Below are 144,179 nucleotides of genomic sequence, written 5' to 3' on the forward strand. Positions count from 1 at the left end.
ATTATTAATACCTATATTATGTATAGAACTCATCTAAAATTAGTGACTACAGCTCTCCTTTTTCTTTGGATACAATGAAAAGAGTAAAAAAATTTAAATAATGCAAAAGGACATTATGAAATCGTATCACCGTTAACTGAATCAAAATTTAATACAATAAATTAATACAGTAATGAAAATGTTCTAATTTTTATATTAGTAGTTGATGTCCCCTTATCCTTGATTTACAATAAAATGATTTCAAAGCATTTTGAATTTGTTAGGTAATAGCATTACAATCTGCATAGTAAAAGGAGACAAAAAATATATAACTTCTGATTCAGATTATATGTCAGTTTAGTTGTGTTTATAATATGTCATTAACATAAATTAACCATTTGCAGGTTGCAGGTTGCTGGCAGGTGTTTATAATATGTAATTAACATAAATTAACCATTTGCAGGTTGCTGGGTGATACAGATTATTTGTGCTGATACCTAGAGTCTCTACTTTTATAAAGCTTTCAGGTTTTGATGATTCACAAAGAAACAATTTGTATGGTCAAGCTTAATTGCTGATTTAACAATAAATTTTATCTTTATAAAAATTTATATACCTATGTTTTTTGCCATATGTTATCTTCTTACATGGTAAATTTACATATTGATCTACCCATTACAATCCTAAATTTAAACTTTCATTGTTACCTATTATCATTGTTATGGCTGCTTCATAATAATAGCAAGTAGTAATATTGAGAAGAATAAGAAGGATTCTGACTTCGCATCTGGATGTTTTAAATGGACTGACATAGAATTCTGTGTGACACTAAAGATTTTGTCATTTTAGAGTGAAAATGAGCTGAAGAAAAAAAAAACTTAATAGATTGTTCAGTTGGTATTTGGTCCACAATTATTTCTGGGGGGTTTTCTCCTTAAGTACATCTTTAATGCTACACCCAGAGATTTGGCTCAGGTGTCAGGAATAATAAGCTTTATTATAATAGTAAACCTTGGTGAGAGTTCTGGCTAAAAAAGAGAGAAAAGATAAAAAAGAAAAAAAAGGGCATTTCTGGTACTTTACATATACAGACATGTAGCACCATCTACTGGATTAGAGTAAATGAATAAAATCTGTAAAATATGTATTTCCACTAGCAAAAGTATGAAGCCATGAATGTCAAAGCTTTGTATAGTATTGGTTTAGCCAATTCTTTGGTTGTAAGTGGTTTTTTGGATAGGTGAGAATATTTGATATAAAGGACCTTCTTTTTCCCTTTGTCCTTGCAGCTAAGAAATAGTCACAGACAATTGTTAGCTGTTAAAGTTACCCATCTACAGCAATTGATTTTACACATGTACATTTGTGTGTGTATGAACACGTGTGCGTGCACACACACATATCCTACTGTACCTGACTCGATTATGTAATACTTTTTTACAAAGCAGTGGTTACCATGGGCAAAATAACTTTTGTGGACATGTATTTCATAGAAAAGGATATTAGCCTGTAAGTAGAGAGGTTTTTCTTCTACTGTTTCTCTGTAGTAGAAAGTGTCTTAAGTATAGTTATGGCCTCCTGTTACCAGGAGAAATAAATCCTTGGGAATAATCCATTCATTAATTCAGCAAGCATTAAGTAATTACTGTGTTTCAGAAACAATGATAAAAAGATTGAAAAAAAGAACAGTGATTTCAAAAATACTGCATAAGACTGGGCTGTGAGGTGAATGTTCCTTTGTAAAGACTTACATCCATCTTCTTCATTAACAGGGTGCATCAGAGCAGTCAAATATCTGAGACAGCCTTATGAAATGTACAGGTTTGCAAGATGTTATAGATAATGGTCAATATATTCACCACTACAAATGTGTTTTACACAAGTACGGAGGTTGAGGAATAGGACAGTTATAAGACTCCTCTGACATTCTTCCCATAAGACTGTTAGGTCCTTATCCAAGTCATTATCTATTTCATAATATCGATTATTCCTCTGGAGGGAGTGACTACTTCAGCAGCAGAAGCATAAAAACATTGCATGGTGAAGTACATGTTATAGCCACTAGCGATCTTGGAAGTTTCTTCTGAGTGTGTGTAAATACTCTGAATCTGAATCATATGCAACTATATTAAGAATGAATTGCATAAAGGAAAATCTGAGAAAATGGAGACATTCACCATTTTCCTGGGTAGGAAGACAATAAAATAAAAGTTTCAGTTTTTCTGAAATTATTATGTATATTCAAAGAAATTTCAGTGAAATTCCTAGGGTCCTTCTCTTTTTTTGGCGGGGGATGAGGAACTTAACAATTTGATTTCAAAGAAGTGTTTGAGAATAGACAAAAATAGTTGTGATGGTGGTGTTGGATGGTGTGTTTGACTCTAGCATATTAAGAAGCTGTGTCACCCAAAACAGTGTGGTACTTTTACAGAGATAAATACATCAATGAAATGCCACATACCCAGAAACATACCTTTGTATATATAAGAATTCAGTATATAAAAAGGACGCGTTCAAACCAAAAAGCAAGATAGACTATTTAACAAATGGTGCTGGGAAAATTACTATTTGTTTTGAAAAAGAGCTATGAATCTTTTCCTCTCACCACAAACATCAATTTTATGTGCATTAAAATTTTAACACATAATTATAAAAGTACTAGAAAAACTATTGGAGGTCATTTTTATAGTGTTCTGGAAAGGGCTTTCTTTAAGTGTGGTACAAAACAAAAGTTATTGAAGAAGACCAACAGATTTAATTACATAAAAATTTAAAATGCCTCTTTTAATTCATGTTTATTCTTTTGGCAAATTTTTATTGAGCACTACTTGTACAGGTATTGTTCTAGTTTCCAAATATAGGGTGAACACAGTGCATATGGTCCCTACTGTCGTGCATATTATAGTCTAATGGCAAAGATAAAAAAATATGCAAACAAGCAAATAAAAACATTAACTACCAATTGTGGTGAGTTGTCAAGTAAAATTACTAAATGAAAAATTTGCTTTAAGAGGAAATAACAGGAGGGGTGCCTGGGTGGCTCAGTTGGTTAAGTGTCCAACTCTTGACTTCAACTCAGGTCATGATCTCGTGATTTGTGAAGTCGAGCCCTGCGTTGGGCTCTGTGCTGACAGTGAGGAGCCTGCTTGGAATTCTCTCTCTCTCTCTCTCTCTCTCTCTCCCTCTCCCTCTCCCTCTCCCTCTCCCTCTCCCTCTCTCTCTCCCTGTCTCTCTCCCTCCCTCTCTCCCTGTCTCTCTCCCTCTCTCTCTCTCTCTCTGTCCCTCCCCTGCTGGAGCACGTGTTCTCTCTCTCAAAATAAATAAGCTAGGGGCGCCTGGGTGGCTTAGTCGGTTGAGCAGCCAACTTCGGCTCAGGTCATGATCTCGCGGCCCGTGAGTTTGAGCCCCTTGTTGGGCTCTGTGCTGACAGCTCAGAGCCTGAAGCCTGTTTCAAATTCTGTGTCTCCCTCTCTTTGACCCTCCCCCATTCATGCTCTGTCTCTCTCTGTCTCAAAAATAAATAAACGTTAATAAATAAATAAATAAATAAATAAGCTAAAAAAAATGCAGAAATACCAGATATAAGGAGCAGTCATCATTCTTAATTCTAAGATAGAGTGTCCTAGGAAGAAGACCCTGTCAGGGCTCACTGAATGGCAAAAACTCCTTGTGCTGCTGGTTGAACTTGCTGGGGAGTGAATGGAGAGATGTCTCATTAGAGGCACTCTGCTGAAAAACTGCCCAAGCTGGGGTGGGGGTAGGTGCTAGGGGAAGCTGCTATGCACTGCAGGAGCTGGGAGCTGGAGAAGCCACCGGCACTGCAGGAGCCTGATGCTACAGATACTGCTTGTGCCAGGCAGGAACCAGATGCTGGAGAAGCTGTGCGTGCCTCAGGAGCCTGCCATGTGAGAACACTGGAACCAGGAAGAAAAAACACATTTTCCCTCCCGTAGGGTCTCTTCTGTGCCCTCTGTTGATAAAGCTTGATTTTGTACCAATGGTCAAAGGAGAAATATTTGAAGAGCCCATATCTGTCTTCACAGAGCAGACAAAATGGGTAAATTTGGAGCTGAAAGGCAACACATTGCAAAATGGCACAACATAGTACTTTTCCATTTATTTGAAGTTTTAAAAGAGAAGAAACTAATTTATGATAGAGAAAACATTGGAATAGTAGTTGCCTCTGGGGGTTGGGGGAGGTGAAAGCCAGGATTGACTGGAAAGAGGCAAGTGGGAAATTTTACAGTAGTGGTAAGTTCTACATCTTAAGAGTTTAGGTTAACTGGATGTATGCATATGTCAAAACACAAGATTTGTGTATTTCCTTGTATATAAATGTTACCTACATAGGAAAGAATATAAACAAAAGTAAACATAGTGTGATGAAGCATTTAGGGGGAGAGTATATTTATTCTTGCAATTTACTTTGAAATGCATCAACACAGACTGATGAATGAATAGATTGATAGACAAGTGTAGTAAAAAGTTAATGGTAGGATCTAGGAAACATCTAGATCAAGGAGATATTGATGCTCACTGTAAAATTATTTTGACTTTTCTGTATGTGGGAAACATTTCAAAATGAGCTGTTGGAAATAAAAGATTACCTTAACTGTTGAGGGAGAATGAATTTTAGGGGAACAAGAGTGGAAGTGGGGAGATGGATTGGAGTGGTGGAGGTGGCGATGGAGAGAAGTAGAATCAATATAGGCCTGCGGGTGGAAGTGATATGTCCTAGTGATGTATTGGAGGTGGGAGGTGAGGAAGAGGATGGAAATTGGTATTGACAGGTGGGATCTGATTTTGTACAACTGGGTATATGGTTTTGGTTCTACTGTGCTGGGGAAGACTGAAAAAGAGGCTTGGAATATGTGTGGGATGAAATCAAGAATTCTGTCTTGGACCTGTGTATTAGATTTGAGACATCTCATCTAGGAGACATCTCAATGGAACTGTTAGGAAGGCAGTTGGATATACGTTTGGAGTGTAGAAGAAAGATCTGTGACAGAGAAATGCTAATGGAAGTCGTTAAAGAAACCTGTGGTATTTATTATTTAAAAAACTTTTTTTAATGTTTATTTTTTGAGAGAGAGACAGAGTGTGAATGGAGGAGGGGCAGAGAGAGAGGGAGAGACAGAATCCAAAGCAGGCTCCAGGCTCCAAGCTGTCAGCATAGAGCCTGATGCGGGGCTTGAACCCACGAACTACAAGATCATGACCTGAGCCAAAGTCATATGCTTAACCGACTGAGTCACCCAGGCACCCCAGAAATCATGGTATTTAAAGTCATGAAAATGGATATGATCACCAAGGAAGCAAGTGTAAGAAGAGAAGAGTAGAGAGGCAAGCTTTGCATCTTGGGGAAAGCAACATTAAGAAGCTAATCAGGACAAGATAAAGGAGTAAATGAGATTGAGAGGTTAATGGGAAACTGACAGTCCTAAAAGTGGAGAGAAGAACTAGGGAAGGAAAAGCTGAGCTGAATGCAGCCCACAGATCTGGCAAGTTGATGATAAACTTACCTGTTGGAATATGAAGCATACTATTGGTGACAATATACCAAAACTAAAGTTTTAAAAACCCCAAAAACAGATTGGGAGAAAAATATTGTTCATACAAACATGTCAGATACAAACATACACAGAGAATACTGTCCATATAATAGAAAGCACTGCAAAAAGAAGAGACAACCTAATGGAGTAAATGGGCAAAGGAAATGATACATTTTATTTATTTTTATTTTTAAAAATTCCAGTATAATCAATGTACAGTGTTATATTAGTTTCAGGTATATAATATAGTAATTCAATTCTGGACATTACTCAGTGTTCATCCTAAGTGTACTCTTAATCCTCTTGACTTGTTTCACCTACCCCCCACCCACCTCCCCTCTGGTAGCCATCTGTTTGTTCTCTGTAGTTAAAAGTCTTTTTGTTTGTCTTTTTTTATTTGTTCGTTTGTTTTGTTTCTTAAATTCCACATATGAGTGAAATCATACGCTATTTGTCTTAGGATCTGATAAATTCTTAGCAGAATAAATGTGATGCTCAGTCTCATAATTATAAAATTGTCAATAAACAATGAGATACCACATTTTTCTCTTTAGGTTGTAAAATATTACTTTATAACATACAGAGTATGCAAGAACACTGCCATATTCTGTTGGTATGTAAAATCTTTTTTTTTTAATGTTTATTTTTGAGACAGAAAGAGACACAGCATGAGCAGGGAAGGGGCAGAGAGAGAGGGACACACAGAATCTGAAGCAGGCTCCAGTCTCTGAGCTGCCAGCACAGAGTCTGACGCAGGGCTCAAACTCATCAACTGCAAGATCATGACCTGAGCTGAAGTCAGATGCTCAACCAGCTGAGCCACCCAGGGACCCCGGTATGTAAAACCTTTTTGAAAGATAATTTAATAGTACCTATCAAAATAAAATTGCTTATACATGTTTTTCATTAATTTTACTTCTAAGAATATGCCGTACACTAATGCACACACATAGGTGTGCAAGGTTATATCTTATTCGCCGAATTGAAGACACCACTGATTGAAATATGCATCCCAATTTTAGATATACTAAAATATGAAAATAAGTATACCCCAGACTTGATGAAATACAGTGTTAAAAGATGTTCATTGTAGCATTGTTTAAAAAGTTAAAATTGATGGATAATAATTGAATTTTAAGCTGCTGTTAAAAGACTAAGGATCTAATGTACTGATACAGAAATATGGCCACTATTGTTAAGTGATAAAATGAATCTGCAAAAGAATATTTATAATATGATTCTGTTTCTATAGGAAAAACTAATATATCTATAGATTTATTTTTTTTAATTTTTTTAATGTTTATTTATTTTTGACAGAGAGAGAGAGAGAGATAAAGCATGTGTGGGGGAGGGGCAGAGAGAGAGGGAGACACAGAATCTGAAACAGGCTCCAGGCTCTGAGCTGTCAGCACAGAACCCGACGCAGGGCTCGAGCTCACGGACAGTGATATCATGACCTGAGCTGAAGTTGGACGCTCAACTGACTGAGCCACCCAGGAGCCCCTATGACTTTATTTTTAAAAATGCCGGTAGGACACATGCCAAACAGTGGCAACCTCTTGGGAATGAGGTTGTCATGGAGGTGAAGGATATCTTTTCCTTTATACACCTATCTTCCTTCCTTCTCTTTCTTTCTCTTTCTTTTCTCCTCCTCCTTCTCCTCCTCCTCCTTCTTCTTTCCTTCCTCCTTTTCCTCTTCTTTCTTTCTTTCTTTCTTTCTCTTTCTTTCTTTCTTTCTTTCTCTTTCTTTCTTTCTTTCTTTCTTTCTCTTTCTTTCTTTCTTTCTTTCTTTCTTTCTTTCTTTCTTTCTTTCTTTCTTTCTTTCTTTCTTTTCATCACATTATTTTTGCAAAACCAAAATCTCTTCATATTTTAGCCTGAACAGTGTGATCTGGATGAAGTTATCTACTTGGGAATGAAGCAGTAAAGGGATAGCATCCACCTTAGCATTTTGTGATTAAATTGAGTATTTCATGGTCAGCAACAAGGCTTGAAAAACTTTGGGTTTTGTTTCCAACTCTAGATTTTAATAAGTTCAATAGAGTTATAATCTAGAAGTTGTAGAATTATAAAAGTGGGAACTAGATGATATGGAATGCCATGGTGATGAGGTGGAGAAGCATGACTATCATTTTAAGGCAGAAATGTAGAATTAGGAGGAGGCATGGACATTTTGCACAAAATTCAACACTGTATAATTGTCATCCTGAAATTCAAGAGATATAATCCCTAAGATACAGGAAATGTGGCTCTTTGCATGAATTTGGCTGCCAGACTTCTTATGTCCTTGGCCCTACAGGAGTACACAGCAAAGACAGCTGCAAGCATGCATTTTGGCAGCTCCTGCTAACACTGAGAGGGGTGGATCAACAGATTGGCACAGGCTGAGGCAGCTGCCTCAGTATTCATATTAGTAATGGGGATGAGAAATTAGAAAGGAATGTTTAAGACACATGGGCAGTAGCAACACTAATAATTTTAGGAAGCACACTGCCATAACAAATCTCAAGTATAAATAATGATGTGCCATCTTAATATATGCTGGATGCTAACATTTTCATTAGTAGGAATGAGTAAATTGTTATAAAATAGAAGATCATCTTTTATAAGATTATTTAGACTCTAAAATTTCGTTATTCCAAATAGGTTGAAATTTCCTCTACAAGCTTTCTCCTCCATCACGTTGGGAATTTAGGCATTGCAGAAGTGAGGAATAAAATGCCGTGGTAATTCTACCATCTATTGAAGATATTTCTAAGAATGTTGTATATGTGAATAAGTACAACGTTTTCTACAGTGAATGATGTTTCACCACACTGTGCTGCATTTTATATGGTCTATAAAGACACGCATATGAAAATTATTTCTAAAAATGGTAGTTGTATATATAGATAAATATAGTATTATTTCAGTAAAGGGGTTTGTTCATTAAACTTTGACTCATGAAATATACTATGCATAGTCAAATGTATAAAAGCCATTTCTAAGAATAATAGAATTCTGCTGCATCTGAGTAGTCATTCAGTGAAATAATGTATGCTGCATTCAATATATCTGTAAAATATGCCACATGTATAAAATGTTTCTAGTGGTAGAATTTAAAAATATAAATTGTTTTTAAGAACACAAAAAGCTAAATCTAGTCTTTGAGACTAGAGAAATATTCCATATAATTCAATATATGGAAAACCATGTAAACACAAAGAGACAAAGCTACTACAAGATTTCAAAACCAATAATAATAACAAACCAACAGTAAAAAGACATTTTCAGGACAATTGAAGAAATATAAATATGAAACAGTTATTAGATGATATTCAAGAATTTTGATGTTATTAATTTTGACGGATGTGATAATAATACTGTGTTTGTGTTAGAAAACATTGAATGTTAAACATTAGTGATGCATGCTCAGGTAGTTGGGGTAAAATATGATGTCTGATTAGTTTTAAAAAGCTTTAGCAAAATAATATAGATGAAGTGAATGTGGCAAAATATAAATGTTAAATCAAGATAATGAGTATGTGGGTGGGTATGTGCGCGCTCTCTCTCCCTCTCTCTCTATATACACACACATACATATACATACATATATATATATATATATATATATATGTATATATATATATATATTTAAACTTTTTATAATAAAAAGCGTAACAAGATAATGGTAAAATAAAATTCAAAAGGGCAAAAAAGGCTACAGATAGTTGCTTATTCGATAAGCAAAGTTAATTTATGTTCATGATGCCGTAATAGAGGGTATTTCAGCCAAGAACAACTCTCATTGCAGACAGCATAGTTTGTAGTAGGAGATCTGTATCCTCATTTAGGTCCTGCTGACTTTAATCGCTTCACCTCAGGGAGCCTCAGTTTATTTGTTTGGAAAATAAAAGGATTAGATTAGTTGATAGTTTTATCCTTTCCAGTTCTGAGATGCTAACCAACAGAGGCGGTAAACTCAAATACCTACCAGTGCTGAGCGGGTAATTCAAATTACTGAATAGGTGTAGTGCTTGCCACTCTAACTGGGACTCCTCTTCAGCCGAATGCCTTCATGATAATGTGGACTCAGTGTTGCCTAGCTTTTTTGGAGATTAGGAAGAAATACAAATTTTTATGTGAAATTGAAGATTTGTGTATGTTAATAGAAAACGTACAGCGAAAAGTGTAGAAGCGGTGAGGCGGGGTTGGGGGTACTACCAAACCCTGCTGCAGTCCATGTCCGTGGTCAGCTAAGACGCTGCGAAGGGCAGATGAACACTGGGAGGAAGACCAGGAGATTAAAACAAAAGATGGAAACACACATCAGTGATTCTAGGGAGTGAATTCTGCTTCAAAATATCAGTCTACCTCAGCCGACGAGATTTCATCTACGGATGAAACTCAAACACCACTTGAAAAGAAAAGTCTGTTTTTGATAGCTCTCATCTGCGTGCGCTCCAGCAGTTGCGGGGCTCAATGCCATTACCTCTCTCAGTGTCCCCCGGAGACCGCAGGCGCCACAGACTTTACACTCTCTGGGAGCGCCCCGGGGGACGATCCCGAGCTGCAACTTCAGGGATAGTTATGCTGGGGCCGCCAACCCCAGCGAACCTGTGGAGTAATTGCTTCGCTTCCTCGAAGTTTAAAAGAAAAGCTGCTCCGGACCGAGGCTAGAGTTCTCAACCGGAAGTTTTGCCTCCCTGCTTGAGCACTTCCTGTTTGGTAACTAAGGACGCGGGGCGGTTGCTGGGGTTATCGTGGTAATTACTGGGGAGATTTGCGGGTGTAGGGAGTTGCCTCGTGTGCTGCTCCCGGGCCATACGAGAAGGTGGATCTTTCCTCCCCACCCTGTCAGAGGTTCTCTATCCTTTTGCCATCATGAGTAATGAATTCTTGGCGGAGCTGCATTGGGACGATGGGTTCGCCATCCCGGTGGCAAACGAGGAGAACAGGATCCTGGAAGATCAGGTAAGTGTCAGGTGAAGAAGGCCGGGAAAGAGGGGATAGTTTCTTGGTTGGCAGGAATACCCCAACCCTTTTATTCTTCCCTTTTCCGTCCCCAATTTTATCTCTTTCTGTCTAATGCTCACCGCACCATCTCCTTCCTCCCTAACCTGTTTGCCCATTACGGTACTTGCAAAGCATTACAAAATGTATATTGAAAGGATGATTGATATTCGCGACTATAAAGTCTGAATCGTTACTCTCTCTCCTCCCACTCCATTTCGCCTCAGGGGCAGGAGAGGAAAGTCTGGTTCCTGCGTCCGCTTTTCCCTTCCTCAGAATTAAGCGCGGCTTGCAAAGGGACTCTGAGGTTTTCCTAGCAACAGTTGTTTGCGGATGTTTATAAGCAAATCACGCTCTGGTTGACATTACTTTTTGAGTTTCTGCCTAAGACATTTAAAGTTGAAAGGGACTTGAAGAAATATTTTCAAGAGAGACGTTCTAGTAAGAATGTAAAATGTGCAGTTTACAGCTTTTCAAAGTGAGGATGTTGTCACAGAGTGATATAAAAATATTTTACGTTGTAAGGAATATTTTACACCGGCTTCCAACGAATGAATGCATAGTAGTTGTTAAAAATAAAATTGCATCTGGCTCAGAAAACTTTTAAAAACCTTTAGCAGTTAGTCTAAAGTTCTGTCACATGGCAGTGTGTTGTGTAGAGGAGGATCCAGAAACAGATGATGTTTACATTACTTTGCAGAATGGAAGAGAAGGTTTTCTTCCCTTGGAAAAGAAAATGAAAATCCATCACTGTTTTTTGAAGTTTTTTTTTTTTTTTTCAAAATATTCTGACCTGTTTACTAATGTCTAAATTAGCTGCAGTTTTTTGTTGCTTTGTTTTAATGAAGGGCAACATTAGGGAATATAAGAAATTTGGCACTAAAAAAAAAAATAAGCAGAAATTTGGCACTGAGTACTGAGGAATAATAATATTAACAAGTTTCCAGCCCTGGGTTCAGATCTTACTTACCAGTAGTGAGCCTGTTTCTTCTTATATAAACTGGAAATAAATAATCATTTCACAGGGTTGTTTACAGCTCTAAGGATATTAATGTGGGTTAAAGTTCCAATCAAATATTAGTTTTTTTATTATTGCCATAATATTTGTCTCATATGATTTTATATACATATTAATTATATTAGCTATTTAAAAAATATTACGGAGCAATAAAAAGAAGAGTGAGGGCCAGAATCACTTTACCTGAATAAACAGTGGCATTAAAAAGTCAACTCTAATAAGTTTAAGATATTCAAACAGAAGGGTAAAAAATAAAAAATACCCACTGTTGACTCTAGAAGTGACTATCATGGCATTAAACAAATATTCCAGACATCATAGTCTATCTACAGTTATATAGATAGAAAAGACAGACAGAAGTATCATTGTTTTTTAAAATTTAAATCCAAGTTAGTTAACATATAGTGTAACAATGATTTCAGGAATAGAATTTAGTGATTCATCACTTACATATAACACCCAGTGCTCATCCCAACAAGCGCCCTCCTAAATGCCCCTCACCCATTTAGTCCTTCCCCCCCACTCAACACCCCTCCAGCAACCCTCAGTTTGTCAGTTCTATGTATTTAAGAGTCTCTTATGGCTTGTCTCCCTCTCTGTTTTTATATTATTTTTGCTTCCCTTCCCCTATATTCATCTGTTTTGTATCTTAAATTCCACATATGAGTGAAATCATATGATATTTATCTTTCTCTGACTGACTTCCTGTAATGTAATACACTCTAGTTCCATCCACATTGTTGCAAATGGCAAGATTTCGCTCTTTTGGATCACCGAGTAATATTCCTGTGTGTGTGTGTGTGTGTGTGTGTGTGTGTGTGTGTGTGTGTGTGTGTACACCCACCACATCTTCTTTATCCATTCATCAGTTGATGGACATTTGGGCTCTCTCCACACTCTGGGTATTGTTGATAGCGCTGCTATAAACATTGGGGTGCATGTGCCCTTTCAAAACAGTACACCTGTATCCCTTGGATAAATAGTAGTGTAATTGCTGGGTCGTAAGGTAGTTCTATTTTTAGTTTTCTGAGGAACCTCCATCCTGTTTTCCAGAGAGGCTGCACAGTTTGCATTCCCACCAGCAGTGCAAAAGGGTTCCTCTTTCTCTACATCCTTGCTAACATCTGTTGCTGCCCAAGTTGTTAATTTTAGCCATTCTGACAGGGGTAAGGTGATATCTCATTGTGGTTTTGATTTGTATTTCCCTGATGATGAGTGATGTTGAGCATCTTCTCGTGTCTGTTAGCCATCTGGATGTCCTCTTTGGAAAAATATCTATTCATGTATTTTGCCCATTTCTTCACTGGATTATTTGTTTTTTGGGTGTTAATTTTGTTAAATTCCTTACAGATTTTGGATACTAACCCTTTATCTGCTATGTCATTTGCAAATATCTTCTCCCATCCGTCAGTTGCCTTTTAGTTTTGCTGATTGTTTCCTTTGACATGCAAAACCTTTTTATTTTAATGAGGTCCCAATAATTCATTTTTACTTTTGTTTCCCTTGCCTCTGAAGACATGTCAAGTCTCCAGAAGTTGCTGTGGCTGAGGTCAAACAATCAGGTTGTTGCCTGATTTCTCCTCTAGGATTTTGATGGCTTTCTGTCTTACATTTAGGTTTTTCATCCATTTTGAGTTTATTTTTGTGTATGGTGTAAGTAAGTGCTCCAGGTTCATTCTTCTGCATAAGACAGAAGTATTATTAAAATGGAATCCTACTATATGTGCTGTTTTTAACATAAACATTTTTATTTAATAAAAATTTTAATTTTATTTGTCTTAAGAGAAAAAAAAGAAAGGAATTATTGAATTTCAGGTAAATATTACTTGATTACAAGAGATAGTGATTGCTAAGAAACTTTCTTAACATTAAGAAAAACTGCATAAGAAGAAATGGTTAGATTATTGTTTAAAAAATTCTTTGTTTCATTTGTAGGCAGTTATGGGTTGACTCCCTGCCCTTTCATTTTTCATTTTGAAAGCAAAGAAATTAGCTCTCTCACTTCTTTACACCATCTTTTACCCATGTTACCCCTATTAAAAAATAGTGGTTTTATTATTTTTATATTATCAAGCTTTATTTTTTATTCCATTCAGTGCCTTTAATTTACTACAAGTGTTTAGCCTTAATTTTATATGAAAAAAAATTTTAATGTTTTTATTTATTTTTGAGACAGAGAGAGACAGAGCATAAGCAGGGGAGGAGCAAAGAGGGAGGGAGACACAGAATCTGAAGCAGGCTTCAGGCTCCGAGCTGTCAGCACAGAGCCTGACACGGGGCTCAAACTCCCAAACCACAAGATCACATGACCTGAGCCAAAGTCGGACACTTAACCGACTGAGCCACCCAGGCGCCCCAGCCTTAATTTTATATTTAAACTGGTTTAATGGTCCTTAATGTAGCCACTTTTATTCAGTTTATCTTTTCTTGGATTTTTCACTTTGATTCATCTTTTGCCTAGTTGGGTCTTATGCTCAAATAGTTGTTTCAAGAAGCATCCATTGTTTTGTGCTTTTGATTCCTTGCATCCTTGGTTGCCAATTGATTTCTTGCATTGCTTGCTTTAAGTTTATATTCTTTTAATCACAGTATCAGATCTTCAAGATACCTTCTTTCTGCCTCTACTCCTTCCTTCTGGAGTCCTGTGTTTTTTTAATATGGACTGTTTTTCCACAGACCTATTTCCCAACTGTGGACTACAGAATTCCCTTTATTCTTTTACGTGGTTGATGCTCTACTTCCTAAGTCACATATCTTCTTTCTTGGGTTATCTCCTTATATCCTTATCTCAAAATAAGGAATACTTTCTTGTGTCTTCCTAACAAGGGTGTATAGGAGGTAAACCCTGAATCTGAAAATGTTTTTTATTTAATCTCACATTTGATGGTGTTGGCTGAGTCAAATGTTCTAGGTTAAAATTTTTTTTATGAAGAATTTGGAAAAATATTATCTTCCAGTAGTGATGTTGGTGAGTAATCTGCTATTAGAAATATTTCCATTTCTTTGTAGGTTGCAATTTTAATGTCTGGAAGCTTTTAGGGTTTTGTTTTATGTTTACATTGTAGTTTTTTTTTGGCAACTATATCATATTTTTAATTTTCAGGTTATTTGTTGCTTTTTTGTAGCACCTGGTCTTCTTTTAGTAGTACAATATCATTTACAATATGTGTGTGTGTGTGTAGTTCTTTTTTGTGTCTTGAATTATGTTTCCTTTGGGATCTTTTTACTTGTTTATCTTGATATCTCTCACTTGATGTAAGTCTTCAACAAATATCTGGTGGTCCTTGCATGTCCTTTTATATTTAAAAGAAGCAAAAAATGCCTGGATATTCTGTGGGGAAGGAATTATCAACTTGTGGAGAGTTAATCATTATGCTTTCATTAGGAAAGCAGATGCCTTGCTCTGGGTTCATTATGCAATCATAAAAGTTAGTAACTGATGAAGAAAATAAAAGTCATAAAGCTGTATGCACCAAACAACATAACAACTAAGTACATAAAAGTAAAAACTATTATAAATACAAGTAGACTTTGACAAAAATACAGTTGTAGTAGGATACTTCAATATTGACATCAGAATTGGACAGTTCTAATAGACAAAAATAAGAATATAAAGGTATGAATAATGCAGTAAAAATAAAAACAGAACATATATCCCTTAAATAAACCATTTAAAAAATATGTCTGTAAACCATTTAACAAAGGTGGATCATTTACTATACCAGGATGAAAACCTTAATGCATTAAAAGTGAATGATATGGGAATGCAAGCTGGTACAGCTACTCTGGAAAACAGTATGGAGGTTCCTCAAAAAACTAAAAATAGAACTACTACCCTACGACCCAGCAATTGCACTACTAGTCATTTATCCAAGGGATACAGGTGTGCTGTTTCAAAGGGACACATGCACCCCCATGTTTATAGCAGCACTATCAACAATAGCCGAAGTATGGAAGGAGCCCAAATGTCCATTGAAGGATGAATGGATAAAGAAGATGTGGTATATACATATACAATGGAGTATTACTCAGCAATCAAAAAGAATGAAATCTTGCCATTTGCAACTACGTGGATGGAACTGGAGGGTATTATGCTAAGTGAAATTAGAGAAAGACAAAAATCATATGACTTCACTCATATGAGGACTTTAAGAGACAAAACAGATGAACATAAGGGAAGGGAAATAAAAATGATATAAAAACAAGGAAGGGGACAAAACAGAAGAGACTCATAAATATGGAGAACAAACAGGGGGTTACTGGAGGGGTTGTGGGAGGAGGGATGAGCTAAATGGGTAAGGGGCACTAAGGAATCTACTCCTGAAATCGTCGTCGCACTATATGCTAACTAATTTGGATGTAAATTTTAAAAAATAAAAAAAAAGTGAATGATAAACCTTAAGGACCTTATACAAAGTGAAATAAGATGGACACAAAAGGACAAATCCTGTATGGTTTCACTTATATGACATACCTAGAGTAGTCAAGTTCATAGAGACACAAGTAGAATGGTGATTTCCAGAGGCTGGGTGGGGGGGAAGAGGAATGGGGAGTTAGGGTTTAATGGGCGCAGAGTTTCAGTTTGGGAAGATGAAAATTTTTAGGTGGATGGTGGCAATTGTTGCACAACACATAAATGTACTTAATGCCATTCTAATTCTTCTTCTTTTTTTTAAGTTTATTTATTTATTTTGAGAAAGCACACAAGCAAGGGAGGGGCAGAGAGAGAGAGAGAGAGAGAGAGAGAGAGAGAATGAGAATCCTAAGCAGGCTCCATGCTGCCAGTGCAGACCCTGACGTGGGGCTTGAGGTAAGATCATGACCTGAGCTGAGATCGAGATTTGGATGCTTAATGGGCTGAGCTACCTAGGCAACGCAATGAATGACACTCTTCTTAATGTACACTGAAAAATGGTTAAAATGATAAAATGTATTTTAATGTACATTTTACCAAAATTAGAGAAATGAGTGGTGGGAATTTTATAGGCCATATTTTTCTGATCATAAGCCAATAGGATTTATAATAAATAATTTAAAAAATTATTCTCCATTTTATGGACTGTTTGCCTGCCCCTCCCATTCATATGTTGAAGCCCTAATCTCCAGTGTGTTGGTATTTGGTGGTGGGGCCTTTCGAAGGTAATTAGGCTTAGATGAGGTCATGAGATGTGGCTCCCATGATAGTATTATATCTTTATGCGAAGCTGAAGAGAGACCAGCGCTCTCTCTCTCCACCATTTAAAGATGCAGCTAGAAGGCACTGTCTGCAAGTCAGGAAGAGAGATTTCACCAGAACCAAATTGTCTAGTAACTCAATCCTGGGCTTCCTGGCCCCAGAACTCGGAGAAATAAATTTCTATTCTTTAAGCCACTCCGTCTATGATATTTTGTTATGGCGGCCTGAGCTGACTAACACATCCATCTTAAACACTTAGGCCAATTTCTCGGAAACATAGATAACTCTTCTATCATGGAGAAATTGAAAGGGAAAAGTTAGTTTTTAGAAAACAATAAAAAGAGACTGCTTCATACCTGTATCCGCTGGAAATAGGAAAAATCTTACTTAGAGAAAAGTTACAGGCTTAAATGCCTTAAATGCCTTCATTTTTAAATCCATGCTTTAGTTAGCTTGGGTTGCTATAACAAAATACCATAGAGTGAGTGAGTAAGAAGACATTATTTATTAAAAAGACATTTATTTCTCACGGTTCTGAAGGCTGTAAGTGGAGATCAGGGTGGCAGGGTGGTTGGGTTCTGGTGAGAGCCCTCCTCTTGGCTTGCCGATGGCTGCCTTCTCACTGTGTTCTCACATGGCAAAGAGAAAACAAGCTCTGGTCTCTCTTCTTCTGATAAAGACACTAATTTTACAATGAGGGTCCTACCTGCATGTCCTAATTTAAACCTACTCACTTCCCAAAGGCCCACCTCCAGATACCATCACATTGTGGGTAAAGGCCTCAGCATATGAATTTGAGGATGACACAGACATTTAGTCTATAGCATCAATGTGACAAAAAAGGAAAATAATTAAAACCTGTTCTTAATAAATTTTTAAAAAAGAATAACAAAGTGAACCAAAGAGGGAATTAGAAGAAAAACTGAAATTAATGAAATAAAAAGCAAAAATACATATTTAGTATGATTTACTATGTTTAATGAAATATAGGAGATAACATATAGTACATTAGTATTTTATTATTTCCTTATTTAAAAAATCCAAATAGCGTCTTTTGCACTTAGTGGATATGTTGTGCTCCTCCTGGGTTGTAGCCCCAAATTTGGGAACCACAGATCAAGACTATAAGGAAGGATATTTTTGTTATGTTAAGCTTTTATATTGTTTTAAGGGGTGATGTATTCTAATTGTCCTGGGAATCTATCTTGTAATTTCCTAAAGTTTTTTGTTTTTGTGTTTGTTTGTTATGCATTTACATTGTTTTGTTTCTACTCGGGGTTTTAATTCAATGACACGAAACCTACATTAAGAAAGAGGTCTTAAGCACATGGAAGTTTGTTCTGTTCTGTTAAGCTCTGTCCAAAATCTGTTTATTTTGAATAGCTCAGGGAGGAGCTTGTTATACCTGATGTCCGCTGCTTTTAAAATTTATGGTTTGTGTTCTGTGTTTTTGTTACATCTGTTTTTATGCTCTTGTTTGCTCTAGAGATGTTGTGGTTTAATTATGTAATAGGATCTCTTTTTTTCCCTTTAAGTACTGCTGTATGAAAATTGCGTTTTACTGGTGGTTCCTGAAAGATTTCTGAGAAATCTTAGAGATTTCTATTCTATTTTAATATAGTGCTAATTTTCCCACAGCAATGTCTAAATTATCACATGTATTATTTACAGTTGTCAAAGCTGCAGGAGGAAAAGTCAAGCTTGCAAGATCAGCTACGTGACTATGAAGATCGAATTAATGCTATGACTTCTCACTTCAAAAATGTTAAGCAAGAGTTTTCGTTTACGCAGGTATAGTAATGTTGACATTCATGTTGATTAGGTCATGTGTAGTCATGAACATTTTACATTGCATATACATCTGTGATTTTATTTTAGACATACACAAAACTTTAGCATAGCTAACCTATTGTGAATGTAACCTTGAACCTGAAAGTAAGTAGGAAAAAAAGGCTTTTGAGGAATTCGCTACCATCACCAAGTTCAAGGAATAATTAACATATCTGAAAGAAGAAATCATTCATACAGTGTAACGTAATATTAGGCAGCAGATTATATGAGAAGGGTACAGTGACGGCAATGAGAAATAATTCTAAGCCAAAATAGACCTAATATAACATGTGACAGAATTTCCACTTCATTTTCACTTTTACAGCATGACCCACTGGGGCCTTTTTGAGTGGGAACAAATAGTTCACACATTTCAGTAGCCCTTAGGACACCACATTATTTTAGGATCCTGAGATAGTAGGAAAGTTAAATTATATTTAAGACACTAGTTAAGATAACTGGGGAAAGTATAATGCATTTTAGAAATATTACTACAAATAATAAAAGTTAAAACTTAGAGTGATAAGTATATTTGTTTTATGGACAATCTATTCATGTGTAGAACATCATTCCCTGATGATGCCCAGCAAATAGCTCAGCAAATCAGCATTGGAGAGTTTACTAACTTCCATATCAAACTATTTTTTTAAAAATGCATCTACCTTTCTTTGAAAGGTATGTAATTCTTAATAGTGAACAAAGCATGTTTTTAATACCAATTTATAATTAATATTGATAAGTAACCATTTTGTGGTTTACAGATTTTATTAGGAAGCAGCAAATTGATGAACTTTTAGAAGCAATACTTGAGAGTTTTGAATCCTGATATGATTAATTAATAAACTGGACAACATCATTCTTTAAGTTATTAAACCACTGAGTTGGGGATTTGAAAGTCAGAGATTCTAGGGGTGCCTGGGTTAAGGGTCTGACTTTGGCTCAGGTTATGATCTTGTGGTTCATGGGTTCAAGCCCCACACCAGGCTTGCTGCTGTCAGCCTGTCAGCTCAGAGCCTGGAGCCTGCTTCAGACTCTGTGTCTGTCTCCCTCTCTCTCTGCTCCTCCCCTGCTCACACTCTGTTTCTCTCTGTCTCTCAAAAATAAATAAGTGTTTAAAAATTAAAAAAAAAAAAGAAAGTCAAATTCTCTGTGGGTGTATATTTCATTATAGTCAAACCTCAAATCGGATAATAGTTATAGAAGACAATAAACTTCCTATAGCATTAACAGCTCTAATAATGTAAAAATAATACTGATGGTGATAACTTAGAAGCACGACAAACTCAGTAGTCAATAAATACAATTTTATTGAGTAAAGCTTAACACAAAGGCATGGTTGTTTACTAATATATTCTATGAAATATTTATAACCATTGGTGTTTACATAGTCATTTATAAATGATCTCTGCAATCAGCTTATGTAGTCAGTTTATAGAAACAACCCATTTCCTAAAGTATTTTTAAATAAATTTTATTTATTTTTTAGGTAAGTCATGAGTTATATATTTTTAACTCTTACCATATAAACTTTGATTTTCTGCAGTTTTTCTAGACCAACATAAAATCTAAAAATGGCTGACAACAATATTTTCTTCTAGGTCATTCCATGAACTGACTTTCTTACAACTAGTAAGCAACACCCAACTACACTGAATTGTAAAGTCTAACATGGTTTAGGTTTCAGAGAAGTGGAATTACTAGTACTTAATCTAAGTATTTTGTGGGAACTTTTTTTGGGCTAATGGGTTATTATAAATAATGTATAATGTTAAAAATTAAAAAGTCTATCTTGTAAATTATTCTGTAGTCTCTTTGTAAAGCAAGAGAGCATGAGATTGAAAGTGAAGAGCATTTTAAGATCATTGCTGAGAGAGAACTGGGACGAGTGAAGGATGAAATCCAACGACTACAAAATGAAATGGCTTCAATACAGGAAAAGAAAAGTGATAAGGAAGTATGTGTTGAAATGTTACTTAAAATTTTGTGCTATTAGTTCTTTTTTCCCTCACCAACAAACACTGATTTTCTTTTCTTTTCTTTTCTTTTCTTTTCTTTTCTTTTCTTTTCTTTTCTTTTCTTTTCTTTTCTTTTCTTTTCTGTATGGGAAGGGCATTCATTAGTTTCCTGACATTTACAAAAAACATTGTTTTTTGGACAATGAGAGGCATGCGGAGTTGTCATTTGAATGAAACAATGATAGAATGTTGCACTTATTTTCCTACTGTTCATTTGCCAAATAGTCATTGAGCTATACCATGTGCAGAGTACCATACTGGCTATCTACTATGCAATACTAAGCATCATTTATTCATAAGTATCATATGATACTAGGCATAATTTATTCATATATTTTTAAGGGCCACATTAAAAATTACTTTTAATATTTTCATTTTTAATTCAAAATTTTTACCTTTCATATTAATTTATCAGCCTATGACTCTAATATTAAGCTACTGTAAACTCTTTTTCTCTTTTCCTTCATTTTTATTTACCTGATTTGGATGTTCTTTCCAAATTTGATTCTTCTCTTTACATATGCATATATATAGAGAGAGAAACACACATATATGTGTATATGTATGCATACATATTTTACTATATTTGTACTTGTTTGCATATTGATTTGTTTTCTTTTGTGGATCTAGATTTGTTAAATGAATACATTTACAGAAACATTTTTATCTCCTTAACAACTATATTTATTTCAATTAGAAGTACTTCTAAAATTTCCATACGACCTCTTAGTGGCAGCAATCTGATTGGAGCTGTAGGGGACTTGTCTCAGGCTTGAGTTAGCATATCAAGTACATTATTTTTATTCAGATTTGGTGGAGTGACTAGTATTAGAGATTGCTCTGGGGGAGTTTCCCTAAAGCCTTTTTAAACAACCTATGGCTCAACTATGATTCTCATCTTTTATAATCTCCCTTCTATTTTATAACTAAAGAATTAAATATAAATGTGGTTACATGATTAAATATGGTATGTTACACACACACACACACACATATATACATATATATATATATATATATATATATGTTTATATGTGGTAAGAACAGGATTTCTTCTTTCCTTTTTAATATGTTCTATAGTATGTAATGTTTTATTTTAGTTTGTATAGTAAATAATATTTTGTAATCTCTCCCTAACCCTTTTCTTTGGAAATTAGACTAACATATTTAAAACTACTCAAAAATTGGATAGTTTGAAATGTCAGATGAACTGGGACCAGCAAGCCTTGGAAGCCTGGTTAGAAGAATCAGCTCATAAAGATAGTGATGCCCTCATTCTTCAGAAGTACGCACAACAAGATGATAATAAAATTAGGGTGAGAAATTATAAATTGTAATGTTAGGTTTTCTCTGAATCTGTAGTATGTGATCCTTTTTACCGAAATTAGATTTATAATTTTAAAGCAGTAGTTCTTAAACTTTTTTGAGTCAGAGACTCCTTTGACAATCTAATAAGCCAAGGATCCTCTCTTTAGAAAAATGACTGTACTCAAATAGTTACAAAATTTTACTGAGAGTTTTATAGATCCTCTGAAACCCTCTAACCATTTAGGAATCCACAGACTCATTTCTGATTGAGAAGAATTCTCAAAAGTATTTCAGAGAAGAAAGTTTTTTACTAAAATGTTGTATAAATATTTTAACTACTTTTATCTAAATAACAGTTTGAATTTAACATAGTGTTTGCTGATTTGAGACTATAGTGCTATTGATTACTTATTATTATAACCATTACTTAAAATCTACTTGTAATTAAATCTGTTAATACTTTTGTATTATGAAACATGCTATTTTCTAATAGATATGATACAAAATGCATTATTTTAAATGACAAATTGTTAATGTTTTTTCTAACTAAAAAGTATTAAAAGTCTTTTTAGAAACAATTTAGTTTTCATTGCAACCCTTTGGAATTAAAAGGAAATGTATGAATTATTTCGTAGTTGTTTTAGATGGCAAATAAATGTGTATCTATAATATAATAATACTTAATGTAAGACATGCTAATAGCTTTTAAGTGAATAAAACAACAATTATGAATATTTTTACATGTAACTACATCATAGGCACTGACGTTGCAATTAGAAAGACTGACTTTGGAATGTCATCAGAAAAGAAAGGTACTTGACAACGAACTTACAGAGACTCTAAGTGCACAGGTTAGTTTAATGAGTATTTTTATTTCTTAATTGTCAAAGGGATGTATGCAAAAGCACTTATATTCACAAAAATGTTATCTGCTCTGTATTTGACAGTTAGAATTGGATAAAGCAGCACAAGATTTTCGTAAAATTCATAATGAAAGACAAGAACTCATTAAACAGTGGGAGAACACAATAGAACAGATGCAGAAGAGAGATCGAGACATTGATAACTGTGCCTTGGTAAAGTAGTTGTTTGGTCCTTGCAATGTTCAACTGTATTATTCTCTTTTGTATTTAACCCATTCATTTCAAATGTAACTCACATTGCTGTTTGAAAGTCACTTTTGTAGCAGGGTTTAATAGTTTTGGTAAATGTTTTCCAAGCTTGACTCTATCCATTTAGATATGTGATTTTATGAAGATTATTTACTTATGGTATAATGATGCTGAAGACTGGATCCTGCCATCTCTGAAATGTGGAACAAGAGAAAGTCAATAGATAATGTTGGTGCAGTAAAGCCAATGCTCTGACTTACACATGGTTATCCACAGTGTTTTGAATTTAACGTATGTGCTATTTGGTAGTAATTACTGGTGTAGGGAAATGAGCTTCATGGATAGTCAAGAAACAAAAAGGGAGGGGCGCCTGGGTGGCGCAGTCGGTTAAGCGTCCGACTTCAGCCAGGTCACGATCTCGCGGTCAGTGAGTTCGAGCCCCGCGTCAGGCTCTGGGCTGATGGCTCGGAGCCTGGAGCCTGTTTCCGATTCTGTGTCTCCCTCTCTCTCTGCCCCTCCCCCATTCATGCTCTGTCTCTCTCTGTCCCAAAAATAAATTAAAAACGTTGAAAAAAAAAATTAAAAAAAAAAAAAAAAAAAAAAAAGAAACAAAAAGGGAGAGTCAGGAAAGAAACCTAAACTGTGATAAAGCTTTCACTTTTGAAACTGAGGCACCCATAATAGGTTAGAAGCATGGAAGGGAAGGAATACCACACTGATTAAACATAGACCTAGTGTTATCTTTTGCTATTTTCAGAGGTTAATTTAGAAGTTTTTTTGAAAATCATTAAGGAACAAAATAGGGGTGAGTAAAAATGGGAAGATTAGGGAAAGTTGGGAAGGAGAAGGAATTGAGGAGGAAGGAAAGCAGATGAGAAGATGTTTTAACTTCCATTCTAAATCTACTACATGGAAAGGCATTTGGCAAGTGGCTCAGGTCACTGGAAGTTTGGAATTCTCATATCTGTATGAGGTTTACTTGTTATATGTGACTTAAATGTAAATATTTTATTTTAAATGTCTGTAAGTGACCAACATTTTATCAACAAAGTGGCCTATGCCTTCTTTGGAGGGACAAGGGAGAACCAGTTTTGACTATGAGTTCCACTTAATTCTTAATGCTGATCTTGGGTTTTAAACATGAAGTCCTGACTGCTTCTTCTTGGTAAATCAAATGTGATAGATCCAAGACTGCAGATCTATGTGCAATAGAACTGCATTCTCTTACAACCCCACAGCTAAATTGACTCAGCCTGCTGATTTGGCAAAATATACAGCTGGACTCTGGTCATATTCATATTGGTTCCTTATTGACATCTCCTGGTTGTCTGTATTGTAAGAGAATAGGGAGGATGCTAAGAAGTGGCTCCATAGGTAGGGGTTTGCTTCTGAGTGTTTAACAACTGGCTCCCCATTTATAGCATTTCTGATTTCTGTGGTGAAACTACTTCCATACCAACATGACTCTGCTCAACAGAGTTGAAAAGAGATGTGTCAGTCAGTTCTGGTGAGCCAGTGAAAGCCAGTTCATACCGCTAGAGGATTTAATCTCTTGTTCCTCTTCCTCCAAAACAGTTCCTGCCTTCTTAGTGTCTTCTTGGCAAGAGTCTGAGTCTATGAACCTATGAACCTGAAATTGGCTTTTTTTTTTTTTTAAGTTTACTTATTTATTTTGAGAGAGAAAGGGAGGGAGAAAGCGTGCTTGAGAGTACGGGAGGGGCAGAGAGCGAGGGAGAGAGAGAATCCTAAGCAGGCTCTGGGCTGTCAGTGTGGAGGCTGACATGGGACTCCATCTCATGAACCATGAGATCACTACCTGAGATGAAATGAAGAGTTGGATGCTTAACTGAGCCACCCAGACTCCCCTGAAATTGGCTTCTTAAAATAAACTTTTACATCATTTAGAAAAGGAAAAATATTTTTCTATTATGCTTTTATTCCAGTGTAGAAATTTTGGGACATTACTGTACTTATCAGCATCACCTACATAAACTTAACTGTGAGTAGGTAACACTGTTAAAAAATGTGAATGTTGAAGTAGGTGTTAGAGTATCTGATTAAATGGTAGAAAAATCAATATAAGGCAGAAAATTCTACAATGGTCATTTGACGTATATGAACTTAGGAAGTTTTGACCTGTCTTTGGTTGAATAAACACAGCAGATCTATAGAATGATACATTATATAATGTTAATTGTTATAGAAAACATATAGGAATACTAGACTGAATAAATTAAATATTTTTTTAAAATGTAGTACATTTCAGATATATATCCACTTAATATGCTAATATGTACAATATTACCTGCCGCATTTCTAAAATTTATTGATTTCAGATACCCTCTGAAATTATATGATTTCACATACCCTCCCCCAACCTGATTTTCTGTGATTAGTTGTTTGGTGGGACCCCATTTGGGAAAACTTGAAAGAAATACATTTTAGAGTAAATTTTCCTTCTCCCTCCAATTCATTCAATATATTGCTGTCAACATCACTTGTAAAAACCATAGATGGCCTTTTTATTCCTCAGCTCTAAAATCTTCTTTGTTTCACATTGCTTAAAAATTGAACCTCTTGGGGGATGCCTGGGTAGCTCAGTTGATCCAGCATCCAATTCTTGACTTCATCTCAGGTCATGATCCCAGGGTTGTGGGATTGAGCCCTGTGGTGAGCATGGAGCCTGCTTAAGACTCTCTCTCTCTCCCTCTCTCTCTCTCTCTCTCTCTCTCTCCCTCTCTCTCTCTCTCTCTCTCTCTCTCTCTCTCTCTCTCTCTCTCTCCACCACCGCCCCTGACCCCTCCCCTACTTGGGCTCTCTCTCTCTCTCTCAAAAAAACACAAAATTTTTTTAAAAATTGAAGCTTTTTAACATGGCAATTGGAAAATTGAATTTATTCACAGTTGGGTCCTAACCTCTACCTTTCCAGCCTCATTCCTTTCATCTGTACCTGCCCCTTCTTAATATATGCCCATTCGATGCCTGTCTTCCCACCCTACACCTTAACCACATTAGACCATTTATGCATATCCATTTATTTTTTTAGGTCTGACTTAAAAGAAGCCTCTTAGGTAATGCCATTTGATAATTCTTCTCAGGTAGACTTCATCATCTCTTTGTTCCCATGGTGCTTTGTTCACATCTCAGTTACTACTTTGTATATTCTGTTTATTTTGTATTCCCAAGACCAAAGGTCTTGAGTGAAGGTATTCTTCTTGAAACCAATAACGAAAATGTTATTCTCAAAAGATGAAAAAAAAAAAAAAACTAGTCCTGTGAAATATTTGGAAAAACCATTGGAATCCAACTTTCTATGTAGAAATATTCAACAGTGTTATGTTTTTTTAGATGTCACCTTTTGTTGATAAAAGATTGATATTTTTCTCATCTCTTTAGCCAAGTACCAGATTAAAGAGAAAGAAATCCTTAAAAATATGAGCTTACAGATACTGATGTATAGCCTATTAATATTTTGTTTTTATTCATATAAAAATAGACCTTTTTTTATACATTTTTAAATGTTTTATTTATTTTTGAGAGAGCGACAGAGTGCAAGTGGCAGGCGGGGGGGGGGGGGGGAGGGGGGCAGAGAGAGAGGGAGGCATAGCATCTGAAGTGGGCTCCAGGCTCTGAGCTGTCAGCACAGAGACTAATGTGGGGCCCAGACCCATGAACTGGGAGACCATGACCTGAGGTGAAGTCAGATGCTTAACCAGCTGAGCCACCCCGGGGCCTCTAAAAATAGACTCTTTAAAGAAAATATTGTCCTAAGAATTTTTGATAAAATACTGAATTTGGTTTAATAGAAAGATAATAACTAATTTCCTTTTTGTTTGTTTTGTTCATCATATTAAACATATATTTAACATATTTTTAATCTTAGGCATTAGCAAGGATAAAGCAGGAAATAAGAGAAAAAGAAAATTTGGTTAAAGAAAAGATCAAGTTTTTGGAAAGTGAGATTGGAAATAACACAGAGTATGAGAAAAGAATTTCTGTTGCTGATCAGAAAGTTTTAAAATGTAGAATGGAGTATCAGCGTCATGAAACTAATAGAAATCAGCTGAAGGATGAGGTATGTTAACTAATAAGACTGGTTTGTGTGTTTATGACAAATTACTATAAAAATAAGCATAAAGGCTCTCCTTCGATTAAGGAACTGCCTTCTAGTTCTTTGTCTTATGTCCCTTCACATTGTGGAACTTTTTGGGTATTCCAATGGTGCCCTGTTTGGTGAAGGCAACAGGAGTGCCAGTCATATCACATGTGGTATGAAGGGGTCCCCCTGGAGTTGTATAGCACACACCTTGCCTGTCACACGTGGTGTTTTGTAGGTGACTTGAGGCAAAATGCTCCTGAGGGGTCTAGACTGGAAACCATAATTATAACTTCCAAAGGGGCAGATGTGAAGGTGAATATTTAGTGATGACCTGAAGTGGACATATAACATGTCCAGTGCTACATATGTATGGTGGTTTTAACTCAGAGTAGGTGGAGCTATTTGCTTAAGTTCAGTTTCTCACCTTGAGAAGGGATAATATTTCAGTCTGGTAGTGAGACAGTGTAGGGGTAAAATACCTTGAGCAGAGAACAAAAGTTCTCCCGCTTTGTTCATTTCTTCTTTTGCAGGCACACATGCCCAACTAGATTGTTCCACAGGGAGTGTTAGCAACAAAGGAATTTTTACGAAATTTGTGTCTTGAAGTCACATTAGCTGAAGTTACTGCTGTTTAGTCAGGAAACTGGAATATTGTAGAGCATTTCATTCTATAAGTTGTTATACTTTTTATTTCTGATAAAGAAGGAAAGATGTTTTATTGTCCACAAAAAGAATAATTACTTAAGATCCTAAAATAGTAAAATAAGCAAATTTCTTGCCTAAATTAAATGTCATTGCTAATAGTTCATTCTTAAAAATTTTTAAATTGCAGAAAAGAATGCAGGGATCATTCATTCATTTGTTCATAATTTGTTTATTGAGATGCAATTCATATATAATAACTTACCCTTTTGAAGTATGTAATTTAGTGGTTTTTAATATTTCATAGGATGTGCAACCATTACCACTATCTAATTTTAGACTTTTTCTTTCAAAAAGAAACCTTTTGCCCACTAGCAATCACTCTGCTTCCCTCCACCTACCCAGCCCTGGCAACTACTAATCTACTTTCTGTCTCCATGGATTTGCCTATTTTGGACATTTCATATAAATGAAACCATATCATACAGAGCACTTTATGTCTGGACTCTTTTACTGAAATAATGTTTTCAAGGTTCATCCATGTTATATAGCATGCATTAGTACTTCATTCATTTTTTTCTCTCCAAGTTTTAAAATTTTGTTATAGTACACATAACATACAGTTTACCATCTTTTTAAAAAATATTTATTGGGGGGCGGGGGGACACAGAATCCAAAGCAGTCTCCAGGCTCTGAGCTGTCAGTACAAGCTGTGAGATCATGACCTGAGCCGAAGTCAGGAGCTTAACTGACTGAGCCACCCTGGCGCCTCTACAGTTTACCATCTTAATCATTTCCCAGCATGCAGTTCAGTGGTGTTAAATACATTCCTAATGTTATCCAACCATCACCATCATCCATCTCCATAATTCTTTTCTTCTTGTAAAACTGAAACCCTGTACTTATTAAACAGTTACTCCCCATTCCCCCCTCTTCCCAACTCCTAGCAACTACCATTTTGCTTTCTGTCTCTAGGAGACTACTCTAAGTTAACTTCACATGAATCAGACAGTATTTATCTTTTTGTGACGGCTTATTTCATTTATTTTACTTAGCATGGTGTCCTCAAGGTTCATCTATATTGTAGCATATGTCAAGGTTTTCTTACTTTTTAAGGCTGACTCCTATTCCATTTGGATGTGTGGACCACATTTGGCTTACCCGTTTATCTGTCAGTGGACACTTGGGTTGCTGCCATGTTTTAGCTATTATGGATAATGCTGCTATGAACATGGGTGTACAATTATCTCAGAATTTCTGGATGGCAATTATGGGAATTATGTTTCTGATTTTTTAAGGGACCACCATAGTGTTTTCCATAGTGGCTGTACCATTTTACATTCCCACTAACAGTGCACGAAGGTTCTAATTTCTCCATAGTCTCACCACCACTGCTATTTTCTTTTTTTGGCGACAGTCATCCTCATGGAAGAGTGTGAGGTGGGATTTCATTGTATTTGATGTGCATTTCCTTAGTGATAGATGATGTTGAACATCTTTTCATGAGCTTATTGGCCATTAGTATATCTTTTTTGGAGAAATGTCTATTAAAATCCTTTGCTCATTTTTGAACCAGTTTATTTTTGTTGTTGTTGATGAGTTTTAGAAATTTTCTATATATTCTAGATATTAATCCCTTAGCAGGTATATGATTTTGCAAGTATTTTCTCCACTCTGTGGACTGCATTTTAACTCTGTTGATATTGTCCTTTGATGCACGGAAGCTTTTAATTTTGATGAAATCCAATTTGTCTATCTTTTGTTGCCTGTCATATACAATTAATCATTGCCAAATCCAATACTGTGAAGCTTTTGCTCTTTGTACCTGTCACACATCTATGTGGGACTCTGTAATTTGCCAGTATCATACAATAAGTCATTGAAAATGTAATATCAGATCAAAAAGAAAAACTGTTAATATGTATTACAAAAACATCATTATTGTGTTTATGGGTATGATGTAGGTTAAAAATTAATATGTTCAGAACAGAACTTCTCAAAAAAGAAATTACCTTATAAGATGTAAAATAAATATATATAATTTCTGTCTGTTAACTAATAAATAGCTGGATTCTTTAAAAGCCACTGTGAATAGAAGTTCTAGTGATTTAGAAGCTCTGCGGAAAAATATTTCCAAAGTAAAGAAGGACATTCATAAAGAAACAGCAAGGTAAGAAAAAAGATATTTAAATATGTTTATAGTTTTTGACTACTTCTAGAAAAATTAAATATTTAAGTTTTTGTTAAATAACTGAAAAATTATAGCTACTAAATTATTAAACGTGAAAATAAATTTTCCTGGGTTTTTCATCATAAAGGCTTAGGAATAATATTTTTGTGGCTTATTAAATATGTATTTAATAAATATATAGGGTTTACATAAAGGTAATAAAAAGGTTTATGGCAAAAGAAACCTTCAAGTTATATGAAGATAAACTATTCCTTGTTTGCTTGTATTAATTTTTAGACATGTTTTCTATTTTTTCTTCATAAACTGTCTCCAGGTTACACAAAATTAAAAATCATAATCAGATTGTAAAGAAAAAATTAAAGCAGATAACTGAGAAAACTATGTCTGTAGAAGAGAAAGCTACCAATTTGGAAGATATGCTAAGGGAGGAGGAAAAAAGTATAAAGGTAAGGTTTACTTTCAGTTTTTAAAGAGTCACAATACATTTAGCAATAGTGAATGACTCTTGCGATTATGGGATAGGAGGTCTTTTAAGCGGCTCTGCTTTCTGTTGTGATCCCATTTGTAATTTGTAATCAGAATTTTGAGTTGTTAGACCTCTTTTTATGTGTGGCTTTCTAAAGAGGTTTCTGACCTTCTCTTAAAGCTTCTAATTCTCCTTTAGCTTCACGTTAAGCATTTAATATTGATGTCTTCTTTTGAAGGTTACAGGTAGCCCCTCTACCTTGGATCTCATCCCTTCCCAATGCCTAGTGTGTCCATGGCTCTGCTTGTCATTCATATGTATGTTCTTATATTGTAAATGTACCTGGAAAAATGCCTGTTTTACAATTGATTTCCACCTTTACAGTAGGCTGTCATTTTTTTGTTTTGTTTGTTTGTGATCATATCCCCCCCCCCCCCCCCAGTGGTCTACGTTTATTGCCTGTATTTCTTTATCATTTAATGTCTCTGACAGTCTGGCACCATTTATTAGTAAATGGGCTCTTAAGTGCTTTACTTTACTAACTCTATTGGAATCTCTTTGACATCTTGGTAGCATTTAGGCCAATTTTGAGGAACTGGAAAAGGCTGGTTCACCATTTCCTCTTTGAAAACTTCAAAGTGACTTCTGTGACCTGACACAATTTGCACTACTTCTTGCTTTTTTGCTTTCTTTGAGGGGCAGCTGAAGATCATGGCAAAAATCCCCCATTTGCTACATATCCAGTATGGTTTCACTTATATTTAGATACAATCCAGCTTCTGCAGTATGCTGTTGTATATTTAAATTCCTGAATAACGAAGTCATGCATCAATATGGACTTGAGCAGTATTTGAGTCCAAATCACACAACATTATTTTTAAAAAGTTATGTTTTTTGTGTGTATGTGTTTTTTTTTTCTCCTAAGAGAATGATTTTCAGTTGTCCATGAGATGGGACTATATTAGAACTTACTAGAAATCTGTAAAGACTGAAATTCATATGAAATAGGACTTTTGATGATGACATTAGGGAAGGAGTTAAAACTAATAAAAATTGCCTATTATAAAAATGAATTTTATAAGATTATATTAGATTATATTTCTTACTTTGTGAAAATTTAATGTGCCAATCACAGATTTTTTTTTTTTTTCATATTGAAGTTCATTTGTTGCCAAAGGGAAATATGCTTATCTGGCTGTAAGAGCACAGAGGGAAATTATTTCAACATTTTAAAATGATAACTTTCAGGGCACCTGGCTGGCCCAGTCAGTAGAGCATGTACTCTTGATCTCAGGGTTGTAACACCCCATGTTGGGTGTAGAGGTTACTTAAAAATAAAATCTTAAAAAAATAAAATGATAACTTTCAACAGATGTTGGCATGGGAGACCTATTTGAAGCCTTGAACACATGGTCATGAAGCCTTGAGGTCAAGGCAAATCTGCCTCTTGAGAAATGAGCAGTGGGAATCAGGGACTGGTTTCTGTTTCCTAGAAGGCTGCACGTGTGGGGGGGCCAACTGGAGGCAAGGTGTGAGTAAGGGGTAGTGCCAGTAGTGTGTTGGGCCAGCTCTTACCAGCACACAAGAGTTGATAATTATATTTTCTGGAATTTTGCAAGTCAGCTGCTAAACATAGCTATTATTAAAAATTAAATTATATAGACTTATAATTAAATACATAATATTAAAAACAAAGTAATCAGTACTGAGCACTCATCACTTCCAAATTATTTTACTACATTTTACTATTATCTGTTTATACTCTTAAGTTTAAGGTTACTTCCATTTACAGTGTACGGTGTAACCTCTGTACACTAGAAATGCTACATAATAATCTGCTACTGCATATCACGTCCCAACTCTGCATTTAGTAGAATCGTGTCAGTAGCTTGAAATTGGCCAGATTGGGAATATTTATACAGTGAAAATCAGCTTCTTCCCCCTAATCTCCCATCTGCTGGAAAGCTGGTGGTGGTGGTGGTTAAATATTTACCTGCTCACCACTGGATAGTGTCCAGAAGAAGGTGGGAGATTGAGTGATGTGATTTCTTCCCTGTAACACTCTCAAGACTTCAGCAACACTCTCAATATACTTCAGTATATTTTCTTTTCTTTCTTTCTTTTTTTAATGTTATTTATTTTGAGAGAGTGTGAGTGGGGGAGGGGCAGAGAGTGAGGCACAGAGAGAATCACAAGCAGGTTCCATGCTGTCACCACAGAGCCCAACCTGGAGCTTGATCCTACAAACCATGGAATCATGACCTGAGCTGAAATCAAGAGTTGGGTGCTTAACTGACTGAGCCACCCAGGCACCCCTATTTTATTTTCTAAGGAAACTAGTGAAATAGCCAAGTTCCAAGGTCAGAGTGGCATGGGGTAGAATTAAAGATGATAGATCAAAGTGAATGATGTGGGGATAGAAAACTGCTATTCTATCTACTAGAATAGAGTAGACTACAAGAAATGTTGGAGATGTACTGAAATTGTGGAAAGGGCATTTTTATATTCTGAAGGGCTAAATGTTGGGGGGTTAATTTGTGACCCCCAAAATTATAATGTTCATATAATAAAACCTTTCAAAGTATTATAATTTCATTGCTCACTATTATTCTTATCATCAGGAAGTGCAAGTTCAATTGAACATAATGAAAGATGTGCTATTTAAGAAAGTTCAGGAATTACAGACTGAGACAATGAAAGAAAAAGCTGTCTTATCAGAAATTGAAGGAACTCGTTCCTCTCTAAAGCACCTCAACCATCAGTTACATAAACTGGATTTTGAAACCTTGAAGCAGCAAGAAATTATGTACAGTCAGGTAGATGATACTCTTAATTAATATCTTCCTTATTGATTTGTTATAGTTGCGGTGGTCAGGATACTGCAATGTCCTGAAAAAAACAAAGATTTTGAAAGCACTCTTGGAGGGATAGATGGATGCTGAAGATGGGGTTTCATGTTTGGTCAGTAGTAGGGTAAGGGAGCCTTAAAAACTATTTTTTTTCTTGATTTGAAATAAACTGGTAAGAGGATAGACAACTCTAGTGAGGGACAGCCATGCTTTAAAGGAACATAGGGCAACTGGGCCTGGACTGAAATAAAACAAGGAGTGAGATATATGAGACCTGGAAAAATGGAGTCTTAGCTGTGCAAACAGACATCCCGCCCCGACCCCTAGACTGATAGTTTAAAAGTATTTTAAAAGTTTTTCTTATTTGTTCTATTCATAGATTCTGTCTCATGAAGCCTTAATATGACCCCTCTCTACACCTTAATTTCCCTGTCTAATGTATTCTTAGTTTCTCAAAATTAAAGATGCTAAAGTATTATTTAAGAAAATAATTCATTGGAAGTTCGTTAAATTTGAGCCATTTGTGGCTAACAATTCGTGACTCCTTTTGTGTATCCCTTAGAAAATGTACCCTCGAAAATCCATGTCCTTGTAAATCCAGTGGATTTACTGCAGTTGCATCTTAGTAGTGGGGGAAATACCTTCCTAGCTGACTTCTTATATTTTCAGAAGATTACTTACTTCTATGTCACTATTATGTACCTTGGTTATTGAAGAATAGTTTGCTATTTCTCCGCTTAGAGTTAAGAAGGATTTTATATTATAAATTATTGAAGGATTAAAGTGACTTTAGTAAATGATGACACCTAAGACTAAACTTATAAGAAAGTGTTTATTGTGTTTTTACATTTGTAGAAATGGTTTTAACTTTGTTTGTCTTTACTATCTTTTTTTAAAATGTGTAATAGGATTTTTACATTCAACAAGTGGAACGCCGAATGTCACGATTAAAAGGAGAAATTAATTCTGAAGAAAAACAAGCTCTTGAAGCAAAAATTGTTGAACTTAAAAAGACATTGGAAGAGAAAAAATCTACATTTGGCCTTTTGGAAACACAGATCAAGAAGCTTCATGTAACTTAGTCAAAATACTTTTGATGCTTTAAATATCCTAGTCATTAGTTACTCTGTTTTAAGTCAACATGTTCCTAAGACTTTACTTTGGATAGGATGATTGCCAAGTTACCTGCATATATAACAAACGTATGAACGAATGTTCATGTTTCTATACTGACTATGAGAGAGAATATAACATTACTATTGATTATGCATTTAATATATTCCAAGTATATTACATGTCTTTAGCATTTCATTTAATCTTTATCAGTGTCTTGTGAGGGACATATTATTATTTGTGTGACAGATTAAGTAAATTGTCCATGGTTACACAACTAGTATGTGGAGAGCTAGGATGTGATCCCTGGTCCATCAAAATACTCTTAAATAGTACCATGATTTAAAACATTGATAAATTCCATTTTTGATTTTGTTTTTTCCAGATAACTTGATTGCCCTTTATCACTGAAATGACCCTTTATGGGTCATCTGTTGTTGTTATTCATATATTTACTTGGTAACAATATTTTGAATGACTATTTTGTTAATAAGGTAAAAATGTTCTTCACCTTTGAGTATTTTAATGTTTATGGTCATATAAAACCTGTATTCAGGGAACCTATGTAATGTAAAACCTATGTTAAAATTTAACTGGAAAGTAAGAGTGAAGGAGTGAGATCATGGATCTGAATGGGATGAGAACCCCAAAGAATTTGTCATTTACAATTTGAAATGCTTGTGTTGAGTGTCCTCTAGTGGTTATAAAAAGAATTGCTCTGAATTCCTTTAGGGCTACCAAGGTGAAAGTGAGCTCTTATTTTGTAAAACAAACAAACAAATAAATATTTATTTTAATATATTTTTTAGTTAATATATAGTATAGTAATGATTTCAGGAGTAGAACCCAGTGATTCATCACTTACGTATAACACCCAGTGCTCATCCCAACAAGTGTCCTCCTTAATGCCCATTACCCACTTAGCTCATCCCCCCACCCAACACCCCTCCAGCAACCCTCAGTTTGTTTCTCTGTATTTAAGAGTCTTATGGTTTGCCTCCCTCTCTGCTTTTATCTTATTTTTCCGTCCCTTCCTCTATTGTGCTCATCTGTTGTGTTTCTTAAATTCCACATATTAGTGAAATCATGTTATTTGTCCTTCTCTGATTGACTCATTTCACTTAGCATAATACATTCTACTTCCATCCGTATTGTTGCAAATGGCAAGATTTCATTCTTTTTGATCACTGAGTAATATTGCATTGTCTATATCTACCACAGCTTCTTTATACATTCATCAGTTGATGGACATATGGGCTTTTTCCCTAATTTGGCTATTGTTGATAGTGGAAATGAATTTTTAAAGATATTAAAGCTAGTTAGCCTTCTAATGAAGGTTTGCTCTTCTAAATAGTAGCATGACATTGTGAAGTCATTCTGCATTACTTCTCCCATCCCACTCCATCTACTCTTTTGCATAATAGAAACAAAGTCCTTCTCGTTGAAAATCACTTTCAGTTAAAAGTTTTTCATTCTAAAAGTTAATTTTATGAAATGACATGTTTATAAAAAAATTCTTAGTGTCTTACTACAATCTTAGGCATTTAAAAAAATTTTTTTTTGAGAGTGAGACAGAATGTGAGTGGGGGAGGGGCAGAGAGAGAGGGAGACACAGAATCTGAAGCTGGCTCCAGGCTCTGAGCTGTCAGCACAGAGCCCAACATGGGGCACAAACTCACAAGCTATGAGATCTTGACCTGAGCCAAAGTCAGAAGCTTAACTGACTGAGCCACCCAGATACCCCTACAATCTTGGGTTTTGATTTCTCAGAGAAATATAGGTAATGAGAAAGGCATAGGAAGGAGGGAGAGAGGAAGAGAAAGAAAAAGACAGAGGGAGAGAGAAATAGAACTACATCTTGAAACTAGAATGTTTTTGCTTTAGATGCCCAGACAGGACTGAGACCACTAACCTTGTTCTGAGCTCTGGGTGAGTGGAGAGATGCAAACTGTTATAAAAACAGTAAGCTGGTATCTGGGAATGTGTGACACAGTTAAGCATCTACTGGAATTAGATCTTTTCTAGCATTTTTCTCTCTAGCAAGATGTGATTATACATGTAATTAAATAATAGTGATAATACCTGACATTTCTTTGTGTCAAACACTGTTGTATATACCCGTCGACAGTAACATCTTTAATCTTCACAGGGAAGAAGGTGTTGTTACCATCTCTATTTTAGAGATGAGGAAACTGAGGAAGAGATTACCCACCAGGGTCAGATGACTAATGTGTAATTGAGGCCATCTGATTCTAGAGCTTGTGCTGTTAACAAGACCCTATGGTTTTTAGACTGTTAAGGTTTATACCTTCTGTGACTTGGGTTGAATCAAATAATTAACTTCCTCCTCATATTTCTACCCATAAATGGCAATCATTCAGTAATTCACGTTGAACCATACATACTATTTCCCAGAATTAGAACCTAAGCCAAATCAATAAAATCAATAGGTGATAAAATGAAAATGTTTCTATATGAATATATCCATGTATATTATATTGGAAACATTAGAATGTGAAGAGTGAGATTTAAAAACCCAATTATCATAAATATTCAATGGAGCATATAATTTAATGTAAGATATGTTTAATAGTATGTGCTTAATGCTATTTAAAATATGTATTTATGTACCTTTTCCCCCTTTTTACAGAACGATCTTTATTTTATCAAGAAGTTACATAGTAAAAATTGTGGTGAAAAACAGTCCCTCATGACCAAAATAAATGAACTAAACCTTTTCAATGACAGATCAGAGAAAGAATTTAATAAAGCCAAAGCTTTGAAACAGGTGCAGTAAAATCATATATGCATATATTAAAAACCACATGTTTTAATACTAATTATAGAAAAAATTTAAAATATATCAAATTATAAGGAAGTAAACTAAGTCATTATAGTACCTGTATATTAGAGAAAGTGTTAAAGTTATATTATTTCCTTTCAGTCTTTTGAAGAAAATTGGCTTTATATATATTATAAAAAAATTGAAAATATATGATCTCTTTCCATGTATGTCTCCAAACATTAAATATTCTTTTAGTATTCTTTAAAAATTATTTTTAAGGGCTTTCTACAGGTTATTGCATGAAGTTACCATAATTTAGTTAACTGTCTCCTGTTTTTTGGATACGTGTTTATTTCCAATGTTTGGTCATTCTGTTATAGTAATCTCAGGGGTGCCTGGCTGGCTCAGTTGGAGCATGTGACTCTTGATCTCAGGGCCATGAGTTTGAGTCCTACATTTGGTATGGAGCCTACTTAAAAATATTCTAAAAAATAAAAAAACATAAATAGTATTATCATATACCATGGATATATATCATTGCATAATTGTTCAATGAGTTCCTTAGGGAAAATTTCTAAGTGTATAATTATGGTCCAAAAAGAATGAATATTTTCAGTGTCTTGAAACTATTTTCAAGCCTATTGTTTTCTAGAGGATTCAGTTAATACTCCCACCAACAGGGTGTAAGCATTCTGTTACATTCACCACCAGTAAGCCTAGATATTATAATTTATAACATTGTTGCCAGTTTGATGGGCAGACATGGTATCTCATTGTTTTAGTGTATATTTTTTAAATTGGTGACACGTGAAAACATTTCATGATTAAACATAAAATTTAAAATATTTATGTTTAAATAAAAATATTTAAAACATTTTTTCTATTATGATATATTCCATTATCTTTCTTTTTTGGATCTCTAGTTTATTATCTTGGCCCATATTACCATTAGGAGATATATCATATATATATATATGTATATATATACACACACACACACACATATATACACATATATATATATATACACATACACACACACATATACACACACATATACACACACACACTTTTTTAAATGTTTATTAATGTTTAATGTTTATTTTAATGTTTATTTTGAGAGAGAGAAATAGAGAAAGAGAGAGACAGCATGAATGGGGGAGGGGCAGAGAGAGAGGGAGGCACAGAATCCAAAGCAGGCTCCAGGCTCTGAGCTGTCAGCACAGAGCTCAATGTGGGGCTTGAACCCATGAACTGCAGTATCATGACCTGAACCTAAGTCAGACACTCAACCAACTGAGCCACCCAGGTGTCCCAGGAGGTTTATATTTTTAAGTAGCTTTGCAAAAGACCTTCATACGTAAAAATATTAACTCTGTCATAAATATTGTCAATATTTTTTCCATTTATGTTTACATTTTTATTTAGGTTTTTGACATTAAAAACTTAAAAAAATTTTTTTAAATTTATTTTTGAGAGAGGCAGAGACAGGGCATGAGCAGGGGAGGAGCAGAGAGAGAGGGAGACACAGGTCTGAAGTAGACTCCAGGCTCTGAGCTGTCAACACAGAGCCTGACATGGGGCTCGAACTCACAAACCATGAGATCATGACCTGAGCTGAAATTGAACACTTAACCAACTGAGCCACCCAGGCACCCCATTAAAAACTTTTCTTGACATCAAATATTTAAGTGTTTTTCCCTGCATAATTTTTATGCTTAGGAACTTCTTTATCATACTAAAAATCAAACAAATGTTTACTATTCCAGTAATTGCATTGGTTTCATCTCTTACATTAAGTTTTTCGTGCTTCTGGAATTTATTTTTGGTACATTTGAGATGTATGGATATAATCTTTTCTCCAACTGAAAAGCTATGTTTTGAAATAATAAAGTCTTACATTCAGGAGGGTTTGTTTCTATTCTGAAAATTGATCTATTTGTGTATTCTTGTATCAATCCCCTATCCATGACTGAATTCTTCAGAATAAAAATTTTTTACACATTATTTTGTGAGATTTAATTTAGAATATAAATGTGCTTCTCCATAGGGCTTTACATATTTCCTAGATTGTACATTTCATTTTTAGGAGTGACTTCTTTCTTTTTTCTTTTAGTAAAATTTAAATTTCAAATTGAAATATAATAAAAGACTTGAAATAACTATAACCCTTTTCCTAAAATAAAAAACGAACAAAAACCATCACTCAGAGCAATCTAAATTTAATCCTACTTATCTTGGTCAGCGGTCAAATTAGAAAATGTTGTATTTTCAAGTTTGACTTTTGTGGCGATAAGAAAAAAATTTTGGTTTGGGTATAACATTAATTATTTCAATATCTGACAATTTTGTTGTTGATAGGATTTGATGATAGAAGACAACCTTTTAAAACTTGAAGTTAAGCGTACTCGAGAAATGCTTCACAATAAGGCAGAAGAAGTACTTTCTCTGGAAAAAAGAAAACAACAATTACACAGAGCTATGGAAGAAAGAATCGAAGAAATTAAGGTTCATAAAACAATGCTTGCATCACAAATAAGATATGTTGATCAAGAACGGCAAAACATAAGGTGATAATTCTAGTTTTAAAATACTGCTAAAAGTTTTTGAAAATGTATGGCTGACGTTAGAAGAACTGACTGGATGTTTATCTTCTTGTTTGAAAAGGCTTTTAATATATAGAGCATATTTTAGTCATAAATCTATGCTTTTTCCTCTCTCTCTTTTTTAGAAAATTAATTAATTATTTAATATACATCCAAGGTAGATAGCATACAGTGCAACAATGATTTCAGGAGTAGATTCCTTAATTCCCCTTACCCATTTATCCCATCCCCCCTCCCACAACCCCACCAGCAACCCTCTGTTTGTTCTCTATATTTAAATCTCTTATGTTTTGTCCCCCTTCCTGTTTTTATCTTATTTTTGCTTCCCTTCCCTTATGTTCATCTGTTTTATATCTTAAATTCCCCATATAAGCGAAGTCATATGATATTTGTCTTCCTCTGGCTGGCTAATTTTGCTTCTCATGATACCCTCCAGTTCCATCCACGTAGTTGCAAATGGCAAGATTTCATTCTTTTTGAATGCTGAGTAATACGCCATTATATGTATATACCACATCTTCTTTATCCATTCATCTGTCGATGGACATTTGGGCTCTTTCCTGACTGGCTATTGTCGATAGTGCTGCTATAAACAATGGGGTGCGTGTGTCCCTTTCAAACAGCATACCTGTATCCCTTGGATAAATGCCTAGTAGTGCAATTCCTGGGTCATAGGGTAGTCCTATTTTTAATTTTCTGAGGAGCCTCCATACTGTTTTCCAGAGTGGCTGCACCAGCTTGCATTCCCACGAGCAGTGCAAAAGAGATCCTCTTTCTCCACATCCTCGCCAACATCTGTTGTTGCCTGAGTTGTTAATGTGAGCCATTCTGACAGGTGTGAGGTGGTATCTCATGGTGGTTCTGATTTGTATTTCCCTGATGATGAGTGATATGGAGCATTTTTTCATGTGTCTGTTCGCCATCTGGATGTCTTCTTTGGGGAAGTGTCTATTCGTGTCTTTTGCCCATTTCTTAACTGGATAAATTTTTTGGGTGTTGAGTTTGATAAGCTCTTTATAGATTTTGGATATTACCCCTTGATCTGATATGTCATTTGCAAATATCTTCTCTCATTCTGTCGGTTGCCTTTTAGTTTTGCTGATTGTTTCCTTCACTGTGCAGAAGTTTTTTTTTATTTTGATGAGGTCCCAATAGTTCATTTTTGCTTTTGTTTCCCTTGCCTCCAGAGGCATGTTGAGTAAGAAGTTTCTGTGGCCAAGGTCAAAGAGGTTTATACCTGCTTTGTCCTCGAGGATTTTGATGGCTTCTTGTCTTACATTGAGGTCTTTCATCCATTTTGAGTTTATTTTTGTGTATTGTGTAAGAAAGTGGTCCAGGTTCATTTTTCTGCATGCTGAGATCCAGTTTTCCCAGCACCATTTGCTGAAGAGACTGTCTCTGTTCCATTGGATATTCTTTCCTGCTTTGTCAAAGATTAGTTGGCCATATGTTTGTGGGTCCATTTCTGGGTTCTCTATTCTGTTTCATTGATCTGAGCGTCTGTTTTTGTGCCAGTACCATACTCTCTTGGTGATTACAGCTTTGTAATATATCTTGAAGTCCGGGTTTGTAATGCCTCCAGCTTCGGTTTTCTTTTGCAAGATGTTTTGGTTATTTGGGGTCTTTTCCGGTTCCATACAAATTTTAGGATTGTTTGTTCTAGCTCTGTGAAGAATGTTGGTATTATTTTGATAGGGATTGCATTGAATATGTAGATTGCTTTGGGTGGTATTGACAATTTTAACAATATTTGTTCTTCCTATCCATGAGTATGGAATATTTTTCCATTTCTTTGTGTCTTCTTCAATTTCTTTCATAAGCTCTCTATAGTTTTCAGTGTATAGATTTTTCACCTCTTTGGTTAGGTTTATTCCTAGATATTTTATGGTTTTTGGTGCAATTGTAAATGGGATCGATTCCTTGATTTCTCTTTCTGTTGCTTCATTGGTGTATAGGAATGCAACTGATTTCTGTGCATTGATTTTATATCCTGTGACTTTGCTGAATTCATGGATCAGTTCTAGCAGTTTTTTGGTGGAATCGTTTGGGATTTCCATATAAAGTATCATGTCATCTGTGAAGAGTGAGAGTTTTACTTACTCCTGGCCAATTTGGATGCCATTTATTCCTTTGTATTGTCTGATTGCTGAGAGTAAGACTTCCAATACTATATTGAATAACAGTGGTGAGAGTGGACCTCCCTGTCGTGTTCCTGACTGTACGAGGAAAGCTCTCAGTTTTTCCCCCATTGAGGATAATATTAGTGGTGGGTCTTTCATATATGACTTTATGATCTCAAGGTATGATCCTTCTATCCCTACTTTCTTGAGGGTTTTTATCAAGAATGGATGCTGTATTTTGTTAAATGTTTTCTCTGCATCTATTGAGAGGATCATGTGGTTCTTGCCCTTTCTTTTATTGATGTGATGTATCACACTGATTATTTGGCAGATATTGAATCAGCCCTGAATCCCAGGTATAAATCCCACTTGTGGTGAATAATTTTTTTAATGTATTGTTGTATCCAGTTGGCTAGTATCTTGTTGAGAAATTTTGCATCCATGTTCATCAGGGATATTAGTCTGTAGTTTTCCTTTTTAGTGGGGTTTTTGGTTTTGGAATCAAGGTAATGCTGGCTTCATACAATGAGTTTGGAAATTTTCCTTCCATTTCTATTTTTTTGGAGTAGCTTCAAAAGAATAGGTGTTAACTCTTCTTTAAATATTTGGTAGAATTCCCCTGGAAAGCCATCTGGCTCTGGGCTCTTTTTTTGGGGGGGGGAAGGGGGTAGATAATTTGAATAGTAATTCAGTTTCTTTGCTGGTTATGGGTATGTTCAAATTTTCTATGTCTTCCTGTTTCAGGTTTGGTAGTTTCTATGTTTCTAGGAATTTTTCCATTTCTTCCAGATTGCCCATTTTATTTGGCATATAATTGCTCACAATATTCTCTTATTATTGTTTGTATTTCTGCTGTGTTGGCTGTGATCTCTCCTCTTTCATTCTTGATTTTATTTATTTGGGTCCTTTTTCTTTTTGATCAAACTGGCTAGGGGTTTATCAATTTTGTTAATTCTTTCAAAGAACCACCTTCTGGTTTCATTGATCTGTTCTACTGTTTGTTGTTGTTGTTGTTTGTTTCCATAGCATTGATATCTGCTCTAATCTTTATTATTTCCTGTCTTCTGGTTTTGGGTTTTATTTGCTGTTCTTTTCCAGCTCTTTAAGATGTTAAGGTTAGGTTGTATCTGAGACCTTTCTTCCTTCTATAGGAAGGCCTGGATTGCTATATACTTCCCTCTTATGACTGCCTTTGCTGCGTCCCAGAGGTTTTGGACTGTGGTGTTATTTTCATTGGCTTCCATGTACTTTTTAATATCCTCTTTAACTTCTTGCTTAGCCCATTCATTCTTTATTAAGGTGTTATTTAGTCTCCAAGTATTTGTTATTTTTCCAAATTATTTCTTGTGATTGATTTCGAGTTTCATAGCATCATGGTCTGAAAATATGCACAGTATGCTCTCAATCTTTTTGTACTTGTTGAGGCCTGATTTTTGTCCAAGTATGTGATCTATTCTGGAGAATGTTCCATGTGCACTAGAGAAGAATGTGTATTCTGCTGGTTTAGGGTGAAATGTTCTGAATATATCTGTTAAGTCAGTCTGGTCCATTGTGCCATTCAAAGCTGTTGTTTCCTTGTTGATTTTCTGTTTAGATGATCTGTCCATTGTTGTAAGTGGGGTGTTGAAGTCCTTTACTATTATGGTATTATTACCAATGGTTTTTTTTTTTATGTTTGTGATTAATTGCTTTATATATTTGGGTGCTTCCACATTTGAAGCACAAACATTTGAAGCATAAATGTTTACAATTGTTAGATCTTCTTGGTGGATAGACCCCTTAATTATTATATAATGCCCCTCTTCATTTATTGTCACAGTGTTTATTTTAAAACCTAGATTGTCGGGGCGCCTGGGTGGCGCAGTCGGTTAAGCGTCCGACTTCAGCCAGGTCACGATCTCGCGGTCCGTGAGTTCGAGCCCCGCGACGATCTCGCGGTCCATGAGTTCGAGCCCCGCGTCAGGCTCTGGGCTGATGGCTCGGAGCCTGGGGCCTGTTTCCGATTCTGTGTCTCCCTCTCTCTCTGACCCTCCCCCGTTCATGCTATGTCTCTCTCTGTCCCAAAAATAAATAAAAAACGTTGAAAAAAAAAATAAATAAATAAAACCTAGATTGTCTGATATAAGTGTAGCTACTCTGGCTTTCTTTGGTGACCATTAGCATGATAGATGGTTCTCCATACCTTTACTTTCAATCTGAAGGTGTCTTTAGGTCTAAAATGTGTCTCTTGTAAACAGCATATAGATGGATCTTGTTTTCCTATTCATTCTGTTACCCTATGTCTTTTGATTGGAGTGTTTAGTCCACTGACATTTATAGTGAGTACTGAAAGATACAAATTTATTGCCATTATGTTGCCTGTAGAGATTGGAGTTTCTGGTGGTGTTCTCTAGTCCTTTCTAATCTTTGTTGCTTTTGGTCTTTTTTTTTTTTTTTCATTATTTCTCCCCTCAGAGAGTCCCCCTTAAAATTTCTTGCAGGACTGGTTTAGTGGTCAGGAACTCCTTTAGTTTTTGTCTGGGAAATTTTTTATCTCTCCTTCTATTTTGACTGGCAGCCTTTCTGGCTAAAGAATTCTTCACTGCATATCTTTTTCTGATTCAGCACATTCAATGTATCCTGCCACTCCTTTCTGGCCTGCCAAGTTTCTGTGGATAGGTCTCTTGCGAACCTGATCTGTCTTCCCTTGTAGGTTAAGGTCTTTTTTCCCTTTGCTGCTTTCATGATTCTTTCCTTGCCTGAGTATTTTGTGAATTTGACTATGATATGCCTTGTTGATGGTCAGTTTTTGTTGAATCTAATGGGAGTTCTCTGTGCTTCCTGGATTTTGATCTGTGCCTTTCCCCAGGTTAGGAAAGTATTCCGCTATGATATGCTCACATAAACCTACCCCTTTTTCTCTCTCTTCATCTTCTGGGACCCCCTAAGATTCTCATGTTATTCCTTTTTAAGGAGTCACTGAGTTCTCTAATTCTTATATCGTGCTCTTTTGCCTTAGTCTCCCTAGCTTTTTTTCTGCTTCATTGTTCTCCATAAGTTTGTCCTCTATATCGCTGATTTGCTGCTCTCCTTCATCCATCCTTGCCGCTGTGGCCTTCATTTGAGATGCAGCTCAGTTATAGAATTTTTTTTTTATCCTAAGTAGCTTTTACTTCTTTTATCTCCACGGAAAGGGATTCTAATCTATTTTCAATGCCAGCTAGTATTCTTATTATTGTGATTCTAAATTCTGGTTCAGGCATCTTGCTTGTATCTGTGTTGATTAATCCCTGGCTATCATTTCTTCCTGTTCTTTCTTTTACGGTGAATTCCTTCCTTTTGTCATTTTGAAGGAAGAAAAGGAACTAATAAAGTAAAAAAAAAAATGTTTCTTAGTTAAAAACAAAACCACAAAGTCAAATAAAGGATGCTGGATCCTCGGTATATTTTGGTCTCGTTGAAAGAAGCTTGATAGATTCGAGTAAAAAGGGAAAGATAAGAAAAGGAAAAAAAAAAAGGAAAAAAAACAAAGGAACACGTTTAAAAATTTGAAAAAATGAATACAGTAAAACAGGATAAAATAAAATGATGAAAGTAAAATAGAATTTAAGAAGTTTACAAAAAAGTAAAAAATATAGTAGAGAAAATTTAAAGAAAGATCTTTTTAATAAAAATGAAAAAAATTAATTTTTTCTCTTTCTGTATTCAAGAATAAGAAAAAGAAAAAGAAAAAAAAAACAATAGATGGACCAGCAAACAGAATGAAATATGATTGAAATTACATCCAGTGTCCCCTAGAAGTCAAACTATGAAGCACTTTATAGTCTGTAAACTTAGCAAGAGGAGAGACTTGTGGTGTTCCTCAAGAGCATAGTTGGCTCAGTAGGGTGGGACTTAGTGTAACAGCTCCATTCTCCATTAGATGGCGCTGCTTAGCTTACTGGGGTGGATTGTTGTGGCATGTGTAGGTGTGTATGTGCATGCCCAGGAGGGTTGAAAATGGCATCACCCAGCTACTCAGTTTCTAGTTTCAGAACTCTGTGCTCTTCCCGGCTGCAATCAAGCACCCCTCCTTTGTCTTGGTCTTCCATATACTCCCCACTTCTATACTGTACATGACCAAGCTGTCAGGCTGCCAGGCAGTACCTCCCACCTGACTTTTATCTCAGATGGGGCTCTATTTCCCAACCCCTCACTTCTGAGGGACCGTGGCTTTGACCCACTCAGACCCTCTGGGGGAGGGTCTCACTGAACAATGGCTGGGTGCTGGCTTGCCCCCAGGGATGTTCTTGAGACCGCACTGCTGCCAATGCCCAGAGACTGCAGCTGGATGCCAGCCTGCCCCAGAAAATGTTCACTCACTCGTGTAGCAGCAGTGTTTCAGGGATTATGGTAAATCAGAACGCACTTCTGGTGCCAGGATTCACCCTTAACGTCCTTGTTCCAGCAACCGTGAATGTGGTTATTCTCTAGGGCCTTTGCCTGTGGGGAGGCTGCACAGTCTCTACCAAATGTCCTCCCAGCAGAAGAACTGCCACTCCCTGTGTGGCCTGAGGACCCCTTGGACCTCTCTGTGTTCCTGAGGATTTGCCCTTCCCACCAGAGCACTACCACCTATCCAGCTGTGAAGTTTCAGACTCTGCACTCCCCTTGTTTATAAAGTCTTAATGAAATTTAAACCCTCTCCTTTCTCCCTTTTTTGTTTAGTCCTTTGGGCTGTTTCCACTCTTCCACCTTCTCTCCAGCTGCTTTGGGGAGGGGTTGATTTTCCATACTCTCCCCCTATTTCTATCTTCTTTCCATAAGCAAAAACAGCTCCCTGCCCTCCACGGCTTCTTTTTCCCCAAGTTCAGCTCTCTGTGTAACCTGTCAAGTTCTGTGGTTCAAGTTTTGCATATTGTTTTCTTAATCCTCAAATAAGTTTTGTAGGTATGCAAGATGGTTTAATGTTGATCTGGCTGAATTTCAGGGATGAAAGATGCAAAATAAACTTCCATGCTCTTCCAACGTCTTGGCCTCTCCCTCTTCTCTCTTTCCTTTGACTCACCCTTCATTCTTTAGATCATCCTTTTTACAATGAGATCACTAATTCTCTTGGAACTGATTTTTGTGTATGGTTTGTGTTAAGAGTTCAATAACATGTTTTCCTTTATGGATACCCAATAGCTGCATTTATTGAAACATTTTAGAGGTTTTGCATATATTTTATAAAAAAAGATTTATTCCTAGCTACGTGCTGTTTTTAAAAATGTTTCTGTCAATGTTATCTCCTTTTAAATTATTTCATTTTTGGTTTGTTGCTGGCATTATAAGAAATACAGTTGATTTCTGTGTATTAAGAATCCAGCAACTTGCTTAAACTTTTATTAATTCTGATAGTTGATCTGTAGATTCTGATTTCTAGGTATTTCATTCACATCATTTGCAGTGACAGTTTTGTGTCTCCCTTTACAGTCTTATAACTTCTCTTTCTCTTGACTCACTGCCCTTGTTATCTAACCTTTAGGTCAGTGCTGACTAGCAGTGGTGACTGCAGGTCCCCTTGTCTTGTGCCTGATTTTGAAGGCAAAATGTTCACTGCTTTATCATTAAGTATGAATTGTAGAATTAAAAAAAAATACTCGTTAGAAGATTATGGGAGCACCCATCTATTTTCATTCATTGCTAAGAGGTTATTTTGTTTCATCAAAAGTGGATGTTGACTTTTGTTATGTGCTTTTCCTGCATTCATTGATATGATGTAGCTCCTTTAGTCTGTTAATATAATTAAATATACTGATTGCTTTTTCAAAGTTCAAACAACATTACATTCCTGGAATAAACAAAACTTGTCTGCCACATACTACATTTTGTATATATCTAGATTTTGTTTGGTAACATTTGTACACAATTATTGCATCCATGGTTATAATTCTCCTTTCTCTATTGCCCTTGTCAAATCATCAGATTATTAAGGTTATGCTGGCTTTCAGAAAATAATTTTGTGTGTTTCTTATTTTTCTATAGTCTGGATAAGGCTGTGAAAGAGTAGAATTATATCTTTCTTGAATTTTCAAAGATCTTACCAGTAAAGCCATTGGAGGCCTTTTTTAAAAAAGATTTTAAACTGTTGGTTCAATTTATTTATTGACTATAGGACAGTGCGTATTTTTTATTTATTCTTGAGTCAGTTTTAGTAAATTATATTTTTCCCTAGGAAAAATTTCCATTTCATCTATATTTTCAGTTATTGCCATAAAGCGTTCTCTGTATCATTTTATTATTATTTAAAAATTTTTTTTAATATTTATTTTTGAGAGAGAGAGATAGAGCGTGAGTGGTGAAGGGGGCAGAGGGAGAGGGAGACACAGAATCTGAAGCAGGCTCCAGGCTCTGAGCTGTCAGCACAGAGCCCAACATGGGGCTCGAACTCACAAACTGTGAGACCATGACCTGAGCCGAAGTCAGACACTTCGCCACCCAGGCGCCCAGATTTTTATTATTTTTTAATAGCTATAGTGTTTGTAGCTTTTCATTCCTGGTAATGGTTATTTGTGACTTCTCTGTTTTAGGAGGAATCATCTTTCTTATAGTTAATGAATGTTATTACTGTTTGAAAAAGAAATGTTTCTTGATTTTTTTCTATTGTGAATTCATTTTCTATTAGTTGCTGCTGTCACATTTATGATTTTTTTTCTTCTATCTTTGTGGGTTTATTTTGATGCTCTTTAACTTTGTGAGAGTGATGGTTAGCTAATTATAATTTTCATCTTGAAGGCTAAAACAAGTTAGCTATCTCACACAATTTTTTTCTTTAAGGGCTAAATAGTAAATATTCTAGGTTTTGTGGGCCATGTGGTCTCTGTTGCAACAACTCAACTCTGTCATTGTAGAGTGAAAGCAGCTATAGATACTAAGAAAATAAATGAGCGTGGATGTGTTTCAATAAAACTTTTGGATGCTGAAGTTTGAATTTCCTAGAATTTTTACTTTTCATGAAGTATAATTTTCCTCTCAATTTTTTTGGAATAACTTTACATTTAAAAATGTAAAAGCCATTCTTTGCTCATGGGCAGGCAGGATGTTCTGCTGACCCTAGATTTTTATCACTGAATAGTTCATATTCCATTGCACACATCTACCCCAATTTATGTGTACATTTACCTATTGATGAACATTTGAGTTAGTTCTTGTTTTGGCTATTACAGATTAGGCTTTATGAATATATGTTTTCTTGGTATGAATATATACTTCCTTTTCTCTTGAGTAAATACCTAGAAGTGGATCATATGATAGGTATTCTTTTTGTCTTCCCTGTCTTTCATTGGCTTTACTGAATTTTGTTTTTCCTTTGTTTCCTCTTTTATTGTTTGGAATATGTACATTCTAATTTTAATATTTTTGTTGGTTATTCTTAAATTCAAAAGAAACTTTAACCTTCCCATTTCTCTGTGAATACTGAAGATTAATTAGCCTCTGATTTTTTTCATTCATAAAAGAGATAAGACCTTAGCATCTTTTATTGCTATATTTCCTCTCTCCAACTTTCACGTATTGTTGAAATCACCAATTATAGTTTCAGGTTGTTATTTATTGTTTTTAATATTATGTCTCTATTTTTATAGAACTCCTTTGTCATAACTTGCATTAAACTGTACAGTTGCCAGCAAGAATTTCAATGTAGCTATATACTTTTTTTGATTTAATATTCTTTCATGTATCCTTTGTCATCCTATTTTCTGGATTCTCATTTCATTTCTCTGGAGTATGTTTTGAATTATTTTCCAGAATTGATGTTTTCTGAAATTTTTGAGTTCTTGCATGTTTAAAACATATTTATTCTACTCATATTTAAATAACAGTTGAACTTTGAAAGCATTGTTTTGTATTCTTCTAGATGATAGTGTTGTTTATGAGAGGTTTATCAGACTAATTCCTTTTATTTTGTATGGTGTCTGGTTTTTGTTTGCTTTCTGAATAGATTTGGGACACTCTTTTTATCCTTAGGGTTTAAGAATTTCCCTATGTGTCTGGGTGGTTCTTTTCATTTTTTATTTTTGTTTTTTCATTTTTCTTGTTTGAATTTTGGTGAACTCTTTCAATTACTTCATTAATGCTTTTCTTCAGGTCAGGAAAATATTTTTCTACTAGTTCTCTAATTTTTTTTCTCATACTACTCTCTGTTTTCTGATTTGTTGGCTCATTTTTAGTGGATATCGGTCTTCTTAGATCTGTCTTCTGGATTTCTTAATTTTACTCTCATTTTAAAATTTCTGTTCTTTTTATTCTACTTTTAAAGATAGTCTCATTCTCTGTCTCCCTCTCCATTTCCTTTTTGCCTGCTCTTCATTCTCTGCCCCTCCTCCTCTTTCTCTCTAGATCACTGATTTAATCTTTCTTATTTACTACAATTAAATTGAAAAGGGAAAACTATTTGCAAGGATTTTTGTTCCTTCATTGGTCCTTTCTTTTCATACTAGCCCATTCTTGCTTTATGGATAGTTTTGGATCCAAATTCTCTCATCTTTTTGAGACACTGGGATACTTTGAAAGTTCTCTTTTGTCCCATGCATTATTTTTGTATCTCCTGGGGTATGTTCTGTGTTTGCTCATTTTGTTCTTTTCATTTATCCCGTTAACTTCCCAAAATGTCTGATAGTCTTTGGCTTTCTGTTATATTTATTAACAAGTGTTTAATTAATAATCATGACGATTGATATAGTTAGCTGGTATGTGTGTCTTCTGCAATTAGGTAGATCTTTTTTTTCCAGCTGGTCTCTCCTGTAAAGGGAGGACTGCTCGTAGGTGCTGGGCTAATCTGTCCCTTAAGGGTCATAAGGAGTTTTTCCCTGAAGGAGTTTATTTTGGGTGATAAAGACTTTATTTTCTTTATGGACGAAACTTTGTTTTTTAATAACCTCCACTTTCTTGGGGGCCTGGAATTACATCATGTTCTTTTTTACTTTTCTCTCCAGCTCCAACATACAATGCTAGGAACTTTCGTAATTTGGGAGGTTCTCATTGGAGCATAAATAATTCCTGCCAGCATTTCTGTATACTTTGAGGGGTTGAGGAGAGTGGCCCAAATGTTCTGTAGCAATCCTTTTATTAATTACTTTAATAAATGGCCTCAGAGATCATTCTTGCTCTTTTTCTTATTTCTGGGCTTGAATTTTCTCCACACTTCTTTGGTGAAACATAGCTCTTTTTTTTTTTTTTTTTTTTTTTAACTTTTTAAATGTTTACTTATTTTAGACAGAGACAGAGTGTGAGCAGGGAAGGGCCAGAGAGAGAGGGAGACACAGAATCTGGAAGCAGGCTCCAGGCACTGAGCTGTCAGCACAGAGCCTGATGTGGGGCTTGAACCCATGAACCACAAGATCATGACCTGAGCTGAAGTTGGATGTTTAAATGACTGAGTCACCTAGGCACCCTGGTGAAACATGGCTCTTACTTCTGCATTAATCTTCTGTACATATCTCCATTTTCCCCCCATGCCAGTCATATCCCATTTGTTTCTCATTTTTTTCATGAATTCATGACAAAATGTGTCTTTCTTGTTCCCAGAGCTGTGGTGGGTTTTTTCCCTTTATTCTTTAACATTTTAGGAAGGAGAGATATACTTGTACTCAGTCCACCATCTTAAGCTGGAAGGCAAGTTATACAAAGGATGAATGAATATTTTTCATAATACAGCAGTAGTACTGTTACTACAAAGCTGTAACTTCTGTCACTTAATGTATTTTACCACCAACTTTCTTTAAGAGTAAGAAAACTGGTAGGTTGAAGATCTCTGTTTGCCATGGTTAGATGGTGCACCTTCATGATGTTGTAGTAGGCAAATGAGTCATTCTTCATGTTGCCATGCAAATATTAGCATTATTAGTATTATTATAAAATAAGTTTCAAAAAGTTCATAAAATAGGAATTTACTGGAATAAAAGGAAAAAATAATCAGCATATAAAAATTCTAAATCTTGGGAGACAATTCTTCGTGGGTTTCTCATATTTCTGTATGCCTTGCAAGGAACGGCACTAAGTTTCCTGTTCTGGACTATCTTTAAAAAATCTTGGTAAAAAACATATCAAATATACCATCTTAACCATTTTTAAGTGTACAGTTCAGTGCTTAATATATCTTTAATATTCACATTGTTGTGTCAGATCTCCAGAACTCTTTCATTTTCTAAAACTGGAACTCTATATGCTCTACACACTAAGCTTGCATTTCCTCCTCCCTTCAGCCCTTGGTAACCACCATTCTTTCTATGTGAATTTGACTGCTTTAGATACTTCATATAAATGGAATCATGCAGTATGCTATCCTGAGGCTGTGAAGTGATATTGTGGTTTTGATTTCCATTAAACTATCTTCTAAAAGATGTTCGGATAGTGCCGGAGACCAGCTCCAGCAACCAGGGGTTCCTGAAGGATGAACGGCATCAGCGAAAAAGTGAAAACAAAACAAAACAAAAATAAAATGGACACAGACAACAGCAGTGTGTTGAATTGGCCGATTTATTGTAGCAAACGTGGCATTATATTGTCTAGTGATTTCCTTGTAGCATATGTCATCTATGTTTTGACCTAATTTTGAAAATGTTCCTATGTGGAATCAACCTTTAAGAAATAACATGGCGATTTTCTCGTAATGTCCCGCCCTTTGATTATTGATTAATCTCTTACATTATTCCATTATGGACCTGCGTTTATCTATAATCTTATAGTTATAAAGCATTTGCTTTGCTGTTTTCATGAAAGGTCATCTATCTCTCAACACCTCAAGTGGAACAGTTACAGGGACATGACCTCCTGGTTGTTTTTTCCTGAACCACTTGAAGCCAGAAGAACAATGTGTTTGCCTTGGTCCGAGGTGCCAGGAAGGGGCCAAAAAAGCCTTAGAAACCCATGCCTCATACATTCTCAGAGAGACAATGCACCTAGGAACCAATGAAGCATTCTGTACCTTAACTGACTAGGTTCAGTCATCATCTGGAATGCCTCTGGGGGCCAGGTGGGCCTAGGAGTTGAAGTCACCTGTGCCCAGAGATACACTCCTTAGGTGCTGGAGTGGGGCTTTCAAATCCATATGTCTCTTCTCTACAGGCCCTCTTTGCTGGCAAATGCATGAGGTTATCCTTCCTGTAAGTAGAGGAGTCTCCATAGGGGATGGCAAGGGCTAAATGTAAGGCCGCACAATTTCTTGCAGAACCTTATTTTCTTTCCTAATGGTTCTTTTCCCAGGGGGCCTGTCAAGGGCAATTCTCCAACAGACAATACCCAAGGTACTTTTATTAAGGCCAAATTACCTACAAGCGGGAGTACAAGTACTGTTGGTGGGCCGCCTTGCAGTCACCAATCCATCCACAGCCTGGGCCTTGCCATCAGGCTGGGATAGCTCGGCTTCCAGCAGGACACCAAATAGCTTCAGAAGCTAGAGGCAGTATCCTCCCTGTGGAGTAAATATTGAATATATTTGCTTAGTTTCCATTATAAAATATTTGGCTTACCTAGCTTGCGGTTTCTCAGCTGTGATATAAACCTGTGGTGTGTGTAGCATCCATTTGAGCCCCTTCTCAGCTTCATGGGATTTCAAGAGCACTGCAAGCAGGAATCTCATGCTGCTTGGTATGCCATAAATGATAAAGTACTTTTTCTCTGACCTAGGAATCTTGTGCCACCATCCATGCCAACATCCATGAAACAATGGCAGGCTAACTTCTTAGCTTTCAAATAGGGTGAAGCCTGAGACCTTCCCACTAATTATAAATTGAAAAGAAAGAACACATTTAACCTGTTTGAATTCAGTAGTAATACAAATGTCTTATATAAGAATACTGTAGTCCTTTTTAAAAAAGTACGTTGTTTTTCAGTGCTTAATTTTTCTTTTTCTTTCCATTTTAGTGCTGAGTTTCATGAGAGGCTAAGTAAAATTGATAAGCTGAAGAACAGATATGAAATCCTTACTGTTGTTATGCTGCCTCCTGAAGGAGAAGAGGAGAAAACACAGGCCTATTATGTAATAAAGGTAATCTTAATTGATTCATAGTTGTGATATAGTGAAGTATCTTTTGTACTGGCAAGTATCTTGCCAGCTCTTTGTTAATAACCAAAATGTCATTGTTTTTTGTGTTTTGGTTTTTTTTGCCATGCAATTTCAAATTTCATGGCGCACTCATAGCTACTAGAGCTATAAAACATTAGTGGTTAGGTGGAGGTACTGAAGGTATTATTTTTATACACCTTGAGTCCATGAGGTCAAAGAGGGGTCTGGACGACTCTTTGATACTTTTTTTTTTTTTTTGGCTATCATTTGTGTCATGTCATTTTCCCTCATTTATTCAAGATTTATAATCTGTTTTATCCTAAGACCTGCATGTCTTTAATAAACACTCATGTAACAACCTGTTCAACACCTCAGGCTCAAAGCTTTACTTCCCCATAGCTATCTGCTCATATGGCTGTATCCTAGACCACATCATCCCCTGGAGCTACACCACCTTTGAATCTTATTCTCCAATTTACCACTGCAGCTCTGGTAAGGCAGATATCCAGAGAGCAAGAGGACTGTTCCTTTGCCTTCATGTTAGATGGGAGACAGACACATCAGGTGAATCTGCTCTATTCTGATGTTTGAGAGTTGTCTGCCATTTCATGGTTATCTTTACCTAGTAACCCATAAGGAGAAATGGAGAAGTGATCAGAAATCGGATGCATTTCCCTGAGTACTGCTATATTCATCTTTCCCATGTAGAAAATACCCTGAATAGGTGTGATTTACCTTACACAGAGGTCTGGGAAGTTACTCAAGACACTAAGAGGGAATGGAAAATTTAATTCATTTTTCCTCTATCATACACTGATAGGAGTGAGAACATCTCCCAATTCACACCTTTAGAGGATGGCCCTCATGGATGGATGTTCCCTTTCCTTTGAGTTGTATTTAATCTTCCAAGTTTCCTTCTATAGCCCTTCTTTGAGCATGCTCTTAACAGACGCATGGAGTAGGATATGCCTGCCACTTTGCCTCAGGAAGTTCTACCTATATGAGAAAGGAGTCCCAGCTGTCAAACCCTTCTTGTAACTTATCAGTCTGTATTACTTGAGGCTTCTGCCCTATACTAATGAGACTTTCCTCCTGGTTTTGAGAGTCTGACCTAGACTTTTTCTCTGGCATGGATGGCATGGATGGTGGCACAAGATTCCTAGGTCAGAGGAAACCTCAGACTTTTTCTCTGGTTTTGAGAGTCCCTGAGGGGTGAAGGGTAGGCTCTAGTCTGTTCAGTGTTGGGAAGAAGGTAGATGTTGCAATTCCAGTTAAGTTTCTCTTTTAACAAGGGCTGTGATGAGTTATCTAAAAGCACTGGTGTTAAGAGTGCCTCCATCATCAAGTGACCTTGAATAATTTATTTAATCATTTGGGGTGCTTAGTTCCCTCACTTGCAAAATGAGGATATTATTACTTTTGCTGTGAGAAGTAAATGAAGAAATATATGTAAAGCTCTTAAACAGTGCCTGGAGTAAAATGAGCCCTCAGTAAATGTTAGCTGTCATTATTTTTATTGCTGTGATGATGATGGTGGTAATAATGCATCCATTTTTCAGGAAAACAGGCAAATTTTTTGAGGAAAAGAGTATATGCCTTCTGTTCACAGTGAAGTTGCTAGATAAATGTCACTATAAGGGATATATAAGATGAATAGAGGTGATCAGTTACCTTCCCAGTTTCCTAATGCCACTCCACTTTCCATCCTCTCCAGGGTCCACAGCTTGCCACATTTTTCCATGTTTCATTGTATAGCATATTTAAATGTTTTACTCTTAACACTTACATGTGCCAGATGTATAAAAATGAAACTATTTCTTTGTAACTAAACTCAATGTATCTTACATAGTCCTTATAAGGAAACAGCTCAACTCTGACCACAATTTAATGAAACTATTAGAAAATGAAATTACTAGAATATGCTTTAAAATGCTGACAGAAAGGAGTAAATAAAAATTTCACCCTAATATCAGCTTTCTAAATCTACAATAAAAGGTATACGTTCTCTATTCTCTTAGAGCCAAAAAGGATCATGGAGTTTCTAGAAGTTTAAGGTATATATGGAATTAGATCAGAAAATATGTATAAATGTACAAACTCAGCACCTTTGTTTGACAAATAAAGAAACTGAACTTGGAGAAGGAAAGTGAATTGTTACTCAACTCACTTGTGGGAAACCCAAAACTAAAATCTAGCTGTTTTGATTCATTCTAGCTTTCTCCCACTACAGTATTTTTCAAATAAAAAAACTTGCCAATTCTATACTCTATGTACTGGAATTATAATTTATCTAAGAACTTTTTCTAAGCTATATTTTTTATTATGTACTTTTTACTACAAAAATGTGTAACATATTTTGAAGCATAATAAATACAAGTGAAAATGTTAAGAGTTAAGGAATTACCAATAATTTTTTAAATGACCACTTTCTGGTTTAAATACACATACGTAGGGATTGAATAAATTAACAAATGAAATTATTAGTTGATTTTGATTAAAGATGTCTTTTGGCACTTTTTAATATATATGTACTATCCCTGTCAACCTTTATTTAGGGAAATTCTTTGAAACTTTTTGGATTCAACTCTTGACAGCCTAGCCCAGTGACAGAGTTAAGCTGGAAAAGTCACTGAGTAGGTCTACTACTGAGGAATTTTTGGTTTTCAGCAATTTATAGACTGTATTTTTTCCCAGCCACTTTTAGCAATTATCTTTCTCTAATTTTTAAAATTTATTTTTAAAATATGGTAAAATACACTTAAAATTGGCCACTTTAACAATTTTTTAAGTGTGCAGTTCAGTGGTATTAAGTACATTCCCACTGTTGTGCAACCAACACCAACATCCATCTCCAGAACTTTTTCATCTTCCCAAACTGAAACTCTCTACCCGTTAAACACAGAGTCACAGTTTTTCCCTCCCCTCAACCCCTGGCAACCACCATGCAACCTTCTGTGTGTGAATTTGACTATAATAGGCATCTCATGTAAGTAGAATCATGCAGTGTTTCTTTTAAAGATATGGAATGCTTCACAAACTTGCATGTTATTCTTGTACAGATGTCATGCTAACTTTTTCTATTCTGAGTTTAATATGTGCTATTGAAGTGAGTACTCTGATTTTAATTTTACTTAACTGTTCAAAGATGTTGAAATCCTGGGTTGGAAATACTAAGCATTTACTTTCCTAGGTGTACCCTGCTCACCTCTTTTATTCCTGACTTAAAATGAGAAAGTATTCCTAAGCCTCTTTCAGGCCAGAAACATACATTCTCCTTATTGAATATCTAGTCTGAAGCCACCTCCAAGTTAACCCTATCTCCACTAAAGTTTATACCTGCTTTCTGGTAATTTTTGTTGGAAAGTCTTAATGCAAGCTTTGGTTAGTTACTACACTTCCATCACAGTTTGTATCCTATGTGCTATATTTTAAATGTCTTAGGGATTTAGTGTTCTACTCTAAATCAAGTGCGAGAAATAAATGCTTGATGCTACATGTAGGCCCCAAGGTAAATTGGTATTGTTGTGAGTAAACTATTTCTTGCCCTGAAAACAGACACTCTCCCCCATAGTAAATAATTTTATTCAATCAGTTCTATTCTGTATTTCATAGGCTGCTCAAGAAAAAGAAGAACTTCAAAGGGAAGGTGACAGTTTGGATGCTAAGATCAACAAAGCTGAAAAAGAAATCTATGCTCTAGAAAACACCTTACAAGTGCTGAGAAGTTGCAACAACAACTATAAACAGTCTTTTAAAAAAGTGACTCCATCTAGTATGTGGGAGTTATTAAAAATTTTATATGAATATATGCAATTAAAGCTGTAGCTATTTATTTTAAAAAGAGGAACATTGTGAGACAAGGAAAACAAGAATGTACCATGTTTGACGGAATCAGAAAAACTAATCACCTCCCCCTCTTTAAAATAAGGGCTAAGGTGTTATTTCCATTATTCTAGTGATATTGAATTCTCACTTTTCTAGGGAATTAATTTCAAATGTGAAGAAAATGGCAGCATATTGGCTATGTTGACAAAACAAGAATGGCTACTACATGACCATATTGATTTTCAACGAATAGACATAAAGGAATTTAACCTCCTATAACAAAAAATGTTAGAAGTTTAATAGATAGAAGATTGAAGCTTGCTTTCTACACAGCATGTTAAAAATTTAAGAATTCTCTAATTCTAGGTGATGAGTATGAACTAAAAATCCAACTAGAAGAACAAAAAAGAGCTATTGATGAAAAATACAGATACAAACAAAGACAAGTCAGGGAACTACAGGAAGATATCCAGGTAAATTCTACACACTTTAGTAATAAGTCCTTAGTAAAAGTTAACTATCATTATTATTACACCTACTATCTTGTTATCTTGTACAAAGAAGACAATTTGTTTAGAGAAATAGAGAGTAAAAGTCTCATTTGAATGAGAAAAATAAGTGACCAAAGTGTTAAATAAATTAATTAAAACCACAATACTCAGCACAGGATGGACTGCTGATAACGACTTCTTAATTAGCTGATGAACTATAGCTAATTATCCATTAAATTTTATTTAATAAATTTTTATTTCATTCAGTTCCTTAAAGATCACCTTAAAGATTGATCCTTAAACAAAATTTGAAAGATAAAAATAATCTAGTAGAAAGTAGTTACTAAACCACATCACTGAAAGAGAAAACAATGTGTTTGGTAAGCAAGCTTTATATAAAAACAAATGAATTAAAGTTAAATGAATACTTGAAAATTGGCAAGTTGTAAGTTATTGATTCTAACCAATATGTTAACACTTTATTTTCTGCAGAGCATGGAAAATACTTTAGAAGTTATAGAGCACTTAACAAATAATGTCAAAGAAAAATTATCAGAGAAGCAGGCTTTTTCATCTCAGCTACATAAAGAAACTGGGGAGCAGAAGCCAAAATTAGAGAGAGTAACTAAACAGGTATCACTGTCTTTTTAAAAACTGATCTTTGATATTTGTATGTTTTGGAGTTACAAATGGTAACTCCAAATCCTCCTTCATCCATCCATCAAAAAATACTAAGCTCTGGAAAATAGGTTTAAGTAATAATTGACCACTATTGACCAACAGTGTGCAAAACTCACCAGGGAAATCCGACTTTTGAAAGACACAAAAGATGAAACACTAGAAGAACAAGACATCAAACTTCGTGAAGTGAAACACTTCCACAAGATCATTGATGAAATGCTAGTCAAGGTCACTGAAGAAAATGCTGAAATCCATATTATCCTTCAAACATACTTTCAGCAGGTAGTAACAGTACCTTCTAGTTAAAATATTTTTTAAACACTTCATGAAATAAATAGTTTATGGCATTTATCATAAAGTGAGGTCTAACTAAAAATATTCTTCTGAAAATGCAGTGGTACTAATTATCGCTGTTGAATATTCTTCCAGAATGGTTTAGAACTACCTACAGCTGGTAGTAAAGGTAGTCGCCAGACTTCTAGATCACCTTCACAGACTTCACTGTTGTCAGCAAGGTAAGTGGAGGCTTAGAAACCACCTGTTAATAACCCTCTAACCTATGCAAACACAGAGTGATTGGAACTGCCAGTGCTCTCCTGACCCTTACCCACTATGTCAGTGTCACATGCAGAAAACAGCTAGGAGGATAAGACTCTTCTGATTTCTGTCTGATGTCAGTTTCTATTCGGGCATGGAGTGCTTTGTGACTAGCAGCTACTGCAATAGTATAAAGTATGGAATTCTGGAGGTTACGTCTTGCATGGTCAACCCTGAGTAGGGGAATTTTTTAAACCATAAAAAGATAACTTAGATGTACAAACATATGGAATGATTTTTATTATTGGAACCACGTTATAAATTTTTAAGTTGTCAGAATTTTACTTTGTTTTTCCTGCTTTATTTTCCTAACAAGGAAATGATTCTTTACTTTGGCAGTTTAGTTTTATCCAGAATTCTATCAGGTAGATAGATGTTTAACCAACACTCCTGTACTTTGCTGACAAAATGAAGTTAATGATAATCCTAATTTTAAAATTCCTAATCTCCTACACTCAGTAGCCATTTGCTTTTCATTAGTTGCCATAGAGCTTTCACAAAAAGGGATATCCTAAAAGGGACATCCTAAAACGTTGTGTTTGAAGTAAAACAAAACTGTTTCTACATAAACATGGGAAGCAGTCACCCTGAACATTGCTGTACTTTCATATTTTTAAAACTTAGCATTTCAGAATCATATAGCTAGTTATGCTTTTCAAATGACCCCATCACTTTATCCTGTCAATAGGACTAGCATTTTCTTCTATCTTCAGTTACATATTATTATGGTCACTCTTGCCAGCACCCAAATTCCCATGGCTCTTGCTTTATCTTTTATGCATAATGACTTTTGCAAAACCTTTAATGCTTAATGATTCCACTTCTAAAATGATTATAGTTGAAAATATTTTTCTCAGATTTGTTGAACTAGTTGAAACTGTATTCTTGCCTTTTTTTCTTGGAACTAATTTTTTTAATGGTTATGCTTTTAAAATTTAGTAGTACTATTAAGAATATATACTTTTTGATCTCTTTATTTTCTTGTGGGACTATGGTATCATTTGCTATTAGTTAGGGGGTCTCTACTGATACAAATTTTGAATTTAAAATCATGCTTTTTTTCCCTCTAGATCATCCAGAAGTACAAGTACTTCTGCTTCTCAGACTTCAGTTAAAGTATTAGAGCTGAACTTCCCAGACTCTTCTCCAGGAATTGGTAACACAAGTAATAGGCCAAGTGCTACCAACATTTCTAGTAATGGTAAAAACAAAAAAGGCAGCAAATAAACATCTTAATCTCTTTTGTAGAAGTTGTAAACACAAAAACAAAAATCTTCAAAAATAGTGAATCTCCCCTATGCTTTTGGGTGCTGTGTAATGTTATAATCGAGGCCTAATGAAATCATGTTTAGAAATACATAATGACTACACCAAAGTTTAATCCAGTGGAAGATGTGAAAGCTGTTAAAAAAAAAAAAAAGTCAAGGAATTTAGGTCCAAATAAGCCAAAGAAACATTGAATTTTCTTAGCTTTTGTCACACTGTTTTCTTCACAGAGAAGGAAAGCAGCAATAGCAGATTCTTAACAATGCCACATGTTCTATAAGCATAGATAAAATTGTTTCTCACTGTTCTTTTGATGTTTGTTACATTAGAAAATAGTTTGCTTCATTATTTCACACTAGCCATGAAACTACATTTAATTGTAATGTAACACAATCTTTCAGGCAATTTATGAAGAATCACTGTCTATGAATAGTTTATAATACTAAAATTCTTACTTACCCTAGAAAATCCTGAAGTTAGGTTTTCTTTATTCAAAGAAACAGGTTTCTTCGACTTCTGGGGGAGAAGTCTGTTAGTTTATTCTTTTGGTATGATTCTAAAATTTTTAACCAAAAAAATAGCATTTACCCTTCCCCCTCCAAGAAAACAATTAATAGGAAAAGAGATAGCACTATGTATCAATAAAAATATTTAAGTTCCTAGGAATTACTCCACTTTGATCTTGAAAGAAGTCAAACACATTAAACATTTTGCTCTCAATATACAACCAAGCATAAAGAATAATAATGTATTTTGAAGACGTTTTTTTTCCCAAGACTTTCTTGATTTAATAAACGAGAGCTAGGTATGATTTGATTTGCAATAGGAACTCCATATATTTACAGTGGAGGTGTAATACCAGATTTAGAGTTATTCAATTTATACCTTATTATATACCATGTGCCCAACACTCTGAACTCTTGAAACAGTGTGGAGTATGATTATGTTATAAAACTGGCTTTTAAATAAATGTATTAGAATCTATGTACTTTAATGGAGTATTTCTCCTTCAAACCTTGGGAGAAAGTATTTGTTATGACAGTTGTCATTGTTTAAAAGTGTCATTTGCAGTTCCTTTTGAAAGGTAGTAGTGGCAATAAACCTGTCTTTCCTGATCATTATTTGAATATTTTATTATTATTTTTAGAAATAGCCAGGAAACGGGATAGCCAAGTCCAATGAATAATTTTTTTGTAAAACATGGTTGTAAATGCGTGAGATTCGGGAGACCTAAAAACGGATTAATTTTATGGTCACTTTGTATGTTCACTAGTTCTTATTCTCTGCCCTAAATTACTTTGTAAATTACAACTTGCATTTCAATATTAAACACTATCTTCTAAGGAGGAAGGGATTGTCTTACTAGCTCTGTGATCTTGGAGAAGTTACTTCTACTTTTTTCCTGATTTGTAATACTGAGACAGTAACAGTTACCTACATCACGTTTATTAAAATAGTCAAATATATGCAAAATGTACAGGGCCTGACACAAACTGCACAATAACTTCTACCTGTTGAGTCACCACCCAAAGGCTAGCACAGTATTTGTGGGATGGTTAGGTTCTAGGTCAGCATACAAGCCTACATTTAACTCCTAAATAAAGTAACAGTTCCAGCCTCATGTGTTTAATAATGCTAAATGGTGACACAGGGATCAACCCCATTAACTCCAAATCTGGAGTTAACTTCCATATATTGTGTTAGAAATTTACTTATTAAGTCGAGACACAGACTGGGTGTGCAACTACAGACATAATAAGGAGAAAAACTGCTAAAGATAATCACTAGCAATTCTTGACAAGTAAATAAAATGGTTTAAGTAAAATACTGAAGATGTACTAGCAATTCCTAAAGGTCAAAGACTATTTGAGAGATAGTTTTCATGCTTTACAAAAACCACTATGTAGGACTATGTATGGATGATAAAGGAGGTACACAGAAAGAACCAGACTCTTTTAAGATGAGTTTCTTGTACAAAGATGAATGCATGAGTAACCTTTCTACTGCTATCAACCATGATTTTTGACCAGTTTTTCTCTATTCCATTGCAAAACAACTGTAGCTTTTTCATTAGGCCCCCAGTGCTGAAGTCTGAAAGCCACAAATAGTACATACCTAGTAAGAGTGACTTAGAGTGATAGCATTAAAGGTCTGTTGTCATTTACAGCGTCTAGAATCTGAAATTGGAAAGATTCTAAAGACCATTATAAATCAACAACAATGACTCCTATCTCTATCTCCAAATCTGTTTTCAAATTTGGGAGGATCTTTAGATCCAAGTCACTTCTTCAGCTCTAGTTGCTAGAGTTTATTCTGAGTAAAACCAGACTTTGTCAGCCTACTCATTTATTCAGACCTACGAAAGGAGGCATCAAGGGAAGCATTATTAGGAGAGAGATATTAAGAAGAAATGCAGGCCAGTTCTAGGTTAATTAAAAACATGGCCAGTGCCTTCCCAGCTGCACACATGCAGTACTAGGACGGTTTCTGAATTTTCTTTCTCTTAGGAGAAAAGCAGATTTACAGTGTGCTTCTCTTGCCACTGCTGTTTTTGCTAAAAGGATTCTTTTTATTCTGATCTATTCTTGCTTGGAACATAGACTCTAAGGGTCTTGCCAATATTTAAAGTTAAGAAATTTCTTAGGGCTATACTGTTAACAAGGTTTAAAAAAAAAAAAAAAAAAAGAGAAATAAGCAAAATCAGCCCCTATTCAGTTTTCATGGCTTTATTCCTAAGCTGGTACACAAATCATATTAAGTCAAGCTTCAGAGGTCATTTAGGCAAGACAGATAATCTGCAATATAATCTTAGGAGTTCTACAAAAAATTGTTACTCAAATGATCAATAAAAAATGGCACCTGAAGAACAAATACTGTAGATCTCTTTCAAAAGCTGAGGGAAAAGAATTTAACAGAAACGACCGTTAAATAATTTTTGAAGAAAACAATCCAAGTGTTCAATGAATAAATTTAATTTTCTCTCAAACAGGATAAGGTGGACCCAAGGAATTCTCATATACTTTAATACAGTGAAGAAGCAATACTATGAGAATTATCTTTAGGTGAAGTTTAAATCATCACAGTAAGAAATACTGTACAGAAACATATACATGAAAAGCCTAAAAATCAAGCTGTGAGGACACCCACAACTCAAACAAATATATTTTGAGAATAGCTGAAAAGCATTTGCTTTCTGCAATCTCTACAAATAAAATAGCTTTTGGAGTGGAGATTTCTGCACTGGACTTAAATAAAAGACCCAAAACTTTCATTAACAGCCTTTTGTGTAAGAGTGCTGATTCCCTTGGCATATTAATTTTTTGGCTTATTTCCTTTTTCTTTTTCAAATGCAGCTATCTGATTAAATATATTGAGTAAATTTTGAGGTAAATTTTTTTTAACTCCACTTTCTGACTGCTCTTTGCTATTTAGTCCATCTGTTTCTGGAGCCTCTGTTTTAATGTCCTCCTCATAAGTATCCTCTATTTCATATTCTCCTTGATTTTTATTTAACTGGTATCTTTGTTCATGTCTACCAAAATCACGTGATCCAGAATAAGTATATTTTTTATATTTTTCAACCGATTTATAAGAGTAGTCTGAGCTGGCTGGTGAAGTGGAATGCCTCATGGAACCTGGCTCCCACCTTCTATAGTGTTCTTTTCTTCCCTCTGTATCTTTTTCAAATCTTCTGTAGCCATAAATTTTCACCTTGTCCTCTGAATTCCTATAAAAGGAATCTGAGGAATCTCTTCTACTGGAGAAATGTTTTTCTGATTTATATGGTTTTTCTGCTTTGCTACTACTTGCCTGAGAATAAAAATCTCTTGGATCTTCAGACCTACCTCCAAAATCATCCGGAATTTCAATCGAAGATGAAGAGACAGGGCATCTATCTTTCTCTTTTACCTGTTTCTTTTGATATGGTAACCTATCCTGCTTTTCCAGTAGTTTTTCCACTTCTTGTTTTTGGTTAAGAAAAGATGCTAAAGTATTGGTTGGAACTGGGAAGAACTCATCTTTCCTATTCTGATCTATCTGACTTGAGGATGCCTTATTAGCTAAATGCCTTTTGGAACTTCGAGAAGACTCTGAACGGTTCCTCCTATGTTTCTTATGCCTTTTGTGACCAGAAGAGGAAGAAGATGATGAAGAAGAACCAGATTCATCAGCAGAAGAAACACTTGAAGAGGAAGAAGTTGATTTTCTTCTTTTCTTCTTTAGCCTAAAAAATACAGTTAACCCATCAGATGTTAAGTACAAAAATGTTTCTTAATTATTCATAAAGAGTCTGGTTCTATTTTAAAGTTCTATTGTTAGTTCTCCTTAAAGGTTTCCTAAAATCTGTGGCTTAGATAAGCAATTACTATAATAATCTTAGTTACTACAAGGTCCAATTTTACCAGGAGGCATGACTTTTGGGAAAAAATACTGGGTAGACAGTTGTCAATGAAAGTAAATCCATCATTTCTGAAGGCATAGTTACATTTCCAACATTATCTAAAAAACTTAAGCCCATCTGAACACACAAAGGATAGAACTGAAGTCTTATATCCAGCTAGCTGTAATATATGTGGTTTCTCCACCTTAACACTATTGACATTTTCAACACCTGAATAATTCTTTGTTGGGGAGGTAGAATGATGGTGGGGGGGGGGGGTATGCTGTAGGATGTTCAGCAGCATCCTTGACTTCTAGCCATTATATGCTAGTACCACTTCCCAGTTATGATGACCAAAATATGTCTCCGGGGGGAGAGGGCGGAGTTAAAGCTGCCCCCAGTTGAGAACCACTGCTGTAGTTCTAAAACATTTCTCTCTAAAATACAGTCAATTAAAATAACTTATATATTTTATTTATTGTTTGTTTGCAGAATTCTACCTTCAGATTCCACTTTGCTTAATTTCTTTTACAGAAAAACTTGTGGTATACATACTTACAAAGTATCACTGATTATAACTCAACACTTTTTTTTTTACTTACATTACTTCCATATGGCACTTTGGTTCAACTCAGTAGTTGCTTTAAGTTAAAAAATACTGAATGTTATAGTTTACCTTTTCTCCTCTTTTAAGAGCTTACGCAACTTTTCTGCACTTGTTTCTATTTTCTTTGTTTTCTGCTTTTCTTCCTTTTCAGCTTGTTTTTCTCTTAATTCCAAAGATTTCTTTTGGAACCCAGATATCGGAAAAAACCACACGTTAAAAATAGCAGAATACATAAAACCCAGTTTTCAAAAGACCACCCCCCCCAAGCCAGAAATCAAATGGGGTATACCCAAATCACCATATATCCAGCATTAAAGAAATATTTTTAATATAAAAATTAATCATACAGGTGTTTGGCATTAATCATTGGAAGAGCCAGAGTAACATTGAGGACCATATTGCAGTTGGTATTCCATGAAAAAAGGGGAAGCCATCACATTGGTACCCATGACCCAGAGTGCAAGAAAGGGAAAAAATAAAATATATAATAAAATACATGAAAAAATATTTTTTAAAAAATTGAAAAATTTAGACAGGACACAAATTTTATAAATAAAATTCAAATAAATTCCATTAAGGTGAATTGTGGGGGGAATCACCATGTTCAAATACAAACCATTTAAAAAATAGCACAGCCCAGTTGGATGCATGATTACATAAGAAATCATTTTCCAGTTTGAGGATGGGGATGAGCAGCACCAGATGTCACAGACACAGCAGCAATGGTCCAATTCAGAAGAAAATGCATGAGAAAACATTATCATCAGTATTACAGGAAAAGGCAGTTTAAAATATTTCTCAAAGAGGTTTTTATAATTAACTCAATTACAACAACACTGAATTTGTAACCATCAGGAAAGCTCACTACAAGGACAATTCCCAAAACTACATACCACACATAGGCAGTAGGAATTTTCTCATAGGGCTATTTTTACTTTTAAGTACTATGAAGCAATGTCAAACCCAATTAGGAAAAGCTGTATCTAAAAAGAAATTTTTTATAACGTCTTACTAAGTAATCTAGAATAGTTTTCCCGAGAAGAAAGTTAAGTTTTGGCATTAATTTCAAATATCACTAAATTTCTAAGAGGAAATAAAGAATCACCTGCATATATTTATGAAGCTTCTGCAAAGCATCCTCTGCATCTTTAAAAGTCTCATCCAAAGCCAAAGCTTTCTTATAGTAACTTTCAGCATTTAAAAACTTTTCTTCTTCTTCTAACCTAAATTTGAAACAAAAGGTTTAGCTTTCTGCAAAAACAAAAAATTCCTTATTTATACAGGTCAGAGATTTATGACAGAACTTAAAGAAAAATTTTTTAGCAAATCATTTTCCAAACTAAGCAGTACTTAAATCAGGTACTTTTTACTATTTCTTTGGTAAAAAGACCACATAAACCAAAAAAAAGTCAACTCAGATATGGAGAACAGATTGGTGGTTATACGGGGTTGGGGAGGGTGGTGTTGGTGAAATGGGTGAAGGTGGTAAAAATGTACCATCTTCCAATTAAAAGATAAATAAGTCCTGGGGATGTAATGTACACCCTGGTGACTAAAGTTAATGATACTGTATTACAGAAAAAAATACTGGACTCCATTACTGGTAACTAAAGCCAAATGTAGGTCCAGCATTGGGATTTTAGTCTGATACATGAAAACACATTATCAGCCAATGTCTTCAATAAATTTAGTATAATCTTGAGCTTTAGAATAGAATTATATAGGTTGGGTGCACTTGGGTGGCTCAGTTGGTTAAGAGTCTGACTCTTGATTTTGGCTCAGGACATGATCTTGAGGTTCTTGGGATCAAGCCCCACGTCAGGCTCTGTGTGCTGACAGCATAGGGGCTGCTTGGGATTCTTTCTCTGCTTCTCTCTTTCTCAAAATAAATATTTAAAAAAAAAATTACATAGGTTGGCTTTTCCAATAGTTTATGAAAAATTTTCCCAGAATATTCACTAATGAAGTTGGAAATACCAATGTATACATGTACATTACAAGTAGCCTTCAGAAAGAAGTATTAGATTACAGTCATGTCTACACTATGAAAAATCAGAATTAGAAAGGGTGGATACAAAGCAGAAAGGATTTGCAAAGTACTTTCGGTTTTTCAAAAGTAGGAAAAAGTAATTACTGTGAAACAGAACAAAACCCAAAACCCAATGGCTTCAATGGGATCACTTCTGTATCACTGGATATGGGCATTAAGGGACCAGTTCAAGGCTATCAACATTTTTGGCTTGGATAACATATAGATGATGTTGCCATCCACTCATTTAAACACCAATATGTGGGTAATAAGATAACCATATTTAAGTAGCTGTCTACCTAATGAGAAAGTAAAAAGGTGCTTCAGTCACTTCGGTACAAAAAGAAGTTCTTGAGTTGAAAACAAATATTGCAAATCTCTTTAATTTAGAATTATGGAATGATCATACAAACTGGATTAATAAAACAAATTCATGAAACAGAAAAGTGTTAATTTTATTTAAAAAATTAGTTGCAAAAAGATGCTACTAATAACAAATCAGTTTTTAGTTGGTAAAGTAGGCTATAACCAAAAATATTTATATTGGAATATTACATTTCTTCACATTTTATAAATTAGACTAGCCTGTTAGTCATTCAATATTTATGATACAACTATGCAAAGTAGTATGCCAGCATCTCAAGATAGTAACTTAAGTTATAGGGTGTGTTCTTAATGATTTGCTCTTCCATTTAATCTGAGTTTGTGGATTTTACTGCACAGAGCAGAGCAATAAGCTGAATATAATGGCAAAATATTATTCACAACTAACTACAGAATTCTCAATTCATACTTCTGGCATTATACCACTGGAATGATGAAATAAATTAAAAATCCAATTCCTCTCTATTAAAAAAAAACCCTCTTGTGTGTGTGTCCAAGAAAAGAGTACTTCCCTTATTTTTGGACCTTCACATTTATATTTCTATATAAGGAGAATAGATATTCAGAACAATGAACTCAAGACACTAAAATATCTCCAACCTCCTATCATAACCTCAGTAATAAGGGAAAAAACACTAAAAGGCTTAAAAAGGACTATATTTAAAAAACATTTTCAACCAAAATTGAAATTAAGAGTGTTCTGAATTAAGTGAGTTAAAGATGCTACTTCCTTACATTAAGTTTAAGATTTTATAGTAGCTGCTTGAGTATTAGATCTCTACTTAATATTAAAAAAAATTCGACACTTACTGCCCTCCTCTTTCAACAAGTGTCTGACAGAGGTATTTTCTTGCATTCCTATGAGTTGGACAGTTTTCCAATGCAAGCTCAAAATCTTCTATTGCTTTGTTCAGACTTCCTTTTGTTGCATATCTAGAGACGTGAAATAAATTAGAGGAATTTATCTTCTGAACTATTAGTAAATCTTATATTCATTTACCTTATAAATATTCCTTAAAAGCCATGATCCACTTACAATGCTCCACGAGCCACCAAAGCTTCCACATTTTGTTTGTCTATTTCCAGAGCCTTATTATATTCATTCATAGCATCTACGTGGCGTCCAACCTTAAAATAATCAACTCCAATCTTCACACTAAAAAGACATTTGTAAACCGTCACATGCATTTCTCAGAATATCCAAACATAATGTTAGCATTGATAAACTTTTAAAACCAATCTAATTTGGCTAATATTTAGTCTGCAATACTCTCAGTATACATAGAGAGTATTTTGCCTTTCAATAACTTTATAACAAATATCTATGAATCCATATATCAATATACTGATTCCTTTTGAAAACATGGAAAATGTTGGTTAAAACTTAAGTCTGTTAAGCTTATAGCACCATTTACACCTATAAAAAAGCTAATGTCAAAAACACATCATTTTAATTCATTTATAAACAAATTTGGTCTTAGTAAGGACTTAAGAATGCCTGCCTTATTCTAACCTTTAGACTAGATAATGCAATTGTTGAAAGATAAAGTTTTCATACCATTTTAAAGCCCAAGATGCAGACTGTTTCTTTCTCAATGCAGAAGCAAAATCATCTTCAGAGAAACTTTTGCTGTTCAAAGAAAATGAAAGTCAAACTATATGCTTTTTTTTTTTTTTTTTGGTAACAATCCTTCACTCTAACAGATAAAAATTCAACTCTGAAAAAGTAAATCACAGGCAAGAAATCTGTATTCCACATACAAAAGAATATTCTTAAAACTCTCAGGAATGACTATTATTGTCAAACAGTATTTTTAACCCAAAATTCTTATAAACTTTCTGCATCGTTCTCTACATCGTTCTCTACACATATCATCACAACAGATTCCATTCCAGGAGATAGGATCACCTAGTTCACTCGCTTTTTAGCATATTGCAGCTGCTAGGCTTAGAATAGTCAAATATGTCCCTCAGTTATATAGCTTTTGATCTCAGCACCATTTACTTCACCACTTCAAAGAATAATAACTGATTTACTATACCTTTGTAAGCCTCGCATTAAAGATGGTGGATTAGATTCATCTATTCCTAGTTTTCCTAGAAGGAATTCAACTACTCCTGGATTAGCAAATCCCAAGGAACTCTGCATGACATTTTCAAAGGATTCCAAAGAATTGCTATTTAGTTCAACACTTTTCCTTAAAAAAAACAAAACACACATACAACAAAAATATAAAAATGACTAACATAATTAGCATGTTCCATTTCTATTAAATAAAACTCGTATCATTTTTGTACACAAAGGTACAGTAATATTATTTTGGTTTCTTTTACTTAAGGGTTATAAAAATGAGCATATTTTGAAATAAGAGAAATTAATTTTCTACTTTGTTGTCACAAGTTGGACACAATTTGGTATTTTTAATCAAGCAACTTTTGCAATTAATTTGTTGAAATAACATGGATAACTTACCTGTAGTACAAAGGAAGCTCTTCAGAACTAATTACACCTAATTTGATACCAGACAGATGTGGTGGAAGAGATGAACTATATAGAGACACTGCAAGCTTTTCATGGTATCTGTCAATATCTTTGATTCCAGCTTAAAAAAAAAAAACAAAAACAAAAAAAACTAAGCTGATTAAAAAGAAAATGCAAGCTAACATAAAAACACATATATTTTTCCAAACACTACTCTCATTAGACAGATTTTCAAAATTAATATAAAAATCTGACAACTGTTACTTTTTTATTAATATGATGAAACTGATCACCTCGAATAATGTCACCAGTTTGGTAATATGATAAAGGATCCCCATGGTTACTGTGAGAAGGTACATCTCTTAATGGACAAAGAGCCTGCAATGAGAAGTATTTTAAAATACCAGACATTCCATTCTTTGGTGAGAAATATCATCTTTTATCCTAGTTGTTCAGTACAATGAGCTAATAGTTGACACAAACATTAAAAAAACTAACACTCTAAAATCTAAATTTAAGGATTTTCATTATAAGCAACTTCTGTGCGCATAGTACAACAAGTTCTCTGGTTCAGTTCAAAGACTAAAATCTCACAAAATTTGCAATCAGTTCTAGGAACCAAATGTAAGTATGGATTATGAAACACATAGATATTTTGTGCTTGTTAAAAACAAAACTAAAACTGTTCAGAAAGTAGGAGAATTCCAGTGAAAACTAAGTGCAAATTCTCCAGTTTATGTCTATCATCCAGTCTGTGATGCCTTCTGCTTTTCTTCCTCTATCATCTACCTTGACAGACGGCAAATATCAAACCTTTTAAATTGACACATTATCTCAAATTCAAGACAATTCATCTTGGGCAAAGTATCTTATTATAATGCACAAGCCATTTACATTTAACTACCGTAACTATATAAATAAGAAATTTGTTTCTAAATTATCCACACGTAAGTATCTAATGCCAAATACTAAATAATTAAGAACATGTTCAGCTAGGAGAAATAAGCCTGGAACACCAATGAATCTCACCACATCCACTGATATCTGTAAGCATTTAAAGAAGGACCCTACCCCTGCCAACCAAAGGGACCAAATAAACCTCCAAAACCAGAAATGGAGGAGGAAACTACGCAAGTAACTATATCACCGTTCTTTCAAAAAGAAAGAGTATTTTATTCTTCTCCAATATTTATTTCTCGAAACTACGGCAGCAGGGCACACTTAAGCATAACTGGATGCAAAAACATAATTTTCGCATTGAGATGACTCTTATCAAAAACAGAAGCAATCAAATAACTGAAAAATAACTTACTGTGATTTCTAAGTGGGATATATCTCTTATGATGCCACTGCCTAAACAAATCAACACCATGAAAAACCCAAATTCCCGAATGGAACTAATTCTTCCAATCACTATATCACCACGCTCAATATCTCGGAAAAACAGCTCTCTCCGGTCCATACTAGGGATCTCCATGAACTGCTCTAAAGGTGGCATGATTGCATAACCATCTGAAAAAAAAATTAACAAAATTACAACTGCTTTGTGTTTTGCTTCATCTCAAGTGCCATTAAAATAACCCAAACCGCAATCAAAATATTTTAAGAAAACTCACCTTCATTGTCTTCATTGACTTCAGAAGTTGCAGGTGCATCTGATTTCCAGGAAAGTGCAAAAAGCAAATCTGCTTTTTTGGAAATGAATTTTTGTATTTCAATGTTGTCAACTCTCTTCTCTTTTCTTAAAAGGAAACAAAACTTATGAAAACTGGCTTATGGGTAAAACCTTTTTCAGCAAGGCCAAGCTTATGCTTTTGGCTTTCATTGCCCAAGCAGATCCATCTAAGCTCTGGGCCGCACATCCTGCGAGAAAAAGTTTTAATCAGAGACTCCCTCATTCGCCAGCCAGTAGGTGGAGGGCGGGGAAAGTTAAAAAGTAGCCCCCGCAGCTCGGGGGAGGGGGGTGGGTGTAGAAGAAAGCCCAAGGGATTTTGGATAAAGACTCCGTGCCTCCGCTAGCCAGCACGGAAGAAAAAGTTCAGTCCGCTTCCCGCCTTTCCCTCACACCCGCAGCGCGGACCCTCCGCCATTCAGCCCTCGGCACCTGCGGGGCAATCCTCACGTGTTCGCGGCCGCTGCTCTGCTCCTCCAGGACTCAGCCACCCGGAGGCGGTAGTGGGGCCCTGACCTGCGTCCCCTCCCCCGTCTCACAGAGGCGGCGCCGTACCATTACCTGCCCTGTAACTGCTGCTGGGGCGGCGGGCCCCGGGCGGGCTCGGCTGCGGACCCCAGGAGGCTCCGGAAGTGCGGGTTGTCCTGCTGTTCGCTCCGGAGAAGGGAGAGCAATGACGGCCCGTGGTAATTCAATGACTGCCGAAGAAGGTCCCGGTCCATGGCCAGAGATTGCTGGACCCAGTAACAGGTGGGCTGCTAGGTGTCCCCCGCCCCCACCCCGTTAGGTGCTCACTACTTCAGCTTGGTGGCCCCCGAGACTGAGGAAACAACCTGGAAACTGCCGGAAGGCCACATCACAGACACACAGTTGTCTGCCGGAAGTGTTCCGGGACCGCCCCAAGCGGCGGCGCGGAGGAGCTCAGCCTCGGTCTCGCGAAATGCAGCGAGACTACGGAAGCCGGAAGCACTGGGTTAAACATTTCCTGAGCTAAGGGCTGCCTGCGGCTCCAAGGTAGTGCACCGTGAGAAAGTTTTTCAAAATTTCTGTGATGTTATTACGTTGAAATGGCCCCGGCTCTAAATCATCCTCTTATTTAGTGAGGCGCTTCTAAGTGCCATTGCCAGGGTGAGAACCCCATACGAGTTACAAAGTTTCTTCCTTCAGAGTGCTCGCAGGATAAGTCATTCTCTATGTCTCACATACAACCACATTAGAGTGACTGCTCTGGGAGATTTTCTGGTAGTCTAAGGTCAGAAGAAAGGAAGGATACTAGCATCTATTAAGCACTGGAATTGTGTTGTCCATCCATACTCCATTCACGCTGATGATTTTAGAGTTAGCTTAAAATGGCTGTAGACCTGTGCATACATGGATTCTATTTTATTTCTTTATTTAAGTGGTGTCTAAAGATTTAGTGCCCACTAGATTTACTTTGTAGTGCTGTGTATTTAAGTCAATATATTGTTTTTGTGGGTAATTCAAGTGATTTTCAAATATAATTGTGATTTAGGCTCCCCCCCAGCACCTTAGTTAATGACTTGAGCTTCTAACCACTTTAACTCATTATATATACTCTCTCCTTAGAGATTGAGGACACAGTCCCAAGAGTCTCAACAAATTGCTCAATGCCACCCACCTGTTAAAAGGTTAGAGTTAGGATTCAAACTGAGGTCTTAATACATCTTCAGACACAATTACTGAAGAGTGTTTTTCATATGGACGACATAACTTACTCTGATTTTGAGATAATATGACTTTATTTCAATATATTAAAATCTGTTCCACTTAAGTATGTATAGTTTAGTATAGTCCTCTTGAACAAAAATAAATGGTAGCAGTTATTCCACCTCCTCTCCAGCTATGTGTTTTCACTGTCTCACCACTTGGATAGAAAACCCAGCCCAGAATATAGTGTATGACTCCACACTATTTTGTGAAAAATCCAGGCAAATAGTTTACTGAGACTTGAGAGGATGCAACAAAGAAGAATGCAAGTTTAAAAGATAATAAATTTTAAGCCACTGTGGGCACATCAGGAAAGTTTGATCAATGGCACAGACTGACTTGTGTTAAGCTATAACTCTAGAGAATGACTGTTACTAGGAAACAGGAATTATCACTGAAAGCCAACCACTAAGAATGAACTATATAGACATTCTGGTAAATACATGATTTTAGTTAGAGTTGATCTGTTATTGAGGATCTAATTATCTCCAGAGGGACTGAGAAGCCCAGTGTCTGAGAACCAGATGCCAGACAGCGGCACTTAGTCTGAGAAGGCCACTTTGTGAAGGCATTCTTGAGTAGCACATGTTTTCATCACTATGGGATCTGTCTACTGTTTTTCCTGATTTTAACACTAGAGTAAACTCCAACCACCCCATGTCTTGAACAGCTAGAATTGCTGTGGTATAACCATGAAAACAGGAGTAAGTAGCTGCTTTTAGAGGGTAAACAGTGTTCGTCAAGAGTGGAATTTATCAAATGCTTGCTGTATACACAGTAATGATGGGAAAGAAAAAAAAACTTCAAGCAGGTGTAATCAAAACTTAGGCTGGGTCTTATCTTTGGTTAGGGCTGGCCTTACATGGAAGTAGTCACAGTAGTTATGTGACAGAGACAATCTTGTTCTTCACTTCTCAAGTACTACAATCACAGTATGGGAGTAAGCCTTTTACAGTTACTAATGTATTGGAATGAATTTTCTGCTGGGATAGATATATCCTTTGACTTTTGAGGCCACTGAGCATTGAATCTTTGACATAGGACTGGAGGAAGTGAGGAGAGGAAGTGAGGGGATTAGTTGCTTTTCATCTTGGAGAAGCTAGTCCCACATGCAGGATTTCTCAAGGTGGACATAGAAAGAAAACACTTTATTTTTCACTTCTTGAATATTTTTGTTTACCGGTTTGACCTTTAAAAGGATCTTTTAAAAATCCTTTTCAGTAAGTTTTCCAGATTAAACAGTATGAATCATCATGTGACTATGGGAAGGAAAAGAGCGAAAGGATTCAAGACATTCAGATCTTTGGTGTCTAGATCCTGGGCCTATTTTTATTGTGATATAAAATTCCATTTTAAATGAACACATATGTACATTTCTTAACACATACTCTCTAGGCCCTGGAAATGTAAAGATGAAAAATACTCCTGATTCTTGAGTGATGCACAATCCAATAGAAGATTAGACATAAGAAGAAATGTGACACATGGTAAGTACTATTGTTATGGACATCTACTAGGTATCTGCTTAGATCCCTTATTTTTCTTGGGGGTTGAGGTAGTGGGAGTTGATGGGGGTAAGAAGGAGAGGAGGAGGCAAGTGCATTCCAGGAGGGGTGGGAAGGAGTAATATAGTTAAAGAAGTAGAGATGTGAAAAAGCAAGATGTGTTCTGGAGACAGCAAGTGTGAAATTGAGGTAGGTAGAGTTATTTTAGTTATGGACATTTTAGTTATATACATCATTACAGGTAGGCTGTAGATTGGTGAGAAGAGACCCATTTCCTCTGTGTGAGAATACACACATACACACACACACACACACACACACAGATTAAACGCCTGATTTTTTTTTTTTTTTTTTTTTAGTAAAGGACATAAAAACTTAGCCAGAGCAAGGTAGCCATGTAAAGCAAGGGCAAAAGCAGCATATCTCAAAGTAGCTTTTCTTGGATCCCCCAAGTTTCCCAAAATAATATGCAGAGCTGCTAGTGACACAGTGTGCAAAAGATGAAGTCTATCTGGACCTGAGAAACTTGCTTATTACCATGTGGGAAGGACTATACAAATAATCTGTGACTATATAAGAAATCTGTAGACAGGTTCTTTGTAGTTCTTGACTCTGATGTAAACAATTTCAAAAAGCCTCATCCTCATCTGAGATTGAGGATGAAATGTTTGTATCAGGAAAGTGTGGGTAGAACCAAATAAGACCATAAGTATGTTAATACTCCTCCCTTTAATTTTTCAGTATTTTTTCTATTCTTTTTCTTAAGAAAATCCTTTTTTGTTGCTTAAGCCAGCTTGAGTAAATTTATGGTTTGGAACCAAAAGAATCTTGACTATACTAGGAAGCCACCAACTAGTAACTTCTGCTGTTTCTACTCTGCCATTTAAAAAAATAAAAAACAGATATAGAAAGGTTGAGAATTTGTTCAAAAATGAACTTTAGAATCCACATTATCTTAGTATTCTTTCTACCATGCCATACCATCTAGAGGATTAGCTGAAACCATGTTCTTTAAGGATATAGTTGTAAATGTACATGTGTGGAATTTATTTTACTTTAAAAATATCTATTATTATGTTAACTTGTTACAATAGCCATAAACCTTTTTTCCCCCTAAAATGGGGCCACTTGGTTTCATTCATAGACATATGGTGCAAGAGGCAACTTTGCTTCCATAGGAGGTAATTCACTTTGTTCTATTTAGAATTATATTTGGAGTCACCTTGGGTTAACTTAAAGAAGAATGAGGAATACTAAAAGAAAGTATGGCTAGATCAGCCAAAAATCCATCTTTATTATTAAGGAAATAATTCAGACTTCTTCTGATAAGGTTTCACTCATTCAGTAGTCTTTGTTTGAAAGGATTATACCACCTTCTCTCTTTTTTTTTCATATCACAGATTAACACATCTCATTAAGAAAAACATTGTCAAATATTTATCCACACGAGGGTGCTGTAAGATCATTGTGGATATCAAGTTTTCTATCATTCACCAGAAAACCTACTGCCAATTAAACAAGTATTGTGGCCTACCATGTAGAATCATTTTAAGATAGTTATGTCTCTAACACCTTCTCCATATTTTAGTTATTGGTAAATGTTTTGAGGATACTATTTTAATATGAGTTAGTTCATATCTCATTGTCTTTGATTGATTAGCTCTGTAATTTTGAATTTTTCAAGAGGAAAGATCACTACTTTTAGTTACAATTTAGGCTGATTAGTTCTGAACAGACCAGGAGGTGAACACTGCATAACTCCAGGGAAGAGTGGGGGTGTTTGCACTGTTAACATTTACATCATAATCTATGTATGACGTATGTGGAACTCCCAGAGTTGTGGAATACTGGACCATACACAGTGGCTGTCTGCAGTGTTATTCCAAGCCAGCCATTTGTGTGTGTGTGTGTGTTTGTATTTGTTTACAAAAAGGACTTGGGAGTAGGATGAAGATATTTCAGAACAAATCCATCATGATGGGGAAAAAAACAATTGAAAAGATATGTGCAATACTGACATGGAATAGGTCAGTGTGCTTATCTTCAGGTACTTTGTCAGGACTGCTTAGAAAGATACAAACATACACATTTCTTAGATTCTCATTTTGTGGCAGTTTCTCAGAATACTATGCCAGGGAACATGTCAGGATTATAACAAAAAATTGACAATTTGATGTTAAATAAACAGTATTCTTTGTCAATACATTCTGGATTGGTTTGATACTCATTTTTAATGTAATTTGGACATTTCTTTGAAAATGAGTAAATTGATTACCTTTTGATTATTAAACCATAACTCCTTTTTATTTTATTGGTGGCAGCACCAAAGGGGAATTTCAGAGACTAGAAATGTATTATTGTTTTAGTATATTGCCACCTCCTTAATGGAATCCGTTGGAAGATCTAGAATATCTGGTTAAAGATTAAATGACATTTGATTATTGGTAGATAGACTCTGATTTCTAACGGCAATTAATTGAATGAATGAATGAATGAATGAATGAATTTGGCAATTATTTATTGAGGGTTGGGCACTGTTTCAGATTTTAGGACTATAAATAGTGAAAAAAAATCAAGATTTCTGCTTTCAAGAGATTATATTCCGGTGGAGGGAGACAATGAGCAATAAACATAATAAATAAGTAAATGATGTAGTATATTGGAGAGTGATAAAACCTATAGAAAAAAATAAATCTGGGAAAGGGGCACTGGAAGTGCAAAGGAATGGGTTTAGTAGTTTTAAATAGAATGATCAGGGCAGGTCTCGCTGAGAAGATGACATTTGAGCAAAGACTTGAAGGAGGTGAAAAATTAGTCATTCAGCTTTTTTGGGAAAAAAGAGTTTCAGGCTGAGGGAATAGCCAGTACAAAGGTCTAAGGCAGGAAGGTATGTGGTGTATTGAGGAACAGCAAGGAAGATAGTGTGGCAGGAACATAGCATGAAAGTGCGGTTTGTAGAGTATGGGAGGAACTTGGCTTTTACTCTTAGCGGAATGGGCATTGTTTCAGGGTTTTTTTTTTTTTTTTTTTTTTTAAATTTTTTTTTCAACGTTTTTTATTTATTTTTGGGACAGAGAGAGACAGAGCATGAACGGGGGAGGGGCAGAGAGAGAGGGAGACACAGAATCGGAAACAGGCTCCAGGCTCCGAGCCATCAGCCCAGAGCCTGACGCGGGGCTCGAACTCACGGACCGCGAGATCGTGACCTGGCTGAAGTCGGACGCTTAACCGACTGCGCCACCCAGGCGCCCCTGTTTCAGGGTTTTAAGCAGAAAGACGTGTTATGACTTTGATTACAAAAGGATCACTTCAGCTGCTGTAGAGATTGGAGTTAACTAAATAACTATTGCTTATAATAGAAGAGAAAAACTTTTAATTTTTTTTAAAGTTTATTTTTGAGGGAGAAAGAGACATGAGCAGGGGAGGGACAGAGAGAGAGGGAGACATAGAATCTGAAGCAGGCCCCAGGCTCTGAGCTGTCAGCACAGAACCCAATGTAGGGCTTGAACCCATGAACCATGAGGTCATGACCAGAGCCAAAGTTGAACACTCAACCAACTGAGCCACCCAGGCACCCCAGAAGGGAAAAACTTTTATAAAAGACTAAATATCTCTTGTGTCTTAGGAAACATAATTTTATTTTAAAATTTACTCATCATTGCATAGAATGAAAATATGAGGTTTCATTGGCTCCAAGAAGATTAAGAGTGTCAGCAACTATTTATGATGAGGTAGGGAATTATCGTAATGGAAACAGTTTAGCCCAGGAGTCCAGGCTGCATCTTGGGGGCAGATCATCTAATCTCCCAAGCCTCTTGTCACCTTTAAAACTGAGGGCCTGGACCCTTTACATTCTCTGTGCTATGATAAAAACAATCCAAGTGCTAAAACTTCATGTTTCTCTTTAAGCCACTCTGCGTCTTTTTCTATGAAATCTGCATGGAATTTTTTTTCCTTTTACATTGCATTGCTGGTAAGTTCCTACTGTGGATGGTCTCTTTAAGTGAATGAGTTTCTCTAGTTCCAATTGGTTGTGTCTAGAAAAGAGACCAGACCTATTGAATCACTGTACTGTACACCTATTAACTCTACTGGAATTAAAATAAAAATACATAGACAGAAAGAAAGAAAGAAAGAAAGAAAGAAAGAAAGAAAGAAAGAAAGAAAAAGAGAAAAGAGAAAGGAAGAAAGAAAGAAGTCATACAGAGAGATTGGCTGGTTAGCCTCAGGTAGTCTCAATGTGGCACTTCCATGACATAGTCCTTTTATCCAGCATCCATTTTTCAAGAGTAGAAATTCAAGATAGGCTTAGCAAACTGATAGACACTAACCAAACAAGCTAGACACTGATTTAGAAACCATATTGATAATATTTTAATGGTGAAATATAGATGCTATGTGAACCAGAAACTCATATTGAATATCAATATATTCTCCCATAAGAAGCCAATTTTAGTCAGAGGTTTATTTGTGAGCCTGGAATCAGAGCAAAAACAGTCTGTTAGGTGATGTTAATGACTAATTCCATCAAAGTATGTAATCTGATGCATTTATTTCCTCTATATGAGTATTTCTAAGGCTATCAGATACTCAGCTCACATAGGCACCCCCTACCTCCCGCTCTCCCTCCCTCCTTCTCTGTCTCTTTATTAGCAGTTATATTCTCTCTCTCTATATAACTGCTGCTTTTGAAGCAGTTTTCAATGATTTTTTCTTAAAATGGAAGCCCAGTATACAAAAAAGAACTGCAGAACTACCTTTGTTGAAGCTATGATAGAAAGATAATGAGATCTCAACCTGTTGCTCCCCTCCACCCCTAACCCCCACCATGCACATACTAAATGGTGGCTGGATAGATACCTTTAAGGACTGTCTCAGACCTATTAATGGGTTACTTTTTCAGGTAGAGTTCAATATCACTGATTATGTTTTAGCTTAAGTTATCATATTCCAGTCCTTCTTCTGTATGTCTATACTGTATCACTCTGGAACTGTGTATTTCTCAGACTCTCTAGTCAAACACCATTTTATCCTTCCAGGTTTTACTTTCTCAGGAGGTAATTTGATTTCCAAGTTCAGGAAGGCTCTATTCTTTGTCCTAATAAAATCACTATGAGTCTTTTTTATGATTTGGTCTCTGCCTATGTATCCTATTATATTTTCAGCTCTATCTGTAAATCATTAGGATTCAACTGCAAAGATTTCCTTTTTTTTTTAAACCACATAGATTTTCTGATATTTCCAAATATTCCAATTTTTTCCCCAACCTTAGAACTTCTGTACTTGCTGTTTTCTGAAATGTTCTTCCCTCACTTTATTTTCTTTTTATTTTCAGTTCTCAGCCCAAAGGTAACCTCTTCTCTGTCATAGCACTCCATTTATTTCCATAACAGTTATCATAAATTTTTTCCTTATTATCTCTATTTCCCACTAAGATCCATGGAAGTGGGGCCTTATCTGTATTGTTCATGCCTCTATATTCAATAATAACTAGCTCAGTGCCAGCAAATATCAGGAATTAAATAAATGTTTGAATGAATGACAATATACAAATACTTATATGTATATATCACATTCACAGTGAAGGATAGGTCCGAGGATGTCATATATGTCCGTTTATTTATTTATTTTTCGCCTGGTTTACATTTGGTTTTTGTCTTTTATCTTGTGTTAATTGTTGTTAATTTCATTGTGTCTCTGACTAAGTTCTCTAGGGGTTCTGTGCATATAGGACAAATATCTGTATCCTTGTTGTATTAGGGTTCTCTAGAGAAACAGGATAAATAGCATGTGTACATATAGAAAGAGATTTATTTTAAGGAATTGGCTCATTGGATTATGAAGGCTGGCAAGTCCAAAATATGCAGGGTGGGCTGGCAGGCTGAAAACCTAGGAAGAGTTGATGCTGCAGTTCAAGCCTGAAGGTCACTGGGCTGGAGACCAAAGAAGATCCAGTGTTGCAGTTCAGATCTGAAGGCTATCTGCTGACCAAACTCTATCTGCTGGCTGAACTCACTTTTGCTTGAGAGATGTCAGTCTATTGTTCTGTTCAGGCTTTCATCTGATTAGATGTGGCCAACCCACATTATGGAGAGCATTCTGCTTTACTCAAAATCCATCAACTTGAATGTTAATCTTATCCCAAAATACCCTCACAGAAACATCCAGAATAATGTTCAACCACATATCCAGGCACCATGGTCCAGCCAAGTTGATACAAAATTAATCATCACAATTGTGTTATACTTCAATGCCTCATTTTAAGACAGTGAAGTTTATTCGGAGTAATACAATCTCATGATGGTGAAGCAGCCACGTTCATATTATATGAAGAATAGCTGAAAGAACTGAGAATGTTTAGAAATTCTCCATTGTTCAATATACTGGGTTCCACTCTTGTTCATACCCAGTGTTTTTCTGAGTAGAACCACCACTTCTTACTTCTATCATAATTATAATATTAATTATAAACATTTCACTGTCTCGGTTTGAAATTAATGTCAGTTAAGGGCCTTTATGAGCAAAATTTCTAAGCTTGTAATACTTTTATTTTTGCTACTTCTAAGATGTAGAACTTAAGATTTCTTATCCATCACAGTGATTTCTGCAAGATAACTTCCATGTTAAGCACTGAGTAAAAAATTATCTACCATTTTTTATGAGTCACTGATTCCAGTTGACTTCCCTTTTTGAACTATAAAACATCACTCCTAATTGTAGCAGCCCAGGGTTTTTCTGTTAACCCTGTCCTACCCATTTCTGAGGCTACCTTTTAACCCTTTCTCCAACAGTAGTAAACAAAACCAAACACTATGATATTAGGAAATTTTTTTGTTTTTGATTTTGTTATTTTTTCTATGACACTTAGACCTTTCAATAGCTTCTGATCCAGAATTTATTGTATTAATTTTCATTGGTGTCATGGTGTCTAGCATGAATATGAGAGTTGTAATTCATTTGTTCACCTAATGTTTATTGCCTATCTATTTGTGCCAAGCAGCTCTAGGTGCTGAGAGTTCAGTGATGAACAAGTCAGAAAAACAGCCAAAATGAAAAAAGGTAGCATGAATGGTTATTGCTGATGATCCTTTATTCTGTGTCTGTGGATTTAGATATAGAAGAAAAGTGGATTATTTTTATAGCTTTTATCAATTTCACAGAATAAAAGAACCTTTGAGGTATCTTTGTTACAACTTGAAGATTTAGAGGAGAATAAAATCCATAATAGTATAGTATATATTTATATAGCATATAGTATAGCATATATTTATGTATATTTATATAGTTATTTCACAATAACAAATACCATTGCATTAATTATCTCTGTATAATTAAAATATTTCCAAGCCTTTGTCATTGGCTCTTACTTTTGGCCAAATTAAGGATAACTTATTTCTTGAACTGTATAAGAGTCTTTGAGGGGCCCTTGGAAGTAGTGACATAAGAACCAAGTCAGTGAAATTTTTATACCGTTTACTAGAAATTTATTTTATGGAATATTCTCAGTTGACATAATCCCTTTTCCCAGTGTTCATGGAGAGAGAGAGTAGAATTGTGAGGAAATGTTCTTATGATGGATTATATTAAAAATGATTAAACAAAAATATATCTTATATAAGAAATACTGAACATATTGATACCATATTACTGCTGAAATTCTCTGGGAAATCTGAGGGTTTATAAACCTATTTACTTATTTGTCTTTTTCAAACATTGATACCTTACCTCTGGAATTACCAGAATTCTGGAAATTTGCATAGATGTCCCTTTGACTATTTGACTGAATACTAAGCTGTATGTATATAGGGTGAGACTCTACAAGTCTAGAGAAACAACAACTACAGGGAAGCTGTAAGCTGAACAACCATCAGAGTTTTATAGTGGTTGGAAGATGCTTGCATTCTGACCAACTAGGGTAGAAAAGCCTGTTGACATACAGAATTAAATGGAGATCCTAAAAAGGTATACTTTTGGGTTTAGCCCTAAGAAGGGCTAAACCTAGTCCTAAAGTCTGTTCTAGACTTGTCTTAACAAAGTTGAAAAAGCTTAAAAATGATCAAGTTAATTTCCAAGTAAATTAATTGCCTGCCAGCATAAAACTCAACTCCCTTTAATGAAACACAGAAAAATCACTCAACAATAAAATTCACCATATCCAACATCCATCAAAAATTACCAGACATGCAAAGAAGCATGAAAATGTGGCCCACAGCTAGGTTAAAAAAATCTATCAATAGAAACAGAAATGACAGAGATGATAGAATTAACAGACAAGGACTTTTAAAGCAGCTGTTACAAATGTGTACAAAGATTTAGAGTGGGAATGGAGAGAGAGGCAAGGAAAGAGCTTCAGCATTTTATGTGCATTTCTCCCTCAGAATGAATTTGGGGGCAAGTATAGAGAGAGGAGGGAGTGGTGGTAAATCTTTTCTTCCTGTCTTCATTTGATAGGTTATTCTCTGAATCATCCTTTCTCTCTGGGACTGTGGTAGGCTTGCTGAGATTCACTACACCATAGCACAATGGTATAGAGAACAATGGTATAGAGGATGCTGAAGCAATGGTGTGGCACACAGCAAGTGCCTGCTGGCAATCCTAGATCTAAGAGGTATGTGAAAAAGAGCATTTCTCTGTGTCAACAAGCAAGAAGGACTGAGCAGACTTGTAGGAGTTTTATCAGTCTCACCTAGGGTGAGAAGACCCCTAGGGAAGATGGAGAGAGATCAGAAGAGGATGCTGCCACATTTCAGTAGATTATCAATATGGTGGAGAAACATGGTCTCCAAGGATACCAGCTTCAAAAATGAAACCCCTTAAAATCCAGAGTGGACAACCCTTCTACCTGGATGTCATAGTAACATTATTTAAGTCCTCCAGCCCAATACCAACCAGAGAGGAGAAAGAGGACAGACGGACAGTAATCTCAAAAAGTACAGTAGTTAAGGTGGGAGCAGGGGGAGGGATAAGGCTTAACCATGGTTTTACTTTCTGTAGTTTCAGTTACCCGTAGTCAACTGCAGCCAGGAATCCAGTGATCCTCCTTCTGATATATGGTCAGAAGCTCAATAGCCTAATGCTAAGTCACAATATCTACATCATTCATCTTACCATGTAGGCATTGTACATCTTGTAACATCTCAAGAAGGATGAGTAGAGTACAGTTTTGAGAGACAAACCACATTAACATGACTTTTATTCTAGCATATTATTATAATTGTTCTATTTTATTATTAGTTATTGTTAATGTGTTAGTATGCCTAATTTATACATTAAACTTCCCCATAAGTATTATGTATAGGAAGAAACACAGTACATGTAGAGTTCAGTACTTTCTACAGTTTCAGGCATCCATTAGGGGTCTTGGATGTGTCCCCGTAGATATGGGAGTGCAGAATACTCTGTTGAGGTTTTCATTTTGGTACATCTCAATTTGTTTCTTGTTAAACAGGCTAAAAAAATGATTTCTTGCTCCCCAGTTGCTTTTCTAAGCATCTAGCTCTAGATCCATTACTGGATAATTTTAGAGATGTGCTCATTCTGTAGAGGAATAAACATGAAGCAAGCCTACAAACCTATGAGAAGGGAATGAACCTTGTGTAGGTAAGCAATTTAAAAACTAATATGTAGGTACATTATTGACAGCAAAGGTAAAAAACACACTAGACAGCTAAAAATAGTCTTCTGTATGCTTTTAGAGATGTGGTGATTAAGTACTTGCTTTCTTCACTTTGTCTTATCAGCAAATACAGAGCTGCAATAAAAAACTCCACTTACCCTGTCAATGTGATCTGAGAGCACTGAATCCTGTATCAACCTGGCTAAAGCTTGTCTTCCCTAAACAGGATGATGTAAAGGGGATACACATCTAGGTTCAACCTTAATAGTCCCTTACTACTTGCATGATAACATTCACTATGGTCTGCAAGTTTATTTAGTGTCCCTGGTTAAAATATAATAGCTCTACTCATTACCTTATTATACTATAATTTCTCTGGGACATAGACTTTCATTTCTTCAAGATTGATTTTAAAATGCTGTCTAGTTTTAGGTCACTTGAACTTTATTGATTCTCAGTTCCTAAAATAATCTAGGCCTTTCCAGCTTTAAATTTCTGTGACAGTGTGATAATTTGGGGTTTAAAACCATTTATGTTGGGAAAAAAAAAGATGAAAAATACCCCAAAGTGTAATTTTATCAATATTAACATCAAATTGACTTATTAATTCATTCTTCTATGCCGGTAGTTTGGGAAGAAAATTGAGCTAACAACTGAAACAGAAATGGCTCCTTCTTTTCAGGAATTAGCAACCTAAAGAGAATACTTACATTTTGCAGTGTTTATAGATCTAGAAAGCTAATATAAATGTTTAGTAGCACAAAAAATTAAATTATTGCATGATGGGAAGTTTTATATGCATACTTATATAGGTGTTAGTATACACACACACATATATATAAGTCTACGCATATAAATAAATATGTCATGGCATCATTGGCATAAAATACGGAAATTAGAAGAAAAGTGGAAGTTGTTACTGCTTTTCCTTTCCTTTCTTTTCCTTTCCTTTTTTCTTTTCTTTTTTTTTTTTCTTTCCTTTTTTCTTTTTTTTCTTTTCAGTAGGCTCCATGTCCAGAGCAAGACCCAGGCAGGCCTTGAATTCACAACCCTAAGATGAAGTCCTGAATGAGATCAAAAGTCGGTTGCTTTAACTGACTGAGTCACCCAGGTGTCCCTACACTTTTTTAATGCAACTTTATCAGTCCAAACTAATCAATTCATATATCCTTGAATGCCACGATAATTGAGAGCTGAGAAGCAAACTGAGTTACCAAATAGGCCTTAGTGGTCATTTGTTGTCTTTTAGCTGCCTAGGATCCATTTTTCCTAATTTTGTTAACAGTACCTACCTTTCCCCCATGCTCTGTCCTTGGGCTTTGGGTATCTTATATTATTGAGTCTAAGGATAGGCATGTGACTTAGTATAGACCAGTCATCATATTTCATTCTTCTGATAAATTTGATTGGCTTAGGAATGGACAGTGATTTGATTTGGCCAGTAAGAATCAAGCCCAGGAATTCTGATTAAACTGTTGAAAGAACCTTGTGTTTTTTACTTTAGTTTTTACTGTTTTTTCTGGACTTCAATCTTAAATTGCTATCATATATTTTGCCACCACATAGAAACTTTGAATAAAGTCTACATGGAAGAGAACAGAGCTAAGAGATGGAAAGATACTGAGCCCCAGTTGCATCCTTTGAGATCTTGGATGAAGCTGGGCCTGAATATAGAACTACATCTATAGTTTTCAGATACATAAATCAATACATTACCTTGTTTGCTTAGATGAGCTTGAGTTACATTTTCTGTTACCTGCAGCAAAAGAGTAGTACATTGAGTATTTTTCATTTGCCCTTCGGATTCACTATGTACTCTTCACTCTCTGTGCCCCAAGGTACTGACCTATCTGGACTATATCAAAGAGTTCTTTTGCCCTGTGGCTTCTGGTTATGTTCAGCTGATGGAAATCTCCCAGCAGAGTAAATCCAGGGCATTTATTCCCTCGGGGCTCTCCCTGGTAGATGATAATAAGTTGGCCAGTCTAGTCCCTCTTACAAAGGCTATAGACCTTCCCCAGTGCCCTTCTCTTTCCAGGTTTGAGTAACCATTTTCTCCCTCCATACCATCAAATGTAGGATAATAATACTTCTTCACAATTGCTAGTTCTGCCATAAAGCGTTATTCCTAATCAATTTCCTGTAACAGTTCCCATGCTTTTGTAGTCTATTAAAGTGTCCTCAATTATCCAGTTTGAGTGAGCCATCTCCTCCTAGTTGGACCTGAGTGATACTTACTCTGTGTATCTTGGTCTTCAAAATAAAAGGAAAATGCAGTAGTTTTAGAAGACACTATCAGATTTTCCATTTGCATATTTATTTCTTCGTAATGAATGCTCAATTGAGCATCAAGATAAAGAGTTCCAATTTTTTTCAATGCATGGAATTTTAGTAAGTCTTTGGTGAAGAGAAGTTAGGGCTGTTGGTATTTATATTAACTGGGACTTATTTTTAGATTTTGGATTCTTTTCCAGTCTGTCACTCCCAGAAATTTCCTTTTAATGCAAACATGGTAGAATCCTTCTTTATTATCCATGGTAGCTATGTGTAAGCATTACAGTGCTCTCACAAATTTCCATTTTCACTTTTCCAGGTCCTAGAAAAAGGACTTCTTGAATTTCTGTGAATAAATGAATAAAGAAGTAATCTAGAAATGCATGCCAAATTAAATGGCAGCAATTTATATGCAAGTAAAGCATTCATTTACACTCTGAGTTTATATCTTGTAATTACTTGGTCACAATTTTCTGTTGTACCATGTACATAAAAAGAATTTCCTAAGCAAATTGACAGTATTAACAAAATTTCAGGTATATGTTTAAAACTACTTAAGATGAAATAAGCCATACAGAGAAAGACAGATACCATATGGTTTCACTCTTATGTGGATCCTGAGAAACATAACAGAAACCCATGGGGGAGGGGAAGGGAAAAAAAAAAAAAAAAAAAAAAAAAAAAAGAGGTTAGAGTGGGAGAGAGCCAAAGCATAAGAGACTGTTAAAAACTGAGAACAAACTGAGGGTTGATGGGGGGTGGGAGGGAGGGCAGGGTGGGTGATGGGTATTGAAGAGGGAACCTTTTGGGATGAGCACTGGGTGTTGTATGGAAACCAATTTGACAGTAAATTTCATATATTAAAAAATAAAATAAAAAAAAAATAAATAAAACTACTTAAGAGAACAAACTTTCCATGGGCCTTTATATACCTTGGAAGGATACAACTACAAATATGCTAATTTCAGATTTACTCATTGAAGCGATTTTTGAAGACCTCAACTAGGTGTCACATAATTAGTCTGTATATTTAGTAAGATTACTTTAACATTATTTATCATTCAGATTTTTACCATGGTTAGCCTTCTCTTTAATTAATCTGAGTGTTGACTGCTGATGAACTTTTTTAGTGATAGAATATTTTAAGAAATTAACTATACTGAACATATGTAAAAGATTAACAATAGCTGGTTATTCAACATTAGTCTGAAGGCATAGAGTATATTAAGTAGTTAAGATGAAGCACAATATTATTTATGCTTTGAGCTGAGGACACTTTACTACGTTAATCAAGATACTTTTCACCTCATCTGGTTTTCTTGGCTCTTCACTTATAGCAAGACTTTCACATTTGGACAATTTGAACTAATAATAAAGATATGGTTGCCATATTTTTTTGAATCACATCATCTATTGATGGTGATAATGCAATAAAATATTTGAAATTGCTCTTGACCTAGGAAAAAAAATCTAAGCTATAGTAAGGTTGCTATGTATATCATGTTATATCTGTAGCATACTTCCTCTCGATCTCTTATCAACAGCAAAATAGCTTAAAAAATATGTGCCAGTTTTCAGGGAAATCTAATAGATTTAAGAAAATATGTACTATAATAATAATGTTACACAAATGTTCATAATAGAGATTAGTGCTTCACTGTGCTAGGTAACTGTTGATTAAAAAGTACAGTAAGATATGGTTTCTGCTCTTAAGGAGAGTATAATCTGAGAGAAGTGGGCTATCAACACAAGGCAGCATTAGAAGCCATGACATTTCAGAAGTCAGGATTACTGAGGACAGTTAGATGAAGAAAGAAGCAGTGTATATGGAATGCTGGTCATGGAAATCTATAATCTGGGGTTTAGTCCTGTCTATATCACATGCTAGATATGTGACCTTAGCTACAAGTTCTGGGACATGGTTCTCAAAATAAACATAATTACTTATCTGGCTGCCCCACAAAATCATTGGGAAAATCTGTCTCATACCCTCAACTTTCCCCCATTAAATTCTCTTTTTTTCCCCTTTCAGTTTCCTCTGATATGTCTTCTAGAATTACATCCTCAGCCATCTTTTCAATTCTATAATGTCTTCCAAAGAAACTTCCTGGATGTACCAAAGGTCCCTTAAGCCCCACATTTCCAAAATCTGAATTGATAATCAGGTTTCTTAGACAGAATATGTTTAAGATGATAGAGTTTTCCTAGTTGTAGTTTTCACACCTATAACTTTAATTACCAGTACATTTAGACTGGGAAAATTAAAAAAATGTGGTCATATTCCCTTTCTTCCTTCCTCCCTCCTCCCTCTCTTCTTTTCCTCTTCCTCCCTCTCTCTCCTTCCCCCCTCACTCCCTCTTCTTTCTTTCTTCTTTCTTTTCTTTCTTTCTTTCTTTCTTTCTTTCTTTCTTTCTTTTTCTCTTTTTCTTCAAAAAAGTAACACCATAGCATCAGCTTGTAGGAAAAATTAGAATGGAGAGTCCAAGTAAAAGATTATGAGACTCTGTGTACAGTCAATGGTAATAGGAGTAGATCATAGGGCCACGTTAAAGAGTTATTTAGAATAGGCAGATTTACCCTCCTATGTTTTGGAACATAAGATTGTTGGGATAACCTGATCTTTGGAAGTTTGCTAGGATTCCCTTGTGAAACTATTTTGGCTTTGTGTTTTTGTGTGCTAGTGTTTTGATTAACTATCTCTATTTGTTTTATGGAAATTAGTTTGACATTTTATATCTATTAGGGTCAGTTGTTGGAATGTATGTTTCATTGGTTGACATCCACGTTTATTTGCACAGAGTTGTACCATACAATATGTTACAATTTTTAAAAGTTTTCTTTAAAAAATTTTTTTTAATGTTTATTTATTTTTGAGAGAGAGAGCGCGCGCGCACACACACACACACACACACACACACGCACACACACGCACGCGCGCGCATGAATGGGGGAGGGGCCGAGAAAGAGGGTGACACAGAATCCGATGCAGGCTCCAGGTTCAGAGCTGTCAGCACAGAGCCTGATGCAGGCCCAAACTCACTATCTGGGTCACGATCTGAGGTGAAGTCGGATGCTTAACCTCCTGAGCCACCCAGGCACCCAAAGTTTTCTTTTTTTATAGTTATTTCCTTATTATTTTTATTTTGTATTTTTGTGGTTCTGTTTTGCTTGATTAATTAGCTAGTGGATTCTGTATGTTGTTAGTTCTTTCTAAAAAACCAGCATTTTTATTTGTTTATTCATTCTACTTTTTTTGTTTATAACTCATTATTTTTGCCATTATTTAAATATTTCCCTCATTCTGTGTTGTTTATTTTTAACTACCTTAGAGTTAAATTTTATATTACTCATGAAGAATTGACATTGTTGTGATATTAAAAAAATACTGTTTAAGAGCAAGGAATGTCTATTAATTCAAGTAGATATTTATTTTACTTCTTTCATTTTTTGTGTGTATAACCATACAAAGCTATGATTCTTTTCTCTGGTCTTTGCTTTAACTGTATCTCATTGATTCTAATATATAGTGTTTTCATTACCATTACTTTTATAAATTTAATTTTGAAATTTCAGTTCTTTGAATCAAGTTGTTAAATAGTTATTTAACTTGAGATAGAAAGGCCTGCTTATGTTGTGGTTTTGTTATTAGTATCTATGCCATTTGTTAAAAACTTTTTTGGAGAGAGAGACAGCACATGTGAGCAGGGAGAGAGAATCTTAAGGAGGCTCCATGCTAAGTGTGGAGCCTAAAGCAGGGCTTGATCCCACAACCCTGGAATCATGACCTGAGCTGAAATAAAAAGTCAGATGCTCAACTGACTGAGCCACCCAGCCGACCCTAATATCTGTACTTTCATATGAGAGAATTATCTTTGTATCATTTCTACTTTAAGAAGCTCATTGAGATTTTCTTGGACCATAAGATATGGTCTATCTTCATGAAAGCTTATCTGCTCTTGAAGATATATTTTCTATTTTGGGGATATAAAATCTGATATATATTCATATAATTTATTTTGTTGATTATGTTGTTCAGGCCTTTTAAATTTATTTATTTATTTTGAGAGAGACAGAGAGAGTGTGAACAGGGGAGGGGCAGAGAGAAAGGGAGAGAGAGAATCCCAAGCAGGCTTCATGCTGTCAGCATAGAGCCCTACATAGGGCTTGATTTCACAAAAGTGTGAGATCATAGCCAGAGCTGAAATCAAAAATTAGATGTTTAACTAACTGAGCCACCCAGGCACCCCTGCCCATCTGTTTATATTTAAAGCTTCTGGATTATTTTGTTTTATGGGTTTCTCTTATATATAGCATGGAGTTGGGTTTTCTTTTCTTTCTTTCTTTATAAAAAATTTTTTTAATGTTTATTATTTTTGAGAGAGACACAGAGCAAGAGGGGGAGGGGCAGAGACAGAGAGAGGGAGACAGAGAATCAGAAGCAGGCTCTAGGCTCTGAGCTGTAAGCACAGAGCCTGACACAGGGTTTGAATTCACAGACCCTGAGATCATGACCTGAGCTGAAGTCAGACACTTAATCGACTGAGCCACCCAGGCTTTTTCTTTTAATATGTTAATTAAGTCCATTTGAATTTGTTAATATCATTGGTAATTTTGGTCTCTGTCATCCACACTTGTCATTTTCCCTTTGTCCTTTTTTATATTCCTTTTGATATTTAGGAAGGTTTATAGTCTTTGTTCTTGTGGTTACTTTTATACTAATTGTAATACTTTTTTTATATAATGCCCTTAGTATTACCATCCCTTACTTAGGCTTTTATTTAGCTCATGAGTTTCAGATGATATCCTTTGACTCTCACCTATTGCCTGTGTTGGTACATAGACATCTTATAATTTTGTCTTAATTTTTTATGTAATTTTGTCTTTTTTAATTTCTCCCAATGTTTGGTTAACTACTTAACATCTTTCTGTTGCTTGTTCATTTTTAGACTGAATTTAAAAGTTTTATGTGTCTATAATTTCTTGTTTTATTACATTTAGTTTATGTTGAAACATTGTTAATTTTCTCTTTTGTGGTTGACATCTTTCTTCTTTCTGTCAGTCTTTTTGCCTTTGTTATGTAATTTTTGATAACATTTTATTTCATTTTTGGATAAGTATACTTAATGTGTAGGGAAATTTAATGATGAGCTTGGGAATACTGCTAATTAATGGAAGAATAGAGATTACCCAGGTCTTTTGACTTCTAATGTATGACCTTCCTGAGCTATACTAAATTTGAAAGGACAGTGTTCCCATGAATAATAGAAGCAAGTCTACTGAGAAACTGAATATACAAATAAACATTGGCCAGACCATATATATGAATAGAATTCTGATCCATAATTTGCAACATCTTGTGCAGGAAACTAACCTGTTATCTACAGAAGCTGGCTTTTATAAATCAGACTTATAGGAAGTCAGACTGCTATCTCTGGTAACAATCAAGGAAACCAAAAATAACCCCTGTTACAATCTGCCCCAAATGGCAAGAACTTGGTTAATAACTAATAACTAATTTCCTAATTTTCCCCTTGTTTCCAGTTTAGAACCAACCAGAGAAAGCTAAACATGTACTCCTAACCAATTACATAGGATCTTCCACTTCTAGTTAGCTAGCTTATGGCTTCCCGAGGCCAACAGCCTCTGTTCAAGGCGTATGTGAAGGCTTTTCCTTTTTTCCACTATAAAGCTTTCCCAGTCATCTGCCTGTCTTTGAGTCTCTCTCTGTCAAAATGCAAATAATAGTGGCTAACTCCTTTGCTATAGCAAGCACTGAATAGCCTTTGCGAGTTACATTTAGTTGGTCTTCATTAATTTCCATACTACTGTTACTTGTAATGAAATATTTCCTTAAACATAGTTTAGATATGATTCTCTCCAATAGAGCTACCTTCCCCTTAACCTATTTACATTGTCTTATCCCCATTTCTCCTTCTCCCTCTAGTGTATTGAACTACCAACAGAGGTCTACTCATTGCTCCCTAGTGTCATTTTTGAGGCCTTTATCTGCCACTGTTCTCCCATTTCTCATCCCAGGTTCAGATAATCCATTTAGGCTACTTTATCCCCACTTCCAACATTGATTACTGGCTTCGATGACCCATTCCTGTCTTTACCATATTGCATGGGATATGTTTACTTTCTCAGCTCTGAGTTATCCAATGAAGAAGCTACTATTCATGTGTGGCCCTTAAACACTTGAAATGTAGCAACCCAATTGAGATGTGCTACAAATGTAAAAGTATACACTAAATTTTGAAGATGACGGAAGATACAAAGAATGTAAAATTCTCAATATTTTTTCTATTGATTGCAAATTGAAATTTTGGTTAAACAAAATACATTATTAAAATTAATTTCCTCTGTTAATTTTACTTTTTAATGTAGCTACTAGAATATTTTAAAATACATATGTGATACACATATTTCTCTTGGGCAGTGCTGATATCACTCCTCTTTGACTTCCTCACTGTCCTAAAATCTGGCTCTACTGAAAAATATTAATAGCTTCCAAAATTATAAGCCTAACTTTTTTCTTGGTCTTCATTTTCATTGGTCTTTTTTTCTTGTGCTTCATGCAGCTGAAATTTTCCTTTTTTTTTTTATTTTCTTCATCTCTTGACTTCTACTCAGAGCTACCACAATTCTTATCCAATTTCTCTCACTATTATTCTCCTGTTCCTTTCATTGGTTTCTCTTTTCCTTACCTTAAGGGTCTAGAGCCATATGCTTTGATTGTCTTTCTTCACTCTTTCCCTTCAGATGTTTTATCCATTTTATCCAAACCATTGCATAAATGAAAATAATCAAATCACCAACTCCAGCGCTTCCCCCTCTTTTTAGCTTTAGTATTGTATCTGCAGTTGTCTGTTAGACATTTCTATTTAGGCATCCCATCCTGTCATCAATTTGAAAATTTCATATCTTTTGAAACACATCAATTTGCTCTCAAAATCAGTTCTCCTTTCTATTTCTGTTGGTGGTGTCATGATTCTCTTTATCACTCAGCTTGAAATGTCTGATTTAAGTAGGACTTTAAATATCTCCCAAGGCTCTCCTATCCTTCCAGTCAGGAAGAACTGAAGGCTGTTCCTTCATAATCAATTCTTCCTTCATAATGTCCCTTCTACCTGCTTTTTGTCTCTGGTGCCACAGATGGATGTTGCTCAGACAGCTGTTGCTTTCTGAACCCAGAGAACCTGGGAATATGGCATGGGTATGAAACACCAAGTGGTGGGATGGGGAGGGATGATGGCCATTTCCTAGATAATTACTCCAAAGTGATTTATTCACAGTATTTGTTGTTGTTGTTGTTGTTGTTGCTAACAGATATCACTTTATCTCACAAAGGAAATTAGGATAAAAAAAGATACTGTTCTTATATAGTCATAGTCAGAGGCAGCATTGTACAAATAAGACTGACCCCTGATTGTTTTCTGTTTAAGATGTTAGAAAAATGCTTTCTGGAAGAAATACATATTTTAACACCATTTAAAAACTTTTCTTTAAACCACTATAACCTTCATATATCAGGTAGACTTTTACTTTGCTCCTAAATATTTCCCACAGCTATGATATCTGTAATTCCATGTAGAGGGACATAAAAATTGTATTCCACAATAGAAAATAGCAATTAATATACACACATAACTTAGGAAAGGGAATGCATTTTCTTAAATTCACTAAGCCAGTTTTGCTCATTGTATGATCTTATAACATTCTGCATCACAATAACTAGAGAACCAACTAAAATTCTTATCCTAGACCCACTGAATCAGCATCGATGAGATGGGTTACTTGTAACCTGTGTTTCAGATGGACTCCTCTGAGTTGTATTTATGCACACTAAGATTTGAGAACCAGTAAACAAAAACAGATATAAATGATACCAGTACAAGGAGTATCTCTCCTTAGAAAAGCAGATTCCCATCTAATTATGGGACAGAAATGAGACTAGGTACACGGAAATCTAAATCATAGCATGTCTTTGCCAAGCCTAGCCCTGTAGTTACTGATCTTTTAAGACAGACAACATCAGAATTATGTCACCAACTTAAATAACAAAACAAAAGAGCAAAAACTTTCATAGGGAGATGCACCAAGGGAACCATCTGTCTTTATGAGGTGTTTTGCAGAACTTGAAAGAAAAGCATAGTGTGTCATGGGTCAGTGGCAGGAGCAGTAACAGGGCACAATCCCTTGGCATTTTCCTCTTTGACCAGCCTGCCCAAACTCAGATATGACTTTGTATTCTCCCTCCTCTCTCCCTCTCTATTTGTCTCTATATATCTATTTCTATATATATTCAAATTGTATTTGAATTGCCTAATTTGTATCCAGAGCCACTCAAAATCTTTATGCTTTACTTCCCTGTGTTTTTCTGCCTCACATCTTTGAGAATGGTGGAATATCTTTTTGTGGCCAAAAAATATCATATAGAAGATTCAAAACAATTAAAAGAATGCATAAAGTGGTTTTTGTCTTTCTAGGAGCTACTCTTCTATCCAAAAGAAAAAAAAAAAGGAGGGGAAGAAGGGGAACTTAAAATCCAAAATAACAAAATGTTAAATAGTTAAAAATACTGTCAGTGATGCAAAAGCCTTAGTGTTTACACAGCCTTTTTCACAGCCTCAATATGTGTCCTATAAAGAGGATTTCAGAGCGCTCTGACAGCATTATATTTCATAGTCAATGTGGCTTGAGTGATAAGGCTCATGTATTCTTTCACTCTTTCAATGTCTATACTGTGCTTTCATTCTGTCTTTTCTGCCTGTATGTCTGTGTTTAATTCTTTACCTCCAAATAAGGGAAGATGCCTCTGACTGTGACTATGTAAGAACAGTGCCTTTTAAAAATCCTAGTTTCCCTTGTGAGATAAAATATCTGTTCATTTCTGAAAGTTTATTTCTATGCCTTTTATATATGTAAAATTTCTCTAGCCTCAGACAGCTACTTATAAAGTGGATATACTGTTACCACTTGCTTACAGAACACAAAAACCCCTGGGTTGAACGTCTGCTGCATTATTATTTATTTATCTTCTGTTCTGACACAAATAACATTCTTGCTCAACAGACAGTGAAGTCTGCAAGTGAAATATCACTCCAGAAATGGAGTACAGGTTTGCCAACCAGTGACCTGGAACCAATCCTTACTCAGTGGCACCACAGCATACATAATACAGAGGTGTAAGAGAAAAATAAAAATACATCAGAGTACCCATTAAACCTGTAACAGACTTGTTTCTAGCCCAGCTCTTTCTACCCTTATGAAAAAGAAAGGAAATCTTATCAATGAAGAAGGACCAAAAGGATTGAGCATAAGGTGGATGTACTTTCAAAAAGAGAGTTGTAGATATAGGTAGAAAAAAGATAATGAGACCAGAGCCTTTGCTGGATCACTGGGTTCAGCAGTGGCCTAGCAATGAGAGAATGTAATGCTTTGGGGAATCTTCTCTGGGCAATCTTTCACTCCTCCCATCTGTGTCCACGTTCCCACAGTAGCTCCTCATACTACCCCTCTCCTGGTTTGAAAAGAAATAAAGCACTCTTCTAGCCCTCTTGATTATGGAGAAAAGAAATAGTTCAGTACAAGCAAAACAACCAAGAAATAAGAGATATAATGAGCACCAGAGACAATGCTGCTTTAGAAGAAAAGGGAATCGATATGGGCTGGTGTATTAAGAAGCTGACTCAGGCTAAAGTTGGATGGGGGAGGGCTTCAGCTGGAATTGAAGAACAGGTAGAGTCTGAATAGGTGGGGACAAAAAGAAGACCTCTCTGAGATATGTTAACTGGTATCAGGCCAAAGATGGAAGGCAAAACAGATTTTTTCTTTCTTTCTTTTTTTTTTGTCAGCACTTTAATGTTCTTTCTTGAAAAAAAAGGAGAGAAAGAAAGAAAAAGAAGAAAAGAAAATGAATGACAGTTAAATTCAAGCATCTCTCTATAAACACTTCCACAGTTATAAAAAAAGCTTCCTTTCCTTAAGTTTTTTTGAGATGACTAGACATCACAGCTTGACAAGATTATCTCTTTTCAAGGGCTTGTTATAGTGTCAGGAACAATTTAGTCACCTCTTTCAACTTTGCAAACTGGGACAGTCTGTAAAACTTGCAAGTTAAATTCTGAGTACATATCAGAGTATCAGGGTGGGGTTTGGCAGAATCCTGTCTTGAGATTCTTTGAAAACTTCTTTGTGCAGAGGTTGCCAAAAGGGTTGAGGACATACAGGATTACAGGATTCTCTATATCTGGTAAACTTATTGGTAGTTTGCAGTTTTCCTCTTATCATCAAATCAGCAATTCTAATGAGCAGCTTGTGAATGTGCACAATAAATACTCACTAAAGAGCAATTAGAACAAATAACCATTGAACACTCAATGAAGAGGAAGTTTACACATTTCCCTAAAGTAATTAACACTCTTTTTCCTTGTTTTGTTTAAATTTTGTTTTTACCTAAATTACCTTAATGCTGCCCTTAGTGAAATAGTTTAAAATAAGAGTCATTGGAATTGGATCTTTCTTGATTAAGTGCTAGAAATACAGAGGTTAATTAGACCAAAACTGTATCTGAATCTGTTGAGTACAGATTAGTAGTCCAGACATTTTTTAAAATTTTTGTTAAATGTTTATTTAATTTTGAGAGAATGAGAGCTAGAGTGTGAGAGGGGGAGGAACAGAGAGAGAGAGGGAAGACACAGAATCTGAAGCAGGATCCAGGCTCTGAGCTGTCAGCACAGAGCCCGATGTGGGGCTCAAACTCATGAACCATGAGATCATGACCTGAGCCGAAGTTGGATGCTTAACCAACTGAGTCACCCAGGCACCTCATTCCTGACATATTTAAAGGATGTCTTGCTCAGGTCTCACATTAGTCTGTCTGCTTTTAAGACCTGGAGGTTTGCATCATCATTCCTGGAGCTCCATTTGATACCTGCATGTCTGTAAAAACAAAATACACAGAGAACTGATGACTTGGAAGCATTATCTTGAATGGCGAGGATTTTTTCTTCCTCATATCTTGCCTTAGAAGCAGCTGGTACCAGTTACTTCACTTCAAGTGGAGCTGAGGTAAGGCTTAGCAGAAATGTTCTGAAAGTCTAGTCTTAGAGTAGAGAAGAAGCATGAGTGAAATGTCTATGAGCCCTGAACCAAAGAGTGTCAACTCAAAGATACATATCCCTAAAATTCACAAAGCACATCTTTTGCAAATATGATGGCTCTCAAATCTTTTGACCATTTTCCAGTGGAATAAGAACTTGGAGGTAATAATAAAGTGTTAACCTTCCGTCTCTATCCTCCACCCCTCATCCCAGGAGTGAATTTCATATAACTTTTAATAATAGAAGTGTGAATGACTCATATTAGAACTACACTTCATGCTTGCCTTGAAGACCTGTCAGCGCAAAATTATAGCCCAAAATACTGTGAGTGCAGACATGACGTCATTATAAACAGTAGCATAAACAAACAACCATCAACAAACTAGATTGGTAATTTTGAAGCTAAATGAAAAGCTTTTTATATTTAAAAAACAAGAATTGAAGCATTAATGACCAAAGGAATTCATTAATTCATTCACTTCACAAACCTGTTTTTGTATGGCCTGTGAGCTAAGGATGGTTTTTACATTTTTAAATGGTTGTAAAATATACAAAAAAAAAAAAACAAAAACAAAAACAAAAAACCCCAATCTTTTGTAATATGTGAAAATTACATAATATTCAATTTTTGGGGTCCATAATAAAAGTTAGGGTACACTCACACTCTTTCATTTATGTATTGTCTCTGGCTGCTTTTGTGCTACAAAGGCAAAGATGAGTAGCTGAGACCTTATCATGTGCAAAGCCTAAAATGTTATCATCTGGCCCTTTACAGAAAAAGTTTCCTAGCCTCTGGCAAAGACTGTAACAATTTAAATGACCCCCTATTAGCAGCAGCATCAGTCTTCAACTTTACAGCTTTTCTCAAAAGGTCTTAGATTAAAGGTCTTTAGAATAAAATAAGATCCCCAGAAACCTAAACTCTTTCTGATGGTTCATGTTACATGTCAACCTGATTGGATTATGGCATGCCTGGGCACTTGACTTGACAATATTTCTGGGTGTGTCTGTGGGGATATTTCTGAGTGAGATTAGCATTTGATTTGTTCACTAAGTAAATCAGTTTGTCCTTGCCAGTGTGTATGGTGTCATCCAATCTATTGAGGGCCTAAATACAATAAAAAGGCAGGGGATGGGAGAATTTGCCCTTTCTCCTGACTACTTGAACTGGCATATTGGTCTTTCATGCCCTTGGACTGAGACTTACACCATAGTTCCCTTGATTCTTAGGCCTTTGGTCTTGGACTAAACTATACCTTCAGCTGTCCCAGATCTCCAGCTTGCAGATGGTAGATCATGGGACTTCTCAGCCTCCATAATCACATGAGTATCTCCCTCCCTCCCTCTCTCCCACCTTTTCTTCCTCCCACCCTTTCTGTCTGTGCACACACACACACACAGATACACCCAATTGGATCTGTTTCTCTGAGAAACCTTGACTATACATTTTTATGTACAAATGCCTAATAATGGATTGATGTATTCAATAAGGCCAATAATCAATTGGTGTTGGGCCAAAATAAGAGTGACTTAAAAAATTCTGATATGCTGATTCATGAATGGAACAAACTTTGACTGCATGGATTGTTGATCAGTTGCAACAAAAATGTATGGTCCTGAACCAAGCAAACATTTTGACAGAAACATCATCTCAGTGATCTAAATTGTATCAGAGATTTTCCCTGGGAATCAGGAAACATGGTGAAAGTATACTTAAGATATCAGAAATCCTACTCTTAGATTTTGTTTATTTAGCAGACCTTGAGACCTGTTGCCTTCTCATAAACGTAGTCAGATCTATGGTCACTGGCTAGGTGACCCTGCATGGGGAGGATCTCTCTGAGCTGCTAGACTTTGTCTGAGAGTTGACCTGTAAGGAGACCTCCAAATTTTGCTGATTAGAGAGCCCTGCCTTAGAATATTCTTTTGGTCTTACCACTCAATAGGCAGTTGTTTCAACCATCCCCTATCTTCTCTGAGCCTTAATTAAACACTTTCAAATTGATATTTGGAATTCTTATACTACAAAAGGAGCAATCATCAGATTTGCCCCACACAACCTGTCTGTGGAATTTTTTCAGCTTCTCTATTGGCAGCCTCACTCCCCCCACCGCTTTTATCCACGTTCTCTGAGCCTTTTTCTAAGTGGTTGCCCCAAACTGAGATTGTCTTTAGGCCTATAATATTTTAGGCCTGACTTGGTATTTTTCCTTCAGTTTCAAGCCTGCTTTACCTACAATCCTATCCTCCAGCTCCCCAGGTCTAAAATTTATTTAGATCTAAAATTTATTGTTCTGTTTCATCAGACAATTGAAGAATATTTAGTCAGGATTCTCTAGAGAGATAGAACTAATAGGGTATGAATATATGTGTTTATATATATATCCATATGTAAATGGGGGAGAGGATGTGTGTGTAATAGGATGTGTATATATAAACATAAACGTGTGTGTGTGGTGTGCGCATGCACGTGTGTGTACACACATATACAGAGAGAGAGAGAGAGAGAGAGAGAGAGAGAGAGAGAATAAGGAATTGGCTTTTGCAGTGTGGGCTAGCAGGCTGGGACCCAGGAGAGCCAGTGGTATAGATGAAATCTGAAGACAATCTGCTAGACAATTCCCTCTTGCTCAGGTTCCCTCTTGCTCAGGGTAGGTGCTCTTTTTATTCTGTTCAGCCCTGATTTCATGAGACCTGTCCTCATAAATAATCTATTTACTCAAAATTGACCAATTTAAATGTTAATCTCATCCAAAAACATGTTCTAAATTGACACATTAAACTAAACATCATATTAACTATACCAAACTTTGGTTTGGTTTGGATATTTAGCTAGCATTTATTAAGTGCCTGCTGTTTGTAAGGCACTTTATTTCTATTTGAATCCTATAGCAACCAGCAGGTTGGGCTATACTGCATCATTTTACTGAAGAAGAAACTTAAGCTCTGTGAGGTTAAACACATTGTTCAAGATTTCACAGAACATAAGTGGCAAGCCCAAGGTGATAAACTCAGACTTCTTTAATTAAAAAATTTTGGGGGGACGCCTGAGTGGCTCAGTTGGTTAAGTGATTGACTTCAGCTCAGGTCATGGTCCCATGGTTCATGGGTTTGAGCCTCGTATCGGGCTCTGCTGACAGTGTAGAGCCTGCTTCGGATCCTCTGTCTCCCTCTCTTTCTGGCTCTCTCTCTCTCTCTCAAAAATAAACATTAAAAAAATTTTTTTAATTGAAGTATAGTTAACACACAATGTTATATTAGTTTCAAGGGTACAGCATAGCAATTGGACAGCTCTGTAAGTTATGGTATGCTCAAAACAAGTATAACTACCATCTGTCACCATATAGCACTATTATAATATTATTAACTATATTCCTCATGCTTTACCTTTCATTTCTATGACTTCTTCCATAACTGGAATCCTGTACCTCTTATTCCCCTTCACCCATATTTCTTATCCTTCCATCCCCTTCTCTCCCCTCTGGCAACTACCAGTTTGTTCTGTGTTTTTATGGGTATATCTTCTGCTTTTGTTTGTTTGTTCATTTGTTTTGTTTTTTAGTTTCCACATATAAGAATCACATGGTATTTGTCTTTCTCGGTCTGAGTTATTTCACTTAGCATAATACCTTCTATATCCATCCATGTTGCTGCAAATGGCAAGATCTCATTCTTTTTTGTGGTTGAGTAATATTCCACTATATATCTATACTACATCTTCTTAATCCATTCATCTATTGATGGACACTTCGGTTACTTCCATATCTTGGCTATTGTAATTAATGCTACAATAAACATAGGGGTGCATATATCTTTTCAAATTAGTTTTTTCATTGTCTTTGGGTATATACCCAGTAGTGAGGTTGCTAGATCATGTGGTATTTCTATTTTTAATTTCTTGAGGAACCTCCATACTGTTTTCCACAGTGACTGCACAATGTACCTTTTTGCCAACAGTGTAGGTGGGTTCCTTTTCCTCCACATCCTTGCCAACATTTGTTATTTCTTGTCTTTTTTTTTTTCTTTTTTTAAGAGAGAGAGCCAGAGAGCACAAATGTGCATGTGAACGGGGGAGGGGCAGAGAGAGATGAAGAGAGCATCTTAAGCAGGCTCCACCCTCAGTGCAGAGCCTGACATGGGGGCACAGACATGGGACTCAGTCTCACCACTGTGAGATCATGACCTGAGCTAAGATCAAGAGTCAGATGGTTAACAAACTGAACCACCCAGGCCCCCCTGTCTTTTTGATTCTAGCCATCCTGCCAGGTATAAAGTGACATTTCATTGTGGATTTGATTTGCATTTCCCTGATGATTAGTGATGCTAAGCATCTTTTCACGTGTCTGTTGGCCATCTGTATATCTTTTTTGGAAAAATGTCTAATCAAGTCCTCCATCCACTTTTAATTGGATTATTTGTATTATGGGTTTGTTTTGTTTTGTTTTGGTTTTGTTCTTGGTGTTGAGTTAAAATCTAACTTGTTTGACTCTAAAGTCTATGCTTTTTATATTGTGCCATGGTATCTGAGAGGTCAATGTTAGCTTCTGACTTCTTGGTTGTCAGTACCAACCAATAAGTACAACTTACTGATATGCAACTTCGTCAGCTGTATGTTTTTTTTGGTACTTAGAGTGGAATATGGCAGATGTCAGGAAGCAACAGGCATCTGCTCTAGCCAGAAATCTACACCCACATAAACATCAGTTGCCTAATTGTTTTCCTTCATATATCCTGATATTTCTCAGAAGTACACCATCTGCTCATGGAATAGATACCAGAATATGTCTGCAGGAGTTTTTTCTTGTCAAGTTATCTTTCCTCTTATAATGTATTGCTTTGGTTCTTATGCATACTTAATCTAGTCCTGTATGGAAGCACAAAATATCTGCCGCCTTATCCACCCCAAGGGAAGGGGGCATATGTAAAATGGATTAAACATGAAGAAGCAGAATGTGTGGAGATTGATTTCAGCTTCTGGGGTTTGATAGGCCTGGCTTTAGATCTTTGTTCTACCTCTTGCTATCTAAGCCTTATTTTCCTCATCTACAAAATGGGGACAGTGAAAATACTGCTTACCTCATAGGGTTTTGGGAAATTAAGGTAGTATTGGAAACATTTAGCACAGTGAATATTTTGTAGTAAGAACTCAATAAATGTTAGGTATTTTTATCATTATCTTTTTTTTTTTTTTCACGCATGACTCTCCCTTACTGTGGGTAGACTATGGATAATTGCTGTTTCATTTGCTTTATATGGTAGGTAACATTTTTAAAAAATCAAACTGGCCTTTCATTAAGTTGTTTATTCAAAAAATATTTAATGTGCATCAAGTATTTCTTCTGGTTACTAGAAAGAAAATGGTGAGCCAAAAGACAGGGTCTAAGACAAGGCCTAAGACCCCTTACAGCCTAGAATCTAATGAGAGAAGGAGATGTTGAACAAATAACCATTGAAAAGGTACCATACATGCAAAATTACAGTGAGGGGAGAATGAGAACAAAGAGGGTGGGGAATTTTATGTTGGGAGTGAGGAATATAACTTTATAAGTAACATTTTAATTATAATGGAATTGTGATGGAATAGGATCTCACTAAAGGAGGAGAAATGCCAAAGTAAAAAAATATTTTAGAGGGACTTATATGTTCATTGTTCCTCCCTTCCTTTCCTTTCTCCCTCCCTAAGTTACTCAAAGCTCATGACAGTGAAGGGTAATGTTCAATTGGCATGCATTGTATGGCTCTTCCAGGTATTAAAAATACTGAGATACTTTTTTTTAATGCTTGGTAAAGAGCTTCTTCTACTCCAAATATTTTGAGTGGCCCTACTCTCACCCCCACTGCCTTAGTCCTAGCTAGATCCTCCTCCAGAACCCATCAGATTTCCCCTAAATCAGCCAGTAAAAGGTTGATGCCTGCCACAAAGGGTCCTCAGAGACCAAAAAAGGACGTACTTCCTCTTTGGCAAGCTCAAGTCTATTTTACTAGGTCAGTACTGGTATCATACTGGTTGTAAAATATTTTAATGTTATGTCTGGTTAGGATATCAACATTTCAGTATCTATTTTATCATCTGGGAGAGGTATGATAAAGTGATAAAATGATCTAAGTCAGTCTTAAGAGTTAAATTCTCTTCCTTTGTCTCAATTTGCTTATAGTTTTTAGTTTAGTTTATTATCTGTAACCTTTGAAGCTGACAGCAGGGAATCTAGCATCCATTGTATGAAGTACTAACTTAGTATTTCATCTTAATTTCTTGGTTCGTTGCGATTACATTTTACTTCAGGTTTGCTTGTTGTAATGACAGAGTCACAGAAGCTATAATCTATTATCCAAATAGGGTTTAAAATGTGTAGGTCTAATCCCAGTAGGTTTGCAGAGGGCACAACTTCAAATCTTTTTCCAAAGAATTAAAAGCATAGTTCTAGTTAGCACATAGAAAAAGGCTGTTTCTCCTAATACTATTTTGGATATTGAGAACTAACTTGTTTCAACTCCAATGATTGAGCTGACAAATCAGCCAATTTAGACATGTTTTATTATTTCCTGTATATATGGAAGTGGAATTGTAGAATTTGCCATGGGGTATTTAAAAAAAAATTTTTTTTTAATGTTTATTTATTTTTGAGACAGAGAGAGACAGAGCATGAACGGGGGAGGGTCAGAGAGAGAGGGAGACACAGAATCTGAAGCAGGCTCCAGGCTCTGAGCTGTCAGCACAGAGCCTGATGCGGGGCTCGAACTCACGGACTGTGAGATCATGACCTGAGCCGAAGTCGGACGCTTAACCGACTGAGCCACCCAGGAGCCCCTGCCATGGGGTATTTAATAAAAAGAAATGTGCTTTATGTATTTTATGGTCTTAATGTTTATTTGGAGGCATCTGGGTGGCTCAGTCAGTTAAGTGTCTAAGTCTGATTCAGGTTGTGATCTCATGATTTATAGATTTGAGCCCTGCATTGGGCTCTGCCCTGACAGCTCGGAGCCTGGAGTCTGCTTCAGATTCTGTCTCCCTCCCTCTCTCTCTGCCCCTCCCCAATTTGTGCTCTCTCTCTCTCTCTTTCTCTGTCTCAAAAATAAAAAAAAAACATTTAAATAAAATAAAATATTTATTTTGAGAGAGAGAGAGAGAGAGAGTGTGTGTGTGCATGTGAGAGAGAACAGGGGAGGAACAGAGAGAGGGAGAGAGAGAATCCCAAGTAGGTTCCTCACTGTCAGCACAGAGCAATATGGGGCTCAGTCTCACAAACTGCGAGATCATGACCTGAGCTGATATCAAGAGTCAGACACTTAACCAACTGAGCCACCCAGGTGCCCCTATTTTGTGGTCTTTTAAACCACTGGATAGTTATTACTTCTGTAGATGTTTAAGTGAGGAATTAAAGTTTTTAGGACATATGAGTGGGATCTTCCAGGGCACTTCCCTGAACTATCACTAGAAACAAGGGCTTCTTTTTCACCTTTTGTGTATGAGCTATGTTTGACCTATTTGATCTCTCATGATAAGGAAATTGGGTTCTGGGAAGCAGCAGCTTTTCCTTTCCATACATTGTGTATGCATGCCACCTAACTAACCACAGGTTTTAAAAATAAGCAATATTATTATTCCAAAGTTTCCATCTGAGCTGACAAGCATCAGTCTTAGCCAGCAACTTATCATTTCTAATGATGAATAGACAGTATTTGGAGAATAAAAGACTGCTGAGCAAGTAGCCTTTGTCACATAAAAAAAATAAAAAAAGAATTCTCAGGGCAGTGTAGAAAATTTCCACAGATTGTAAAGACAAAAGTAGCAGGGGGCTGCTTTAATTTCTACATCTTCACATGGCATGGAATTTTAACGCAGTAATTATTTTGGCATTTAATGCTAATGAGTTAACTTTTATCCAGCAGATACATAGCATTTATATTTTGGTAGGAAAAAATACAGAACATCACAGTAGAAGTTCAAAGATTTCAGGAAGTTTTATTGAGATAGCAAAATGGATAACAAGGCCATGAGGGAGTATGCCCATCTCAAAGGAAAAGAAAGCATTGAAAGCCTTCCCTGACTATCACTGGGGAAAAGAGGATACAAGAGAAGAGCAGTACCAATGGAGGGGATATAGGAGCATCTACCTGCATTTGGCAAGAAAGGTGGCATTATGGGCAGCCAATCCGACCAATCTGCCCTAAGATAGATTGGTGGTGAGGTTATCAGTCTATTCAGAACCTGACAGAGCATGTCAGTCTATTCCACTGATCCTGTGAGTATCACAGTGTCATAAAATGATGGAATTTGGAGGATAATTCATTTGGTTTAATATTTATTGAACATGTACTATTATAGCTGGCCCTGCCTAGGCATTGAAGATAAATCAGTTAACAAGATACCCTAGGTTTCTGCCCTCAAAAAGGTTATCATTAACTAAATTACAAATATGATTTTGGGTAATGGAAAATGCTACGAGGAGAAATGAAGAGTAAGGTAAGGGGATAGCAAATGATGGTTGAGTTGTTTTAGATAGAGTGGTTAGAAATTGCTTTTTGTGGAAGATACAGTTAGTTAGGGATTTGGATGATATGGAGTTGCCAAGCATATAAATGTCTTTGAGAAGAGCATTTCAGGCAAAGAAATACCAGTGAACTGGGTCTGAGGTGGGAATAATTTTGCATATTTGAGGAACGGCCAGAAAGTTAGTGAAGTAAGTTGTAAGTTAGGGAGTGTGGGCAAAAATGAGATGGAAGAGATAGTTAGAGCCAGATCATGTAGAGTTAGGCCTTAGTAAGGAGTTTAGATTTTATTCTAAATACTATGGAAAGATGTTGGAAGGTTTTCAGTGGGGGATTGATGTTATATGTTCCATGTTTTAAAAATGATTACTCATATGTTATGTGAAGGTTAGACTATAGAAGGGTAAATATAAAAACAAGGGAAGCCAATTAGGAGATAATTGCAGTATTTCAGATGAATATGTGAATGAAGATGCACCAAGTGGTAGCAGTAGAGTAGTGAGAAATGGTTTGATTCTGGCTTTGTTTTGATAGCAGACGTAAGAGGACTTGCTGATGGGTTTGAGTGAGAGAAAGGCAAAAGCCAAGAACTGAGTTTTAACCTGAGAAACTGGGTGAATATTTGTGCTCACTACTATAAATTCTCTAAGAAACCAATGCCAGGGAGGATGCTGTAATTATAAGTTATTATTATCCATTTTTCCTTAAATGACCATACACAGTCTCTTAATCTGTCATCATCAGCCCCCAAAACCTGCCAGGTCATCCATCATCAGAGGGGCATGATTACAGTGTTTTACAGAGCCAGAATTGGCTCAAATCCTGATTCTTCCATTTACTATATGTATGACATTGGCATGTTAATCACTGTGCCTCAGTTTCTTCATCTGGAAAATGGGGATAAAAATAATGGTGCTTATACATTAAGAAAATCATTTACCATGATCAAGTGGGATTTATTCCTAGGATGCAAGGATGGTTCAGTATTCACAAATAAATCAATGTGATATATCACATCATCAAGAGAAAGGATAAAAACCATATGATCGGGGTGCCTGGGTGGCTCGTTGGCTGAGCATCTGACTCTTAATCTCAGCTCAAGTCTTGATCTCAGGGCCCTGAGTTTAAGCCCCATGTGGGGCTCTGCTCTGGGTGTGAAACCTACTTAAAAATAACCCAAACGTATGATTATTTCAATAGATGCAGAAAAAGCATTTGACTAAGTACAACATCCATTCCTGATAAAAACCCTCAACAAAGTGGGTTTGGAGGGAACATACCTCAACATAATAAAGCCCATATTTGAAAAAACCACAGCTAAAATCATACTCAATGGTGAAAAACTGAGAGCTTTTGCATTAAGATCAGGAACAAGACAAGGATGTTCACTCTCACCACTTTTATCCAACATTGTACTGGAAGTCCTAGCCATAGCAATCAGATAAGAAAAAGAAATAAAGCCATCCACATTGGTAAGGAAGAAGTAAAACTTTCACTATTTGCAGATGACAACCTGTAAACCCTGAAAAACTCCACCAAAAATCTACCAGAACTGATAAAGGAATTCAGTAAGGTCACAGTATACAAAATCAGTATACAGAAACCTGTTTTATTTCTATACACTAATAACAAAGCAGCAGAAACAGAAACTAAGAACATAATTCCATTTATGACTGCACTAAAATAATAAAAATAAAATAAAATAATAAACTTACCCAACAAGTTGAAAGACCTGCAGCATGAAAACTATAAAACACTGATGAAAGAAATTGAAGATGACAAACATAGAAAGATTTTCCATGCTCATGAATTGGGAGAACAAATATTGTTAAAATGTCCCTACTATCCAAAGCAATCTATAGATTTAGTGCAATACCTATCAAAGTACTAGCAAACATGTTTCACAGAAATAGAACAAATAATCCTAATATTTGTATGGAACCACAAAAGACCCCGAACAGCCAAAGAGGTCTTGATAAAAGAAGAAAAAACTAGAAGTATCACAATTCCAGATATCAAGATATACTATAGAGCTGTAGTAATCAAAACAATATGGTACTGGCACAAAAATTGACACATAGATCAATGGAACAGAATACAAAGCCCAGAAATAAATCCATGATTATATGGTCAATTAATTTTTGACAAATGAAGTGAGAATATGCAATGGGAAAAGACAGCCTCTTCCACAAATGGTGTTGAGAAAAATGGACAGCTACATGCAAAAGAGTGAAAACTGGACCACTTTCTCATACCATACACAAAAATAAACTCAAAATGGATTTAAGACCTAAATGTGAGACCAGAAACCATAAAAATCCTAGAAGAGAACATAGGCAGTGATTTCTTTGATATCAGCTGTAGCAACATTTTTCTAGATATGTCTCCTGAGGTAAGGGAAACAAAAGCAAAAGTAAGCTACTTGGGCTACACCAAAATAAAATGCAATGCACAGCAAAGGAAACAATCAATAAAACTAAAAGACAACCTACATAATGGGAAAAGATATTTGAAAATGACATCCATTAAAGAGTTAGCATCCAAAATATATAAAGAACTGATACAACTCAAAACCAAAAAAAAAAACAAAAACAAAAAAACAAAAAAACACCGAAAACAAATAATTTGATTAAAAATGGACAGAAGACATGAACAGGCATTTCTCCAAAGAAGACATACAGATGGCCAACAAATGCATGGAAAGATATTCAGTATCACTCATCATCAGGGAAATACAAATCAAAACCACAAAACCAAAATGACTAAAATCAAAAACACAAGAAAGAACAAGTGTTATTGATGATGTGGAGAAAAAGGAACCATTGTGCACAGTTGATGGGAATGCAAACTGGTGTAGCTACTGCAGTAAATAATATGGAAGTTCCTCAAAAAATTAAAAATAGAATTACCATATGATCCAGTAATTTCACTACTTGGTATTGAAAGAAAGATAAATGAAAGAAAGAAAATGAAAATACTAATTTCAAATGATATGCACCCATATGTTTATTACAGCATTGTGCAGGGACAGAAGCATTGATCTAGTCATGTTTATGTTCATGACATGGATTCTAGGCCAAATGCTACCTTTAATTAGTTGCCCTATGTCAAAAAAGTCACTCAGCCTCTTTGCACTGTAGTGCTTTGCATGTACAGTAAGAAGAAGGGAGCAGGTGATCTTGGGTTCTGTGCTAATCACTGCACCAGTAATGTAAGATTTAAGTGATCTTGTAACATTTTAATTGTCTTTATTGAGTCTTATTCAAAGGAGTCGTCCACAGAACCATTTGAAAAATATTGGCTGTAGATAGCTCAGGAGTTGAGGGAGAAGTTAAAAATAGAATCAGATAAATAGATTTTCCCTAAATAAAGCAGTAATCAGCTTCACAGAATCCGAGTATTGGTATAAGGAGAGAGTAGCAGGGTACTTTTAAGAGCTCTTCCTGGGAAACTTTGTGGCTACCAGATAACATTAGTCCAACCTTGCTGTGTCCTGCCCTGAGCTCATGTGCCATTCATAGTTACTGCCTCTACAGTTTGGCATTCTTCTCCCCAATGCTGCCTACAGACTTTACTTGCTTCCATGAAGTGCACTGCTGTCAGACTGTCCCTAAGCATGCTTTATCTGCTCCTGTAATGGGGGCCCAGACTGCTTACTTCTTCTGGAAGAAACCATCTGGCCCACCTGTTTGGCTTTCTAGGATATCTGGTACATTTTGGTGATTATATTTCCTTTCATTTCCCATTGTCAGTTTTGTCTCCCATAGTTGACCCAGTGGATGGGCCATCTAGTCCTTGGACTGTGGCATTCTTGCTAGAACTCCCGAGCCCATTCTGACAGCTGGGTCCAAAGGTTTTCATCTTCACAACAGTTTTTAGGTCTGCAGGGGTTGGACCACTCACAAATATTTCCCGGTGTCACCTCCAAAAGGCTAGTTGTTCATCATGAGCTTTCTGGTGGAAGGTCTGATCTACATGGCTCATTCTTTCAGGAATGAGCTGAAAGCTACTAGTGCTATACCAAGGAGCATCTGGTACCATTCCTTAACACCCTAGCCATCCATTTAGTTCTACTGACTCTCATGGAAGCAGTCTGTTACTTACTATGGCTTGTTGAAAAAGTCAGATAGTGGGTTTGGCATATTGTCAGGACTAGAGCCAGATATCTGACCCACAGGCTACTATTATTTTTTTCAAAGGATGCTGTCAAAGGGTTTGAAAGGATATAAAGCTCATTTACTGGACAAGTTTATTATTTTGACATAAAATAGATCTACAAGGCATTTACATGGAGCTAAGGATAAAAACAGTGAAAAAGGCACATATTCTTCCTGATAAGGTCTGAGGCATTGAGAGGACTAGGAAGCAGTTACAGATTCTTTTCAAGATGTCTTTCATGCATGTATGCAAATTGAGTAATAGAAATGGTTCTAAATGTGCTATGTTTGGTCAAGGTAGATATGCAAATTATTATTGGTTATATTTTCTTTGGTTATATGGAACTATTTTATTTTTAATTTTTTTAATGTTTATTTTTTTTGAGAAAGAGAGACAGAGCGGGAGTGGTGGAGAGACAGAGAGAGAGGAAGAGACCGAATCTGAAGTAGGCTCCAGGCTCTGAGCTGCCAGCACAGAGCCTGACATGGGGCTTTAACTCACTAACCGTGAGATCATGTCCTGAGCTGAAGTTGGATGGTTAACCGACTGAGCCACCCAGGCACCTCTTTATGGGACTATTTTAAAAGAAATGAACACAAATCCCTGTCATATAGATGGCATTAATAGATAATAAGTAAGAATTTATTGTTTAAGTAAAATAATGAAATGTTTTACTACAAATGTTGGGAAACATTACTGTCAACAGAAAAAGTACTTCAATATTTATACTTAAAAAAATTTTTTTAATGTTTATTTTTGAGAGAGAGAGAGCACGAGCGGTGGAGGGGCAGAGAGAGAGGGAGACACAGAATTCAAAGCAGCCTCTGGGCTCTGAGGTGTCAGCACAGAGCCTGATGCGGGGCTCGAACCCACAAACCTGAGATCATGACCTAAGCCGAAGTCGGAGGCTTAACCGACTGAGCCACCCAGGCGCCCCTCAATATTTGTACTTTTGACCCCCAAATGAAATTTAGGTGGCTAACTTCAAAATGATTCATATTTACTTAAACATAGTATTGATTTGTGCATTGTTAGGCACTCTAAATATTTATACTCTTTCAATCTTCAAATGTTTTTACGTGGTTCCTATGGTAGAAAGAAAACAGTCAGATATAAATTCAAATCCCAGCACTGCCACTTATGAACATGTTTAACCTTTTTAACTTTTAATTTTTCTTCTGTAAAATTGGGATAATAATAATGTTTAATTCATAATATTTTCAAGATAACATACATAAAATATCTAGTGCCTGGCACAATTAAGTACTCAATAAATGTTAATTATTTATATTAGCACAATACCTTACATATAATAGATTCTTATAAACATTTGTTGAATGAATGAATGAACAAGTAAATAACTTTATTATCACAGAACTTCAGGAATATTTTATCATTTATTATAATTTTACTCTGTTCTTTTTCATAGATCCAACGTATCACATTTTTTCTTCTGTGAATACGTGTCCCCTTTCTTAACCTCAGCCGTTTGGTGTCATGCCAGGGAATCATGGAATATCATGTTTCTGAGGCTAGGGTTTATTGGCCATTTGTCAAGGGGGTCATCCTTTATTTATTTGGGAACAAAATGGACATGGAGCTACCATACACAAGATTTGGGGTATTTCCCTCCCAAGAGATAAGTTATGAACATTAAACATAAACATGAAAAGTAACAAGAACTTGAGGTGTTCTTAAGATTTCATCATGACTTGCCCTATATCATAAGGATTTTTCATGCTCGCTATTTTGAAATATTTATTGGAAGAAAGTGGAATATACGTTTCAGTGTGCCAAGTGAGACCAGAAAAGTTGCACTTGGATTTTGTCACTAACAATCATGTTTAGTATGAAACAAGGAGGCAGATCAGCTCAGCTCCAATGAAGCAATAACTGGACAAACATTTACTTGTCTTCCTCTCCTACAGTTAGATGTGAATGGGGATTCATCATTGTTAGGAAATTTAGAACAATAAAAGGAAAGGAGCCTCACAGAAAAAGAGCTGAGCAAACAGATGTGGGTACTATTTGATTACTTCTTAATTTTGTTTTTAATAGAAAATAAAATAATTTTATTGAAAAACCATTCTGACTGATGTCTGTTTCTAGAAATTTTGAAATTTTCCTGTACTGCTTCACACAAAAACTGATAGACTAATTTCTGGCCTAAAGAAGAGGGCTCCCTAATCAGTGGCCAAGAAATTCCTCAAGCAGTATCTCACTTTTATTTATTTATTAATTTAAAAACTATTGAAGTATAATTAACATACAATGGGATATTTGTTTCGGATGTATAACGTATTGATTAGACAATTCTGTACATTACTCAGTTCTCATCAGAATAGGGGTAGTCACTATCTGTCACCATACTTACAATATTGAATGTATTCTCTATGGTATACTTTTCATCTCTGTGACTTATTTATTTTATAACTGGAAGTTTGTATCTCTTTTTTCTTTAAGTTTATTTACTTAGAGAGACAGAGTGAGAGAGCATGGGACAGGCAGGAAGAAAGGGAGAGAGAATCCCAAGCAAGCTCCACACTGTCAGCACAGAGCCCAATGTGGGACTCGAGCTCATGAACTGTGAGCTCATGACCTGAGCCAAAACCAAGAGTGGGATGCTTAACCAACCAAGCCACCCAGGCATCCCTGGAAGTTTGTACCTATTAATCACCTTTATCTACTTCAACCCTCCTCCCACCCCCCACGCCTCCACCACCACCACTCTCCTCTTTCCTGACAATCACCAGTTTGTTCTCTGTATTTAAGAGTTTGTTTTGGTTTTTTAGATTTCGAATTAAGTGAAGTCATATGGTACTTGTCTTTCTTGTGTGACTTACTTCATTTAGTATAACACTGACTGGGTCCATCCACGTTGTCACAAGGGGTAAGATCTCATTCTTTTTTATGGTGGAGTAATATTCTATTGTGTATGTATATGTATGCCTGTATATATGCATATATATGTGTAAGTATGTGTTTGTGTATGCACACACACATGCATATACCACATCTTATTTATCCACTCATCTTTTGATAGACACTTGTGTTGTTTCCATATCTTGGCTATTGTAACTAATGTTGCAGTCAACATAGGGGTGCATATGTCTTTTCAAATTAGTATTTTATTTTCTTTAGGTAAATACCTATTAGTGGAGTAGTGGAATTACTTGATCATATGGTATTTTTATTTTTAATTTTTTGAAGAACCTCCATACTGTTCTCCACAGTGGCTATGCCCATTTACATTCCTACCAAAAGTGTACAGGAGTTCTGTTTTCTCCACGTGTACAGGGGTTCTGTTTTCTCCACATCTTTGCCAACACTTGTTATTTCTTTTTGATGCTTCCATTCTTACCGGTCTGAGGTGATATCTCATTGTGGTTTTGATTTTAATTTCCCTAATAATTAGTGATGCTGAGCATCTTTTCATGTGTCTGTTTGTCATCTGTATGTTTTCTAGAAAAATGACTATTTAGGTCCTTTGCCCATTAAAAAAAATTTTTTTTAAGTTTATTTTTGAGGGCAAGAAGGGAGAGAGCAAGTGGGGCAGGGGCAGAGAGAGAGGGGGACAGAAGATCCAAAGCAGGCTCTGTGCTGACAGTAGAGAGCCCAATGTGGGGCTCAGACTCACGAACCATGAGATCATGAGCTGAGCTGATGGCAGACACTTAATCGACTGAGCCACCCAGGTGCCCCCCCCCCCCACCCCTTGCCCATTTTTAAAAAGTTTTTATTCATTTATTTTGAGAGATAGCATGAGCAGGTGAGGGGCAGAAAGAGAGGGGGATAAGAATCCCAAGCAGGCTCTGTGCTTAGAGCAGAGCCTGACATCAGGGGCTCAATCTCAGTAACTGTGAGATCATGACCTGAGCCAAAATCAAGAGCTGGATGCTTAGCCAACTGAGCCACCCAGCCTACCCAGTTTTTCATCAGATTAGTTTTATGTGTGTTGACTTGTATAAGTTTATATATATATTTTGGCTATTATCCACTTAGTTCATATGTTTCATTTACAAATATTCTCCTATTCAGTAGGTTGGCTCTATTTTGTTGATGGTTTTTTTCACTGTGCAAGCTTTTTATTTTGGTGTAATCCCAACAGCTTATTTTTGCTTTTGTTTTGCTTGCCTGAGGATCTGGTGCTAAGGCCAATGTTGAAGAGATTATTGCCTATGTTTTCTTTTAGGAGTTTTGTGGTTTCAGGTCTCACATCTAGGTCTTTAATTCATTTTTAGTTTATTTTTTGTATATGGTGTAAAAAAGTGGTCCAGTTTCATTCTTTTGCATGCAGTGGTCTAGTTTTCCCAGCACCATTTATTGAAGATAGTTTTTTCCTCATTGTATATTCTTGCCTCCTTTGTGGTAGGTTATTTGACCATGAGTGTGGGTTTATTTCTGGGCTGTCTATTCTATTGATCTATGTCTCTGTTTTTGTGTCACTACCATACTGTTTTGAATAGTATAGGTTTGTAGTACATCTTAAAATCTGGGACTGTGATACCTCCAGCTTTGTTATTCTTTCTCAGGATTGCTTTGTCTATTTGGGATCTTCTGTTGCATACAAATTTTGGGATTATTTTGTCTAGTTCTGTGAAAAATGTTGTTGGTATTTTGATAGGGATTTCATTGACTCTTGTTTTGGGTAGTGTGGACATTTTAATGATACTTATTCTTCCAGTCCATGGTATATATTTTCATTAGTGCTGTCTTCAATTTCTTTCATTAGTGTCTTGCAATTTTCAGAGTATAGGTCTTCTACTTTCTTGGTAAAAATTATTCCTAGATATTTTATTCTTCTTGGTGCAATTATAAGTTTGTTTTCTTAATTTCTTTTTGCTGCCTCATTATTAGTGTATAGAAATGCAACATATTTCTGTATATTTTGTATCCTGCAACTTTACTGAATTAATTTATCAGTTCTAATTTTTTTTTTTTTGGTTGAATCTTTTGGGTTTTCTATATATAGTATCATGTCATCTACAAATAGAGATTATTTCTTTCTTACCAGTTTGGATGGTTTTTATTTTTTTCTCTTTTCTGATTGCTGCAGCTAGGACTTACAGTACTATATTGAATAAAAGTGATGAGAGTGGACATCCTTTTCTTTTTCCTGAACTTAGATGAAAAGCTCTCAGCTTTTCACCATTGAGTGGTAGTGCCTGCCTGGTGTGGCAGTGCAGGAGCCACTTTGGAGGCTGGGGCTGCCTGCCTGGTGTGGCAGTTCAGAAACCACTTTGGAGGGATGCCTGCCAAGGCAGATAATTTTGACAGCGTAGGTGGGTCTGTGGGGAAATGCCAGGATGGGGGCATGGGGTGCTAGCAAGGAAGATGGAGAGTGTTAGCACTCATTCCCACAAGTGTCCAGCCATCTAAGCAGAGGGGTTGGGGAAAGGGAAGGTGTGGGCAGGAAGGAGAAGAGAAATGGCTTCTGTGAGCACTTTTGTTGCCAGAGAAATCGCCTGCACATCCCTTCCCCTTCTGCACATATTCTAAAATTATTCAGTAAATCTCCTTCACATATACCCCAGGTGCTTTTCATACTGCTATTTCTGTGCTGTGTTTAGCCCAAGTTATTTAGTATACTGGCTCATAAGGATGGGGACTCAGTTTTCTGCTCCTCTCTGGCTCTCCTGGAGTTAAGTCCCAATGGTTTGCAAAGCCAGGTGTTATGGGGATTATCTTCCCAATGAGGGTCCCCAGTGTCAGGGGTATCTGATCCTTTCACTTCTCCATACTTGTGATGTCCCTCCCATTTGTGGTTGGTCACACATGGTGGGCGGATTTGGTTCCCAACTGTGTTTCTGCCCTCCTACCCTTTTCGATGTGACCTTCCCTTTATGGTTAGATGTGGAAGGTCTGTTCTGCCAGTCATCCGGTTGTTTTCAGAGTTAGTTGCAAAGATGTAGCTGTTATCTTGGTGTGTCTGTACAACAGGGTGAGCTTAGGATCCTCCTATACCACCATCTTCCCAAAACTCCAGTGTCCTACTTTTATTGTCTGGTTTTATATTCCTTCTGGATTTCTTTCTTTTTTTGTATTGAATTTAAATATATTCAATAGTTGTTTTTTCATTATTTTGTTTTTATATATAAAGGTGACTTTTTTTTTTTGTAGTTTTATCGTTTTATTAACACAAATACAACATGCACATAAACTGATTCGTTTGCTTTGCAGCCTGGCATTGGCATTGATCACTCTGATGGCCAGCTGGGCTGCTCTTTCCACAGTGGCTTTGTGGTTCTTGGAGGAGACATTGTAAGAAATCTCTGCATGGTAAGATTTGTAGAACATGAGTAGCACTTCAAGCTCTTTGATGTTGTGGACTAGGAACTTCCAGAAGCAACTGGGCAGCATGTGCTTTGTTTTCTTGTTGCTCCTGTAACCAGTGTTGGTCTATCAAGATCTGGTCCTTGAATCTTCTGTGCGCCCTATTGCCAGTGCCTCTGGATTTCCCTTACTTGTGCTTAATTTTGACGTATCAATCGACCATGATGTTGAGTAGGAGATGGCTACCACCTCCACAGGCAGCACTGAGGGAGAAATAAAAAACAAAAAACAAAAAACAACTTTACTTTTTAATTCTACTTTGACTGAATGACATTGGTCAGTATCAGGATGGCAGTGAGAAGGTTAGTTGCCTGTTAAGATGTCTCTTTTTTTTTTTTTTTTTAATTTTTTTTTCAACGTTTTTTATTTATTTTTGGGACAGAGAGAGACAGAGCATGAACGGGGGAGGGTCAGAGAGAGAGGGAGACACAGAATCGGAAGCAGACTCCAGGCTCCGAGCCATCAGCCCAGAGCCTGACGCGGGGCTCGAACTCACGGACTGCGAGATCGTGACCTGGCTGAAGTCGGACGCTTAACCGACTGCGCCACCCAGGCTCCCCAAGATGTCTCTTTTTTGATGCATTGATTCTGCTTCAGGATTTCCTTGAAGGAACAGAAGCTTGAGCATGCATTAGGTTGCATCATAAGAAAATGCTGATATTTGACTGATTTTGACTTACAAAACTGGCAGTTTCACATAATTCAGCCTAATTAATCTGAGTTGGATTCCTGCCTCAGGGTAGAATTATTTCAACCAGGTTCAGAGAGATTGATATATAAGGTGGAGTGCTACTTTCACAACTAGTAATGGCCACCATAACTGCTGTGGGAAACATCTCCTGACACACTCTGGCCAGAGTGACAGTTCCGCTTTGTAGGTAGATCTACACAGGAAATTAAATGATAAGTCAGTTCTTAGCAAAGCTACAGCCTGTATTCCATCAAAGAGTATGTATATCTCTTTTGAAGGAGAAAAAAAAAATTATTAAAAAATACCATTAAAATATGTACAAACATAAAACTAGGTATAAACCATTTTTAATCACCAAGATTTATGTAACAATGAAACAAAAACTGTAAATCAAATACAAACAAAAGTACAAAACCAATATAATTTAGGTGAACCATATTGATTTAATAGAACAGGTTTTTTTTCCCCCTCTAAATCGCAGATTGCATCATTGACATGGCACTGATTTCAACAGTGAGTCTTTTGAGACTGCATGATTAACTATACATATGCATGTAAACACTCAGTTTTCTCAGCATCATCTCTGCTGTGAAACCTCCATTTGTACAGCAAAGAGTGATGCCATTTAGTTTTTCCTTGGTGTGGATTTGATCAATTCTACTCTTTTGGATAGAAGTTAGGCATTTCACAATTAAAAGGTACTATTTGGAGCCAGAGCTACCTTAAACACAAGCACAAATGCCTCTTTGTTTCTGGTCACCCTTATTAGGATTCAGAGGGTAGCTCTTTGGTGATCTAGGTTTATGTGAGGATCTTCTGTTAGATTTCACACCTTATGGGGAGCCCTGTGCCTTATCTATAACATTTTACTAGTCTTAAATATAAAGTAATTAGTAAGTAAAGGGTTTTCAGTTGCTATTGTTTTAATAATATCTTGTTGAATTTAAGACCCATCTATGAATTATCCTGCCTTGGTTGAGTTTGTATCCGTCTGCTTTTCTTTTCAGTAGACATTTTTTTTTTTCTGTCAACTATCATTAGATTAGAAAAACATTACCAAGTTCCCATCCAAACCTTCCATTTCCTAATTGCTGACAAAGGATTATGGACTTGAGTCTTTATGGATATGAAAAAGATAAGTAATGACTCAGGAATTAAATAACTGTACAGAGATTTTAATATCAATTCTGTAGTCAACATTGCGAAAATAACATTTTATTATTTTAGGAAGAATAAACAACAACAAACAAATCTTTTTAAAAGAAACCTCAATTGTATCAAAGATCCCCTTGTAGTAGGTTTTTTTTTTTTTTTTTAAAAGAAAAAGTGTCCAAACTCAATTACATTCTTTCCTTTGATTTATAGTTGGTGAGTAGACAAAGGGCTCTTGGTCTAAATGTCAGCTGTTACTTAAGATATAAGGCAAGAAAAATAGTTCATACTCTTAAGTGATTTCTGATGGGGTATGTTAACTATTCAATTATTGATGAAATTAAGACATTGCAAGATGATTTTAAGGAGCAACATTCTAAGATGTAACATATAATTTAGTTAATTTGAATATTTGTAATATATCCTTCTATTGTAATTGTAAGCTTTTAGTGACTGAAACATTAGAGACAAAGAACAGTCAGAGAGAATGAAATTATGTTTCTTTATATATCACTCATTAGTGTATTCAACAAACATTAATTGAGCATTTAGCCCTTGACTCGATACCAGAGATATAGACAAATCAGTGCTTTTCTGCTAGTTCTCTATCTGGAAAACTACTCATTCTCCCAGATTCAGCTCAGAGGATATTCCCTGTACACAGATAATTAGTTGGTCAAGGCTTTGTGCTTTGTATGTTACTTGTTTATTATATATTACTTGCATATTAATAAATAGATATAAGTAACACATATACCAACTCAATATATCTACCAACTTGAGTGTAAACTCTTCAAGGACAGGTTTCACTGTTAAACTTTTAATATCTTTCCTTTTTTCATTTTGTTTTCCTATTTAAATTGTGGTAATCTTTATGTCTCATTCTCTAAATGTTATATAAATAGCACTTATTTATGTAGTTAAATATTTCTTGATTTTTATTGGCATCATAGTATCACATGTATAAGCCATAATTGATTTAGCCATTCCTCTACTTTTGGACAATTAAGTTATTTCCTGTTTTCTAGTATTATAATAATGCTGAAATCCTTGAAGATACTTATCCATATCTCTGATAATTCATTTAGAGTTATACATTTCTAGAAGTGATATTACTGTGTCAAATGATGTGAGCCCTGTAAAAGTTCTCACCATAAATGGCCAAATTGCTTTCTAAGAAGTCTGTTCCGTGGGTAATAAATGAGAATGCCTGTTTTATCTTACCCACTCTTCCCAAACCTAGACATATCATTCCAAAAACCTTTGACAATTTGGTATGCAACACCAAATAGCTCTTTTTTTTGATTTCTTGAGTGATTTTATGTTTTATGTTATCTGCCCTAGTAATTTGGGCAGTTGTGTTTTTAATCATTTGACTATTTTCTGTAGTAGTTTCTAGGCAAAGAGAGGTTTAAAAGGTTAAAGAAAACTAAAATTCAAAATATACTTAAAAAAAAAAAAGACTGTGGAGTCCAACATGGGGCTCAATTTCACAACTGTGAGCTGAGCTGAAATCAAGAGTCAGGCACTTAATGGCTGAACCACATAAGCACCCCTTAAGTCAGTTTTTAATTTTTTTGGTAAGTTTATTTATTTATTTTTGAGAAAGAGAGAGAGACAGAGACAGAGACAGAGACAGAGAGACAGAGAATCCCAAGCAGGCTTCATGCTTTAAGTGCAGAGCCTGACATGGGGCTTGAACTCACGAGATCATGACCTGAGCTGAAATCAGGAGTCCAATGCTTATGGACTGAGCGACCCAGGTGCCCCAAGTCAATTTTTAATTGTTAATAAGTACAGATACTAAGGTATTTACCATTGTGGTAAAAATAACTTATGAAAAAGATACCCTTATTCTTGTTGTTCAGTCACATATCACATATGTGTCATTCTTTCCCCCAGTTTGCAGAATAGCATAAGGTATGTCAAGGAAATCTAAGGAATTAAAATAATATAATAAACTGTTGTAGGATCCTTTACCTCAAAACCCCAGGGTTCATTGTCTTGCCACTTCAAAGAATGAAGAGGTAGACACAAAATGAGCAGTAGGCAAAAGTTTATTTGAGTATAAGATTGGAAAGTAAGAATAGTATGAAACCTCTCTTTATAGAGAAGGGGCTTTCGAAGGTGAAAGCCTGTGACAGTAGTCAAGGGCCTTTGTTTTATAAGGTTTTGGTCAGCCCTCCTTTCCCTTCCCCCTTCCTTGTTTCTTCTCAGGTTCTACTCTCATTGGCTAGGTAACTCTAAATGCCTAGTCATTCCTTCTTGATTGACTCATTTCTGTAGATGAGGGGTGGGTGGTAAGTTTTATGGTTTATTTTTAGTTAGATATTTTTTCAAATTCCTGAGGGGAAGGTGAAGGTGAGGGGGAATAAGTGGTATCTGTTACATTCTTAAGAGGAACCTTACGCCTGAGGGGGTTTGCTGTGGTCAGACACTCCTAGCATTGTTTCAAAATATGTGTTTTTCCCCACCCAGGGGCTTCAGGTCTTTCCCTTGCCTACTGAATCCTATCTTTTCCTATCATAAAACTAGGATGGCATATCCTTAGTTAAAATTAAACAAAAGCAATAATGAAAATAAAAAACTCTGGCCATACCAAATGTTGGCAAATTTATAGAGCAATTAGGACTCTCATGCTGATGTGGGCTAGCAAGATCAGGACTGAGTATGTGGAAGTATGAAATGCTTTCCTCTCAATCCTCCCCTAATTTTTAACTTTATCTCTTGATTTGCCTGAGATCTAGGGTGAGGCTCTTACTGACATTTGTGAAGGATAGAAAATGGCTCCATAAGAGTCCTTAAAGCCAGAGTGAGATAAGAGATAAAAGCACTCCTGAGAGAAAAGAATCCTCACAACAAATGAAGGTGTCTGTCCCCATGAGAAGGGAGAATTAGCATAGGATACAGATGTGAGACTAAAATTTTTTCCTGCTTAGACCCTTGTGGGTGCTTATGACCCTGGAACAGAGATAGTTGTATGGTAAAGTTGAAAGCACTTTATTACTATGAGCCCTGCTCATAGTTTCTGCTGTCAATTCCTTCTGCCTTCATATGTGAAGAGATGAACAAGTGGAAATAATTTCTTTCCAGGTGTGGACTAGAGGTCAAGACTGGGTTAACATCAGTCTATTAGTGACCAGAATAGGGTTGTAGGTGGTGGTTATGCCAGGAACTTGGAGGCAGGCAGGATGATGTTCCAGGCACCAAATTTGAGAAAGTAGATATTTCAAAGGATATCAAAAGTTATTACCACCATGTGGGTTCCTTGCCAAACATAATTATTTGTGACAAGGGAAATTGTACTAGCCAAGAAGAATGTTGGCTAGTATAAGAGCAGTAGAAATAGTAAGCTGTGTAAATTCTATGTGAGATATTCCTTATCCTCTTTGGAGTATCCAAGAAACACCAGAAAGAATAGAAAGGCTGCTGTTTGGCAAGTTGGGGACTATTATTCTAGTGACATTGGGAAAGAGCTTTAAAGTGGTCATGTGTAAGCTCCACAAACAAATGGTAGCGAGGGAGTAATTTGATTTAAAATGGATTTTTATAAAATAAATTTTTAAAATCTAAGTTAAAATCATGATCTGCATAGAAAAACCATTATTAGCCAAAAGTGGAAGGGCAATATCTTTCATATTATAAATATGATAGATTATTATACAGTTTGTAGGTTTGGTCCATAGTTCAAAAGCTGGGGTCCCAGGTTAGTCAAAGTGTTCTTATCAGGTGCTGCCTGGGACTGTTCATTCATCCCCATATCTCATGTTTTATCCATGTAACTCAAAGGTATTGAAAGGGCGGGCCTACGCCGGCCGACTCCATCTTGTTCTGTGTCCTTCACCTAGACCACGCCTCCACCCCTTGAGTAACCTCCTGCTCACCCGTTCAAACTTCCTGGTCAAAACACGCCCAGCGACCTGCGTAACAGGACTCCGACCCTTCCCCAGCCAATCAGCAGAGGCCACAGCCATTACCTCACCAACTGCCCCTAGGCCCCAATAAAACCTTTGTCCTTTTGAAACTCGCTCTCTCTCCCTGGTATCTCACCGCTGCCTCGGTGCAGGTAGGGGATTGAGCTCGAGCTAGCTCGAATAAAGGCTCTTTTGCTTTTGCATCGGACTCGGCTCCCTAGTGGTCTTTGGGGATCACGAATTCTGGGCATAACAGTATCTGTTATGGTGTCTTTGTTACATTTATCCTGTTGTCTGTTTTCATTTACCTCATTTAGTTCAGCAAACTTCTGCTCCCTGGTTATCTTGCTGCCATCTCTCTCTGAAAAGATCAAGGCTTTTACCCAAACATTGCATCCATGCTGTGGATGTGCATCCCTTTGGAGTAGGATTTGGGGCTTTGAGGCAGTTTAATTTAATTACATTCATTTGAGTGTCCTGAAAAATGACTGCAGTGCTCAATCGGTTTTTTCTCTTTAGGCATCTCCCTTTCATTTATGTTTGGGGGAAGGATAAGTTGGGGGAGAGGAGAGAGGGAAGAGGAAGGAAAACCAGTTCTCCTTTAATCACCATTTAAGGCTTTAAGAAGAAACATCAAAGAAAATAATTCCATATCTTAATTAAAAAGATTCAGCTCATGGTAAAAAAAAAAACTGAATTGTAAAAATACATTTGAGTTTTAACTTCAAAGTAGAGTCAGAATTTTTATAGGGGTTACCATATGATTATAACTTTTTTTTTTTTTCGTAGCTAGATTTGGCAAGTGTTTATTGTAGACTTACTCTGGGTCGTGATCATCATATGTAATAAATAGATAAAATCAGGGAGTATCCCTTGAGGTAATTAATATTTAGTCTTATTTTACAGATGAAGATGCTGAGGTGAAATTAAGTCCACCTAATAAGAGGCAGTATCAGGATTAGAATTCAGGGCTACCCATTACTCTTCCTTTTTGTCCAGACTAGTACTTTCTAACCTGTAACCTGTACATCAGTCATCTGAGGATTTTGCTAAACTGTGGGTTCTAATGCAGCAGGTCTGGGATGGAGCCTGAGATTTTGTTTTTTCAAGATCCCAGGGAATGCTGATGCCACTTATTTACAAACTACACTTTGAGTGGCAAAGCGGTAAGCTCTTATCACTTTGAGAACTAAAAATGACTTTCTGTAATGACAAGTGAAGATAGAGCAATTAGTACACTCATTAGCTTATCAGTTTGTTTATTAAGTGTTTAATTTTTAGAGAACCTTACATTGGTTTTTGATAATCCCAGAGGATAGTGGTTTTGTATACACTTGGTGTAGACTGATGCAGCAGATACACAATGTACTTTTGAGAATGTGATCTAAAGTGGCAGATACTAGCAAGAAAATTACTCTGTGCTTTTTAAGTGACTTAATTTTTGGAAATAATAGCTTGAAAACAAATCCAAATTAGATAATGTAGAGTAATTATGGCAAAGAAAGTTTGGGTAAATCCTCGGTAAAATCACTTTCTAAATCATTTGTGTGGAAGATGTAATTGGAGAGAATGATTATACCCCTACCTTTCTTCTGTTTTGTTAAGCTTTAAATAGACAATGAACAATACCAGCTGTAATCTAATTGAAGTCAGCAGTCCTCAGGTGTTCAGAGAGGCTGCTCATTCAGTCAGAGTTTTCCAAATCAAGCCCTTCTTGGGATAAGCCCTTTTAAGGGCTTTAATATTGAAGTATATTTCTTTTCAGTGTTCCTAAATTAGTGAATTATTTTCTTGTGATTAAATGCACTAGTGAAACTTAATTTAAAACTTAACTAAATTTAATTTAATGATAGTCAAGACAAAATTTCACTGATAGTAGAAGTTATACAGGAAGTCATTTTTTAAAATTCTTTTTATTTTTTAAAATTTATTTTGAGAGAGAGTGTGAGTGGGGGAGGGGCAGAGAGAGAGAGAGAGAGAGAGAGAGAGAATCCCAAGCAGGCTCTATGCTATCAGAAATCAGGAGTTGGATGCTTAACTGCCAGAAACACTTAGGTGCCCCTAGCAGGAAGTCCATTTCTAAAAAGAGTATTCTAAATATTAGAATAAACGTTAGAGTTAGAAGTACTCTTAGAGATGAGGATGTCATGTGCCCCATTCCCAGTGTCAAGTGAACATATTGAGTCCTAAACAGATTTAACAACTTGCTGAGGGTCAGCTTGTTGGTAGCATAATTTTTATTAGAAGTGTGGTCAGTGATCACAAAGTGAATTGCTACCAGAGCCAGGTAAAAAACAATTTAGAGTTATAAATTATAACATCAAAGAGATGTTAGGGAATGTGGCAGGTGTCTTAGGTGAAAGGGTCACTGCCACACAGATCTAGCTGATTATTTATGTGTGAAAACAGGGACTCAGTATAGCCAAATCATCTGATTTTTAAATAAAAGCTGGGAATCCAGGAGTGCCTGCATGGCTCAGTTGGTTAAACATCTGGCTTCGGCTCAGGTCATGATCTCATGGTCTTTGGGCTCAAGCCCCACATATGGCTCTGTGCTGACAGCTCAGAGTCTGGAGCCTGCTTCGCATTCTGTGTCTCCCACTCTCTCTGCTCCTCCCCCACTCATGCTCTGTGTCTGTCTTTCAAATATGAATAAACATTAAAAATTTTTTTTTTTAAAAGCTGGTAATCTGGAGATTTTATGTAAAAGATTTAAATTTTAGGGGCGTCTGGGTGGCTCAGTTGGTCGAGTGCCTGACTCTTGACTTTGGCTCAAGTCATGATCTCATGGCTTATGAGTTTGAGCCCCGAGTCAGGCTTTGTGCTGACAGAGTGGAGCCTGCTTGAGATTTTCTCTCTCTCCCTTTTTTTCTCTCTCTCTCTGCCCCTCCCCGACTTGCTCGCACACACTCTCTTAAAATAAATAAACTTAAAACAATTTTTTTTAAATTTCAATTTTAAAATGCTGACAACAAAGAAAAAGAAAAACAGTGTGAGTCAGACAAAACACATTTACAAGGCAGAATTGGCCTATGAGGCTGCACTTTTACAATTTCTGATCCAGGCTTTTGATCTCCCAGTTTAGTATACCTCTACCAGTGATTTTTAACAGTAATCTGAAGTTCTTTAAGTTAGTAGCTAATCTAAAAATTGAGCAGAGGTCAGGTGTTTGGGTTTCTAGTCCTTCCAATTCCATATCAACAAAATCTTCACATGAAGATCCTTTGGAAAGAAGGTTTCCAAATAATAATGAATAAAAACTTAAGATCTGAAGGAGTTAGGATAATGGAGAAGCAGGGGACCCTGGGTTTTCCTAGTCCTTCAAATGCAACTGTATTGAGGTCAGATCACTTGGAACACTTAGGAAATCAATCTGCAGACTGGCAGAAAGATCTCCATGGTTGGAGGGAGACAGTGTGGCAGGTGTGAGGTGCATGGAACTGAATTGGGGGAGAGAAAATGGTGGTGCCATGGAGGGGAGGGAACCATTTCTGTGGAGAGACAAAAGGGAGAGAAAGAGAGAGGGATTGAAAGAGTGTAGCATAGGTTCAGACAAGATGAAAACATCTCTGGACCATGGACTGGGGAGTGAGAAGTATTGAGCATCACAAGTGTTTTTTTGCAACAGTGTTTGGAGCTTGAACTCTGAGGTTTTGGAAGTACATAGCTTTCTGTGGAGCGGAGCTGTGCTGTGCGCTCCTACAGAGGAGGGAGCTGGTCCCAGAGTGCAGAGCGTGGTATAGAGATCTCTGGGGCACATTGGGAGAGAACATTCCCCTTCCTGGAGTACTTTTGGAAAAGGGTATATTGCCTCCTCAAGGACAATAGCCCTGTAGGTTCCAGAAAATCCTTTCATCTCAGGGGACAGTGACACACCCATAGGGAATATAACCTTTGCTGCTTTTAATGGTGCTACACCATAGATTCCTGGCACTGCTCAGGCATGGGACTGTTTTTCAGGGACAAAGGTCTCTAGACATGGTAAGGAAAGGCTTTATTCTTGAGGGGGTGGTGAGTCTGTGCAGTGCTGGGTCCTTTAAAATTTCAAGTTTTGAATCTCAGCTGTGCACCAAAGAAAAAATGCATGAGGGATGCGGGGGATGTAAGATCTCCTGTCCAGGACGAGAGATTGGGGTGGCACTATTTCCCCCCAACACCAACACGGTGGGATGTCAGAGAGTAACACAGCGGCTCCCAGTGGAGATGAGACCGCTTACACCAAACCCCGTCCTCCTGTGCCTGGCAACTACTTATTTACTGGGATAAGACAGACTCTGAGCCAAGACCGTGGGCCTTTCCTCCAGAAGACCCACATAGCCAGCACCCTGCATGTACCACGTGTATTGAAAATTGTGTGCTTCAAAATGGCACCTGCAGTTCTGGTGGAAATAGGACCAGGCTTACTTTCTTTTTTCTTTCTTTCTTCTTCTTTTATTCTTTTGGTCATAGTTTCTTGGTTTTTGTTTTGTTTTGTTTTGTTTTCATTTCCTTCTCCCTCTCTCTTTCTTTCTTTCTCTCTCTCTTTTTCTTTTTTTTTTGGATCAGTCTTCTTTAGTGTTTTCTTTTTCTTTCCTTTTTCATTTTCCTTTTCCTTTCTTTTTCTTTGGAATCAGCCTGATAGTTTTTTGATTCACTGTTGGGTTTTCTTTTGTTGTTCCCTTTCCTTTTCTTTTTTGGAATCAGGATTTGTTTGTTTTCCCTTTTTTCCCCGGATTATTTTAACAAATCAATCAAAGCACACCTAGTAAAAGGTCGAAACACTCCCCACTGCAAGCAAGGAGGAGCTCAGCAGAGGACTGACCAGTGGGAAAGAGTAGCCAAAACACAACACAGAAGCACACAGCATACACCAGAAACACTTCCTGAAGTGCCAGGCCCTGAACAGTATATGACCCCTTTTTAATATAGCAGTACTCTCAGGTGCAGGAAACATAACAAGCTTTCAACATATGCAAAAGACAGAAACTTAGCCAAAATGACAAGATGGAGGGATTCTCCCCAAAAGAAAGGTCAAAAAGAAATCACAGCAAAGGACTTGCTCAAAACAGATGTAAGCAATATATCTGAACAAGAATTTTTCTGAAAAAAAGCATAGAAGACACCAAAGAAACCCTTGCTATAGAGATCAAAGACCTAAAAACTAGTCAGACTGAAATAAAAAATGCTATAGCTGAGATGCAAAACCAATTGGGTACAGTCACAATGAAGATGAAAAAGCAGAGGAGAGAATAGGTGATATAGAGGATAAAATTATGGAAAATAAGCTGAAAAGAAGATGGAATGGAAAGTATTAGATCATGAGGAGAGTCTTAGAGAACTAAGTTATTCCATAAAATGAAACAACATCTGTATCATAGGAGTCCCAGAAGAAGAGTGGGGGGAAAGGGGCAGAAGATTTATTTGAACAAATTATAGCTGAGAACTTCCCTAATCTGGGAAAGGAAACAGGCATTCAAATCCAAGAGGCATAGAGAACTCCCCTTAAAATCAACAAAAACAGGTCAACACCACTATAAATCATAGTGAAACTGGAAAAATACAAAGATAAAGAGAAAATTCTGAAAGTAGCTAGGGACAGAAAGTCCATAAGCTACAAGGGTAGACACATAAGGATAGCAGCAGACCTGTGTCCACTGAAACTTGGCAGGCTAGAAGAAAGTGGCAGAAAATATTCACTATGCTGAATGGGAAAAATATGCAGCCAAGAATCTATTATCCAACAAGGCTGTCATTCAGAATAGAAGGAAAGATAAAGAGTTTCCCAAACAAAAACTAAAGGAGTTCATGACCACTAAACCAGCCCTGCAAGAAATTTTAAGGAGGACTCTCTGAGTGCAGGAAAAAAAAAGACCAAAGCAACAGACTACAAAGGACCAGAGAACATCACCAGAAACACCAATTCTACAGGTAACACAACGGCACTAAATTCTTATTTTTCAGTACTCACTCTGAATGTCAGTGGAGTAAATGCTCCAATCAAAACACATAGGTTATCAAAATGGATAAAATAAAGCTATGATCTATATGCTGCCTTCAAGAGATTCGTTTTAGACCTAAAGACATCTGCAGACTGAAAGTGAAGGGATCAGAACCATCTATCATGTGAATGGATATTAAAAGAAAGCTGGTGTAGCCATACCTGTATCAGACAAATGATATTTTAAAACAAAGGCTGTAACAAGAGATGAAGAAGGGCATTATGTTGTATTTAAGGGTCTATCCACCAAGAAGATCTAACAATTGTAAATATGCCCCTAACTTGAAAGAACTCAAATATAGAAATCAATTAGCAACACATATAAAGAAACTCATTGGTAATAATATCATAAAACTAGAGGACTTTAACACCCTATTACAACAATGGAAAGATCATCTAAGCATAAAATCAACAAGGGAACAATAGCTTTGAATGACACCCTGGACTGGATGGATTTAACAGATTTTTTTTGAGAACATTTCATCCTAAAAGCAGCAGAATACATATTCTTCTCCAGTGTACATGGAATGTTCTCCAGAATAGATCCCATACCGGGGTCATAAATCAGCCCTCAACAGGTACAAAAAGATCAAGATCATACCATGAATATTTTCAGATCACAATGCTATGAAACTTGAAATCAACCATAATAAAAAATTGGAAAGCCCTAAAATACATGGAGGTTAAAGAACATCCTACTAGAAAATGAATGTGTTAACCAGGAAATAAAAGAAGAAATAAAAAATATACATGGACGCAAATGAAAATGAACACATGACAATCCAAACCCTTTGGGATGTAGCAAAGGCAATTCTGGAAGAAAGTACATTGCAATTCAGGCCTATCTCAAGAAGCAAGAAAGGTCCCAAGTACACAATCTAACCTTACACCTAAAGGAGCTAGAAAAGGAGCAGCAAATATAACCTGAAGTCAGCAGAATAAGGGAAATAATAATGATTAGAGCAGAGATAAATGATATAGAAACCAAAAAACCAGTAGAACAGATCAACTAAACTTTGAAGGAATAAACAAATTGATAAACCCCTAGCCAGACTTTTATCAAAAAGACAAAGGACCTAAATAGATAAAATCATGAATGAAAGAGGAGAGATCACAACAAACACCACAGAAATACTATGACAAATTATATGCCAACAAAGGAGGCAATCTGGAAGAAATGGACAAATGCCTAGAAACTCATGCACTACCAGAACTGAAACAGGAAGAAATAGAAAATTTGAACAGACCCATAACCAGAAAAAAAATTGAGTCCATTATCAAAAATCTCCCAACAAACAAAAGTTCAGGGCCAGATGGCTTCCCAGAGAATTCTACCAGACATTTAAAGCAGAGTTAATACCTGTTCTTCTCAAACTGTTAAAAAAAAATAGAAATGGAAGGAAAGTTTCCAAACTCATCCTATGAAGCCAGCATTACCTTGATTCCAAAACCAAAGACCCCACTATAAAGAAGAATTGTATGCCAATATCCCTGATGAACATGGATGCAAAAATTCTCAAATAGATACTAGCAAACAGAATTCAACAGTACATTAAAATAATTATTCACTGGGGGAGGAGTTAAGATGATGGAACAGCATGAAGACCCTGAGCCTGTCATATCTCTGAAACACAGCCAGATCAGCACCAAACCATTTTGAACAGCTAGAAAATTGATCTGAGGATTAACACAACAATCTGCATTACTTGAACCACAGAACGTGGCAGATACGTGGTGCAGAAAGGTGAACTGGGGAAGAGGAAAGCCACGGAGGGTAGGGAGCTGTTTTTGTGGATAGAGCTCAGAGAAAGGGAAAGGGGAAGAATGTGGCATATCAGGATCGTGTAAGAAAATCACTCCCTGGAAAGTAGCTGGAGTGGAAGAGAAAACGTGAAAATACGTGGGACTGAACAAGAAATTTGTTCCCCAAAACCACTGACTGGAAGAAAGGAGAGGGTTTCAATACCACCAGGATTCTATAAACAGTGGACCACAGAGTCTGACCTTTCAGAACTCAGTACCTATCAGTGCTCTGGTGAGGAAGCAGAGCGAATCCCCAGGAGCAGGCAGCGGGGTCTGATGACTTCGTGTGCTACACGGCAGAAGCGGTTCCCTTCCTTGGAGTTCATTTGGTAGAAGCCATACAGCCTCCCCACAGGCAAAGTTCCCAGCAGACCCCAGAGAACAGCCTATGTTTGGTGGTATTGGGACAAAGATGCCAGAGTGCATTGAAACCTGGTGCTGGCTGTGTGTTCTGATTTGCCACAATCTCTGAACTTCTGTTGCTGTGTGATCACATGAAAGTTTCCTGGGGCAAGCCGGCACTTGGCCATTGCTTAGCGGGACCTTCCCCCAGAGCATCGGAGTGGGTCCAAACCATGGGGGTCTCTAAAGCATGGTGTTTTGAAACACAACCCCATCTGAGATAAAACTCTGGAAGGAGGGACCGCCTGGCAGGTGGACAGCTTAGACACAGAAAGGGTAGAAGTGGGAAGTGGACAGTCCCAAGACAAAGGAGGGGTGTTTGGACACAGACTGCTATTTACAAGAGACTCATTTTAGAACTACAGACAACTTCAGATTGAAAGTAAGGGGATGGAGAACCATCTATCATGCTAATGCAAAAAAAAGCTGGTGTAGCCATACTTATTTCAGACAAACTAGATTCTAAAATAAACACAGTAACAAGAGATGAAAAAGGTTATTATATCATAATTAAGGGGTCTATCCACCAAGAAGATCTAACAAATGTAAATCTTTATGCCCCTAATGTGAAAGCACTCAAATATATAAATCAATTAATCACAAATATAAAGAAACTCATTGATAGTAATACCATAATAGTAGGGAACTTCAACACCCCACTTACAATAGTGAACAGATCATGTAAACAGAAAATCAACAAGGAAACAATGGCTTTGAATGATACACTGGACCGGACTGACTTGAGAGATACATTCAGAACATTTCATCCTAAAGCAGCAGAATACACATTCTTCTCAAGTGCACATGGAACATTCTCCAGAATAGATCACATACTGGGACACAAATCAGCACTCAACAAGTGCAAAAAGATCGAGATCATACCTTGCATAATTTCAGACCACAACACAATGAAACTCAAAATTAACCATAAGAAAAAATCTGGAAAGACCATGAATACTTGGAGATCAAAGAACATCCCACTAAAGAATGAATGGGTTAACCAAGAAGTTAAAGAGGAAATTAAAAAGTACATGAAAGACAATGAAAATGAAAACATGACAACCCGAAACTTCTGTGATGCAGCATTGGCGGTCATAAGAGGGAAGTATATAGCAATCCAGGCCTTCCTAAAGAAGGAAGAAACGTCTCAGACACAAAACCTAACCTTACACCTAAAAGAGCTGCAAAAAGAATAGCAAATAAAGCTAAAACCAGCAGAAGAAGGGAAATAATAAAAATTAAAGCAGAAATCAATGATAGACATAAAAAACAACAACAACAGTAGAACAGATCAATGAAAGCAGGAGCTGATTCCTTGAATGAATTAACAAAAGTGATAAACACCTAGCCAGATTGATCAAAAAGAAAAAGGAAAGGACCCAAATAAATAAACTCAAGAATGAAAGAGGAGAGATCACAACAAACACTGCAGAAACACAAACAATAAGAGAATATTATGAGCAAATATATGCCAACAAATTAGGCAGTCTGGAAGAAATGGACGAATTCCTAGAAACATATAAACTACCAAAACTGAAGCAGGCAGAAATAGAAAATTTGAACAGACCCATAACCAGTAAAGAAATTGAATCAGTAATCAAAAATCTCCCAACAAACAAGAGTCCAAAGCCAGATGGCTTTCCAGGGGACTTCTATGAAACACTTAAAGAAGAGTTAACACTACTCTTTGAAGCTGTTCCAGAAAATTGAAATGGAAGGAAAACTTTCAAATGCATTTTATGAGGCCAGCATTACCTTGATTCCAAAACCAAAGACTCCACTAAAAAGAAGTGCAGACCAATTTCCCTGATGAACATGGATGCAAAAATTCTCAACAAGATACTAGCCAACTGGATCCAACAATATATTAAAAGAATTATTCACCACAATCAAGTGGCATTTAAGTCTAGGATGCAGGGCTGGTTCAATGCATCTAGGATGCATTGATCTGCAAATCAATGTGATATATCACATCAATAAAAGAAAGGACAAGAACCAAATTATGCTCTCAATAGATGCAGAGAAAGCATTTGATAAAATACAGCATCCTTTCTTGAAAAAAAACCCTCAAGAAAGCAGGGATAGAAGGATCATACCTCAAGATCATTAAGGCTATACATGAAAAACCCACTGCTAATATCATCCTCAATGGAGAAAAACTGAGAGCTTCCCCGCTAAGGTCAGGAAAACAATAAGGATATCCACCCTCACCACTTTTATCAACATAGTGTTGGAAGTCCTAGCCTTAGCCATCAGACAACACAAAGAAACAAAAGTCATCCATATTGGCAAGGAGGAAGTCAAACTTTAACTCTTCAAAGATGAAATGATACTCTACATGGAAAACCGAAAAGACTCCCACAAAAAACTGCTAGAAGTGATCATTAATTCAACAAAGTTGCAAGATATAAAATCAATATACAGAAATTGGTTGTATTTCTATATAGCAGTAATGAAGCAACAGAAAGAGAAATCAAGGAATTGATTCCATTTACAATTATACCAAAAATCATAAATACCTAGGAATAAACCTAACCAAAGAGGTGAAAAGGCTATACACTGAAAACTATAGAAAGCTTATGAAAAAATTGAAGAAGACACAAAAAGATGGAAAAATATTCCACGCTCATGGATTAGAAGAACAAATATTGTTAAAATGTCTATACTACCTGAAGCAGTCTACACATTCAATGCAGTCCCTATCAAAATAACATCAGCATTCTTCACAGTGCTAGAAAAACAATTGAAAATTTGTATGGAACCCAAAAAGTCCCCGAATAGCCAAAGCAATCCTAAAAAAGAAAACCAAAGCTGGAGGCATCATAATTCCAGACTTCAAGATGTATTACAAAGCTGTAAGCATCAAGACAGTATGGTACTGGCACAAGAACAGACACATAGATCAATGGAACAGAACAGAGAATGCAGAAATGGCCCCATGGACATATGGCCAACTAATCTTTGACAAAGTAGAAGAGAATATCCAATGGGATAAAGACGGTCTCTTCAGCAAATGTGTTGGGAAAACTGGACTGTGACGTGTAAAAGGATGAAACTGGACCACTTTCTTACATCATGCACAAAAATAAACTCAAAATGGTTGAAAGACATAAACATAAGACAGGAAACCATCAAAATCCTAGAGGAGAAAACAGGCAAAAACCTCTTTGACCTTGGTTACAGCAACCTCATTTTTTAAGAATTATTTTATTTTATTTAATTTATTTTTTTTAACGTTTATTTATTTTTGAGACAGAGAGAGACAGAGCATGAACGGGGGAGGGGCAGAGAGAGAGGGAGACACAGAATCGGAAGCAGGCTCCAGGCTCTGAGCCATCAGCCCAGAGCCCGACGCCGGGCTCGAATTCGCGGACCGCGAGATCGTGACCTGAGCCGAAGTCGGACGCTTAACTGACTGAGCCACCCAGGCACCCCTTTAAGAATTATTTTAAATGTTTATTTTTGAGAGAGAGATAAAAAGAGTGTGAGCAGTGAAGGGGCAGAGAGAGAGAGAGAGGGAGACACAGAATCTGAAGCAGGCTCCAGGCTCTGAGTTGAGCTGTCAGCACCAAGCCCAATGCGGGGCTCAAATGCACAAACTATGAGATCGTGCCCTGAGCTGAAGTCAGACATTTAACCAACTGAGCCATCCAGACACAGCAACTTCTTACTTGACATGTCTCCAGAGGCAAGGAAAATAAAAGCAAAAATGAACTGCTATGACTTCATTAAGATAAAAGCCTTCTGCATAGTGAAGGAAACAACAAAACTATTAGGCAACTGACAGAATGGGAGGAAGATATTTGCAAATGACATATCAGGTAAAGGGTTGGTGTCCAAAATCTACAAAGAACTTATTAACTCAACACTCAAAAACAAATAATCCAGTGAAGAAATGGGCAGAAGACATGAAGAGACATTTTTCCAAAGAAGACATACTGGTGGCTAAGAGACACATGAAAAGATACTCAACCTTACTCATCTTCAGGGAAATACAAATCAAAACCACAATGAGATACCACCTTACACCTGTGAGAATGGCTAAAATTAACAACTCAGGCAACAACAGGTGCTAGTGAGGATGCAGAGAAAGGGGAACCCTCTTACACTGTTGGTGGGAATGCAAATTGGTCCAGCCACTCTGCAAAACAGTACGGAAGTTCCTCAAAAGTTAAAAGCTGAATTACTCTATGACCCAGCAATTGCGCTACCACGTGTTTATCCAAAGGTTACAAAAATGGTGATTTAAGGGACACATGCACCCTAATGTTTATAGCAGCACTATCACTAATACATCAATTATGGAAAAGAGCCCAATTGTGCATTGACTAATGAATGAATAAAGAAAATGTGAGATATATCTGTATATCAATGTATATCTCTATATATCTATATAGATATAGACATACAATGGAATTTTATTCATCACCCAAAAAGAATGAAATATTACCATTTACAACAACTGGATGGATCTAGAATATATTATGCTAAGCAAAATAAGTCAGAGATAGATATGATTTCACTCATATGTGGAATTTAAGAAACAAGACAGATGAACTTAGGCGAAGAGATGCAAAAATAAGATATGAACAGAGAGAGAGGCAAACCATAAGAGACTCTTAAATACAGAGAGTCAAACTGCTGGAGGGGTGATGGGTGGGGGGGATGGGCTAAATGGGTGATGGGCATTAAGGAGGGCACTTGTCAGGATGAGTACTGGGTGTTATATGTAAGTAATCAATCACTGGGTTCTACTGAAATCAATACTACACTCTATGTTAACTAACTTGAATTTAAATTAAAAAAAAAAAAACACTTGAGACCTTTTTCACTGTCTTTGAGGCAAAAGTGTTTTAATTTATAAGGCCAGTGAAGAAAAATAAAATTATAAAATAAAAGAGGAATTCCTGCCTCAAGAGGGAGCTATCCTGAATGGGCATTGTTCAAGTTTCCCCAATAATACAGCACTTAAATTAGCTAATTTTGGTGCTGGTTATTGTTGAATATACCTGTGAAATATACATTTATACACACATACGTATATGTACGTAAGCGTATAAGAGAGAGTGGACACTCTAATTAGAGATAGAATCATCACTTTTTTCTTTCCTCTCCTCATGGCATTGAAAGAGAACTAAAGCCAGTCACAAAGAAATGAGATATTGGAATAATAGTGACATATGAAATGGAAGTGGGGATATGGGATGAAGGAGGCAATCAGTACTATCGACCTTTGGCATTCTTTCGTGGTCTCAAATATTTGTGAGCTTCCTGAAAGTTCAGGTCATAGTGTATAGTTGTTTTTCTAAGACATAAATTTTAATTGCACAGTCAGTGGTTGCAATGGAGAACAGGGACACGGATCTAGTATGTGGGCTTAGACTACCATTCACTATTTGCAAGGACTAAGTAAACTAATACAAATAAAGTGTATCTAGCATAGAGAAAATGTTTAATCAATGGTAGCTCGTATTCTTAATTGTTTCTTTGTGTGGCTTTTGTTTTCTACTTATTACTGTCCTTATAATAATTCTTATAAAGTTATACATTAGTAAAATTTATGGGGAAAATTACTTTCTGGCATGGTATTCCAAGTTGGGGATTGTCCAAGATACCAAAACTTATTCTTTGTAGATGTCAAGGGTTCATTCTGTTTATCTCTGGGATCTCAAGGAGAATTGATAATGTCAGCCCAGTATATAAACAGACCAATATAATTAAGGTGCTGTGTCTTTATTTTTGAGAGGAAGGATTTAAGTTGAAGAAATTGAAGTTAAATATCTAAGCATATTTTGGAAGATGGGTATAATGGAAATGGATTTCAGTCTCTCTGGAGGGAAACAACTAGATGCTAGCCCAGAGGAAAAAGTCTCAGAGCTCAAGGCTGCTTCCACACAGCAGTTTGAGGATAACTTAGAAGCCTTGTGAGTCCTTTGAGACTCTTGCTGTTCACTAAATCACGTTTTGTACTTCCTTATCATTACCATCTGTAGATATAAGGATTATGTCTGACCAATGATAATTTAATTACTAATTTGCTGTTGATTTTTTCCACAAAAAGCTTATTTTCATGGGACTTAAACTTCGGGTTAATGCTAATATAGAAGTTATGCTTACATTTTGGTCTAATGAATATAGAATTAGAAAAATTTATATTGGTTCTGAATAGTCCAAAATATGGACTAGAATAAGGAACATAAAGAAATGGAGAAAATCTTAGGACTTATTAAACTATAACATTTTATAATTAAGTGAAAACTAGTAAAGGTTATATATACATCAGACCTGATTATTTTTTCCTCTAAAGATACAATTTTAAAAATTGAGTGGAAAAATTCTTATACAAAATTATCTTGAGAATTTATACTTTTCTGTCTAGTTATTTACCTTTTGCATTTTTTAGGAGTAGAATTTACTCAATAAAGTATTTTCTTTCTTTAATATCTTATAACTATACTTTAATATCCTATCCTGATTACAAAATGATGTACTAGCAAGGCATTTGGAAACAAACTTTGGGGCCTTTGAATCTGTTTTTAAAAATCACCTCTATTGAGCTGTCATTAACATACAATTCACCAATTTAAAGTGTACAACTCAGGTTTTTTTTGATGCAACTTTATAGGGTTACTCCATCAAAACAACAACCTAATTTTAGAACATTTTGTTCTGCCTGCTAAAAGAAACCCTATAACTATTAGCAGTCATTCCCCATATTTCCCCAACCCCTCAATATTAGACAACCATTAATCTATCTTTTCCATAGATTTGCCTATTTTAGTCATTTCATATACATGGAATGGCTTTTTGCACTTAGCATAACATTTCAAGATTTATTCTTGTAGCATGTATCAGAGTTTCATTCTATTTAATTACCAAATAATATTCCATTGTATGGATATATCACATTTTATTTACTTATTTACCACTCAGTGGGCTTTTGGGTTGTTTTATTTTTGGCTATTATGAATAAGGTCGCTATGAACATACGTGTAAAGTTTTGGTGTGAATATATGTTTTCAATACTCTTAGGTCCAGGAGTCGAGTTGCTGGCTCAAATGGTAACTTATATTTAAGTTTTAGAGGAACTGGCAAACTGTTTTCCATAGTGACTGCACCAACAATGTATGAGAGTCCTAATTTTACCTTCACATCAGCAGTGTATGAGAGTTCTAATTTCTCTAGTCCTTGTCAAAACTTGTTATTTTCCATTTTATTTTTTTATTATTACAGCTAGTGAGTATAAAATGGTATCTCACTGTGGCCTTAATTTGCATTTCTCTAATGACTCATGATGTTGAGCATCTTTTCATGTGTTTATTGGCTATTTGTATATTTACTTTGTAGAAAAGTCTATAGCCTTTATTAATTTTAAAAATTGGGTTATTTGTCTTCTCATTATTGAGTTACAAGAGTTCTTTGTTTCTTATGAGCATTTACTAAAAATAATGTCTGAAAATTACTTAGTACACAAAAGTCCTTGAGTGGAAATTGGATCTCTTTTCTCATTGCCCTTTCAATTTGGCCTTAATGTGCCTTCTTCTAAAATTCATTGATGATCATATATTTAAGATTTTTTAACTGTATTTTATCAAGAACCTTCAGCTCAAGTTTATGGCATATACCTCTGTCTATGTCTGTGATGACTTCAGATTACTCAGTAATTCCTCATACAAGTAAGATGCTTAATCAATCAATCAATCAATCAAATATCTGATGTTTATTTCATCTTAATTCAACAACTGTTTACTGAGTACCTATTTTTTTTTTTCTTATCGTTTTGCTAGAGATAGTCTTGCTAACAGACTTTCTCCCTTGCTGGCTGTGATAAGCCAAGCTGCCACATTGGAAAATGCCTTGTGGAGAGCCCCATATGGCAAGGGACTGGTGCAACCTCTGGCATACAGCCAGCCAGAAACTGAGGAGCTCAGTCTGAGAATCTGCAAAGAACTGAGTTCTTCCAGTTATCATGTGAGCTTGGAATCAAATCCTTCCCAGTCAAGTCTTCAGATGAGACCTGAACCCTACCCAACACCTTGATTACAGCCTCCTGAGAGACCCAAGGCAGAGGACTCAGATAATCTGTCCCCAAATTTCTGACCCACAGAAATCCACAGAGATAATAAATATGTATTGTTTTAAGCTACTAAATTTTTGGTCATTTTGTAGATAACTAATAAGTAATTAATAATTAACGCATTATTTTTGAACATATTAATTCATTTCTTATTCTCATTTCTCTAGCTCGGGGTTTGTCAGCTTTGACACTATTGACATTTTGGTCCAAGGAATTCCTTGTTGTAGGGCATCCTGTGCATTGTAGGATGTTTAGCAGTAGCGCTGTCCTCTACCCATTTTATGCCAATAGCACCCTAGTTGTGAAGAATGAAAAATGTTTCCAGACATTGCCTAATGTCTCCTCAGGGAATACCCCATCTACATATTGAGAACCATTGTGTTCCCTCTATTTAGAATACATTTATCTATCATTGTTGCCTGATGATATGTTATAACACAGTTCAAATGCTATGTCTCCTGACACCTTGACTGAGGGAGATTGTATAGACACATTATTTCTACTGGAGAGGTTTATCCAAATTCCTTATGCACCAACTGTAATGGTATAAAATTTGAGGATGACCTCATTATTTATTATTATTTTTTATTATGTGTAAGATTGTATAAGGGTATAAAAACTTTCTGTTGCCCAAGGTTTATAGAATATTGATTTGAAATTATGATATGTGACCTCAAGTAATCAAATTTATGTAGTCATTGATTTAAGTTGCCAAACTATAGTAGGAAAGGGAAAAACAAATATTTTCCATTGAATAAAACTTTTCATGACAAATTTTAAAATATAATCATTGTCAAAAATAATCAAAGTTCTTTTACTGTATTTACTAACAATTTTGTACATGTGGACTCTGTGAGACATTTTGGCTCTGATATCAAAGCAGTGACATAACTCAATTTCATACATAATTTATTCTGTTTTTGAGCTGTGCCTTCATAAGCACATTTTAATGCATAATTAAGCTAAATTTTATTTAGTTTGTTTTATTACACTTTTGGAGATCATCTACCCTGTCTCTGACTTGAATTTATAAATGCTTTAATAATTGAATAATGAGACATTGGAGTAATTTTCTTAAATTAAAAAAAAAAAGGAATCTCTCATGGAGGTGGGGTCTACAGTGTTTTCAACTTTCTATGGAAGCTAAACTCCAGTAATCCCTATATGAATTAAGAGTAAAAAGTCACTCTTATTTTCTCTAATTTGGCAAATGATACAGATAAAAAATTTCTCTACTTCTTCCACCTTGCAGTTAAAAAAACCCTCAAGACCCTAATTTGAGAAGAATGTGTTCTTTTCAGTTGGCTACTTGTAGATTTTTATGGACTTGAAGGTCAGACTTAATTGTTTTATTAACTGGAGTCTTATGTTGGTATTGTATGGAGCTTCAAGTTCATGGGTAGCTTAGAGATAGGGTGTATCCTCTATACAGTATATAATGGTGCATACTATAAGGTTGCAAGCTCCAAAGAATGAAACTTGAACTGGTATAAGCAAAATACAAAATTTAATACTTAATGTAACTAAAAGGTGTAGGAACTATGGCCGGCTTTCAGATACAGTTTGACCCTGAGGTTCAAATGATATTATCAGGACTGTGTTTCTCTATTCATTGGCTAGTTTTCCATTGTTTTCTACTCTAACTAAGGTTTGAGTTTCTAAGAGCATCGTGAGTGCTGTGTTATATTGCTGGAATAAGAGAAGGGGCAGTTCCCTGAAGAAGAGGAAGGGTTTCAGGAATGTGAAGTGTTCTATTCAGAAGATGAGATGGGTATGGACAAACTAAAAATAGATACCTACTTTAGAAACCAAATTTTAAGCGTGTGACCTGGTAAAGCATCTGTAATCAAAGGAAAAGGAATTTGAATTTGAATTGTTAATTGCATCAGATTTTAATAGCTTTATTCATGCACCTCAGCAGTAGGAATATACATGCCAGGAAGACCAGATGTTCATCCCTCTCCTTGAGAAATACTTGTTTTACTTCTACCTATGTTTATTTCTACAGCACTAATTTACTTCTGTTCTAAGTGGACACACTGTTTATATTTCTTAATACAGTTAACAATCTGTTTCTTTAAGATTCTGCATATTTATGATGTATTTCACTATATGTTGTTTTGTTGGGTTTTTTTAAATATCAGAGGGAAATTTCTGGGCAGGAAGCTAACAGTTGCCCTATTTATCAATTAATCCATTCAGACTTTTGGAGTATTTTGTACATTTTTCTAAGGAGACAAAAATAATTTTAGCAGAGTGATTTCTTTTGCAAGTAAATTCTTATGTACTGAATGTACCCTAAAGTTTTACTTAAGAAACCTGTTTTGTTCTGCACAAATCATAGTTTGTCCATGTTTAAGAAAATTTAGAGGATTAAGAAGAAATCTATGAAATTGTTTTCATTATCTGCTCTTGATGCAGAAAAATTTTAATAGTTGCTGCTTGAGTATTTTTCACTCTATTTTTTCCTTTTACCTTATTCTACCTTTCTCACCATGCTTCATTTATGATAATGGCACCCTCATGCTCATATGTGTCTAAATCCCAAACCTGAAGTTATCATACATATCTCCATCTCTCTCAGCCCTCATCAATTAATCACTAAATCCCATTTATTCTATCTCCAAAAATCTTTCAATCTCCCTGCTCCTTTTCACTCCACCACTACAGGTCTTCACAGTTTCTCAGCTATTATCATTCTCCAAACTGGTCTCTGCTTTCAGTCCCGCTTTACCGCACTCTCCCAACTATGGCCCCAGCCCCATCTCAGCCCTGCAGCCAAGGTTATCTTTCTGATATGCTGATTTGATTGTATAATTCTTTCAGGATGAATTCTCATAGACTTCAGGATGTGGTTCAGATGCCATGGCTTGGCACATAAAGCCCTTTGTGTTCTAGCAGCTGACCACTTACTCAGCTCAATTTTCTGCCTTAGTGGCATCTGCATCCTTTGCTCTAGACAAATCAAATGCCTCTGCGTCTTTTTCTTTCAGGCACATCACATTTGTATATGACTTTATCTCTCCTCTTTCTTCTGCCTAGTTCAGTAACTCTTACGCTTCCTTCAAAATTTGGTCCAATCATTACCTTTCTTCTGATGGTTCTCAGAATCACTTTGGCTGAATTTGATGCTCTTAATCTAGCCTCTTCAGCATAGTTTCCACACTGTCATATAATTATTGATTAACTTGCTTGTTTCCCATACAATAATGCAATGGCTTTGAGGTTAAGGTCTGTGTCTGGAGTAGTTAGTATTAGGCCCTTAGGAGATGCTTAATTAAATATTTATTAATTTATTATTTATTTATTAAATGTTTATAAATATTTATTAATGTATTAACCATCACACATGGTTAATTTTATGTGTCAACTTGGCTAGGTTATAGTCCCCAGTGACTTGGTCAAATACTAGTCTAGATGATGCTGTGAATATATTTAGTAATGTGACTAACATAATCAATAAAGTACATTCCCTTTCATAATATTGATGGGCCTCATCCAATCAACTAAAAGTCTTCAGAGAAAAATTAGAAGTTTCCTGGAAAAGAAAGTATTCTACCTAAAGACTATAACAGAATCCTACTTGAATGGTTAGTCTGCTGGCCTGCCCTGCAGATTTCAGACTCAACATTGCAATTTTAACTCTTGTCTGAGTCTCCAGCTGGCCAGCCTGCCCTACAGATTTCAGACTTGCTAGTCCCCACAGTTATAGGGGGGTTAAAATAAATCTTACTCTATATATCTATATCTATATTATCTTGGATCTGCTTTTTTAGAGAACCCTGACTGATACAGAATGTATTAATTAATGAATTGAGGATGTTCTGTACATATTTTATCCCAAGCATTTGGAGAAATACTGTAGATAAGGAAATGAAAGAATACAATTTACCTACTTCTAAATTGAATTAAGCTCTCACTGAAAATTTCTTATAGGAAAATTTTGGTAAAAACTATATGTGCAAAATTTTTAGTGGAGTAAGTCTGTGACACTTAAATATTACATCTTTGTAGCAATTCATCAAGTGAAAACAAGGCTTTTCCACTGGAGGTTTAGGAAGGCCAATGTAATTTTTTAAATTTTAATTTTATTTTTTCATTGAAGTATAATTGGCACACAATGTTACATAAGTTTCAGGTGAACAACATAGTGACTTGACAACTCTATAAGTTATTCTATTCTCACCACAAATAGCTATAATTTGTCACCATCTAACTCTATTACATTGCTATTGACTATATTCTGGATGCTGAATGTTTTAACCCTGTGACTTATTCATTCCATAACTGGGATCCTGTACCTCCAACTCCCCTTCACCCATTTTATCCATTCCCCTATCCCACCTCTCTGGCAGCCATCAGTTCTCTGTATTTATGGGTTTGTTTTTGCTTTTCTTTTTCATTCATTTTTTTAGATTCCACATATAAGTGAAATCATATGGTATTTGTCTCTTTCTGACTTATTTCACTTAGCATAATACCTTACAGATCCATCCATTTTGTTGCAGATGGCAAGATCTCATTCTTTTTTACAGGTGAATGATATTCCATTGTATAAATATACCACATTTTCTTTGTCCATTCATCGTATTGACACTTTGGGTTTCTTCTGTATCTTGGCTACTGTAAATAATGCTGTATAAACATAAGGGTGCATATATCTTTTCAAATTGGTGTTTTCA

The 144,179-nt window shown here is 36.1% G+C and overlaps 2 protein-coding genes across 3 annotated transcripts; one reads left to right on the top strand and one right to left on the bottom strand.

Moving 5' to 3' along the window:
* Positions 1 to 10,249: 10,249 nt before the first annotated feature.
* CCDC39 (coiled-coil domain containing 39) lies at positions 10,250 to 61,835 on the top strand. The gene is made up of 20 exons (XM_019463254.2): positions 10,250 to 10,484; positions 18,389 to 18,508; positions 20,355 to 20,501; positions 21,720 to 21,878; positions 22,629 to 22,721; positions 22,818 to 22,946; positions 26,866 to 27,057; positions 29,790 to 29,893; positions 30,228 to 30,360; positions 33,002 to 33,196; positions 34,138 to 34,302; positions 36,993 to 37,130; positions 39,489 to 39,697; positions 53,716 to 53,839; positions 57,470 to 57,629; positions 58,049 to 58,155; positions 58,666 to 58,806; positions 58,957 to 59,136; positions 59,284 to 59,369; positions 60,522 to 61,835. Exons 1-20 carry the CDS (start codon positions 10,395 to 10,397, stop codon positions 60,676 to 60,678), a joined length of 2,829 nt encoding a protein of 942 aa, XP_019318799.2. The 5' UTR covers positions 10,250 to 10,394; the 3' UTR covers positions 60,679 to 61,835.
* Positions 61,836 to 63,427: 1,592 nt separating this feature from the next.
* Positions 63,428 to 73,179, bottom strand: TTC14 (tetratricopeptide repeat domain 14). Of its 2 annotated transcripts, none has more exons than XM_019463252.2 (12): positions 72,834 to 73,179; positions 72,217 to 72,341; positions 71,913 to 72,112; positions 70,894 to 70,978; positions 70,592 to 70,721; positions 70,161 to 70,316; positions 69,677 to 69,748; positions 69,155 to 69,274; positions 68,929 to 69,051; positions 66,811 to 66,928; positions 65,775 to 65,884; positions 63,428 to 64,942 (listed from the first exon to the last, which is right to left on the bottom strand). In XM_019463252.2, the coding sequence occupies exons 1-12, from the start codon at positions 72,992 to 72,994 to the stop codon at positions 64,030 to 64,032; spliced, it is 2,313 nt and encodes a 770-aa protein (XP_019318797.2). In that variant the 5' UTR covers positions 72,995 to 73,179; the 3' UTR covers positions 63,428 to 64,029. The 2 variants fall into 2 exon arrangements, with proteins under 2 accessions (XP_019318797.2, XP_019318798.2); XM_019463253.2 differs by having other exon boundaries at positions 72,705 to 72,951.
* Between the last annotated feature and the right edge of the window lie 71,000 nt (positions 73,180 to 144,179).

The sequence above is a fragment of the Panthera pardus genome, unplaced genomic scaffold, assembly GCF_024362965.1.
Source record: "Panthera pardus isolate Hobbes unplaced genomic scaffold, ASM2436296v1 HiC_scaffold_16, whole genome shotgun sequence".
Lineage (NCBI taxonomy): Eukaryota > Metazoa > Chordata > Mammalia > Carnivora > Felidae > Panthera > Panthera pardus.

Excerpts from the sequence above, each read along its gene's own strand:
- CCDC39 (XM_019463254.2), top strand. The coding sequence starts at position 10,395 with ATGAGTAATGAATTCTTGGCGGAGCTGCATTGGGACGATGGGTTCGCC. Across the intron at positions 22,947-26,865 it reads ACATTGATAACTGTGCCTTG|GCATTAGCAAGGATAAAGCA; the intron begins GTAAAGTAGTTG and ends TTTTAATCTTAG. Across the intron at positions 34,303-36,992 it reads CACAGATCAAGAAGCTTCAT|AACGATCTTTATTTTATCAA; the intron begins GTAACTTAGTCA and ends CCCTTTTTACAG.
- TTC14 (XM_019463252.2), bottom strand. The coding sequence starts at position 72,994 with ATGGACCGGGACCTTCTTCGGCAGTCATTGAATTACCACGGGCCGTCA. Across the intron at positions 72,113-72,216 it reads AGTCAATGAAGACAATGAAG|ATGGTTATGCAATCATGCCA; the intron begins GTGAGTTTTCTT and ends TTTTTTTTTCAG. Across the intron at positions 69,749-70,160 it reads TTAATGCGAGGCTTACAAAG|CAAAAGTTTCTCTGAAGATG; the intron begins GTATAGTAAATC and ends TTCTTTGAACAG.